At 49.4% G+C, this 121,896-nt stretch overlaps 1 protein-coding gene across 9 annotated transcripts; it reads right to left on the bottom strand.

The window, feature by feature from the left end:
• Nucleotides 1-418: 418 nt before the first annotated feature.
• LOC116948726 (growth factor receptor-bound protein 14-like) lies at nt 419-86,279 on the bottom strand. Of its 9 annotated transcripts, XM_032965738.2 has the most exons (21): nt 85,573-86,063; nt 84,268-84,337; nt 73,314-73,496; nt 65,272-65,365; nt 62,388-62,504; nt 61,584-61,637; nt 54,643-54,886; nt 51,791-51,923; nt 44,837-44,884; nt 17,765-17,921; nt 15,120-15,241; nt 14,443-14,538; nt 13,662-13,799; nt 12,486-12,596; nt 11,611-11,706; nt 10,475-10,558; nt 8,789-8,905; nt 7,105-7,174; nt 6,519-6,606; nt 6,072-6,165; nt 419-4,753 (listed from the first exon to the last, which is right to left on the bottom strand). In XM_032965738.2, the coding sequence occupies exons 3-21, from the start codon at nt 73,362-73,364 to the stop codon at nt 4,607-4,609; spliced, it is 2,061 nt and encodes a 686-aa protein (XP_032821629.1). In that variant the 5' UTR covers nt 73,365-73,496; nt 84,268-84,337; nt 85,573-86,063; the 3' UTR covers nt 419-4,606. The 9 variants fall into 9 exon arrangements, with proteins under 9 accessions (XP_032821629.1, XP_032821630.1, XP_032821628.1 ...); XM_032965739.2 differs by lacking the exons at nt 84,268-84,337; nt 85,573-86,063 and adding an exon at nt 86,179-86,279; XM_032965737.2 differs by lacking the exon at nt 84,268-84,337.
• Nucleotides 86,280-121,896: the final 35,617 nt, after the last annotated feature.

Raw genomic sequence — 121,896 nt, 5'->3', positions numbered from 1 at the left:
TGCTACGCTCCATTGGACCAAATCAAGTACACCTATCCACATGCTACAATGTTGTTCTCTTACCGGAGCACGAGAGCTCGCCCCGAGGAAAGACGAACTTTGAACCACTGCCAGTGGCCAACGTCACCGCAACCACTGCTCCACACTGCCTTCTGGTGGAATTAACGGAGGACGTCTGCGAATTAAGATTTTCTGCGAAACCTTAAGGCGATCCAGGTTGCACTAAATTTCAGATGAACATTTATATTTCAAACGCAGTAAATACACATGCGAAGGCTGGTAAAATGAACCAAACTTGTCATACTTCTAATCCGGCGACACTGATGACGCTATGGAGGATTGGGATAGAAGACCATGGCACAACAGCATATATGGCTACGAAACCACAATGGGTTACAAAAACAAACCCACGGTTAAATATTTTAAAATCATGTTTATTAAGAAACGTTACAAATTTTACATTGCAAGTTAGCTTAGTCCTTTGATAAAGTGAAGGGCACACTTAATAAAATAAGACTTGCTTTGCCTAAAAATGTACACCATTTCACCGCATCTCATTTAACATATGGGCATAACACCAAGTCAAACAGAGGCAAGATCCACATTTCAAAATAGGCTTGCCAAAAAATGATTAAAAAAACGTTGCACAGCGACGAACGCAATCTTCTTTTTATAATAAACATACAAGGTGTTCTTAGCAGCTTGGGTTCATAAGAATGTCACTGGACCTGGCTTCTGCTGTCAAGCCTCTTGATTCCCTGGGACGTGCGGACGAAAATGGCTTTACTACAGTCTTTTGAAATGGTGCCCTCCTACCTGGTTCAAGGTAACAATGCTTATGCACAGGTTGATACAGATATGGGAATATGCATAAGGCCCTGAATGTAAATGGCGCGGTTCCACGATGGAGTGAAACTCGTACAAGCACTCATTTTGGACCGTGCCATTTAATTTCATTTGGGGTGAGGTCAGTTTGTGTTTTTCTGGAGCCACCTATCCCGTTGTGAAGGCATGGGGCAAAAAAAAACGAAGCTTCAACATACAGCAGGAAAGTATCTAATTTAACCCTATTCCACTAAAAAAATGCAAACTTTCAATTGAACATTTTCAAAAGTAAAAAAAAAAAACACATTTCAGGCCAAAAAATTGGCTTCAAGTATTTATAACATTGTTAGTTGCAATATGTATTCATTACGTTACACGAATACCAGAGTTAAAGTGTATATATAACAATAACGGCAGAAGCAATTTTATAACGATCGGCAATTAGCAAGACAAACATCACGTGGCGACTTTGACTACACAGTACGCCACCCGAGGTAAGGAGTGCCGCTACCGTGTGTCAGGGAAATGGCACTAACAGACAACACTTGAATCCCACGAGTAAAACGACCTGCAAACTCCACATTGCAAAATGACAAGTCTTGGGATTAGGTCGTCAATAAACAATGGGGGGGGGGGGGGGGAGGGGGCGTGGGAGAAAATGGGTCACAAAAACGCAGTTTTCGAAATTAATCTACGGCTCAAGGCAAATGTGGGCCGACAAAGTAACGGTGAGAAGTTATTTTAAAACAAGTCGACAGCTCGGGTGCGAAAGGTAATAACCATGGATGAAGACAAATCTTGCGGTGGCGAACGAAAAGACTAATATCGCGCATAGCAAAGCACTTTTTTTTAAGGCCTTCGTGAATATTTGGACAGAAAGTTGGAGCTGTAGGGTAGCAATGAGCCAGAAAACATCCCCAAACCAAAGGTGGCGAGAGACCCGACGGCGTGCACATTCCATCCACCTTGCAATTAACACGTTCAGAGAGATAGGCAACGTTTGCCGGGATGGGGGAGCCATCAGATTTCCAAAACCATAGCTTACAAAATTATTCCGCTCGTCGTGTATCGTCGTGGCCTGCGAGAATAATTGATGCAGGCACTTTTCCATGTCAAATCATTTCATGTTGGCAACGTTGTCCAAGTCTTTGTAATTAGGAAAGAACAACGGGAGGCAATGTTACCGTTAAAAAAGAAATGCAGAACGGATGGTTTTCGTCAAGTCGGACCCGAAGGGAGAGACACCCAGGGGCGTCGAAAACCTGCCAAAACTGTTCATTACACAATTTAAATTAGAAACTTCTAAAAGGTGGTACTGGAGGATTCGACAGAAAGTGGCGCTTTAAAATGCTGAAGACTGCAAAACTTAAAAAACACGTTCATGGCCGGCTTTTAAAACAATTCTTAAAAACACGTAGTCACACTAGTTTAAAAAAATCTTTACTCTTATATTTTTAGATTATTTAAAAACTCCAAAACCAAAGGCCAAGGTTCACGCCGCGTTTCCGCGCCGCTCGTCACCAGTAAATGCCGTTTGTGTTAACGGAGCCGGAGGGTTTGACGCAAATGGAATGGGCCCCACCACACCCCCTCTCAAAAACAAGGTGTCCTCCCACCACGGTGCAGAGGGGGGGTTTTGTTAGAAACCTCACCTTGCACCAGGGAGGCAAGATGGTTAAACGCCAAGACTTTGAAAGGGGGGGGGGGGGCGGCTGGGGCTAAAAACGCTGCACACAAGTCTAGAACGGCAGAAGTGGGCAAATTATGTCACGCGTTGCATTCTCTCTTTCAAACATGTGGTACGAGTGATGGGGGACTGGTAATAGATGTAGGCAACGTAACTAGTTGTCCAGAAGTTACCTAAAAAAAAATGCAAGAATTACACAGAACTTCACTCAACAGCAAGGGTGGTAGTAGTAATGCAACCTCGGGGTGGGGGTGCAAGGTTTTCGCTTCAGACTTTGCAGACCTAATTTTCCAAGCACTTTTTTTTTACTGGCACAGGTGCACAGAACACAGCTTGGGCCAATGTGGAGCTGTTGACATCAAATACAAGTGTGTACCGAATGGAAGAGTGTGGAAAAAAAAAGTGTGAACCTTCTTTAAATTGTGGCTGGCATTTAGATCACTTGGTCAAGTCACATGGGCAATCGCCGAATTACACTCGAGTGTTCGTCTAAAAAACGTAATTTGTATTAATAGGAAGGAAAGCTTATAATAATGTTAAATAAATTCCAATAACCTGCTTACATTGCATTATGGAGCTAAGCATAAGTTTAAAAACTTTAACCAAAGATAAACTGATGAAAAAACTCTGGCTACAAAAATGTAAAGTTACAGAACGTTCTAGCGTCAACATCAAGTGTTTAAAAGCAAAACGAAACTTAATTAATAAACTCTTGTACTTTGAAATTAGAATGCTAATTTAACATTAAAATACTCTGCTGGTTAATAAAATAGTTTAAAAAATAGAAAATGTACAACAGTGTGGTGTCCAAAACAGCGGCTCTAATATTTAAAAAAAGGTTTCTCCGGAAGGGAAATAAACAGAATAAAAAGTTACTTAGCGTATACATAGTCTTTACAAAATATAACACAAGACTGGTAACCTTACAGCATCAAATGAGGACGAGAGCCAACTGCTACAGATTAAACCAACTGATATAGACGCCACAGACTCTGCTTGAATTAAAACACAGCAGCCAAAACAGAATGAATGTCCATTGAAGCCTTTTTGGAATTGAAAAAAGGTACTCGAGCTTTAAAAAACAATTGCGACGAGCAAATTATTTTAAATTGTCCACATTTTCAGAGCCTTCAATCTTCGTCGTCTTCCTCCTCATAACAACAACCGCCACCGCCCGTTGGAGATCTGCTCCACTTTCGACATCAAAACCGTGGACAAGAATTATTTAGCGTCGTCGCCATGGCAACCACGCTTGATGGGTGTCAAAACACATTTGTAAAGTTTCTGGGGCGCGCGATCATTCCCGCACGACGTGCCGCTGAAAACAAATAAAAGTTAAAAGCATGTAAATAAGAGACTCACCTGATTGTTTAGTGCACCATCACAACAGTAACAAGGGATCCGAGTGGCAATGCAAACTCACAGTAAAAGCCATCCTTTGGACACTTACATTCTGTGCATTTTCGTGCTAAAAAAAAGTCAGTTTCCTCTATTTTTCTCTTAAATTCTCACGTGAAAGTTTTTTTTTTCTCCTCATCCTCTTTTTGCTTGTTTTATTGCAAAGGCAATAGCGTCGTGCGGCGCCCCTAACGGCAAGGATGGAGGGGGGGGGGGTGGGACCACATTCGTGTCGAATTTTACCCAAACGGCCAGCAGTATCCCCTCTTCCAGGCACAAATCCCCATCCGCTGTTGAAAATAAAAAATCAAAGCCACACGTCTCAACGTTCACAAGTCCATCACATAGCAGCCGCCACCCGAGATTTCGCTTCTTTAAAAAAAAATATGGTGTTTGACGATCCTTCAAAAACGCGCTCTTGGAATTAACGACAACGGCTCTCCCAAATTTGGGTCACGAGAAGAAGAGGACTTTTGACTGCGGTCCGCCACTCCCCACCCTGAGCTCCCATAAAATGTAGAGGAACGTTTCTTCTTTCTCCCTCCCCCGTCCGGGGCGAGGCACGAGGCACGAGGCGCGAGGCACGAGGCGCGAGGCGCGAGGCACGAGGCGCGAGGCGCGAGGCGCGAGGCGCGAGGCGCGAGGCACGAGGCACGAGGCACGAGGCACGAGGCACGAGGCACGAGGCACGCCCCGTCACAGGGCGACCCGCGTGCAGCAGTGCCGCAGGCGGAACGGCAGAACGCCGCGGTTCAGCTGATAGAACTCCACCAGGCTGCACAGGTCCGAGAACTTCGTTTGGCCCTCGTCCAGCGAGTAGAAACCCTGCCCGTCGTCCTCCACCTGGTCCAGGAAACAACAAAATCGAACAAGGATTCGTAAGATTCTGGTGTTCGATGCCGATCTCACAGCAACAAGGCGTCCGGGCACGGAGGCACCGCTTGTTTGACGGACGTCGTCTGCAGTAGCGGGGGGGCGTTGATAAAGATTTGGTGTGTTTTTTCCCCCCCACCCAAGTGTGTGTTCACGTGTTAGTTAATTTAGCCAGAATTTACCCAGGCCAGCCTCCAAGACTTCCAGGGTCCTACACCAAGGTTTTGCAGTAGAGGGCGACGTTGCTGCTGTCAGTGCGATCCCAAGAGTCATTGGAGGAATTATTTTCAGCATTGGGGATGTTTAGCCAATACCAGTTAGTTATTTTGTTTTGCTCTGGCAGAACAGGGAACCCAGGAGGGGACCTTTGTAGAAGGGGAGAACATTCAAACGTCACAAACAGGTGCCCGTGTTCAGACTCGAACCGAGGCACTATTTGCTGTGAGGCACGAGCCTCACTGCTGTGCCACCACGCCAAAGTTTGCACCACGATGCCGGCGCATTGAGCCACACAGCCTTTGTCCAACGACGTCACGGGGGGGATCTTTAACGTCCGCCGAAGCAAGCGGCACTCTGTTGAGAGTTGGCCGCAGCATTACACGCAGGGTCGTCGTGTGGCACCAACAAGGCACGTTACCACCCACACAACGTTACCACCCACACAACAAATACGGCAGCAGGCCTCATCACGACACTTCCGGACAACTCGCGGCACAGCAAGTGGGGCCTCCGATTCATTCCATTCGTGCACAAGATGACGCAGAACACCCACGGTATACGAGCACCAGAGTCATTTAGAACATCTTTAAAATAATTTCCCACTGGTCGTCATTCCAGTGCAGTGACGGTGCAGTCGTTTGGCATGCTGTGATAGGAACCTGGTAAACCACAATTCTATTTGAAGCCACAACTATCAGTGTCTAGGAGACCGTGAAACCAGTCTTGGGCCCTCACCTGATCCCCTGTCCCAACCCACACTGGACAGTGTTATAGAAAACAATGTTTGGAACGCAGTTAGATTGAAAAACTTAAGGACAGAAAACAAATTTGTTCCACAGAGAGCCCTCAAGGAGATCCTCTTACTCCAAACATCAAACTGATAAAATATCCTCAAGCCCGTTTGTCAAGACGAGTGGCGATTTTTATTGATGCTAGTGCACCCACGGCAAAACGCAGCAGAATTTATTTGGTTCAAGACCGAAGCTGGTTTGGTCCACCGGACGTGGTGCCAAAAACGCCGATCTACAACCACCCCACGGAGCAGTCTATGGTAGAGCATCTCCCTCACCGGCAGAATCTGGAAATGCCGGACCTTCTGGTTGTGGCACAGAGACAGCACGAAGGCCTTGGCGTGGCTGTGACAATCACGTACCAGGAACACCCTGTGCAGACGCACGCACGGAGGACAAACCCAGACACAGATGATGCACGTTGAGAACACAAATCAAAGTTAATGTTGGCCGAGGTGCAATGGGCCCAGGAAGAAGTTTAAGACGGGGGGGGGGGGGTGTAAAAACCATCCAAATTGTGAGAGGTGGCCTCCCGTCGAAGCGACATTGATGGGAGATGGCAGAGGTAGGCAGGGGCCAAAGTTAGATTCAGGCTGTTGTCTAGCAGCACCTTAAATTGGAGCTCAATTAAGCAAAAAAGAGTGAATATGATCACACGTAAAAGGAACAGATTGGAGGATCCATTCGACGTCTGGGGGTTGTGCATCGCTGCCGTTTGCATTTACCCGTCCACAAGCCCCTGCTGCGCGATGATCTTCTGAGCCTCTTCCCTGGAAATGTGGCCGTAGAACCATGGCTGTGTCCAGTGGATCACTGGGCAACACCACGAGGAGCGGCAGCAAAAAACAATCACAACGCGTAGCAGCGCACACTCCCTTTGATACCAAGCATGTAGAGAGATAAACCACACCACTTATTACATGTGCGCAATAATGCCACCACGTGCCCAACAGACACCAGCGCACACCAGGCACGCAACAAATCAAAGCACAACACCACACCATCCAAAAAACACGTGTCCACAAAAATAACCGCACCGCCACACGCGGATCACGTGACTTTAGGACCCAGGGCTTTAAAGCATGTAGGTTGAGCGAGCGACCAAAACAGATTGCCCTGGGGAACTCAACTAGCAGATGCAACTCTGCCACCATAACAGAGTGCAGATGCCCAGTATAGCCGTAAAGCCTTTTGGGACAAGTGCTGGTAGTTAGAGCACCTAAAAATGCCAATGCCTGAGCAGCAAGGTTGTTGACCAAGACACGACCTGGCAAGTGGGAGGAGCACTGAACGCGTCGCTCTGGAACTCACTTGTGCTCAGCGTGGTGGTCTGTCCGGGACTGCCGCTTCCCAGGACGTTGAGTCGGTTGCAACCGCGTCTCTGTTGAAGTTAAAAACGTGTGTCAAGCGAAGGCAGTTGCCCATCAAAGCACACTAATCCACGGATTTAGACCCCAACCTTCGGCTCATAAATGGGGTTGGCGTGGGCACAGCTCTACCGATACCACCTCAAGCGACGGTGTTAGCCAAGGGGGGGGGGGGGGAGAATCACACTCCTAGCACCAGTTTCAGTGCACCACCCCACACTGGTAGGAATTTAAGTGCACAACATAATTTGAACAAGCACACCGACAACGGCATGGGCGTTGTGGACGAGCACCATTGGGTTTCAGGAGTCGCCGTTGACATGACACACGAGGGAAGGGTGCCGCGGGTGGCGTTCATGCAGCAAGGGAGTGCAGGCAGGCAGCAGAGGGAGCACCACTACAACGCAAAGTGGCTCAGAGAGAAAGCGCCAGCCATTTGCTCATTGAACCAAAAAGTGGTCACTCGAGCGAACCCACTGGGCAAGCGTAGACGACTCCCACCCCCTAACTGAACATCGGATTTCTCCAGGATAAATAAAATGGATTGAGATTGTTGTATTTGTACCCAGTTGCCAAACGCCCAAGCAGGGGTGGGGCCAGCAACGTGATCACGAGTCCACACGAGGCGCCCGCACGCGTTCAGCAATAAAAACAGCCGTAGTTAAAAGCTCTTGGGTGATGAACCAGAATCCCTGACCACCATCTTTCACGCACGCAAAAAAAGAAATGTACGTCCCCCCTTCTTCAAGGTTAACATTTACTCAGAATTTCACGCAAGTTTATTTTTCGGGTCTCAATCTGTGGCCGACAAACCCCAAGTGCTTCACCAAAGCAACCCCAAGGGCAAGTTGGCATGTTCATGTGAACGGTGAGGGGGAGCAGGTATGGAAATGGCGACTGAGAGTACGCGCATCGAGAACCAAGGTCCATCGGGACAGGCATCAGTCACGCTACCAAATCGCCAAGCAGATGGAATGAACGGTAGAGGTCGTCGTTCCTCTTGTAAGCAACAGCAGCTGCATGCAATCAAGTGCTCAGGCAGTGTGGACCCCACTTCGCCAAAATAAAGCATTACTGAGAAGCAGCTTAAGATCGTGCACTTGCCATGGTTTGACCAACCAATATTAATAAGGATGAAATGCCATCATGTGGGCACAATGCTCAGAAATCCAGATACAGGTCAAGCAACACTTGTTGTACAGCCAGGTCTGTCTGGCAAATGGGGAAACTAACCTCGACACAACGGTCACTTTCCTTATACCAGCTTGGTTTCAGCCGCCAATGATTAAAACATGTTCGTCAAGTCGAAATAATTCATGGTCTCTGGCCACCTATCAAATTCCAGCTCTAATAAAATGACAAATATCACTTCAGCTCTCCTGTGGACAATCTCACAGCAGTGTATAGTATCGTGAAATCCCCTGTATTGTGCAAGGGATAACAGGGCAATTCAATGAAATTTTTTTAGGACAAGTCAATTTGGAAAAACTCTTTGCGAGCATTCTCGGTCGCACAGAATGCCGCGCTCTGAGATTCCTGAATGGATTTAGTCTCTTGTCACCCTACTCAAAGTGACAAACTTGACGGGGAGGTAGTCATGAATTAAAAAAGTCCTGTACAACCCCCACCTTCCACAGCAGGGCTTCTTCAGCTGCCACCGTCTGTGCCTCCACGGGGTTCTCGATGATCCGGCCTTTCCGTCCTGAAAAATCCATCGCTACGAGCGAGTTTTCCGAAATGCTCCTCTGTTGTTCACACGCACAAACCACCACAAGATTCTGATTACCGACCGACATCACGCGCTCGTAGTGCAGCATGCTAACAAGCCGTGCCAGAGCTCCTCTCTCTCTCTCATGTTTGACAAATGTTTGGGGGGGGGGGGGGAAGAATTAAGAAAAAGGCAGCAATGTTACTTTGTTGCTCTTCGAAATAAGGTTGCACAGAACTTAAATCTGCAACACTGCACGGCCAGCGATGACGTCCACTACGTGCGTATGCGCACACACACACACGGCACGCGCTTGGGGATGCGAACACAGCGGTGCTTCCTCGGATGGATACCGCACGACGCTGCCACACCAACGAGGTCCCCAACGTGAACGACCGTCAAGGCGGTCCCGCAATACACATTTACATTCAAAATACAAACTGTGCGGAACAAAAACCTACGTTGGAGACTTGCGATGCTGCATTTCCAGCTGGTCAAGGGATTGCAACCTTCTGGGCAAGCGCATTTTCAGATAAATATTTGGCCGATGACTTTAAAGATAGCGCCAAATGTGGCATAACGACGGCGAGGTTCAGGCAGGGGTCACGGCTAAACTGGTATCCCAAAGCAATCCGCTGTAGCCAGGGTCCAGTGTCAAATCCCCAGGCGGTGCACGCGATTCTAAAGTTAGCGCGTGCGTGCGCGCGCCCGCCCGTGGATCGCACAAGGAAAAGCAAGCACATGTTTGGAATTTAGAGACTCATTAAGTGGTAGAGCCTTGCGAGAAATCACACTAGTATACATTTCTCACAGCCTTGATTTTTTCTCCCTTTATTGGCTGAACGTGCATTCGCCAGTCAATTAAGAGAAGAGTTAATCTTTTATTTACTCAAGTTTTCCATGAATTAGTGATGCACGGGATTATAAATCAAAGTGAGCGAGGCTCTTAACCATTTTTAGATCATGTGCGTGTAACGTCAACCAAAATAAAATATCCTTGGCCGGTACGTCTTCTGGATAGAAGGCCAGAAGACGTACCGAAGATTCCACAGGGCCATGCGGGAGGGCTTGTGGCACAGTTATCGTGTCACTAGTTCTCGGCAGCAAGTACAATGTCTTCAACAGCAACGGCGCTGTGCGCCTCTCACTGTTTGCGTGTAACGAGATTCGGGAGGTTAACAGGACCCATCCCGCAACTTCTCAAAACGGGAAAGGGGTTGAGGAGAATTCATTTCTGGCACACAATAATGTAGCAGAGAATTGGAATATAAATCCCAGTGAGCAAGGCTCTTCAGGGGCTGTTAAATAAAAAAAGTCGCACCAACTTGGCAGTGGCAGCAGGCTAACCGACGTGACAGTTTTCAGAATTTGGGAGGTCCGACTAGAAGCAGGTGGCTAAAAAAAAAACACGACACCTTGCAGGAGGCCAAGGTGATTTGTTTGAAAACACCAAGCATGCCCGTCAGATGAGCAGATAAAATGTGATCGTGGTCTATTTTTGTCCACTTGCATGCTTACATAAGATAACAGCGGAGACCATGCGGGTGGGTGGGTGGGGGGGGGAGAGGGTTGAGAAAAATTATGCGCAACATTCTATGGAATTTACCATGGGCGTGGCGGTAAATTGAGTCAGGTGGTTCCATCTCGGATGATGCGGGGTCCTGTAATTCTGGTACAACTGGATACCGTGCTGAAAACACAAACAAACAAGTGCACGCACACACACACGTGTCACTGTACAGATCTTTGCTCCACCGCAAGCCGACGGGGGGAGCACGCCATCTCCTCCGGCACTGTGGCGGCAACAAGCTGCATCGAGAACGACTGTGCGTGCGAGACCCGCCGACACGCATAGGGTCAAAGGTCAAAGTGATTTCCTGCTCAAACGAGCAGAGGCGGTGTTTTCACGAGCCCGTGGGGGGCAATTTGCGTTCCTACGACAGGGGTGAGTCCATCCAGAGCACAACCACTTTTGTCTTTTTTTTAATTGACCTTGGCAAAGGGCTAGCGTATTTAGGGCACAAAATGAATGGATACTTAATGAATATAAACAAGAAAATGTACCCACGTGCACAAATTCTAGCACGTTTTCTAACCCGTTTGTTCTCGGATATCGGTGACATCACGACGTCCACGACGACCGAGTCACATCGAGATGTCGAACAGCACAGGGGCACTGGAGGCGACGTCACGGTGGAGTGGTGGGCGAGTCAAGCACACGGCGTGACATCAGCCTGAACCAGCAAGGCTCTTTAAGGGTTTTTTTTGGTTCTCAAGCCAAGAATTGGGCAATCTTATTAAATTCGCCAATATTCGAGGACAAGTCCTTCTAGCAACCACAAGTGTACACAGAATTATTTTTTAGCGGATCATCTTTATGATTATTACCATGACTCCCCCCCCCCGTCCCCCATTGCAGACACATCTGGACAGAACCAATGCACTTAATACTTTCAACCTTAGGTTGGAAAGCATTCAAAATAAGTCCTGGAAATGGATTAGGGTTTCCACACGGACCTAATTTGCAAATGCAACTTTTGTTTGCGCCAAAATCCCCCCCCCCCCATTTACGTTAGCTGCGATCAATACAGCACAATCTCTAATTTGGAAGAAAAAAAAATCTGAGCTCAATCGATCGCAACATTCGTGCGCACCACCCCCTGCACAAGACCGTTCAGCCAAACGAGATTGCCCCCTTCCCTACCAGCACTTGGATTTAAAAGCACCCCCCATACCAATTACCTTGAAGAGCCTCATGGAGGTCATCCAGCAGGCCTTGCTCTGCTCGTCCTCTGCACACAGCAGCTTCAGATCTTTCACTCCACCCGCTTTGTTAGGCTGTCAAAACGCAAGCACAAAAAAGGACAGTCGGTTGGTCGGCATCGCTGTCGCACGACTCCCTGGGAGATTTTATGTACTTTTAACAACAAGCGGTGCATGCGAATATTTACGGTTTCACGCAAACGAGATCACGTAACGGTTAAGTTGGAGTGAACAAGCCCGTAACAATGCAGAAAACAAATTATATAAATGAGATTGTAAATTAGAGACATTGTTTCAATTAGCCAAATGGCAGGTCCCAAAGAAATGAAAATTGATGAGGCAGGGAGAATTACATACCAAGCAAAAGCCTCAAAGTTAAGTTCGACTGGTAATGCTAGGCCGTGTAACCTGCACATGTAAATTCATGCACACGCAATCACGAGTTCCTGCATCATTGTTAACAATGCACATAACGCAATGGTTGCACTCGCGATGGGTGCACGTGTAAGAACAAGTTTTTCAATTGTTCACGTGGCATGGAACAACTGCTGCCACTGGAGGCTACTACATTCACCAAGGCAAAAACTTCGGTTAAAAACCATATTCACTGCACTCGCTAATCAACAATGCCTAAACATTTCTTATATAGATCAGGCAATGGCTCTTCCTTACAAGGAGCCACTGCCTGAAACGTAAAATACGCCCACTTGTACATGTTTAAACAGCAAACGCTGTTGGCCATTTCGTCCCCCCTCCCCGCCAATCGGCCCAGTTGGTGGAATTGGTGTAGTTGAGAACTCCCCCCCCACCCCTCCCACCCCCGTTGCGCACGCAAAGCTTGGTCCCTCCCTCACCTTGAGACAGAAGCAGAAGTCCGAGGGGGCGTTGTGAGTCTTCCGCGGAGAGAGCACCGTGTACACGTTGCTCTCCGTTATCTCCGCAAAGCACTGCAAGTGTCGTGGCTCCTGTGGGTTTGGAAGCAAGGGGGAGAAGGTGAAGGCGAGGCAGCGGAACAGACAGCCTAGGTGGGTAGCCGCGTGGCTCCGGGAGGTCGGAGCAATGGGCTTGGCACTTGCGGCAGAGATCGGAGTTAGAATACAGCCAAATCACCTGCGATGATTCAAACCGGGATCTTAAGGTGTAATATGCATGTTGAAAACCACACGTAGCCAATAACGCTAAATTAGGAGGAGAGTTGGTCTTGACCGGGTTAAGAAAGAACGGACAAATAAAACCACCACATTGAATTTGGGGTCCACACTTAATCTGCCTAAATTGGAGCATGAAGGGGTAGAACCAAATTTGGCAATGTTAAATAAGTACTGAGAAATAACAAAATATAAAGTTCTGAACTTCATACGACAAGGTAACATTACACTCCATGGGTGGGGTGGGAAAACGCTGCCTTCAGAGTGAACCCACAGGTTACTTAAATGGATTTCAGAAGTAGTTGTAACATTTGAGTTGGGGCCAGCATTCAAATGTTAAAAGGTGGGGGGGGGGGGGGGGGGGGGTAAAGTTGTGCTTTTCCAAGAGGCAGGCGATCAGATTTCTCAAAAAACCCAATCGCAAAAAAAAATAATATGGGATTAAAAAGGAGGAAAGTTACAAAATATCAGGCACAGTCCAAATGTCAAGAAGAAACTCCAATAAACAAGCATCATGGCAAATCATTATCAGCCACTGGTCAATCCACCGTTGGGATTATGGCATCCACAGGCTATTGCCACCTGTCAACGCTGCGACATTAATAATCCACTTGGCACCTGCAAACGAACCAATTTAATATTGCTATCTCCCCATTGGACATCCTATTGGACATCCTATTGGACGATAAAGTCCCGAGGCTTCCACGCCATCTCACACGGCCATCATACCTCTTTCGAGCCATGGACACTACCCACCCGCTACATCTCACCCCTCTTGCAGGAAACAGAAAAATTACAAAAAAAATCAGCCGTGGAAAAAAAAACTGCAACCGCCATAGTGCAGCCCCCGGGCAGAAGCAGCAGCAGCAGCACGTTCGTCACCTTCGAGGTTCCCTTCAGAGAGAAGTAGAGGCCCGAGCGGCGGAGCAGGAAGAAAGATTTCTTCCAGGATCTCTTTCCCGACTCGCGCACGCTCAGGTATCCTTGGATCTCGGGGCAGCTGCTCGAGTTGAAGAAATTCTGGTGTGGAAAGGGGGGGGGGGGTGTAAAATAGCAAGATGATAATCGAGCACCAATGCACGATAAGTACGAGTACTTTCAAAGACGTCGCAGCTTGGGGAATTTTTCAAAGTGCTAGTTCACAGCATGAGGCTCCAGCCGAGGGGTTTGGGGGGTTTAAACGACTGTGGGAGCAGAATGTGTACAAAATCGGTTGTTTCACTGAATGTTTGAACACACCACTACTGCCAATCACCACCGCGGACAGAAACTACAGCTCTTGTACACTTCTGACTCCGAGCTCAAACTGAAAATCGTGGGAGCTGTAGACCACGTAGAACAATTCCCGTGGCGAAGTACACCTCGTAAAATTACTCCTCGGAGCGCTGCCTTGCCTGGCTGAAGAGGCTCAAGAGGACATCTGCTACTCTGCAAGAAGATACATCAACAACCTGCACTGGCCAGTGCGGCCAAGCATGGTCAACTGCACACGTAGGCAATCGGAGTGAAAACGAGGCGTTTGCGGTATTGCGTCAGAGTATTTGGCATCGCATAAGCGGCGCACAGGCCCGGGGACAGGAGGAGAGCGCGCCAGAGTTTCCTACCCCGAAAACATCACGCTCATCGCGAGCTGCGTGCGTGCAGGAGGCATTGCATGGCTCACCTGCACAAGCTGCGAGTGAGGGACACTTCCGTTTGACGAAGACGCCGACGAGGCCGACTCGCTGCAGTTGGACACCATTTGGTCAGGGAAAAATTGCTGCGGATGTAAAACAAACACGAGACAACACCGGGTGAAGGACGGGACCGAGGACGGACGAGGGCCGCAAGGCTGCCGATGGGGCCCGGCGTGCTCACGTCAGGGCCTCCATGGGAAGGTTTTGAAGCACTGCGGCCGTTAGGCCTGCAAACAAGTCGACCCCTACTCCTCTTCCCCCGGCCGGGTGACGAGTCAATTAAAGTGACAAGTTGGGTTCACACGCACACACACACACACACTTCTATGAGACTCAAGATTTGTATGTGGAAAAAAAAATCAATACATTCGTACAGTTTCATTTGCTGCCTTTGGCATAAAGGTTAAAATGTTTATCATTTGAATTGTCAAAATTTTATGACTCACGACAATCACGTGCCAGGAGCATAAAACGCTGCATTTCATCGATGTGATTCGGTTCCCGTTGATCCAGACTTTCAGTATCAGCAACAACGGTGACGGCAAAACGCGAGCGCAGCTTTAGAACAGACATCTCTGAAGGGAGCAGTCCGCGAATGCCCTTGTGCACTTCTCAGGGATTCGGTGGTGCTGTGCGGGAGGAGAGGGGAGTTGATGGCCGGTACCAGCGGGGTCTTGAAGAACTCGTATTTGGCGTAGTTTTTGCGGAAGTAGAGGCGGCTGTCGGCATCACTGCCCCACGACGCCTGCACCTGCATCACTTCCTCATGGTCCTCGAGCAACCGCTCTGCGCATATGGGGGGGCAAACCAAGCACCACAACAAAAACAACAACAACCACACCTTAAAAACGAGATTCATTCAGTGGCACAGCCTTTCCACAAGGGAGACTTCCGATGTCAAGCAGAGGGGACCTGGCACAGGTGTTAATCTTTTTTCGCACAGTTATTTTTCCACAACGGTGGTCAGTGCATGGCTAGAACACCAAGTACTGTAGTTGCACAAACCGAAATAAGAGATTTTAATCTGCGTCGTTACGCCTCTAGGAGGACGAAGCCTTCGACACAAATGCGTCAATGTTCTGTGGGTGTACCAGATAGTCGTGCGGTTGTATGCGAGATGCTGCCAAATAGGTGCAGCGGTGGCAATGTCCTTAGGACAATGTGTTATGAACTCGGCAACCAGTGTTAATACCCCAGTGCTCGTGATAGTTCAACCAGTTCGAGCACCCTTCCCCACCACCACTGACCAGCATGAAGTATAACAACGATCAAAAGTATGGACAGACCTTCCGCTCAGCACTAGGATTGTCAAGGTGCTTTACATGTATTTACATTTGTATTCCAATGTTGTCCTCGGTATCACGAGACAATAGAATTTCCATTCGGAACTCGCAGATGGGGGAGGGTTACGAGTGTCAGCGTGGCCTTGTGGAGGCAGACAATTCCGTAAACACATTACGTCACAAGATCATATTGCGAAATTCAAAACCCGCGAGTGTATATATTCTTGCCATGAACGTCGCTTGGCATGAGAGCAGGGGAACTCTTTTTACCTACTGCTGTTATAACAAATGCAGCAATTCATGGAACTGGCCGGAAACATTTCAATTTGGAGGACACTTAAGCACTGCAGAGAGATCCACTACACACACACGTATATATATATAAATAATATGTATACACGCTTAAAACCAAAATGTTTATTTTTCGGAAGGGAAATAAAGTTCAAGTAACAAAAAAGCTAATGTTTATTATTTTATTTATTACCAATTGCAGAGACTATCCCGTCCACTACAAGGATAGGGAGGAGAGAGCACCTAGTCTAAAGCCATGGGTGGCCAAGGCCAGGATTCTAACCCAAGAGTTCAGCAGGGCTAGCTCTGCCTCACCTCATTTCCAGACAGTCCCGGTATTTGGTCCTTTGGGTCAATTATATTTTTCAGGAAGTGTGTGGTCGAGCAAAGCAAGTAGGAGCATTATCTCCACAACTCCATTCCCATGATCCACCATGTCCACGCTTACAACTAGAACAGATGGGCAATTACAAATTAAGCCACTGCATTAACCAGATGGCTAGCAACTGGGAGGCAATTAAAAATTAATCCCGATTGGTGGTTGTTCAACTTTTAGACAAGAGATTGCCAAGCGCTGGTTTAAAAAACACGACAACGCATTCACTGCCCATCTGGCACCCAAACCTCGCTTGGCTTTGTTGTTCTATCAAATCAACCACCGGCAAACGTCGCGACTTTAGCACAATTCAATACAGACTTGTGCCTGCTCAGCCCATGCCGGAGCAGACTGTGGATGCGGGAAACGGGACCACAGTAGATCACGCGGAGTGGATTAGAGAACGATGGAATGCACATGGTCTACGATTTGGGGGGGGGGGGGGGGGGGAAACCATTTTTTTCAACATCACGTCTGGACTTTTCATTTGCCAATGATGCTACATCAAGGTGTCACTATGGACACGTCACGGGGGGAAGGTGGAGGGCACCAAATATTTTAACTTGACACAGCAGGCGATGTTAGAAAGCCACAATGCCACACCTGGCATAGGGAGAAGCACCCCACCCTCGCCTCGCTGGCTGGAAGAACAGCGAAGATGATACTTGCAAGTTGCTGCCAGCTCAGATGTGCCCCCCCCATCCCCCGTGGCCCACAGAAATCCTTGCGGTATAAAAATCGCGTGAGAGCGCAATTCCAAAACAGTTGGAACGCCAGCAGAATTTCGTTCCAGTGTGCAACCCATCGAGCGCACAGGATGGCACAACGGGGGGCGGGGGGAGGGGGGGGAATCGATGTGCGGCCTCAAAAAACACAAGGCTTGGAGGGATGTCACAGCAAGGAGGCACCAAGTGGCCAACGTGGCAAAGGAAAGATCGGTTGGGTCGGGAGGACGCGATATCTCTGTTTGTTTTGTCTGCACGAGAGAGAGAGATTTGTATCTCCCACTTTGTTTGCGCCTCGGCTCTTTTGTAAGAGGCTTTGTCTCGATGGAGGTGCTCTCACCTGGGTACAAAGAGCGTTCATGTACGTGTGCACAACACTTCAGCACAAAAGCCACAGTTGCCCGTGGACGGGGGGGGGGGTGGTAAAAACGACAAATCGCGATTATGTATTGAAAAGGGGGACTGGAGGCAAAGACAACAGCACGGAACAACCGTGACGAACGCCGCCTTTGGTAGGGCAATAACACGGCAAGCACTTGTGGGCGGGCGATGAACAGCAGCGCGGCGGGGAGAGCGGACGAGCAAAACGGACGGGGCGAGCCAACAAAGGGGGGGGGGGGTCGAAGCCACGAACCTATGGAGACGGAGACCAGGCTCTCGATGAGCGACCAGTTGTTGTCGTCCACAAAGTGGCGTCGCTGAACGAGCATCTGGGCAACATCGCGCGCCGTCGCGTCCGTGGGCACCTCCAGCGCCCTGCTGGTGCCGTCCTCGCTGAACACCTTGATCACCTGCACAAGCAGAGGGGGGCGGGACGGCAGCCACAGTCAGATATTGGCCACAAACTTTGTTTTAAAAATCAGGTTACGGCCCTGCCGAGCTATGTAGCTTTTTTCCCCCAGAAGCAATCTGGTTATCGCAAATTATAGCTTAAAAAAAAAGTGGCTTAAATCACGTGTATATTTATAGGAGCGAAACACCGTTAAAGCACGCGAATTTTAAAAAAATGGAGGGGAAAACCAGACCCAGAGAAAAATCCACGTGACCACAAGGGAGAGAACATTCAAAATCTAAATACAGGGTGTCAGGGACAGAAAACCCACGACCGTCTGTATACCAGGCGAGGTAGTTAACATCTTGTCACTGCAGTACCCAAGAGCATTGGTTTACCTCCCAGCTGGATGACCGCGACTGCTGTAGATCATAATACCAGAACAGAAGTAGGTGCAAAGTCATTTTTCAAAACAATTAAACGTTATCCAAAACAAAGCATTACTTCAACAACCTTCAGCAGAGTGAATAAAACTCGCGAGTTGCACAACCACATGAAATTTAGACGGCACGCAATTAAAATGTACCAATAACATTTGGTTAATGTTGCACAGAATGTAGTTTTTTTTAAAATGGAGTGTTACTCAAATGTAAGGACTTACAGCGCGCACCAGTAATCTTTGACAAATAAAACAAGTCATTAATAAATAGCGTTGGTAGATTTGAGTGACGTGTTGAAAATAATTACTGTGCCAACAAAGCATTCGTGCCCATACGAGGGCATGTCAGGTTCACAGGACGAAATCTTTACACGCAGAGTGTAGCGAGACACAGGAAAGCGTTACTAGAAAGACCCAAGGCAGCATTGGAGGCAGTCAGATCTGTCGTTTCACCCTCAAAAGGGCTCAGAAAACCACAGGCCAGCTGCCAAGCAGAGGGCAGAGTTGTAGCCAAGCAAGAATCCCACATGGGAGTTCCAAAAAACAATAATTCCTCGAATCGTTACATGGGCAAATGCCTTGCATCCCACAATTATTTATCCCAGTTCAGGAGATTCTAAAAACGGCAGTCAACTCTGTGGTTACCAACTGCATTGATAAGACTTTAGGCTGGCAGTGGATTTGGCAAAAGTGCCTGTTTAACGTTGCATTCCAATTTTGCTACTGACATATGACCAAGGAATTTTCCATTGTAAGTTAGGGGCAGCCGATCAATGTACGCATGAACAGTACGATTTAAAAACCAATCACGAACCCACGGACCCAGTCACCAGAAATAGAGGACTGGAGACACTTCAGAGATTGCTGCCCAATTGGGCATCGAGGTGCTCAAAATCGAGCCAAGTGCCAAGCTAGTGGTGGAAATTCCATATTGCTATGGCGAGGGCCGAGTTCAGAATAAAAGTTATTTATGCTGGGAGGAATCCAATGGGCTGTGCAGCTCTTTGCAGATGTCCAATATCCATTGGACCACCACTCCATGGCTTCAAAAGATCTCATTTTATAGACCCTGGAAGGATGACCAGTCAACTCCCCATTAGCCCTTCCAACGAGGATTTGAACTCCCAAACGTTGATTGGTGGCGCTCCCGACTGCAGAGCCACCTGCTAAGAAACAAATCTGGAAAACACCTCAAATTGCAAGAATAAAAAAGTCCACAAGACAAGCATGCACGTTTGTATTAAAGGACAACCGGGATCCTGCAGAAAAGACTGCCGCCCTACCAATGGAGTCGTTGCACTCGCTACACTCAAAAAGGGCTCGCCACAAATGAACCACGACACCTTGCTGATCTCGTCAAGGAGCATTAGCCATCAAAGTGACCTGCGGTCATTCTCGCAGCAGCGGCTTTTGGCGAGCCATAGAACAAAGCCGTCACTGAATCGCGCACTCCAGATGCGCCTCTGCAGCAGGTTGGAATACTCTTCTTTCCTGACATTTGGTAGCCACTGGGGTAATGAACTTAAATCTAGGCTTGAAAAAGAGTGTCTTTAGAACTGTTGTGTTTAGTTTGTTATCCTTCCCCCGCACTTCCAATGAGCGTGGTTGATTACGTACTGCGCGAAATAAGTTCGTACATAGCAGGATCGGTATGGAGCGTCAAATCGGCAGGACCCCCCAGCAAGAACTCCTGCACATGCAGATGCCTTCGAGGCACGAGGTTTAAACGTGGCATTTGAGCCAAACGGACCATGGTGCAGGGCACGTCGGCTTGAGAGACGGCCCATAACAACGACAATGAGTTGCACATGAGCCGACCACACCAGAGAGAGAGCGCGCGTGTCAGTGGTAAAGAAATTTCCCTCGCAGGCAGGCAGTCACGCAGGAAATCTATTTTTAAACAATAATACTTTACAAGAATTTGGTTAAGGACACAGCTGGGCCTGTTGGGAGAATCGAGACCACACTTGTCCTGCCCGTTCCCGTCCTCTCACGTTGGCCATCCTCCTCCCTCATTTCTGGTCGAGACAAAATGAACTAGGAACGACCTCTCGCGCGGAACGCCGCACGTGGCATCTCACCGGGCCGTCATGGTGAAATCCGGCATCCTTTAACAAACAGACGCACTCTCACGTTCAACCCCTGGGTTCACAGCTGTGCGAGTAATGTTCGACACGGGTAGCCAAGCTCGCAGCAGATGCCAACGTTCCGCGTGAGATCGCTGTACCGGTGTGTTCGTAAAGACCCCACCAGTAACAACCTAATAAGTAGGGGAGAGTGTTTTGAACATATTTTGCGTCGTACGTAGGCCAATCATTATACATTCAGAAGCGCAGGTTTCAAACTTCGGCATCGTACAGATCGCAAAGACGTCCAGTGATCGCCGATCATATTTCTCAAATTCTAAATAAATCTATAACGTCGCTCTGCATTAAAAACAAACAAATAATTTCCAACATTTAAAAAAGGAACAAATTGCTGAACTAAGGAGCTATTCCTACTGCGTCAGCCGCGAGGTTTGCTCGCCCATCACGATGAGGTCGTGGCCAGGAAACGACCTCTGGGTTGTCAGGGTTATAGAGCACCATCCCATTTAGAGCATCCCTATCACGGCGATAAAATTGTACGACCACGTCACGGCAATCATGCAAGTCACAGGGCATTTCAGGAGGAAAGAATATTAAAAAATTGGGCAAAATATTAATACCGTACAAGATTTTAAAAAGTCCCTCACCTGCATTTGTAGCCTCATGGTTGAACGAACAAAACTGGGAGCCGCGCTCAGACGCAGCCGAGCAACGGTGCCCCCCCCCCCTCCCCCTTTAGGCAGACTTCGATGAAGGTTATCGCTGCGCTTCACACAGCAACTTTGTTAGAAACTCGGGCCGAATTAACAACGTAAATTGTAGCAATCGCGTACCAACGCCCGTGCTTTACGGGAACCTACCCGCAGTCCAAAATATAAAAAAATAAAATCGCGTGTCGTTATCTCCCACCGAGATTAGATGGATTTTTTTTTTTAAACCAGGTCGTACAATTTCGCCAGGCTGCAATGTTACAGGAGGTAATGAAAGCCACCACGGAGCAAACTCTCTTCGCACTCCGAGCAAAGCGCGCCGCTCTCATTCGAGTGGGAAAGTTCCGCCGGAGGTATATATATAGAGAGAGGCTGCAAACCGCAACGTTACGTCCGCCGAGAATGTGTTTTTTTAAGCGATCCCAAAAGACCCCCCCCCCCACCTCGCCCCCACCACAGCCTTCGCTCCTCAATGCGAGACTGTGCCCAGATCGCACTGCCCACCCGCCCGCCCGCCAAGCGCGGAAGTGCGCGTTGGGTGCGCCAGAAAGATGAGTCAAGCGCTAACACCCTCATCATCATCATCATCATCGCTGCGACGAGTGGGCGTTTGTTGCAAGCGGCGTCCGTCCTCAGGGCGGGGGCAGTTTGGTCGGCTGCACTGCCGTAGGTTACAGCAGACGGGGAAATAGACTAGTGTCATTCTTAGGATCGAGCAACCACATTAAAACCAAAGCCAGATAAGCCAAGACAACGGTCTCTCATTACAAAATAACGATTAAAAGAATTGTACCAGCGTGGCTTCTGCAGCAGTTACAGCAGAAGTTGACTGCGTTCACGTGCCCATCCACGACATCCCACCCCCACACTAACTCCCATTTTAAAAATTGGTTTCTACTAAAAACTTTCCGGGCACTTTTAAGCGACGTTGGCGGTAGGGTGGCGTAGGGTAGGGAGGGAGGGAGAGGTGGCATGCGTGGCCTGCAGACAGACAGCGTGGATTGCGGTGCTCCGCCGGTGAGGTCATCAGCGGGGGGGCGGTTCGGGGGAACCAAAAAAAATCCCCGCCGTGTCAAGGTGTGCTTTAGGCGGGGGATTTCACCACTTCCATTTTTGCTACCGGGGGAATTTTAACGCGTCTCACCCACGGAAAGATTGCATTGGGGGTCGTACGAAGCGCATCGAACGAGTCATCGCAAGACTTCACAAGGCACAATAAACAAATTATTCCGTTATAAATTAGAGTTTTAAATGTAATTTACCAACAAGGAGTGAGGAAATTAGACACTGCGTACAATTTGTAACGGAAGTTTAAACGCCACGTGAAAAGATGCGCACCTAGTGTGCAAAAGCTCTCCGGCTTTAATGTCGACACCACAGCTCAAAAAGAACTGCGGCCGTAGCAGTTTAAATTAAACTAATTTTTAAAATGTGGGCAACCAACAGGCAGCAGTCGAACAAGGTCACAGCTGTAGCGGTTTCACCCCCTTTTAGTTTAGCGATACTCAGGAATTTTCATTTCACATGTAGGAATGGCCATTTTTGCACAACTTCTGGATTTCAGTAAACAAATTTAAAAAGTCCACCAAGCCTGCACACAAAAATAGCAACGTTGTAAATGTACAACTTCTGCAGCTACGACGTTAACCAAACGTTGAAGCCGGCACACTTGAAGTGTGCCACATAGCCCGGGTGGGGTGTAAACTCCCAGCGGCACTCAAAGAGCGAGGAGGTTTTCACGACACTGCGGACAGAGCGATGGCTTAAATCATAAGAGACCACCACAAGGTGTACAGTGCACACCCATGCCCAGCCACAGCAATTAGGCTACATGCGCATAGAATAATATAACGTAGGTTCTTAAACCTACATTTTCATCAATGTTTAACCATTTACAACATCCGTATATTTTGTAAATTTGCTCTCCACCACACCAGTGCTGTACTCGTAACAAATTGGCATGTCCTATTAACGTGACAAAGCTGACTAATTGGCTGTGTTGGGTGGTGGCGAGGGGGGGTTAACGCCACATTTATACTTATTAGATCCAACCCCCCAAAAAAATCCGTATTATGGATATGTATATTTTAACAAAACCCAAAAGGTAACTTTGGCAATAATTTAAGTGACATGGCTTTGTATGTTTGGGGTTTTTGCCAATTTCAGGGGAAGTTTTTTTTACTGAATACTTGTTTGTGGTTTATGTACTGTATCCTCTATCCTAACCATGTGACCAACTCAAACAGCATCACCAAGCAAAACAAAAGTTGATATTTAATTCATTATTCCTTTAGAATTCTAACTTTCAAGTCTTCACCGTTCAACCAACACGGGGAATGAGTGACACCTCTCACATGGGACCTTAAAAAAGGGGGGGGGGGGGGCGTCACCACCAGCCACCGTCAACTCGCGCAGATCAAAGTGCAGCCAATTGGGCATCCTGCGCGTGACATCGCCTCGCCGCCAAGAGCCAATGTGAGAGGCCCGCGAGACGTCCGGCCTCCGCCGTCAACCAAGTTGGGTTGGCCGGTTCGCTCAAGGAGGTTAATTCTGGCCATACCTTACATTGTGAAAACTGGAGGCTGTAAATGGTGACTAAAGTAGGTGAACAACCTTCCCCATCGCCTCCCTACCAGGCATACCAGTTACTGCATCCTAAATTATGCCATCTCCATCGGTTCTAAATGAATCCACCGCTGGATGGTCTTCTAAGCCGACAAAATTGTCGATTTTTTTTAAAAACGAGGCGAGTCGCGGCAAACAAAGGAGACCCACACCAGAGAATTACATTCCTTCAAAAACAATCACAAATTAAATGTAAATTATCATTATTATTAACACAGCAGGAGGGCCGCTAGGGGCCTTTTCCGCCACAGCGACAAAGCGGTGCAGCAGAACGGTGGGGAGTTAAAAACGTCCTCGTATGGGGTGCGCGTTGCACATGGCAAACTACTGCGCCTTACTTAACCAGTATTGATTTTAAAAGTGGCAGTAAAGGCCCCTTCAGTGGCATTAAAAGTCATCGGAGCGTTCCGCGCATTACAAAGCCTTTCAAATTAAGACACGCGCACAGGCAGCGTCAACCCACCGCCACACCGACCGTCTCGCGCCACGGTAGTGCAAACAATGTCACAAAACGGCACTCGAGAGAGACTCAAGCCGCAAAAGAACTCTGCCACGGGGGAGAATTCGACACGGCTGCCCCCATTTTGGCAGCACGCTTTAATCCCGCGCCGTGTATTCATGGCACAAACACGTGCAGGGAATGTTTGCTTTTGCAGTTGTGTGTGTGCTTTAGCCAACAGATCCGCCCTCATTTAACCTTACACACTGCAGCGTTAAGTACTGTTAGCGAGCATCTGTTCCAGGGAGAGTATAGAGAGGGGGTGGAAAGTGGCCAGAACCAGGCCTAGGAGCCTTTTCTTCTATAATTAGACATTTTCACAATTTTATTTCAGATTCCATTGGCATAATCATGCGAAGATGAATCCATTTGGAACGCAAGAAGCACACATCGAATTCTGAGATCAGTTGAAGGTCGTGTGTTATTCACTACTGGGACACTTTCCAACCCACTACCTTACTGCAGACAGGATGCGTTTCACCACTGTGCACGCACTGATTTGAAAGGAGATTCAGAGCATTTCAATACAACTGCAAAACAACGAAAGTTGGCGAGAACAGTTTGACAAATGGTTAGGGGCCCTAGAAACACTGCATTTCGCAAAGTCTCCTTTGGAAATGCTCATCTCATGCATTAAATGTAAGAGGAACTAAAAAGTCAGTCAGGTGTCAGGGTACATGCAGGGTGCTGTGGAAAAAGTGAAACCTTTGTAATGAACTTTGATGTACCACCCGAATGATAAACCAACCAGTCTTGATATGCCACAAATGTAGTGGCAAAAATTGTAAAAAAAAAATCACGTAAAAAGGAGAGGCAATCGTAGCCTTTGGGCTTTCCCACCAAAAAAAACGACCGAGGTTAAGCAACTCCATCACCAACGTGGGGAAAACCCAAATCGCCCGGCGGGGGTGGGGCACCACACGCACGTCCATAGCAAGCGCAGGTCAGACCCCACTGAAGAGTCTCCCGGTCCACCGCTTGACAGTTTCTTCCAATTTGTTCCGACGACGTACACGTAGGGAATTTGAAGAACTAAAATAACTTCATCGGTACATCTCCAGGTCAGAATACAATACCAAGGCTCCCAAAAGGCCACACGGGAAGGCGTTTGGCACTGCGGTGCCAGCTATCAATGTGGTTGTGTTGCTACCGTTCTCTGCGTTGAGTGCAAACGTCTTGAAAATCAACGACCCTATGCCTCCGAACAAAATTTACCCACCCTGCAACTTGCAGACGTCTCGGAACGGGAAAGGGTTCACAACCTCGACATTAACGTTTGGGGCAGCGACACGGCCCAGCAGCGGAGGTAGTGCTGTCGCCGCTAGTTTCAGAGGTTCATGGTTCAATTCCCGGCAGACTGCCATGGTTATTTTATTGCAGGTGTACTTCACCGTAAAAAAAGTTCTCTTCACAAGCGAACTTTAAAAAAGGGCCTGTGAGGCCGTTTGCAAAAAAAAGTACACCATTGTGTCGACACGGTTCAAGTTGGGGAAAGAAAAAACTACCACAGGGACTTAAATTGGGATTATACAGAAAAAGTTTCCCTCCTTTACTAGGGGCCTTGTGCTTCGAATACAGACTACTAAATGTACTAGATTATATACCAATTATAATTATCCATTTGTCACCGATCTCCCCTCTTACCACCATACAAAATGATCGTAGCTATTAACGGTTCCCACCCGCCTGACATGGGACCTTCTTCCCATCTCCACGCAGAGATTTTTAAAGTAATAAACAGTTATTCGACTGAAAATATCGTGATAAACTGCAAAGCTTGGGCAGTTGTCGACGGGATCCGATTCCTCATGCCTCGGCAGTTTATTTATTTTTTTATTTTATAGAGTGCGTGAACACTGTGTGGCAAATTACACGATTTTTTTCATATTGGGAGTTATATTTGCACATGCCAGTGGCTCCGAGCAGAGTAGTGAAAAAACAAACCCCCACTTAAGCCCCCCGGAGCACGCAATGGGCCCAACGAAGGCATCGTCCCTCGCCTGCCTGCTGGAGGCGCTCGTCAATGGGATGACCGCTGCATCATCCCTCCCACCCACGGATGATGTACACAGGCAGCCTACTGGTAAAAGGTTATAATAAAAGTGCAGCCCTGCAATTATTTCCACCATATTTTTTGGCAGACGTGTCTCCTCAAAAAATGGTGCCCAGGAGGTAATTTGGCCGACTCTGTCACACTGGTCAGATGTCTTCTTGGAAGGAGAGGTTGCAGGTACCCACGCACTCCCCCCCACCACGACATGTGGTGTACCAGGAGATGCAGGAGGGATGGGGAATTTTCCGTCGCAACGGTCGTACCGGGAGGAGAGCTACTCGACTGCGATTCTCTTCCAGTTGTCAAAGCACGACACCACGGCAGGCATCGACACTGTACACACACACCCCACTAAAAACACATGGCCAACCCCCTCCCCCCAGCCTACAAGCACCCAAACAAGTCAGAATGCCTACCCGTGGTATTTTTAGAACACACTACCCTTTGGGGGCAGCTTACAACCCGAGACCGAGTAACCAAATCCACAGCCCATCGGACGACAGAGTCAAATAATTTATCCGAGGGTCGAGTTTCACGCCGAGCTGCCCCGGTGAAGTTATCAGCCCCGGAGTTTGGGTTACGAAATGACGCGGGGCACACAACGGTGACGCACGTGGCAGCCTTATAAAGCAGACCAATCAGGGGCGTCCGATGTACGTCAGTCTTGCAAAAGTTCACACATTCGCGCCACTGTTGGGTGGAAATAAGCGCGAGAAAAATGAGGATTTGCGCAAGGAAGTCATAAAAAGTGGGCGTTTCACGACGACCAGTCAACGGGGGAGGAAGATTACAGAACTTGTGTAACGCGCAGCACGGCAACTTCCTTCCATTGGTTTCAATTTGGAGGGCTTTTTTGAAGACCATCTTCTAAACGCCCGCTCGCCTCTTCACGATGATACTTGTATGCCGCGCAACAAGAGCAGTGCGCAACAGCAACATCACCACTACAGGAATCCCAGAACTTGTTGGTGTCCAGATGCCCTCCCCACTGGGGGCAAACACATCCTGGTGGGAGGGCTACCAACACCACAAGGCCCACCGAAAAACTCGAGGCGCAACAAGGATAAAGGCAACCGTACACAGACTCCATAATTTGGGGCTTCAGCAACAGATAGCCCTGGCCTACTGGTGACATTTGTGTCCGAGGAACGTGTGTCGATTAGCTCCGCCACCACCCGTACACTGGTGGCGACCAATTGGGTGTGGCCATGATCATAGCAGGTCCTTGGGCAGACTATGCAAAGGGTGGGTGACGTCATCTCCACAGCAACCATGTTGGGAATCGGGGGTTAGCACCTTTTTCCAATCTAGATCAAACCCGGACAGTACCGAGGGGTCCATCACCGTGCACTAAGATTGTAAAGTTCACAGCAATCCCTGTACCACGTCACTGTACAAAAAAAAATCAATTTACTGCCATCCAAAAAATCGTACACCAATTCCCAAATGGGTGGCAACTCAATCTGGACTCCCCTCTGGTTTAGCCAAGAGATCTTTTGCAGATATTCATGACGTTGGTAACAGTTTGGGTGCACGCCACATTCTTTTGCAGATAGTCATGAAGTTGGTAACAGTTTAGGTGCAAGCTACATTCTTCTGACAGCAGTTGTCCCTTTCTGCCAATTAAAGTGCCCGATGTGGTCACCATTTGGAACAATTACGTCAAAGTGCCAGGAACTGAAGTAAAAATTAGGATTATTGCTGTGTCATGCTGGCGTGGTTTGAAAGGCTTTTTTTAATGAAAATAGTCAAAATTATCCTTAGTATTTTTACACTGCTTTAACAATTCTCCGCTTCATCAATATGCCAGACAATGCCAGTGTGGGTCAGTTTAATAGGTTAAAGCGACTAGTTGCACAAAGTTAGTTGGGACTGGGTCGAATAATCAACTAAAATGACGAAACTGATGATGACTTGGGACACTTTGAAAAACGATGGCTGGCCTGATATTTTGCCTCCACGCCAGGAAACGCCGCAAGCCGTGTAGTCACAAAGGCCCATCCCATTAACTCCTGTCTAACTGCACACGATACCCTTCAAACCATTTGTTTTGCAGTCAAGCAATGCTCGATCTGTAGGGTCATGGATAAGTTAAAAAACACTATTTTCCGTTCCACGTGTTTTTATTATTTTACAAAAAGGAGTCAATATTTCTAATTAAAAAAAACCCCAACCACACGCCTCGTTTAAAGTTTAAAAGTTTAAGTGCCCCATGTACTCCTGCACCAAGTTTCCTTGCCATACAAATGCTGTTGCACAACCTAAGAAAGCCATCTTCAGACACGCGGTGTCACGGAGCGAGGAGGACAACGCATCCGTCGCTCGCAGCTGCCCAGCAAAGAACACGATTGGCATGAGGGTGCGCACACATGTATAACAAAAAAACACAGAAACAACCTTTAAAAACCAAAACGCGAGTCAATTGGCAAGAGAGGGGCTTTACACGGCGCGACGATAAAATCGCGAGCGCCGGTGGCTTTTTGAAAACGCGACGGCAGGTCCATGAAATAACGCCGTCTTATCAGCAGCCGGAATTTTAGTTTGCGAGGAGAAACACAACACCGCGTTGGCCGCCGCTTGCGACCGTCTCAAAATAAACACGCACGCTGGGGGTGGAAGGGCGATAAGCTCCGAGCACACACACAGGCACACACACACAGGCACACACACACAGGCACACACACACAGGCACACACACACAGGCACACACACACAGGCACACACACACAGGCACACACACACAGGCACACACACACAGGCACACACACACAGACACACACAGGCACACACACACAGACACACACAGGCACACACACACAGACACACACAGGCACACACACACAGACACACACAGGCACACACACACACACACAGGCACACACACAGGCACACACACACACACACACAGGCACACACACAGGCACACACACGCACACACACACACACAGGCACACACACGCACACACACACACACAGGCACACACACGCACACACACACACACAGGCACACACACGCACACACACACACACAGGCACACACAGGCACACACACACACACGGCTGCACGCATCGCACACAGACAACGCGAGTGAGCAGCAGGCGCTCTCGCACAAAACCCGCAATCCAGCAGCGTGGGGAGGTAAGTCTGTTTCTCCCCACGTGATCCACAATTGCCGAGCTACTACGTGAGCAAGCGCACATTCAACAACTCATCTGCTACGTGGGATGTTTATTGTTTCCCCCCCCCCCCCCGAATGTGTTCCTCTCCATACCCTATAAAGTTTCCTCCAACATGGTCATGGCAAGCATTTCTCCTGGGAATTGGAACTTGGTCAAAACATCCCAAAGCAGGGGAGCATCCCGAAGCGTCGAATGAGAGGCGGCTTTAAAAAAAACACTTTGGAATAAGACATTTGAATTTTAAAAAACACGTGTGAGAACGACACGTGATGTGGCCAGTGCCCAATCAACTAATTTGTCTGCCTAATTATAACGATGTTGACGCCCAGTGGACTCATCTTGGGCGGCGTTAACCGAGGGTGGAGGGCCCCAACATGGGCTTTTTAATTAGACCTTAATCAGGGATTGATCTAACACAAGGTTGTTGGCATTGCAGGGCCAAAAGCCATGGATGCCAACAAATTGCCAAAGCCATCCACTCCCCTTCCGCCAGATCCCACAGTTGCGGTACACGGACGCCACATGCGCTTCAACCTCTTGTAACAGACGACAGTATTACCTCGTTATTCAAGAAATTTCTCGCAGTGACTTTGGCTGTCTGCGAATCGCATTTGGAACTGTACACGAATGCATCGAGAGAGAATGTGATGCAGTAAATGTAATGTATTTAATGTATTATTTAAGGCAATTAATTAAAAAGATAAGGCATTTGTAGGCCATTATCCGCGATATTTGCTATTCACGAGCATCTCCAGAAGATACCCTCCAGAATTCGCGAGGGATATCTCCGGCATCCCACCAGCGCCACTCAAGTCCTCCCTTGGGTCGCCAGACACGTGGACCCCTCCCCCCACACCCCCTCCCCCCAACCTAAACCCCCCCTTCTTTTGCAGAATCGTAAATCACTCCCCTGCCACGTCGCCTTCCATGGCAGGGGGATTTGTGAACCCACTGCACTCGTGTGGACCCCCCACACTCGCGGTGCCACGCAGTGCACAAGCACGGACATTTAAAACACTTAGGGGAGAGGCTGTCAAAAGATGGCGTGGGATATTTTAAGAACTTAAGAGTTTTTCAGATCTACATCCTAAAAACAATGAGTTATTTGCGAGTAGTGTACTTGCCTTAGCAGACCAACATGACTGCAGGAAAAACAAAAATGCACCAATAAACAAAGGTGTCAAGACCACTACAAAATATACCCCAGCCTCCAATTCCAGCCAGCAGCAGGTGTAACATATACCACCACGAGACCTCCGGAATTAGATCTAAACCTAGATGATTCAAATTAGGCATAGAACGAAGCAGGTAAAAAAAACTGCCGTTTGCATTCACGACATGCATCAAATCATGCATTTAATAAAGTGGTTTTATTTATATACGTGTCACTCGAATGGCTTAGGGCGGAGCAGTGGCATAATCAGCAAAACTGTGCTATGAACGTGGAGACGACCATTCAACTCAGGCGCAGCTAACATTTACAGTGGCTTTGGGAACAAACCCTTGCCCTTCACACATCCATAACGACCAGTGTGGTAAAGCATGGTCAACCCACCATCATGACTGCCACGACATCAGAAAGCAACTCACAGCCATCAACTGACACACTGACATAGTGGTGCCGTCAGTTCATGACGCCTCTGGCCAGGAGGTGCTACATTCGCCACAGTGGGGAAAAAAAATATTCCTGGAATTTAACCGCGACCAGAATCTTAACAAGGTCGGCGAATCGACAGGGCTCCGATGCCGAACACAAAAGTACAAAGCCTGCCCGTGTCACTTCTACAAACATCATTACAGGCAACCACCACCTTCCAGCACCACCGCCAATTTACCCCACAGAAGCCAAACCGAGACCACTCAAGACCAATCACTCTCGTTAAAAAAAACCCACGTGGGCACACGTGCCACCTGGCTAACCGGCTGGACAGCATGACACGCGGGGTCGCCTTGGCCTGGAGGAGCGCAACGCCACCGTGATGTTACGGTGCCCTCTTGGCAACACGCGCGGTTTAAAAACAACACGGCATAGGTCGGGTGACAAGTAGCGTGCAAAGCACAGCGTGGGCCTCGGGGTTAACGGCAGCCAGACTTGTATTCGTTAATTCCATTAAACGCCTGGGGGGGGACCACACGGATTGCATGCAATCTGGTCAGATCTCAGCAGTTTAAAAATGGAGTTGAGCGTGGAGAGTGCTTGGCTGGCCAACAAAGGCACTGCAGATCGTCGTCGCCGTCACTTACAAAGCAGCCAACCCATTCTTGGCCAACGGAAGCGCGCAGATGCACGCCCGTTTCGGGACAATGCGAGAAAAGTCTTCAATGCAGCAGTTTCGGTACCAGATATGCAAAAGCGATGGGGCAGTCGCCATCATCCACTTCGGCAATGCACACAAGGTGACGCGGCATCGGTTAGCAGATAGCGCCAAACGCAAGATTGCGACGCTGCATGGTTGACATTGGCCGCGTTGTGAGGAATAAAAATGGGTCCCCCCCCACACCACTCCTGTCCAATGTCTCCCCCTCCGTTTCCCAGCACCTGGGCCCCCAGCTTGCGGTCGCACCGCCTGCACGCTCACGAGCTTTGCCAACCATCCTACTTTAACTCCACGCCGGACCGACCGCCTCTGGGATGCGTGCGAGTGCCCCCCCCCACCTCCACCCCCCGCCGTGCGCACAGCCCCAAGGGAAAAAATTCGATTGGTGCACAACACGAAAACCACGGTCGCCCGGCTCATTCGAGCGGGAGCCAAAGACAAAACGCGGGAGAGGAGATCGAACCGACGCCGCACCCCCGGTGCACAACGCGGCGGTGGTGGTGGTGGTGGCACCGTGCGCCCAACGCCAAAACAATGAGCAAAGAGAAAAAGCTCGTTGGGTATTTTTCCCGATGTTTCCGCAGGTGGCTTTGGGTGGTGCCATGTTCCTTAACGACGACAACTGAAAGTTAACCCCCCCCCCCCCCTGCTCGCCCCCAACACACAAGCCGCTTCATTTATAAAAGCGGGGCACTCCAACTCCGCTGGGACGCCGCTGCACCTGCACGCGAGAGCGAGAAGCACGCGCGTGGACGTCGCACGCCCGGCGTCCAGGAAAAAATAAAACCGGCGAAAAACCCCCCCCCAAAAAATTATTTTAAGTGGACGTGCACACACAAAGTGTGCGCGCACAGGTTGACTTGCCAAGGACCAACAGTGGCCAGTTGACTTACTGAATTTACACGGCACGTTACAGATTAAGCGCATATTTTCTGTTACAGCTACAGCATCACTACAGCCCCATGTGGTTGCTGTGGAGGAAGGCTATGTACACACAAGCAAACCTAATCCAACCTCCTTCCCCCAGCCCTAACCCTCCCCTATTCAAGCCAGGAATTTATGTTGGGTTACGGAGAAGAGCGTAGTTCGCAAGATGCCAGTCGATCCATCCTCACCTACCACTCTGGCCAACTCAAGTACACACACACACCACAGGGGTTGGTTTGGCCCATTGTTAAACAGATAGTGGCACGATTACAATACAAGCAACATTAATCTTAGGATGCAGCTCTGAACGACTCCATTCCAAAAGTTAGGTCTGGAAGCCCCACAAGCAATAATGTACATTTGCTCAAAAAGGAGCAGCTTCAGAATTATTTTATGTAAAAACATGTTAAAACGTCTTGGATAAGGTCACAACAGTCTAACGTGCATGCAAAACATCCTGGGGTCTCTCGGACTACATCCTCACGTTCAGCTGGGCCACAGTCCACATGGCGGACAAGGAGACGGATCGCCCTTACGGCCTTAGACCTCCAGCTGGGGCTAAAGGTCATAAGCGAGGGCCTATTAAATCTGGCAAGGAATACAAAGGCGCTATTGTAACCAGCACCAAGCCCAGTCACCTAAGGGGACTCCAATAACGTCTGCTTTCCTCTTTCGTACGGCTGATGTGGACTCGGAGCAACAACTACAATCTGACATCAAGGTGGTCGAGCCAGATAACCGCACCAGGAGCAGCGGAGTGTATCGCCGTGATGTCTCCATGTGTGTGGATCGGGGCATTGCAGAGTCTTGTTCTGGATGACTAGTTGCACATTACTGGAGAGTTTCCATTTGTGCATCAGGTATCCACGCATCTGCCATGGTCTGTGCAGTGGGTGCGATTTAGGTTGGACCATGGAGCTTCGTGGAAGATCAGTCCCAGGAATCATCTGTGCTGGGGTCTTCCACAAGGTGTTTGAGAGTTATTTTCAATCAGCTCTCCAAGCTTCAGGGTTGAATTTGCATCACTTGACTTGCGCAGCATACAAAGTACTTACACTTAAAAAGGCAGAGTTAACCAGGGGGATGTCAAGGAAAGATTGAAAGACTACCAACCATTTATGAAAGACGGATAGGAATTAAATGTCAATTCCTAGTTCAAAGTGCAGTTCCCCCAACCACTGGTCACCTAATGGGTTACCCATAGATCTAGCAATACACAATACTCTTACATAGTGTGGATAGAGTGCAGACCTACATTTAAATACACGCTGCTACAACAAGGTGAATGGGGCGAATAAACACTACCAGTGATGAGAACACAAACGAGTAAGACAGAAGAATTACTGGAAAAACGAAAATCAAATCGCACTACATACGTGGCGAGAACAGGGTACAAAGCAGACAAACGACCGTCAACCTTTACTGCGGTTGGAGAAAATGCGGTTTGCGAGCACCTATTAGGGTCAGCACCACGCCTGGGGGCTGGCTTTGTCCCTCCGGTGCCATTGGTCATACCACGCCACCCCAGGTATCTCTTTATGGCAAAGGCAACCTCAGTAAAGCGGCCCAGAACCAATTTAGATCACTCAGCGATGTTAGTCATGTCCAGGAATCGAACCTTGGCTAACAAGCTTTATAGCAGAGCCTGTAAACCCATTGCCCCCCCCCCCCCGTCCCTCCGATTAGCACGGTTGGCTACGCACGGTGCGAAAGAAGAAGTTCAACATAGGAGATACAACAAAAAAACCCACACAGCCGGCAAACACCATCACAACGGTGCACGGCACCCCCACGCTACTCACCCGCTCCCTTAGCTGCAGCGGCGTGATCGCCGGCAGAGTCACCCGCCGCAGGTGCAGCCCAGAGCCGCCCGCCTCCGTCATCGGGGGGTGGGGGAGCTGCGGCGTTGCCGCTGCTGCCCAACAGAGCGGACCGTTGCTTGCGGCCGAACACCGCTCTTCGGGATCGACCCGACCCCCCCTGGGTCAGCCCCAGCGTCCGTCGGCCCAGCCGAGAAGGGGCTACGGATAGGTCACGGCGCTGCAAGCCGCCCGCACCTTCCCCCCACACCTCCCCCCCTTCACCGCCGCACTGGGTCGGACGCGCTGAAACGGTGGCGAAACACCCACGGACGATTCCAGCTCGCGAGGAGGCGTCGCAGAGCTACGCCGAAGGAGCCGTCGCGAGATGCATGCCCAAGGCTCGAGACGGAGATTGCGGCGGCGGTGAGCGGACGGCGCCCACCGACGGCACCAGCCACCTGCCCAAGCGTCCCTGGACGAACCCTCTCGCGCGCAAGCTTACGATTTAAAGTAACAGTAAAATCAATCCACTTTGTCGAGGGGTGGGTGGGGAAAAACCCGATGTTCTTGTCACGGTGCTGTTGAGACAGCTGGATTTATGCGCGCATGCGCTTAATTATTAATGTTAACTCAGGTGCAAACAGCCTGCAGAATGCAAAACTGGCACGCCAAGGTTCTAAGTTTCCACAAGCGCCGATTGCAAAATAAAAACACGAGCAGACTTCCCTCCCTCCCCCTGTGCACTGGGGAGCAGCCAGGGCCCGTCCCGCACGACTGGAGGGCGCAGGTGCCGTCAACCCACGAGATGCTCACTCGAGGAACAACCAACTTACTCTCCCCCACACACACACACCACCTTCTGTGCGAATGCGCTTCCTGGTCCGTATTTCAGGAGATGCTGCATCAGCCACGCCTGTCCCTTTAATCCTCCCTCTCCCTCCCCCCTACGCATGCTTGCCCCCACGCAACGCAACCACCTCCACACGAGCTACCACCCAAACCCACAAACTCCCCACACCCCCGGCCTCCGCCACCCTCCCTCCACCGCACGATCGGAGGCCGTCCAAGGACAGTTTCAGCGACGCGCCTTAAATGGGTCGCCGCAGCACTGCACAGCGAGAGGAGATTTAGTTAACATGTTAAAAAAACACACTAAGAGCAAAGCGGCAAAAGGTTAATCTAAAGCCGCAAATCGCGCAACAGGACTTAAGCAAGACTGGGTCCAGCGAACGCGTTACTTCTATTATGAATCTACAAGCGGGGGGGGATGCTCGTGCCAGGGAGGTGACGTGCTATGCACGGCGACAGATGCGGCAGGGGCAAGTCTCCCGGCTGGGTGCTCGGCGAGAAGGCACAGCAGACAGCGGCGCGTGGAGAGCGCCGCTCAAGACGAGAATCCGTCACTGGGGTTTGCACCAAGATGTAAGCGACAGACCGCTCGGGATCTTTTCCACGTTTCCATTTGGGTCAAGGCGACAGGGAACAGCTTCTCTGTTAAAATGGTCACCCACTGGCAGTGTGCTACATGCAATGAATGTATCGTTCTACGATTGGGTGGCCTTGCATTCACCTGCAGGTTGTATGGAATCCGTGTTGGGAGGCTTATTTCGACTTAAAATTCTTTCGAGTCCTAAACGCATGATAAAATAAAAAGGACAAAACACTTGGTGTTTGCAAGGGGATAAAGTTGAAGGACGTGAACATTCTTATTCATCCCGATCTGCTATCAGAGTAACTTTAACCCTCAAATATCTTATAGTCCAATAAGAAGTGGAAACTGCAGAAACAGAATGCGTGGCAGGAACTTGGTCTTTACACAGCACAACCACAAATAAAAAATAAAATTTCACAAATGCAACGTTAACAGATAAGTTAACCATCGAATTCCTGAAAGTGTTTCTCCCTGTCCCCCCCCCCCCACCTGGCAGTTGCTAAGCTGAGGGCCCAACAAGAGCTGGGCCCCCCCACCCACAGCAGAGGGCCGCGACGGAGCGCGTGACACGCCGCCAGTCAACCGGCCACGGACGGTCAGGCCGAACGTGGCGACCGGTGTCCAATTCGGACCCTCGTCCCTGGGCTTCCATTGGCGACGCTCACGCCACTGCCGCGAGGGCACGACCTCGCGTAAATATATATAAACATGGGCAGCCACCAGGGTTCTTGGAATGACTTGGCACCACGGCACACCACCAACCACCGCCAAAAGCCACCCCCCCCCCACCCCAATAGCCAGCTGCGTCGCGCTCCATGTCCGCGCTTTAACAACCAGCAATGTGGTGCGACAGATGGGCGACGCTCAGAGCTCATTTTGTAGGCGGAGCTTACCGAGAGGGTGGGGGGCCTGGCCAGGTTCATGTCACTGGAGAGGGCCAACTACCAGGCAGGTATTTAAACTGGGTTCCGTTTAAGAGGAGTAGGTCGGACAGTGCAAGTCATGGAGGTAATTACGACGAGTTGGCCTGTGAAGGTCAGACTGTTGGGGCAAGTGTTGTTAGCGAGCACGAGGGAGTGGCATAGCCAGCACCAGCAGCTATGATGTTGTTCACACATCGCAACAGCTACTTTACTTGCAGCCAACATCAACCTAGGACCAGCCAGGAGCTCACTCGTCACTGATGTTAACCATGGCCTGGTGGTATAGAACTCGGGCCACGGGGTTAGTAGCAAAATTTCAGTGGCACGAATGTGCCACGACTCCACTTCCAGGCACACACCACATGGTCTGTGCAGCAGTGTTCAACATTACCACTGCTCCTGCCCCAATGTGACCCATTTAAAGATCTTGAAATGTGGATGCAGTGTCCACACAACTGCTTTCACAAGCCCCTTCCACTTATCCAAAAACCCTCCTGGGAAAACCATTTGGTCTCCATTAAAAACAAAACAAAGCATCCTCCGCAAATCCGTGCTTTTCCAAGCCAGCACACTCCTCCTAGACAACCAAAACGGTCAAAATCAACGCATCCCCAGCACTCAAAACAAGCAATGGACAACCAACCATTGGCTATACCGATCGTGGTGGAAAATCGACGTTGCTTTGGAGCAGAACCAAATTGACTGCAGTTGCAATGAACCGCAGATGTGGAGCAACGAGATTAGTCTACACCCCTACAAGTGAGGCCGATGTGGCACTGGTCCGCAAAAGGATGGCGAAGGGGCAGTGATGTGTTCATTGAGCACTGGAGGATCACACTTCCGGCTTGGGCGACGACGAAGATAAACATGCAACAGGTGATCATTAACGATTGGCAGCATACATCCGAAAAGCACAATACTATAAAATTCCATTTATCCAGGACAGCCTCGCAATCTGCCTAAATTGGGTTGCTTTGGCCAATTCCAGTCATTATATTTTGGAATGTGGGAGGAAATTAAAAGGAGAGGAAATACAATGACAAAGATCCCCCCCATATAGTCTGAACAGACTGTTTGGGGCAAGTGCCATTCGCGAGCACATACAAAGGCCGGCACGGCACACGAGAGGGAGTGGGTGGTCAACACCAGACCCGGACGCCTTGGTTTCAACCCACTGGTGCACATACCAAGGCCATCAACCCAAACAGTATAAACGCCTGATAATTCACATGCCGGTCTCGCATCAAAGCACTAAACAGGCTCAAGCCTTTTTAGCTTCCAAGGCCGGCGAGATCTGTTTAGCCGTTAGCTTGCCGGTGATATGGCCAGCGCAAAAAAGCGACTAACAACGGTCGGCGCTCAGGACCGGTGCACGGAACGAAACCAAATCGCAAGCGCGCGACGAGTTGCCCACGCCAGGGTGACTTGAGCTTTCATTTTTAGAAGTTGCGCCACCTGGCACCCACCACATGCTGAAAAAAAACCAGATCAAAGCAAACAGCGGGTGTCCCCAACCTGTCCTCTATGCCCCAGAGTCCCGAACTAAGATGGAAAAAGTTGCCGTCACGTGAGAATCTCGGTGGAGACTCGTGCATGCGTGCGGTTTTTTTGGCCTCCCAGCAGGGGAGTTGTAAACATGTGCAGGCCGCTACGGTTAATGAGCCATGATAGGGCATTTTCCAGTGTTTACTAACAAATTGGAGCAGCACAGCCAACTGAAATGTGCACAATTTCAACCGACATGCAACGGAAAAACTGGAGTGATAGTCCCACTCCAAGCCTCTTTTCTACAAAACAAGGTCAGATAATTTCCTCACATGCTCAGCCTTAATTACCTTCTAAGTGGATTTAAAGTACTAATTGTCCTCACGATAATGAAGTCAAACCTACACTGCATCATGCGCCAGTGAGCTACTTACAATTTAAAACAAACCCTTAAATTAAAACGAGAATTAGACTTAAAAATATCCAGTTCCGCAAAGAAAACCAGAGCATTTTCAAGTCCTCTTAATACATGGTGTGATTTAAGGTAACTATAGAATCGATTTTTTTTGGAATAAGATAGTTTGGCAGACAGAACTGGGAGCAGTATCATGGCATAGATTAAAGTGTCAGTTCGTCAGAGTACATTCGGCACCACCGCGGTATTACACGAGCATCTCGCTAAAAATCGAGAAATTATTTGTTAACGTCCAACACCAAGTAAACAGCCACTTCATGATCATACGGAGGACCCACAACTTTCAAATATCTGGAATGTGCATCCACACTATGGAACTGCCCAAAGTAAAATTAAATTTGAATGAATTGCATCATGGGAAAACAGCCCCCAGGATTATGCAGTTATTTACCCGGCAGGGATCATATTTCCCAGCCACGTGTTCTGGGCCGATGACAGCTTGATCATTCATAATTAAAACAAAGTTACATGCATAACAGGCCCCTTCAATTACGCCAAGTTAATGCATTGCTGATCGTCCGCGAGGCAGCAGCACCGGCATCGTCACGAGAACAGTGGCAAACTTCGACATGACTTGAGAAGTCTTTAAATCGTTCGTGAAATGTAATACTCGTGGTGGGACAGCCCAGGAACAGAGACTAGGTCTATAGTTACTAGATAAGCAGTTGTTTTATAGCCCAGCAAGTGGTGCCAATAAAATGGCAGAACACAGACGGAGCCCGAGGTTGGACAGCGGTGGTATTTCAAAAGCAACCGATTTTACTCAATTGTGGAATACAAAACCATATACAGTATCTACAAAAGGGACAATATTGCAATCTAGGCCATAGATGACATTACGGTAGTAGAGCGGACAAGGTCACACCCGTGCAGCAAAGGATGACCGAGAGTAGACAGAAGGGGCCTTGTGTACATGGATACATGAAAAAGGAGCAATGTGAGATCAACCGGAAAGATGAGCAGGGCCGAGTCCATGGGGGCACTTGAGGTCAACTTGGGACCAAATGAGCAATGTGGAACCTGTTGTCCCATCTTTGAGAGAATAGCTGCCTTGGAAAAAAAAATTCTCAATACCTTGAGTGCACGAAGTGCTTACGAAATACCAAATATTCAGTCTGAAACCATTTATATAGAATTCTAATTCAAAAATGGGATATTTTCAAAAAATGAACCATGTTATTGTCTGCATCCTTTTCACAAAATACCTGTGCGGCGTATATATTCACATGCCAAAATAAAACCAGAATCCTGAAGCAAAGATTTACATTGGTTTCCATTTTTAGCCTTCTGAAAAAGTATTTTTTTTTACCCCCTTAGAATCATGTGACATTAAACAGATCGCTACGAAAATACACGGCACCCACGCAAGGCGAAAGCGGGCGATTTGTTTTCATTAACCAAAAACCACTTAAGACTAACACGCCACCGGCCGGATGGAACGAATGTGGAAAGTCGACAAGTCAAAACCCCCTCCCCACCTCACATTAAGAATCTGCTCAAATCACCAACACCCACAATACAATTTTTTCTCAATCCAGGAAAGCTGCATCAAGTCCGCATTTCAGTACAGTGCATACAAGAAAGAGTATCTGCAGAACAAAGGAGGGGATGCTCACAAATATTTACATGCGTCATTGATCTACTTAGTCATTTACTGTACTTATCAATGGGCAAATTACACAGGTGCCATCAATTACGGATCCACCAACCCCAGCTTGATCTTGGAACTGTCGTCATAACTGGGACAAGCACCCCAGTTGCAACGTCACTGCACTGAATATAATTCAGAGTAATGCAGTGAGACCGATGATTCGCCGTCCCCCTCGCCTCCTTACCCTTGCTACAACAACTGTTGAAGCTTCCTGTGCGCGTCACCCTCGCCAGATTCCACCATCCCTGTTGAGGACCATCTACAAAGATCGTCCATCCAATCCCATCCCTATTCGCAGAGTTGGCCAAGTACTTTGCGAAAGAAGTTCATTACACACTGAAGGGAATAAACTCTTAAACAGAAAGGGCTCCTGAAACAGGCAAACCCAGGCCCGTTTTGCCACAATGCACAAGTTGTTACCACTGCGCTGTCCTGGTCAAATGGTATGGAACGCAAGAACGACATTGCATCAGCAAATACAGAAACTGTACCATGGAAACTTCCACCCATCCCAGTAAACCGGTTTTAGCAATCAGTCGCCTTTCAGGTCTTAAGAAGAGAAAAATAACCCAGAGCACCACACACACACACACCTCTTTGTTGCTGACAAAGCTTCAAGAGAACAGCATGGTCTTAAATCTTTGGATGCGTCAAGCCAAACAAACTGTTGAATGCCAAGCTGTAGTCGTTCATTTAATATTCATGCCATTTAAAGAAAAACTGCTTTGCCAATACGAGGCAACATTGGCTTTAAGATTTCAAATGAGAAAAGTAAACGGACGTGGGCAGGACGCGTCATCTCCGTCCAGCGGTCGATGCCAAACGGAGTGGCGGCCAAGGAAGTAAACGCCAAAGAGGATGTCCACAAGTGGCGATGCAGCGTTCGAGACCGGCAGTGCGCACCAGGTTGCTTTGTGGATTGTTACATCGTGGGATCAGAGGCGGTTTTGGAAGACCATCATCCAGCAGTTCAATGTCAGATGAAACAAATCCACGACGCAACATCCATGACATTAAAAGGACACTTCAGTCCAATCGCACAAACACAGGCCCCTGTTCAACCTTCACCGAGGGGCAGGGCCCATGGCAAGTGCCCGCGAGCAGCCAAACCACTCAAAATATCGTCATTCAAGCTCATTGCAACCCCAAAAACCTCTCTCACAGGCTTTTACAAACGTGTAGACCCCGGTGTCACAAAAAGACACGCCATTGGAAGGCTCTTCAAGTACAAATCATCACAGCCTTCGGAGAGAATCGTCACCTCAACTGCCCCCCGCGGACACCACACCTCTGTGACGGTTACACCGAGCACTCCGTATCGTGCCACCGCCACGGGGCGCGTCACCGCGAGCGTCCCAACGGAGGGGAGGGTGCGCACAGGGCCGCCAGGCAGGGAGCGAGAAAGCTGCCGGCCGGCGCGCTCCTCCCATACGCGAGGGTTCAAGTTGCGCCGGGGTGCCGTTCGGCACAACGAGCCTTTTCCAGGAAGAGAGCCGATCAATTCAGGACGGAGGACGCTCCGAGGCATGGAGCAATGACGCTCAGAATTATGTCGAACAATGTGGGGGTTGCGGTTGTAACTTGGTGACAGGCTCATTATGGGATTGTGAAGCAGCTTTGTACATCATCGGATTCCTGCAGTCGAAATAAAGATTGACAGATTCTGGGGTAGAAATAAAGAAATATAAAAGTATTGCAGCACAGAAACATATGCAATAAAGGTTCTGAAATCAGATGTCGAAAAATCTATTAAGAGTTATGTTTTTGTATACTCAATACCAGGCATCAAACCGCGTGTCCGCAACGACCCTTTGGTTTGTTCACATTGTACACCGCACGTTATTGGGACCCACGTAGTCACGACAACGAGAAAAGATTGCAGAGTTGAAGTGTGACCCTCTGTAAATCACACGGCGAGGGGGGGGGGGGTGTAGATTATCAATTCACCTTGTCTAAATCTATGCGCGCTTTGTTATTTTGCTGTGACGAGTCTTGAATTAGGTTTGAGTTTGACACAACCTTCATTTGGTCCTTCAGAGCTCCAAGAGAGCCGAGGCCATGGATTTACAGATTACTCCCCCGCCTCACCCCCACCAAGGATTCTTAGAACTGCAAGTACAGAGCAAAGACACGCACACTGTCATATCTCCATGTACCACACAGTTGGCACAAGTGCTCCTAGCAAGCAGCCATTACATCCAAGGGAGCGTACACAGCAGGGTGCTCTGTAGCCAACAGGATTCCCAGTCGCGTCCCCGACTCCCTCCCCCAACGACGAGACCAGACTAGCCACTAAGCACTCATTTTAAAAATACAGTCAACCTAGGGGCGACTCAAAACGCACTTTTGAATACCACCGGCTCCCGATACTCGCCGGAAGCGAATCAAAGCCGCGACAATTTGTAGTGCAGCGTGCGAGTGCCACTACACCAAGACGAGCCGCCACTTGCAACCACGTGACGGTAACGTCAGACTTCGCGCCAGGCTAGGTGCACTTGGTTCCCTGGCAGGAAGGCTACGGGACAGACCTCGGCATAGCGGATTCAATCTCGACCACACAGCGACCGCAACAAGCAGTTTCAATTTCGCACGACCTCTCGTTCGCAAAGGTGAGCGCGACAAAATAGCCGCAGCTTCACCCGACAGCAGCCTCCCCCTCCCCCCCCGCCGAGGGACGGGCAGGCCGGACGAAGTTTCTAGCGTGCCGTGGTAGAGCTCGGATTTTGCCGTCATTCATTGTAGCTGCCCTAGCCCTCGGTATTTGTACGCAAGTATTTACCATCCTCGCGTGCGGCGTTGGAAGAAAACTGGTTCATCAACAGCCGCGAAGGCAAAACAGTTTTAATTACACCCAGCGTGTTTTGCTGCACTGGAAGGCTGCCACTCCAAACTAGCGCCACGGGCAATGTCAGCCCAATGTCTTTAAAAGTGTCAAATTAAAAAGCAGCGTGCTTCGGGGACTTGTGTAACTCATGCACACACGACACTGTGCGTGCCATGCGAGTTACCGTCAACACCACCGTAAATTACTCCTGATTCAGGAAACCCGTTGTCCACATTATACAATGTAGACTAAGATAGCAATTTTAACTGGCATGCAATAAGAAAGCATCATGTGTAGCAGAGTGTGCAGAAAAAAGTATCTAGACAACATCACACAGGGATATGGCGGGGGGGGGGGGGGGAATTTATGCAGCCAGTCCGACACTCTGACTACGAGTCGCTACATGTACCACACCAGAGCTCCGTTGTTCAAAAGCCAGTGGGGGATGATGATCACACATGGATCTCTTTTTAAACGTCAAAAGAATTGAGATTTCCAGCCATTTACACAGATGTACAAGATGGGGGGAGGCATTTGCTGCCAAAGTCATGAGCGAGTTGCAGCTTCTCCCCCCTCTAAAAACCGAATCACTCAACACCAGTGCTCCCAAGTTTCCAGCATTTATCCATACCCAGGGGAATGCAATTGTGCAATTGCTTTGAGCGCTTGCTAGCGGCGAGGATTAGTAAATATGGAAACGTAAAACATCCGGGGAAATCGAGCACGGGGAGGAAGTCCAAAATAGTTGCTACGCTTTGCGCGCACCGTAAAAACAAGATTAGTCAGGCGGTGGTTGTCTGCCAAATTGATATTTTCCCCTTCGACAAATATTAAAATCAGTTTTTACCATAATGCGTCACAAAAATAAAAATGTATTTCACAACCAGCACAGCAGAGTCCATGGCATGTTAGAAAAAAAGGGCCAATTAGGAGAGAGTAAAGTGGGTTTTTCCAAGATATGCGACCACGTTTAAAATAGTGCATGAGGAGGCCACTTGCCCGACCACCACGCGACAAAAGAAACGCTTAAAATCGCGTGACATTAAAAATTATACTTCAAATCTCAGAAGTGGAAGGTCTGCCATATGCAAGGAAGACCCAAATTACATTACCGGTTTTTGTTCAGTTGTGACCCAGACTAGTATCAATGCTCTTCACCTCGAGCACCGTTTAAATGATAAATCAGCACCTGGATGAAAACCCCCCAAAATCTTCATGGTTTCAGCACAATGCTCCCATCTGCTTAGCAGAGTGGAGATCTCGGTTAAACTACCAGTGGTGTTCCAAGTCACTTTTCAATTGAGCACCATGTAAAAAAGGTCAGACCTCGGGCAATTAGCTACAATTATAGCAGCATTATCAGCCGAAATAAAAATCAGTGATTGCAGTTAGTTACAATTAAGCAACTACAAAATAGAAAAAAAATGACCACAGGTCTGATGTTAGCAGAACAGGGAAATTAAAAACGCATCTGCACACACACAAAGAGAGATCGATCCCTTACCATTTTTTCTGTGTTCGAAGCTCCATGGGACTCGGAGTTTCCAAGCGCCTGTTGCACACAGCACACGCCACATCTCCATCAGCGACCACTCGACACCATTTTTACATCAGTCAACAATACCTGGTAATTGTGGTGGTGTGGCCCAGATATACCAGGATAAAATGCAAAAGCACACATAGATTTCAGGCAAAGTCAATGTATTAATAGCTTCTACGTAGAACGGGGGGGGGGGGGGGGGGGGTAGATGTAGAAGGTTTCATCAGTTCTCGGTTGCCTCGAACGCGATTTCGTTTGCCTGTCATCTTTGTGGACATGCTGGCAGAGGCAATTAATGACCCTTACAAAGTTAGAATCTGCTAATAATTAAACCAAAAACGCATGCATAAAGTAAATATTTTTTTATAAAGCACGGTTAAATATCACCAAGGCCCATGGCTAATGGAGATTTAAAATGGACAGCCTTCGATACAAAATAAGGCAGCGTTATTCAAGCCACGAAACACACACACACTATTGTACCCGTGTGGCATGAAGCCACCAATACTACATTGTTAAACTTCATCAGCAGCTATTTATTAAGTGACCTCAATTTTCATCCTCGTCTGGTAAATTTTTTTTTTTAAATAAAGGGACCGTTTTTGGACACGTCGACTTAAAAAGAAAACAAGTCGACACTTTAAAGGCCACGTCGAGACTTTCGTGGGGGTCGTGCAATTGCCGCGTGCACTCGCGCTCGTCTAAATACACGGCGCGCACAAACGCACGCACAGGCATTCCTGCTCCAAACCCGGCAGCCAACGCCACCCACTACCACCGGAGGTAGCAAACAAGGCAGCATTGTTGCATTTTAGTGGCAGCAGGAAACTCGTAAAAAAATCGACCTTTTTGCGATATGTGGTCACGTCACACGGAAGAAAAACATATAAATTATTAGACTATACATGGGCAAAAGAGAACAAACATTCGTACGTCCTTCATATTATATTGAAAACAAAAGAGCGATTATCTCGAAATACATGCTCGATGTTTAACAACGCTGGAGGGGGGGGGGGGACGTTCCCATGCACACGGCTAATGTTTGAGGCTGCGAAAGATTCGCCACGTGGTTGGATAGACCCCTCACTGCACAGCTCCATGTAAGAGAACAGCGTACAGGTCAACATTGACACACGAGCCTGCGCCCTGCAGGCCCAAATGGGCAGCCGGCCCTGCCAAGACCAAGCCAGTCCTCGGTAGCTTTAACCCACAGTGACGACTCTCATACAGTAGCAAGTCATAAAGAACGCTGTGGGTACTCTTAAAAATAGGGTCGGGGTGTAGGTTTGCATTACATTATTTCATATGGCAAAACAGGCCGTTCTGAGCGAGGAGATTAAAATTTCCCCCCTTTGCCAAAGAAAATGTTTTGCAAAAAATACGCCCAGGCTACTTTTCTTGTTTTTTTTCTCTCCCCCTCACCCTCATGTCCTGCTCCGTGTGCAACTAAAAGAACCTGGAGTGGAGAAAATAAAAACACACTTTTTTAACCGCAGTCCGCGACCCAAATGTTTTACACCCTCCCCTCAGCTCCCTGCCACCACCACCACATGTAACCTTGGCCTTGATGTTGATAAAACAAATATCGCAAGGCACATGTGAAATATCCAACCCCGAAATGCTGGGGCTTATCTTGACATTCTTTTGGAGGGGGAAGAATTAGAGGACGTGATTTTCTCAGATGGACTTCAGCCAGCCCTCAGACTCCCCTGTCTAGGGCAAGATAGGCATAAATATAAACTTAGTGTGCGTGTGGGATTCTCTTCATGCCAACTTGGCGCTTTAGTATCACATAACCTTGTATATTATTTGTTTTCCCCTTCACCACTGATAAAACGTAGCTTGATTAAATGTCGCCTGTTTTTTTGGAGCCTTAAAAGCCACCGATTGCCTATGCTATGCACTTTAGCAAACTGGTCTGAGCGGCACACTTCAGGAGAAACATCGATTATTTTTCAAAAGGACAGGGAGGGGGGGGGGGTCCAAAGGAAGAGCAATTGTCAGTGGAAGTTGCATTTAGGAGTCACCAAAATAAATAAACTGCAAACAAAAATCTACCACCCACTAGAAACTCATTTTTGCTGTAAGACAAATTGACAAATAAAACAAGGTCACAAAAACAACGATTACGCATCGTTGTCGCCAACATGGCACTTAATGCCGCTAAAACCAGAGGGATCATGCAAAAGTAACAAAAAGCCAGCTTGAGATCATCCAAGTTCCCAAAAATTCCATCGAAAATCTCAAATGTGGCTCAATGCCCTGGGCATATTCCACTCCAAGATAAGACAATGCCTCGAGTCCACAGCACAGCAAGTAGGATCCTACATGCTATTGATGTGTGGCATCTATGTAGGTTCTGGGGGGGGCAATCACAGTCAACTCCCACTCCAAGACAATCCATTACATTATATATATTAATTACCACATCCACATAGCACATGGGTCAAAGACAGTTGCACAACCGAGATCCTGGATCTAGATCCCCATTTCAGCCACCCATGATCAAGCTTTGTTCGAGTGTCAAAACGTGGATAAATGTAATCTCTTGAAGGGATCTCAGAAGTAGTTTGGCGAAGTCTGCTTCCGCAGGCTCTTTAACACAGGTGTGTGCACTGCTTTACAACAGCTGTGATTGAACACTTCATGTCATGAAGTGATGCCGGAAAAGACAAAGCCAAAGAATGCCACAAGGTCTCTGCTGCGATGCACTATGCCGCCCCCCCAACTATGAAGGTATTTCTCGAACGTTCAGAGTGTTGGCATACAGCATGGTGCACGCACGTCACGCTCCCTGCACTCTGAAATGAACCACGGCCTGGAGAATGTCCTCTGGAACAGAGGGCACCCATCCAAAGTGGGTTTCGTCCAACACGGCCTTATCCAAATCACACATCTGCATAAGCAGCGAGTGTGCGGATGCGCACATGGGTAGATTAGTCCGGCGTACAAAAACCCACTCCAGATGGAATGAGAGGCATCACACGATGGACTACGTTATGGGCGCGCAAAATCAAACCACCTTTGCCGCCCCCCCCCCCCCAAAAAGCAACCATTCTGTTATTGGCCCACTGTCATTTACAAACAGCCAGGTTTCTGCTGTGAAAACCCCGTCAAAATAAAAAACACTGGATAGGCACAGTTGCGCATTTACCACTGCTCAATCTCATCGTGCTTCCCAGTGATAATATTTACAAGTGTTACAAATCAAGCAGCGAGCAGGCGTCTCATGGGCGAGTCGAGTTTTCACATGGAAGGTTTCCACGCTCTTCATGCGATTTGTTGCGAATCTGCAGCGGGTTGAGTGAGACAGCAATTGGCACCTAGAAAATGACAACGCCAAAACTTCCTCCCGTTCGAGAAAATAGCAAGTTCTTTTAAAACCAAATAATTGTTTACAACTTACAAATTTACCACTATGCCTCCCACCCCCGATCCCATGCTGGCGGACAGAGGTAGTTTCGATAAAACTTCATGCAGGTCCGTGCAGGGTAGTGAAGACTGGGAGCATAGACGTGGGAAGGATTTTCCTTGCACTGCCTACAATGCAGCCTCAGTTTCAAAATAATTTACTGCATTAGTTTTTGTTGAAACCGTTGTGGTTCAGCGCATATAAAATGTGGCGAATTAATTATTCGGTTTGGTAGGTTGGCAACAGCGCGATGGGGCAGACCTCACAAAAAAATTCCTCAGGAATTGTTTCTCACCTGGGAGCAACAAAAAAAAATTAATAAAAATAACCCTCTAACGTTGCCGCCTTTTGGTCCTGTTCTATTAAAAGGAATACAACCAAAACATTTTAAGCATTCCATTCAGAGTGCAAGCATGTGCGGCAAAAAGTTGCACAACTCAATTGCACCCACACACGGTACCTATCAGCGCACCGCAGCGTGCATTTCCCCGCATGCGTTCACAGCAGAAGTGTTTTCAATGTATCGCTTTACAAACGTGTTCCCAGATGGCAACGGCTGCTTCCAGTCAGTGTCCCCGTGCTGCCAGGAATCCGCGCGGCCACGGCGCGATTCTACGTCACGCAGTACCCCCCCCCACACACCTCCCAGCTCCCACCGCCTCTCAAACCTTGGCAGTGGTTGAAATGGAAGCGCCACATGAAAGGTTATAAGCGGAAGACAAAATTTAGAGCCTTGCTGGAAGAGCTTGTACCGGGAAGAGCATGAGTCACGTGCAAACGTCACGGCACAGATTCTATTTCCTCCATAGCGGGTTTTTTTGTATAAACTGTAAAAACTTTAGCAGATGTGGTGCACTTTAATAAGGGCACGCAGTCCAAAGGGGGCCTCATTTGGTACAATATCCTGCCTCGCAAAATGCGTCAGCAGGCCTAGAAACTTAGAGTTTTATCGGAAATGCCAGCGATTGCAGGAAAAATGCGCTCGCAAAAATTAGTACAAAAAATGTAAACTTTTTTGCAAAAGCGCAATTTCGATAGCCACAAAGAATGCAAAGTGACCAACCTTTCAGCGAATGCAAAGTGACATTTTTGGGTTAACACTCGTACAAAATTTTCCCATCGGTGGTGCTTGTGCACAATTTCCCAGAAATGATAACTGGCTACAAAAGGGGGCAATTTTGGAATTGCCTGCAAATAATTAATGTGAGAGCCACATCACTTAGCCCACCTAAAAATAAGCAAATAGCGCAGTGGGGGGGGGGGGGGGGGGGGTGGAAAAGGAACATTGGAGACATCTTCCTCCTTTGCCCAAAATCACTTAGAATGCACGCGAATACAAGTCAGAATTCACAGACCAAGCTAAGTTGAGCTTGGCTTGGTGCTTTGCCAGGTGATGGCGATGCACAACAGGTCCTATTGGGCTGCAGCACTACAAGGTGGGCAGCAGAGGGTAGCACGGCAAAAAGCATTGTTGTACGGTACTTATACGCTTCCCCTGCCCACCTCTGCCAACACGCACAGACCAGGGTGGCAAAGAAGGGCCAGTCCTCATGAACGACACGGTGCGGGAAGGGCTGTCGTCCAGCAGTGGATTGACTAAATGGCAGCGCGCGTACAAAGGACATCTTTCGATTTAAAGCTTTCGTGACTGTAAGGATTCATCTTCTTTGGTTCTTTCGGTAAAGTCACGTAGAAGAGAATAAAATAATAAAATAACACAATAAAATTACACAATGACTCCAGCGCTGTCCTCCAGACAGTCTCGTCCCTTCACCTGATGAAGGCCGCTTGTGTTGTGGCCGAAACGTCATGAGAATATTATTGTGTTATTTTATTTGATAAATTTATTATTTTATTCTCATTCTACGCGACTTTACCGAAAGAACCAAAGAAAAAGGACATCTTATTAAGAATCTTTAAACATGGCTATGAAAACAGTAACGGTACCGCGCGCCGATTAAAGGGTTAACATTCTGTACCGCACATTTGACTTGGCACCGTTTCAAAAAGCACCTCGGGTTTTATTTAATCTCTCTCCTTTCCACGTCTCTTGTTAGACCTAGGCCGTTTGGCTTGATGTTGACGGATTGTAATCGGCAATGGGCATCGACATTATTTATTGCACGATAACGGCCAACGTGCCAAACGGGGGGGGGGGGGGGGGGGGGGGTTCCCAGACTCGTTACGCTCAACGCCATTCTATGACTGCGCACGGTCGCGGCAGCAGCGATGGGTCCAGGAGCTAAATAAGAGAGTCCGTGTAGTTGCGTTCTTCTCCGTTGGTGGACAGACTGCGGTAGCTTACGATGCGGCCCAATAGGTTTTGGGTTGCATGCCATTAGTCGCCTTCTTGGTGGCCCAACACTTTACAAGACTGCGTATGAACCGTCAACTCGGCGAAACGGCTGTCAATAATTTTGGATTCCCACCCACATCTAGAAGAATGCTGGCAAAACAGAGTTGGCCATCCAGAATGAACATCTCAGACTGCAGGGTTATTTTAAAAATATCCACAAGATGGAGCCATGGCCTCGACCACCAACCGACAGAAGCTTGTGCTTTGTTTAATTGTATTACATCAAAAACTTACAATCAATAGCTCATCATTGCCAATTTGGGTTCGATTATCATGTAAATAACCTGAGAATGTCCACCGTGGAGACCGAGCAATGAAAACGGCTCGTGTACCGGAGCTAAGTGGTGCAGCACAAAACCGTGAGGCAGGGACGTTGGCAGCATGAGGGCTGCCAACATCCACTACGAAAAAGGGGCATTGAAAATGCCACACTGATGACGCGCTCATGTCCTAGTAAAATTTTATTTTAACGATATAAAAAAAAACTGATGCAGTCTGATCAAGTCTCCTGGAACATGCCCGGCCATCAGGTTTTAGAAGCCAAGAAACATGAGCCTGGGTAAAATGGTTTAACTACATTGTTGACCAGTGCAGAATTGTTTTTGTATTTTAGGTTTACAACATTTCTCTACTGGATTACATATAATCACACACACACTAACATTTTCCTTAAAACCAGGGCGAGTGCACCACACTACTTAGATGATGCCATTCCAGATCAAGATGTCATCATGGCCAACGTCACCAATAGCACCACATCGCCAATGTCTTCCAAGGACAGCTGCCGCTCCGCAAAAATGCTACGTCCATAATCTGCATAGACTGCGGACATCTGGGTCTAATAGTAGCAGCAGCGTATTAAAAACGGTGACCGCAATGGATTCATTTGATAAACGGCCACATCAAAATGACCATAATTGGCAAAAAATAAATTGTAACCACAAATGTTGCCCCACCTCTGGGTGGTACCGACAAGCGAGATATCCTAGTCAGAGTTTATGGATTACTTTTAGTTCTACCCCTTGCTTGATGGATCTGTGGAGGCCACTGCAATGCCCGACTGCGTGGCATAACACCAGCATGCAGTGCGGCAAAACCCGCAGCGGTGCACCGTTCAAGCGAAGCGTGCGTTTGCGGGGTCACAACTCACGTTCTTGTTGCTCTGCTCCTCCGGCAGAAAGGCTCCGTCACGGAGTGGGGAACCCCCCGGACTGCCGAGCTCGGGGAAGGGGTTGGGGATTGCCGGCAGCGAGGAGCTCTGCCGGTCCTCCTGCTGCAGGAGCCTGGGGAGGAGAATGGGGGGGCACAGGGAAACGAGCACCATTCAGGGAATCTGCACAAGCACCAGGGACTGACAGCCATTTATGAATTGGCTCAAGAACCCACAACACCATGACGATGAACACCAATCTTGGTGACCTGCCCTTGATGTTATTACCAAGTTTGCTAAACCAGGAACCCCCTCACAGTGTCTTAGGGGACTTGGCCTGTATTTTGAGTACAAGTTCTCCCCGGGGGATTTCTTTCCAGGTGCTCCAGTTTTTCCACCCCTCCACATTTTAGAATCAACATCACACGTTTAGAGTATTTGGCTGCTATACATTTCCAAATAAGCCACTTCGTTCAGCTATCATTTTTGTGACCAGGTTGCTTCTGAAAAAAGATACATAAGCTCAATGGGCTTTACTTTGTAAATTTTTCAGGAGGGCCTGCTACATTTTTATAGCAGGGGGCAATGATAACAAATGTAAATTCCAATGTCATTTGCAGGCATTTTATTTATTATTGGGCCATGACGTTGCCAAAGGTAACAAGCACTTGTAGTTATGGATTTGCACGTGAGCATACAAGCAAACGCACGCCGGCGGACCCTCTTGCAAGCCAGAAATGTCCCATCATCACAATCAGATTTGCCGAGTGGAATACACTGTTACGTGCGATTGTGGCGACACTCGCCGTTATGAAACTACACGCACTCGCGCAAGCCAATCGGTGTTTTATTTGTTACATGGAAAGCCCTGTTTAGCCCGTTACGCAGATCGTTTGCCAGGGAGATGCATGGTGCTATTAGTACACAAAAAGCAAACCACAGGGGAACACCACAAGGCAATAACCCATTGGGAGGTACAAGCAAATAAGCGAGATGGACTTCAGGGGACACACACACACGTAGCGATGTACACAGGGGTGTACAACATAATAGAAACCCCTCCCCACCATGTGCACGTGCTAGTACAGTGCAAGGAAATCGTTTATAAAAAAAAAGTTGAGATGGTTATTTTATAAACGACGCTGCGTACCGGCATGATAAAATCGCGAAGGCATGGGTCCGAGTTCACACATGTCCCGTTTCCACAAAGATCTCCCATATAGCGTGAACAGACTTTTGGGGCAGGTGCCGTTAGCGAGCACCTAATGAAGGCCGGTACAGCACGCGCTCACACACCTGTGTGGCGAGGTCAAATTGCCCAACAAAAGCAAGGTTCTTTTGATGTAACAGCTTAACCAGCATGTATCTATTTATTTCAAGAGATAAACGTCCGTAAACATTTACGACTCCACCATAAGGCACTCGGCACCAATGCAGCACAGGCATCTCTCCTGTGTAGTTGGGCACTGGGTGGCATTAAAATGGTTCCATTGGTAGGATATATGCCTATTGATAAAACCGCCCAAGATCTGTTAGTAGAGTTCTGGGAAACACGAGCGTGCCACCCACACAGAAAACGCGTATTGCTTGACGAGCGTTGGCAGGGACGCCACTCAATAGTTGAGGCACCAGGGCCGCGCACCAAGATGCAAAGCGTGGAACCTTTTACAGGGAGGCACAAGGATAACGTGGCCCTCTAAAAAGCTTTACGGTTTGCAGAGTCACCAAGACGCGCAGCAGCACCACACAAGTGCAGTTAGCATTTAATTGGAGACTTGTTGCAGCAAGTGCAGAGTTCTTATGAAGGTAAGGGGCCAGGTTTGGGAAGAACAAATTTTGAGACCATTTCGGCCTGGGCTCAAAATTCCACCATGGGCAACGTAAAATAAATTCCATAACATTTTTACAAAAGTAGAACTTCAATTAATAGAAGCACTGCTATGCTTTATTAATTGCCATTTTAATTGTGAAATGTTGCCCATCTAAGAACAGTTAACCCGCTTTGCGCACGCACATCTGCGTGTGCAACGCTAACATTTAGGTTTTAGCGACAGTCGGGGCAAGCTCCCCGAGCGTGCAAACATCAAAGCGGGCACGGTCACACGAGGGCGTGGTGGTACCGACTACTCGCAGCCACGCCTGGCCAACAACCCATGCTGATGTTGCTTCAAGGCAAAATCAACAAGTGGCTGCCATGACAGCGTGGGGAGTAGGTAGCACGGACGATAGAGCCACGGCTGGAAAATGAACTCCGGTTGCCAGGACAGTAGCTCAGCGCATTAACCATCATACCAACCTGCTCCGCCCCCCCCCCCCCCCCGGACTTCACAAGCACTTCTGTCAAGGCTTACGTGAGACACGAGAAGGCCGAGCGTGTGATCAGAATCCCACCCAACCGCCTACATCTGCCCAGTGTTCGCGTTCACACAGCACCAGGTACTCAAGTTCACATCAAGCCATGGGGGGGCTAGCACAGACGCTGCTCACCACTGTTGATTTTTGGAAAAAAGGCCTATATATATACACACACACATACACACACACACAAACACCATTGATGTAAGCAGTGAATGGGAATCGAATCAAGTTGGCCGACTGTTCAAGCAGAAGGCAAGCCACCATTGACTGGGTCACGGTCCCAACACACACACACGTGCCTACACTCCACCTTAGATGTACCCATGCTCAGACCACACGCACAACAGCCGACTCGCCACCAAGCGACAGACAGATTGCACCAGGCTCTCCAAGGCGACGTCTGGAAGACTCACCTGGCAAATGGTCACAGAACAGACCCATGCGTTACAGGCGACCCCAAATACGTGCACACACACACGTGCACGAGTGCACACCTGAATGCTTTGATGTGCATGGGTAGGGAGCGGCGGAGGCCCTGCCGGGGAGACACGTGGACGGGCGACGAGGCGCCGGAGCCGGGCGCCGACCCCGCCGGGGGGCCGCGCTTCGCCTGCGTGGCGGCCGTCCGCGCCTCGCCCCGGTGCTGCTGCTGCGACGTCGGACCGTCGGCCGCCGACGTCGCCGCCGGGGACGAGACGCTCATCTCGTTCACCAGCGCCTCCAAGTCCACGTCGTCTTCTGCAATCGAAAGAGACACGCGCACGGCGGAACTCACGACGGGGACGTTACGGACGCCGACACCCCGGCGGCAATTTGGTTAAGGAGGGGGAACCGGGTTTTGAAGAGTCTCTGCAGGGCACACATACAGATCATCCATCTACCGCGTTTGGCTCGCAGGTGCTAAAATGGGGACGGAGTGCTGCAAGCAGCTACATTAGAAAGGGCTGGTGCGACACGCGAGATGGTGTTGTGTGGCCAGTGCCATGCCTGGCCAATTGCCTCCTCCCAGCACCGACGTTCTACACATTGCACCAGGTACCTCTCAATCTATGGACGAGTCGACCTTGGGAAGGGTTCAGAGATGTCACCCGATTCAAAAAAAAAATCCGCAGTCAAAGGATCGAATACCCGGGGCCACCGGGGCCGGTAGCGCAAGGGGCCAGCGGCGCCACCACGCGAACGCTCCGCCGTACCTGCCATCGTCCGCAGCGAGAGGCGCCTCACTTCCCAAGAGGGTCGAGCGCGGCACCGCCGCCACCGCTCGGACCTCGAAGTGTGCGGAGGCTCCCCCCGCAGCGCACGACGGCACTCCGTCGTCTCGCGCGAGCGGTAGCGGAAAAGCAGCCCCGAAATAAAAAGCGGCAACATCAGCTTCCTCGAGAGCGTGGCCCAAGCGGATGCCAGAGGTTGTTGCGCAACAAGAGCAGGAAACTGGACGCTTGGATTTTCCAATTTTTATTTTAACTCCCCCATGCCCACACTCCCCTCCACACTAAAGAGAGCCAAATCAGGAGAGCAGTCCCAACAAGCGGAGCTGTGAACAAAGTCTTCTAACTGCCACGACAATGGCGTTGGTTCCAGCGACTGCACAGAGCACGACATAGAAAGTCAACTCCCAATGACTTACTAAACGATTTACCTAAAATGGGAGAGATAACCGGTTGCCAGTCACCACACACACGCATAATGTTTTTTTTAGAATATGCCGCTTTTTTTTTTAAACACCCAGAATGGTAGAGATTTGGCAAAAAATATCCTGAGCAATAAATGCCATAACGTTTAAAACACTGAAATCCACAGGCACCTTTTCCCAGCCATCTGATCCAAGCGAGTTTGCACACAATGTGGTAATCTTGTGGACCAGACGGTTGATAACCAGCAAATTTGATTAAATCACTAGGCAGCAATTGTCAAAGGAAGCGATTAATAAATAAACACAAACCACTGCCTTTAAAAGAGTGGCGTCGCGGGAACACCGTGAACTTTAAGTCCACACCGAGGCCGTGCCACCCCCCCCCCTCCCCCCAATCTCCATCCCCAGCGAGTGGGGGACAATAGCAGCGGAAAGAGACCACGCCACGAGCGGGAAGCCACCACCGCCACCAAAAACAAACATCGCACATTCCCAGCGATCCCGGCGTCCCCGTAACTTACTGAATTTCCCCTCCGACACCAAAAGCCGTGAGAGCAAACTTTTTTTTTGTAAATGCCATAATGTAAACCTTGAACAACATTGACCAGAACTATAATAATGTCATCTTGAGACCATGGCTTTCCGATGGGTGTTCAGGTTGCGCCACATGTCGCCTGGAATGGTGTTACGATGTCGAGCCACATGCTGCTGGAAGCTACTTTAGGAACGGTCATTTTGTATTGAGCACAATGGCAAAAACCTGCAGTTGAATCTCAAAACAAGCGCGACATTTGACCCTTTAATTTTCTCATAAATGGGTTTAGATGGAAGGGCGAGAAGTGCGCTCTCTAGCATCAGGCCACGGGCACACGACAGATGCTGTGGAAATGTACGACGAGTCTCTGCTGCCGCCGCCCATAGCCATCGTAATCGCTACTCGGGCGGGGAGCACAAACCTCGATTAGGAGAGCACGCCATCGTTCCCCGGCAACCTAGCCAAACAAGCAGGGGGGGGGGGGGGGAGCAGGAAACTCGAGCACGGCAAAACTTGTGCGAGTGTGCGCACACAGACGGCCAAAAAGCAAACGAAAAAAATTAAATCCACAGCCGGCTCTGTAGGTTTATTGCCTAAAAACACTCGCCCCCCCCTCCCATTCCCTACAGGGCAATTCAAGCCCAGGTCTCCTTGGGGCCCACACTTTGTTGTTAGCCAAGCAGCAGATAATCTTTATGTATGTTTTTCCATAAACCGCATCCATTGTGCGATCGGTATTATGTCACAAGAGGAATAACTGAACTCCCTCAGAGCAGCATGACCCCCTTTCCGCAGGCGAACGGTCAACAGAAGCGGATAGAGCAACCTGAGATCTCCAACATGTTAACTGCAGAAGTGACGGTTATAACAATATCGTACAATACGCAGGTGAAATTTAATGACATTCAATGCAGAAGTAAATTTTAGTCTTGTTTTTGGGTTGTCATCGATGACCAGGTTGAAGAACAGCACTCTGGTAAAGAATCCAGTTCAAGCACAGCAGCCGGTCTAGATTTGAATCCAGGATTTCAGCAGCATAGAAGTTAAGCGTTTTGAAATATTTTTTATTTCGTTATTTTGTGAATGCCACGGACTTTTTTTTTGCTGGTAAGAATTTAAGTTCAGCATTAAATCCGAGCCCGGTCATAAAAGATCAGCACAAAAGCGCCAAAGTTTATAAAATTTTAGTTCAAGAATAATCACGGCTGAAGCGCGACAGGACTGCATACAGCGCAATAAGAAGCCACTTGACCCTTTCATGAGGATAACTGCGCAACATTTCCCAGATCCAGTCGTTAATAAAAATGTGGTGCACAGATGTGCAGGGCAAAGTCGCATTGTAACGTAGTCGGCACAAGATGCTTATGGTACGCATCAAATCTACCAGATTATCTTGAAAAATAACATGGTAGAATGTCCATCCAACTTCAGAATATATTGTTGCCAATGTCATCTTACCAGAAAAACTTCCCTTTGCTTAAAGCCCAAGGAGGACAACAGCTCAGAGCACCAAAATTACAAAAACAATCCAATAGCAAACTTAATTCAAGAATAGCAGGTGGTATTAGCAATAATTTCCCATGGAATGTAAAAAAATAAATGAATATTTATTTATCCGAGTGGAATCTGATAAGCTCAAGCTATTTTTCACAGATATCCAGTAAATACCATTGAGATCCCTTCAAGTTACCTTTTACCACCATGGGGCACTTTCCATTCAAGTCACACCATTTTTCAATTTCCAGACATGGAATTAAATAAATTGCTTAACATTTAAACTATGGTGTTTTTGCGTGTAGTTAGTCGGTGACCAGGCTGAGTAACGTGCTACACCTCAAACGGTAAAAAAAAATTAAATTCACAGGCGGATGAATGCGAATTTGAATCTAGGATGCCAGCAGAGGTAGCTCTGTGCTCCAGACCCTAGCACAAACCTGGCAATAGGGGGTACCAATCCCTCGTGGTCAGAGTCGGAACGCAACTTGTGCCCGGGCCCGACATTCGTCGAGCTCCGAGTCAGATCCACACACGAGTTGAACACGCAACCCCGCAGGACAAAGGAATCGGACCAAAATAACGAAAAATGCTCCTTGCATTGAAAAAAAAAAGGATGACTTTCGGCAAACATCCACCTTCAAAAAAATCCGTCACTGCCAGAGCAGCTTCAGGCTGCCTTTGCAAAGTAAAAAAAAAAGCGGCTTCACCTGGAAGACCGAGCTGTTGGTAATTTTGGCTGGCAAGGAAGCAGGCCGACGTCAATGCAACTTTCACAATGTTCTATGTCAGCTATACACACACACACACAAAGGGATGCCTTCGAATATGACAAAACTGAAACATGCAATTAAATAAATGGGACCGATTATAATTATTCAAGGAAAGGCTTCATTTCTCTATGCCGTGTTGAAACTCAGTTTTAAAACTCAATATCCTGTGTTGGCCAATCGAGCCTCATGACCAACAGCATGGGGAGCAGTGGATTGACAGGGATATGTCAATTATTGAAACTGCCTGCATCAATATTGAAACTGCATAAGCAACTAGATGTCGGCACAATCTAAAAAGGAGAAACAATTGGTAGAGGCCTGCACAATTATCTAGGACCTCTCATCATCAGCATGTACTTATTAGCAACTGAAAGGGTAAGGAAAGGAGTCAAAACACCGAATAAAAAGCAATGACTAACAACTATCCTGCAGTACCAGCAGAAGTGGATAAATTCCAATTTATTTTAGAAGATCAATTTCAGCGTGTTATGCAAGATTGATCGCAATTGAGGGAATAACCTTCATCCAGCAGTGGATAAAACAGCCGACTACGTTTGAATCGTTGCAACATCGTGCCTGTAACGCAAAGCGTAGGGCGTGAAGCGGCTTTGATCGTGGACAACACTGCACATTGGTGCAATGCGGAATGCCGCATTGCACCAGCGATGTCCTCGAGACAGTCTCGTCCCTTTACCTGAAGGCCACTTGTGTTGTGGCCGAAACGTGAGATTTTTTTGTGTTTTTATTTTATTATTTTATTCTCATTCTACGTGACTTTACCGAAATAACCAAAAGATGAATCCTTGCCGCCACGAAAGCTTTAAATCGAGACCAGCACAGTTTGTTGCCACCAGGGGTCACTCGCGGGTGGGTAAAGTCAACCTCGCCACGAATTGGCCAACAAGCAAAGGGGAGGGAGGGGGGCCCAGGGCTGCCACTTTGACAGCAATAACCCGGTTTACGTCGAGGGTGCGTTCTGAAAAAAAATGGAAGTCGAATATCAAAACGACGTAGACATCAAAACGATCTACAGGGGAGGCGGATTCGAGAAAGGACGGACGATGTCGTCAGCGACATGGGTGGAGGCGACAAATCAGGCCGTGGCATTAAGTGACGATGTAAAAAAAGGGGGAAACGTCAAATCGGGGTATTTAGTGGAACTGGAAAACTAAAAGTGGCGCGAGGCACAACCCATAAGACACGGTCACCCGTGTCCATAGCCAGGGGAAACACAGCACCACCATCTGCTCCGGGCCTGACGATTACCAACCCACAGGTTGTGTTACTCATCAGGTACCGCAAGACTGCAAAAAAACCGTACAAACTGCTGCGGCCATTCAAAGGAGGGGCGGTGGCAGTAGTTAATTAACACTCGCTATGAACCAACCAACCTGGGTTAGAGTCCCAGCCATCTCGGTGGAAAGTTATGCCAACGACTTATGGAAATGTCTCAAATTCAACCCGCACTGACCAGCACAAATTGCGGTCATATAAACTGCCGAGGTCAACATGAGAAGTCTTCATCGAGTAACGGATTGATTACTGGCTGTAAAGTAGTCTAAAATTGTATTCTTTAAGACACCCAACAGTTGGGGCAGAGCACTCAAGGGCACCTGTTGTTGATTCACGAGCCATGGGCCGGTCAGTGGCGAAGCATAGTTGGCATTGTGCTGTGAGTGCAAGGAATGAGACTTGCACTCGTCTTCATGGCCCAGTGCCTGGGCCATTCCGGACCCAGTGTGGCTTCACTGCCCCGACTCTCTAGATATACCACTAGGACAACCTCCAATAAACCTCGCGGGCGGTGGGACAGGGGGGCAGATCGTCAGTGTGCTGGACCCCAAGCGGAGACTCATGCCCACACATCACCGTTACACCTCCGGCCCTCCCGCAAAAAAAAAAAACGCTCACCCGAGCACGATGACCCATGGGCGGTCACTCAAAACCACCGACCCTATTCATGTCTCCCCCCCACCCACACCCTCCCCCACACGGGGCTTAACCTTTAACCTATTCGCTTAAAGCCACATGCTCATTCAGCAACTCTAGGCTGAACCCACAACTAATTAGGGATAGTGGCGCACAATCAGCTCTAATCCCCACACGCGACTCTCGGGAGCACTCGGGCCCCGATCCTTGCAGTACGCGAATAAGCCCACGGGCGCCAGCGGTTTGCGCTTGGTTTGGGAGCTGCCTAAAAAGCCCCACGCAGCGGCGAGTTCAACGCTTAGGACTCGGGATGCGAATGCCACTGCCAAAATGGCAGCGCAGCCACCTCGTTTGTGCGAGTGCCTGGGATGGGAGATGTGCCGGAGCAGCCACCGTTGGAATTTTCTATTTTTTTTTTTACGTCGTCACATGCAATAAAAACGGGGAAAATGCGCAAAAGTGGCGGTGCTCAGGGAGGAAACTATGCACACGTTTGAGGCTCCGGCAAATTTGCACGTGAATAGGTCCGGATTTAAAAATCCAATTAGCAAATTTCATTCCAATGCAAATTAGTTCCGTGTGTAAGTCACAGCACAACCTTCACCAGCGCACTATAACGCAGCAAAACCAAACACCCCCCCCCTCCCGTATATTTACTTTTTATACATTTTCATTGTTTTTGAGCCTTGCAGGACTGCACATTACTTTTGTATGTTAGACCAATTAGCAGACTAGCAATCATGTGACGATTGAATGTTGCACCACAGGGTTTCTCCTGGAAGTTAAAACAAGTTTGAGCCCGGTCTGTTCCTGGATAGCAGATCATTTGAAAGATGATAAAGCATAAAGAAGATTCTTAAATCCATGTCTGAAGCTTTGAGCTTTAGTCACAAATTATGAATTGGGAGTTCTCCAACTCTTCAAAGCTTCTGCCTACATTAAAAAGGAATTGACCAAAATATTCCAACGCATGATCCCACCCAGACAGCCATTTGTCTCATTGGAGACTTTCCGAGGTAGAGGGCATCACCATTAATGTAATGGACAGCCAGGTGGCAAAGGTGCGCTTGCCTTTCGGTCCTGGGTTCACCGGCTCAAATTCGACATCGGTTCGCCGAGGATTTGCTGTGAAAAAAACAATCACCACCACGTAAATTAGCGAGGACGTAACACGGCACCACAACTGTTCCCAAAAACCGCAAGGTGGGGGGAAGGGGGTTCACACCGGGTGTCACCAACAAACAAACGTGGGAAACGACCACAAAACCACAAACCCCCACTTTGTGCTCAAACTGTCGCCTCTGGAATGCTGGCCAAGGTCAAATGGCTCCGACTGCTCCTGTTCGGAGCCAGCATGGGATTTCAACAAGCCAAACTACCAACAGGCAACAGCTGACAAGAGGCGATGGACAAACCAAAAGGAGGCGAGGTGCTTGTGCCAACGCAGTGCCTACAAATCAGAAGACTCCCGGGTGCATTTAATACGGTCGCCGGCGTGCCACCACGAGGAAGCACACAGAAGCCCCTTTTTCCACTGGCATATCCGAGCCACGTCAGAGGGTGCCCCTCATGGCTCAGGTAGTTTTTCCCCACAGGCTGTTTACCATTTCAGAACAAAAACATTGAAACGCTTGCCTTAAAAAGATATCCGAGCAGCTCGTAACCAAGCAAGGATAAGCATATAAAAATTATTAAACTCATGGTTGTCAGCAGCACAGTTCCACTTCTGCAGTGGGAAAGTTAAAACTCCGCACCTTGAGGAGAAATGGCTCAGCATGGCTCCTGGCACAACTCGGTTGCACAGTGGAAAAAAGTAACATGGGCGAGAGATAGTCGGTGGCCACCGAGGGGGCCCAACGTGACCAACCCACCCACCTGGCCGCTCGTTGTGGAACCAGGTGCCCACGCGCACCGCTGCACCAACCACCACGCGGCACATCGCCGAGCACCACGTGCTCACAGCCGCCCCACCCCGGTGCAATACTCCTGGAGCTGGGACGAATGTGTGGCGTCACCGGCAAAGCCACGATGTGTGCGGTGCAGGGGAGGGGGGGGGATCCTACGGCCTCCCTCCCCTACACACGTGGGCCATACCTGGCCCAAACCCACCTCGAGTTCAAGACAAAACGGGCCCCCAAATGTTGTTCACCCGTCACTGCAGGCACCCCATCCGTACTACCAGTAGGGGGAAATTTTTTGACCTGGAAAAAAAAACTACATTTCGCATGCTTAGGTCATTGCCGTCAATGGAACGGCCTCTTGCAGCCGAGTCCCAAGTTCTACTTTCACCCTCAGGGAGGATGGCTCCCATCAGCCACCCACTAAACTACTTTTACCGGCAGTAGTTGTCACACCATTGTACAAAGTTTGCAAAATTTGAACAAATCCGATTGCCGCTTCCCATAGTGGAACATTTGGACGAACGCTAAAATCGGGTCAAATTGTGTGTTCTGTCGATCAATCATTGGTCACACTTTTCAAATGCATTTTCATTGGCTTGACAAAACTCCGCACAACATCAAGTACTGCGCTGCGTGGTGTTTTAACACCGGATTGGAGGACCCAGGTTTCAACCGGCGTGTACGCTTAGCGAGTTGGTGAAGCAGAAGCAGACCGCTCTTAAGAACACCGCTGCGTTTCTCGCAAACCTCACACGTCATCACTTTGCATTTATAATGCAAAGGGAGCGTAACATTACAACAGCGCGAGCCGTTTGTACAGCAAAACGAGCAGTGTTTAGACAAAAAGGACCGTTGCATAAACAAGTTTTGCAGCGCCGGCACTTGCACAAGTATAATTGTAGTTTTCAACTCCCGAAACGTCCCACTGCACGACTTCACCAGAACACCAACACCACTACCCTAGGCCATCCACTTTCACCTCCTGGACAAGTGACATTCCTGCAAGCCACCACTCGGCCACCGCGCCGACCGCTATGGTAACGTCAAAATCGCAATGCAACATTTATTCGTCCATCGTAGTGATCAGCCGGGCCACGATGAGCGTAGCACCACGACCGCAACACGCGCGTCACCGACGGGGCATCAGGGAGCAGAGCCGCTCACATTTGTTAGTTTGCGTGCAAAAAACGAGACAAAACGAAAACGAGCAGCAGGTGGGAATTATAGCACCTGTGAACAGATTAATCAGCAGACTACGGTTCTAAAGGTCGGTTGCACACGTGCACAAGAATGTTACATTTTTTTTTAAAATGCCCTTCAGGTCTGCAGTTTATTTAGTTTCTTGGTCGTTTTCCTCCTCGGTGTATTCCGATTGGAATGTGTCGTGTTACACGATAAGAAAGCCATTTGGAAATCACAGCAGGGTCCCCTATCAGAATGACAAGGAAAAAGATTCACCTTATACGGTCTCAACCGAAGAGTGAAACTTGCACGAGGCATTTTTATTTATGCAGTAGGGGCACTTCCCCATGAACTCCCGTTGTTAGATTAAGGCACACATTTTCAAGGAGTTGGCATTCGGGCAAAACTAAATTTAATACAATGGGTTTTTAACACCAGTCGGCCATCGGTGACTGGGGTATGACCAATTCACTAGAATTGAGAAAGCAGATGAGAACCACAGGCATCCATCTGGAGTTGTACCCAGGACACCAGCAGGGCTGGCTCCAATCTGTTCGGCCACCTCTGCCCCTGGTTCTTTGCAATTCAAAAAGCCACACGAACATCACGGGGGTGGGCGAGCGAGTCCAAGGCCAACAGAATATTATTTCTAATCTATCAGGTCACAAGGGAGGTGTGCTGTCAGCTGGCAGGCAATGAACAGATTGTGTGCACACGTAAATGAGAATTGGCAGCCATCTGCGTGGAAGTGCAAACAATTATTTGTCCATAATGTGTAACATTCGCCGTCAGTCGATACATTATTTGAGATTGGAATCTCTCAACTTCCCCGGTGAACACGCCTGTGTCTCTACAGTTGCGTGAATAATAATTAATAGAATCAAAATGTTGGGCATTAAGGAGGTCGTTCAGGGCGACTGGACGAATCTGAAGAGCAGACAAGTCCAAGGTGAGTTGGGCAGAACAAGCATGGGCAAATTCTACTGGGACCTGCTCTGACCAAGGTAACAACGCCCAATTAATGCAAAGAACCAATGGGGAAACATTAAGTAGCCAAAGAGCAAGTGGGAATGTGCAGTTTTACCAGGTAAGGCCTGGGCTATATACCTCTTTGTGAGAATAGACCTGGGCCACAAATTAAGTGGCTTATCACGTGCAAATGTATAGCAGCCAAATACTCTAAACATGTAGATTCTAAAATGGAGGGGAAAAAAAAATCTGGTGGCCCAGAGAAAAATCCACCACCACGGGGAGAACATGCAAACTCCAAATATACCAGGGGTCGGGATCTAACCCAACCTCCTGCATAACCAGGCGAAGAAGTTAACACCGTCACTGCAGCACCCAGAGGGGGAGCAGCACACACAAGCACAAATTCCCATCCACCCGACTTGGATTCTCTCAAAACCTCCATATGCAGGTAGACCAGATGGATATACTGCTGCTGATATCGTTCGTGGAGAAGTTTAATTTTGCTTAACCAGTTGAGAATAAGAAGAGTCTCATTGCAAGAACGATCTAGGTCAGAAAACAGGGCAGGACCCATCGTCAACCACAATGTGGCCGAACGAGGCGTGTGCGTGCGTTTTGAGCTCCTGCGAGGTGCTCCTGCAAAGGGAATGTGCAGCCCGGAGGCCGCAAGGGGACATGGGGGCGTAACATCACCGGGGTCCCACCAGTGTTTGCCGGAACGTCGCCCTGCTGCAAAGTGGAGTTGTCTTCCAGAATGCCCTGGGGCTGGACTGGAGGCGCAGCTCGCCGCTCATTATCCTACACACACGCGTACACAAACAATTCAAAGCAACAAAACTTAAAACGTACAATCTCGGCACAGCTATGTTCAATATATAGCGATGAAAACAGGGTCGAGGTAACCAACACCGTGGAACGTTATCGCCCTTAAACGTCCCTGGCTCCTCACAATAGCCACCACTGTCTTTAAATGCCATAATTTACCAAAAATCATGGAAGAGTTCAAGCCAGCTTTGCAATTGGTGAAATCTGTCTACATCACAGACGCTGCATATACGAGGTCTTCAGGGGGAAATTTTTATAATCATGAACATGTGCAGTTTCAGCAACACAACTCCCTACCCATAAAGTCTTAACTACCTCACATCAGGAGGACATTCCCCCCTGACCCTATGGAAAACACACCATCCTCAGTTTTAAATGATGAAACTATAGTAAAGTTTTCTAATTCGGCCTAAGCATTTCCTTCAGATACGGTAGTTTTGTTCCCTTCTATTTTCAAGAAACAGTTTAGTATTAATCGATAGGTTGACTTTGTTTGTATACCTTAATTTCCACTGCCACAATTTTGCAAGCCTTACTGTCAGAGCATCGTAAGGATTTCGAAGAAGATGGAAACTAGAAATCCATGGTCCGAGCCTCATTAACCATTACCCATCCACTTTTGGACGAAGCCTCCAAATTGTAATCCTTTGCTGCAGCGAACAACAAATACCACATTGTGGAAAAAGGCTCTTGTGAAGAGCAAAATAGAATAATTATGCTCAGGCTTTGTAGAGAAGGGGGAAAAAAAGGCAGTTACTGAAAACTGATGCAGTCCAAAGCAGCTCACAATCCCAAGGCACAGAACATTGAAAAAAGAGAGCCATTTTAGAAAAACACAAAATTAAATCTCCTATTCGGGAACATCTTCTTTGCACTCCCCTGCTCCCATGTCGAATGCATTCCAATAATTCTGAGAAAACAAATCCCCAAGGTTCCTCCCCCACCCCACCCCCAGTCTTGAAAGGGGGCAGCACTCACGGAAACCACGAGCAGCGAAGCCATCGGCTGGCGTTCACACGCTGCTGCCACCAGTGGCTCTCCCAATGAGCCATCATCGATTTCTCCACCACGGTGGCCCATTCCAGATTTCACAGGGGTGTTTTTTTTTCCATCCGCACCCGATAAAATGACATCCCCCACCCCCCTACACCCCAGTTATGCAAGCGAGTCGTGTGCGGTTTTTTTTCGTGGTATTGATTAAGTTTTGGTTACTGCAGAGTTTGCATTTCCCTCAACTTCCATCACCAGAAGTTGTACCTTGCCGACCTTGGTTTAGAACCCAGGCGATAACTCGAGGAGACGCAGGAGAGCCTTTCAAGGACGACGTGGGTCAAACCAATCATTTACTCTGGGAGGAAAATGAAAACAGACTAAATAGAGAGGAATTTAGGCTGTACCCCCCCACCTCCGTCCAGCTGTGCGAGAGCATAAATCTCTACGAATGAGAATACAAACATTCGCAAGAGAGCAGGGGGGGGGGGGGTTGCTATACCGAGAAGACCACAGCAGCAATGTACACAAAGCAGAGGTGCAGTCCTGCACGTATTGGCTGACCCCCCAGCAGGTGAAAGGACCCTCATGGGGACCTGAAGGCACTCCTCTAGAGCCGTTGGCCTACTCTTCCACAGACCACATAAGTTAGAAAGCAATAACGCACTAGCAGCGGAGGGCGTCACAGACTGGACCAGGTCGCATTTTACCACAAAATGGGTGGAACTTGGGACACCCCAGCATTAGACGCAGTTCTAGTCCTGCAACAGCCACGTAAATAAAAAAAATTGTCAACTTAAGGATCTCCAAGGCAGACTTGTCATTCTAAGCAGAATCGCATGGACAAATCTCCATACATCGACCAAGGAGGTGGTCAATAGAAATCCTGGCATCAACAATGCATAGTAGCCAGGGCAAGTAAATCGTGACCATTCAAGGAAAGACCCACACCATCATGCGGCATTACCAGCTTGCATATACATTTTCTAACAATTACGGAAGTTACTTGTGGCAAATTGCTTCCCCCCCTTGTAACTTTTTCAACAATAATTACTTAATGATCGATCGTTAATGCCAAGGCACAGCTTGATAAATATCCAGTAGTCACTTTGTCCAAATACAAAAAAAATCGCCAAACGCCGTCACCGTCAGTCAGCTATTGGCCAGCTCCCTCTAGCAAGAAGTGCTGCCCAAGTCCATCGGTCTTAACCAGGGACGACACGACCATTCCTATTTGTTGCATCGTGCAAAATGAACAAAATTGCCAGAATCAACACGAGGTGGTGACAAGTAACAGGACACACGCCATGCCCAAAAAACAACATGGGTGGGAACGTCCAGAATGCAACGACGTTTAGGTGGCCACGCGGCCAACGGGTGCACTCCAAAAACATAAAAGTTAGCAGGGCAAGAGACTTGGCACAGCAGCTTCAGCCGAGCGCCTCTGCTTGCCAAGCCGCACGGGAAACTTGGACGGCAAGTTCGCATTTGATGAACGCGCGCAGTAAAGCGGGTGGACTTGGGACGTTGTCCAAATTAAAAATCGGTGCGCGCGAGGCGGCCGTTGATGAAGATGCGTGGACGCACCTTGCACAACGGCACGCTGCGAAATTACTGCCACAAAAAACGAATGTTGACTCAAGTTGGTTATCCCCCTCGTGAAAACAAGACGTCAAAAACTTTGCCAGACGGTCACCTCGCACCCTCAAAATCCCCAGGACTCCCTCGGCTTTTAATCCTCGTAACCCTCAGACTAACCCCAGACCCCTCCACGCTCGGATACCAATCCACCCCCACACCCCTGAATTCTCTCCCCTCGACTTCACCCCCCCCCCCCCGTAACCCCAGCAACCTCCCTCACTTTCGAGGAATTTGAGAGCAGGTCAGCGCTGCCCACAGGGCAAGGCCAGACCGTGCGCGCACAAATAATGGGCACACGTTCCAGAGCGACGGGTTTGAGGTTTTTCACGAGAGAGAAACGCCCCCGGGCTGGAGCGCGATATTGGTTTTCGTTTTTGGTCAAAATTGTATGGTTTAGTATGGCCAAGTGAAGTGAGGTGGTCAGGGGGGGGGGGGGGAAATTTTGCTTGGAGGTGGGGTGGGGGGAAGGGGAGAAACTGCTCCCGTTTTGTTCTGGTTTAAAAATCTTTTTTAAAAACCTCCCCAGTGCAAACAATTATGGGGATTTAATCGAGGGCAGTTTTAGAGGTGGGAAGAGCGGTGTTGGTAGAGGGGGAGGGTTGTACAGGTTTTTTTTTCCTCTTCCCCCTCACTAGAGTAGTTGTGGAAAAATTGGGACCGTAGTAAAAAAAAAGGGGGTGCCGAGATGAACGTTAAATCGCTCGTCTCTCATAGTTGGTCAATACGACGAAGCGTCTCCTCCTCCTCCTCCTCTTGCAAGGCCAATGCAGCATCAAGCTGCCCAAACCGGTGCACTGGGAGAGGGGGGGGTAAATAGCAGAGCCTACACACGCAAGGACGTCCGAACGCCATCCATGCCTCGCGCCTAGAGGGCCTGGGTTGCTTGCAGCCACAACGTGAATGCGGCACTGTGCACGCGGACGAAGTAGTTACGAGCGGTGCGTGTGGCGCACACGCGCCATGTTAAAGGACCATAAGCCGAACAATGCGTTTGGGTCTCTGGGAGAACGGTTATGTTCAGATGAGTTTTTTTGGCATTGTGGTGTCAAGAGTGGAATCATCTCAGAACATTCATCGTGCGCAAGGGGGGGTGGGTGGCGACCCTGAAAGCAACGCTATGAGAGTTATCAAATTAAGAAAAGATTTTCAAGTTGGCGTTGTTGCCCACTACCCCCCCCGTTGGGGATTTAAACATGTCTGGTACTAAACCTGCAACAGACCGTCTCTGCGTTCCGGGGCTGTGCACCTGGATTTGGTTTTTACTTGCAATGGCTCCTGGTCCACCAACAGTCACGTGCCTAGGATCGCACCGTTGCATTGAACAGCAGTAGATCTTTGCTAATCCATTGCTGGATGAAGGCTTCCTTTCCCACATCATGGAGGCAGTTTTGATCCAACTTGACCATGCCGGTAAGCACGGGTTTGTGAAGACGGGGAACACATGGGGGCATTTACACAGTACAATGGATTGTGCCAAACCAACCCTCTGCTGCTCACAGTGCACACCCTACAACCTTGTTACACACACGGTGGCTGCCCATCAAAACACCAGGGACAAGCTCTGCTTGGTATATATATTCATATTCAGGGGCAATTTAGTTTTTGTTTTTTACCAGTCATGGCATCATACCAACAGCAGCGCAGGGTCCACGAGACGCATGAGTGTTACCAGCGCATCTCACTTCCTTGGGGAGGACCGTGTACAAATGTATGCAATATTAAGCGTCGTCTTTTGTATGTTGTAAAATCTAGGCAACTGGCTAAAGAAAAAAATTGGAACCATCTGTGTTACAAAATAAACGCAAGCCTATTTGGCAAAAACGGTGGAAAATTCTGTACCGTTGGGGGAGAAAAAAAACACGGCCATGACTACAAGCCACCCGTGAGCAAAGCTCACCTCTGTGTTTGAGTCCTTTTCTTGCACGAATTAAAGGATCAGACTGGCAAACCTAAAACTCTTCCAGGAAAGTAAAAAGGAGGATTTGCCAAGAGAGCTATTCTTGGAATGACGAAGCCGTACACAGAACTAAAAACTAAACCATTTTTATTTCACCAGGTAAGACCCACGGAGCTAATTAGCTCTTTTTCAGAAGGGGCCTATTAAATGGTATCTCAAAGTGGCTTCCCAAGTGGAAATTTATAGCAGCCAAATACTAAACGCATGTGGATTATAAAATGGGGGAAAAGGCACACGACCACAGGGAGAACACTTACACGCAAAACACAGCAGGCGTCAGGTTCGGGATCAAATCAACAACCTCCTGTACACCAGGCGAAGTCGTTATTTGTCACTGAACTCCCCGACCACGTCCGTCTGAAAACATATGGACGTGGCGAGGCTGCCCAGAAGAGGCGGTGCGTCTATCCCCACACTTAGAGACCACTGCGAGAGCCGCACCTCCACTGCCCGTGTCCCTTTCCCAACGTCAGCCAATCAAGGGAAGCGTGTACACACATTAGCGCGTGTCTGAAACACGGCCACGTGTTAAAAATTAACCCGCGTTTGACCGTTTAGGTCAGAACTCGCAGCATCAAAACTCAAAGGCGGAGGACTCAACGGGGGTTGTGGTACGAACAGAGAACGAGAAGTGATTTCCCCCCCCCCCTCCCAAGGGGGTTGGGGCACCACGTGACGGTCGATGTTGCTCCCTCGTGGTGCGAGGCTACGGGGGCCATGCGGTTCTGGACAGCGGAAAATCGTAACGCTCCGGTAAATGGGCGTTTGGGGAGATGCGCTGGAGTCACTACCGTTCACGATGGGCCATTCAAATTCCAACCCATGAACCCTCCCCGCCTCGCTGCACACTCCCCCACCCCGCCAAGCCTCCATCACTATTTACGAAACAAAGTCGCCCCTCCACCTACCCTCCCCACCCGTGCGACGCTCCAAAAAAAACTTTGCCAGCTTCCCCAGCCACTCCCACCCCCTCCATCTGCTCTTCTCACCCCCCCCCCTCATTTCACAACATCGAGGCTGTGAGGAAGCACACAGCTGGGGAGACGTAACGCGACTTCTTGGCCACAGACGATTCACATGGAGCACTTTCCAATAACGAATCCTTTTGGCAGCTACCGCGGATACGAGAAACAAAAATAAACAAAATCGCATGCGCGAGTCTGCACACGCGCAAGACTCCCAAGTATTCTAGCATCGGGCGCCGTTAGCAAGCGCCTAATAAGGGCCCTCAATGCAATTGTTGTCGAGAGACCTGCAAGGGGGATTAGCACCAACGAATGCTCGGGCGCCGCCTTCTCCAGTGCTGGTGTCGACATCACCCAGGGACTTAAGTCACGCCGACCCAGGGAAGGCTCAAGCATTGACTAAGAAATTGATGAAACGCAGCAACAAGAAAACGCAAATCTTAGCCGAGGTTGGAGCGGGGGGGGGGGGGAGTCGCAGACACCGACCAAAGTCTGCGAGGAACGCCCGAACGATTAACCAGAAGGATTACATAAGTACCTCCCTCTCGGCATGAAAAAAACGCGACTGAGACATAGCGGATAAGTCGTTTTTTTTCTCTTTCGCCTGCACCAATAAGGGACGCATTGTACCATGGCGGTTTCAAATATGCGCCATGACCCTAAACATCCCATACATTAGGCACGCCAGCACGTGCTACATGATCCAGCTGCGTGCCCAGCTCGTCGCGAACGTGAAATATGCGTCCGATCTGCCTCTACGATTCCGTCACAGTAAACAAGGAGACATCTCGGTTATGCGGTTTAAAAATAAAGTCCAAGGTCTTGTTGCCGGCTTCATCATTTTATCTCGCTGCCCGGCCATCTTCGGCTTTTCGTACTTCTCCGCATCCATTTAAATTCACCCGATGTGAAGGCAGGAATCTAAAATAGATGCCGTCTGCTTTAGAGTGGGCGTGATTTTTTAAAAAGTAGGCCATGGTGTGCAGACATGGTCCAAAATAAATAAAAACTCAAAGTACTTAAATGGAAAATGCATGACAACCGTTGCTCTTCCGAAGAAAAATGTACAGGACTCCTGCAGAAAGAGCAGAGACTCGCCAAGGCTACAAAAACAGGCGTAGTAGTAATAAAGTTCCAAACCATTTCATCTGTATCCGACGTGGAAGAGCCTCTCAATCTTGGGTTTGGCATTTCTAAGTTCGCTTTGTTCAAAATAAAAAATGGAACCTAAAAATGAGAATAGGTTTACCCCTTTCTTCTGGCAACAAAACAGCTGTGTTAAGATGTTAAAACACCAAACTGAAACCTTTTACAAGGAATAATGTCTGCAGTAACCGCAATACTTGTGATCAGAATGCAAACAAAAAAACGGAAAATATGTGCATTGTTTTTGAAACCGATTGGTCCACAGAAAGCTGTCAAAGTACTTAAATGGAAAACCATCTCTGATGTGGACCAATCAGTTTCAAAGACAACGCATCATATTATCAGAGTGTTTTTTGTTTGCATTCTGATCACAAGTATTGTGGTTAATGCAGACATGATTCCTTGTAAAAGGTTTCAACATCTTAACACTTGGTTGTTGCCAGAAAAGGGGTAAACCTATTCTCATTTTTTTGGTACTGGCAAAAAAAGGTCCCATGATGGAACCTAAAAATAACGACGTTTTCAGCCGCGGAATTTTGCACGCCATCTATTTAAAAAATGACGCTTGCAAGTTAAGATTCATTGGGCTCACTACCGAGGACATCACAAACAGGTGCAACAACCGCGGGGAAGGGGGGGGGATAAAGAAAATAAATTTGTTACGCAACTATGTACTTCTATCTTTTGCACTCTTTAATGTTGGATTTGTGATGCGTAGTTCAAAACAAATTTCGCCCACTTAAATTTACAGCAAGAATTACTCAGGGAAGTGGCAGCCAAGGCGGTGGAAGAGGAAGAGCATCAAGTTGCCACCACCTATTCAGCCAGCTGAGATTCTAGGTTTCAGCCACCCATGAAATAACCGAACTAAAATTTAAATAGTTCCCCCCCACTTAATATGGCTTCTTCCAGCCGAAAGACTTAGTTTCCGTTCAACTTGCAGAAACGGCTGCAGGAAATGTGCCCCAACACAGGGTGATGCACTGCTAGCCGGAGTTCAGAATGGATATATTCATTTTCACAACACCAATAAAGCAAAGCTGGAATACAAAGACTTGAGAAAAAGTGAAAAAAAAATGAAAGTGCATTTTTGTTGCAAACGTTCTCAAATTTAAAAACTGTGAATTGATGCCAATAACGGCACACAAATGTGGGATTACAAAGGGGAGATTAAAACGACGACAAAAGCACACCCAACGTCCGGCAGAGTCAGTGGCCGCACCTGAAAGTACTGGCGTCGCAAGCAGTTGTGGGGCCTCCCTGCCAGATCCATGCCAACTTTGAGCCTCAACTCCTGGTGAGTGTTTCCAGCAGTTGGCAGACGAAGAGTCTCCCCTCTTTCTCTGGATCGTCGTCGTGCTCACTTTATTTTGAAAAGAAGCCTCGAGAAGAAGTCTTCAGCACCCTAGGGCAGAAGGAAACAACATTAGCGTCCGTGTGAAAATAAATATAAATGAAAATAAGCAGACAATGTCTCCGAAGCGTGCCGTCATGTCGGTTTTTCATAGCCAATACAATGGGTCCAGATTCGTTTTTTGCGTTCAGCAACGTGGAAGTTGATGCCAGAATTATTGTCAATGCTTTCCAACTCCATGAGCAAAACAGTACTTGACTAAAGTGAAGCAAATTCTAATTTCTTACACAGGATGATGCTCTTGCAAATGAGACCATCCTGGTCTCTAGTTCTCACCATGGTGAAACCAATAACCTTTATTTGTTAGTGTCATCTACGTAGGACTCTTGACAGTGTCTGGTTTTATGCAAGGCCTCAAAAACAGATGTCAAGGAGTTGAACACAAGAGGATTATGGTTGGAGGCTGTACGATTAATCGTTGATCACTAAGACGCTATGCCAAGGCATATTATGGGTACGTGGGACTGTAAACTTAGATCGTTGGCACAATACGTGCCAATGTTGGTATGGTCACTGGAGAGTGGTCGTACTATGGAAGGTGTGCTACAGATGCTCATTATCGGTGTGCGCCACACACACAAACCTTACAGGAGAAGGATGGTAGAGAAGACTTACAGTTAAAGCAGAGCAGCAATGTACATCGCATGCGACTTTGCGCAATTCGACAAACAAGGGAACTCATTTTAAATTTCACACTGTGGGGAAACAGGTCCAACCCCCTCATCTCACCGCTTCAACGTTACAACAAAAAAGTTGGGTCGAAAGGAAGAAACGTTCAAGCGAGAAACCAAGGCTCCCACAACCAAACGGATCCTTGTTACAATTCATTTCGTCAATTAGAAGCTGTGAGCATTGACAATTGAACGAGGGACAAGGTAGAACAAGCGGAAACGCATCGCAATTAAGGCCGACATGGCCGGGGCCATACAGCTCGGTGCCCAACATCGAACCACCCGACGTCAAAACAGAATACAAATTAATTAACCCAGCCTTAATTAACGGCTCAATTAGTATCACAAATAACAAAAAGGTCAGCGACAAGCGAAACTTCCCACAATCCCATGCTGCCGTGCCAGATTTAGATTGTCTTATGCGTTGCTGCTTTGTCACCCCCCCACCCCCTCCCCCACACGGGGGGAGAGGGGGGGGGCAGTTCACTCCCGCATGTTTTTTGGGTTGCACCGCAAGTTCCTGGCCACATCCCAAAGGGGTTGCTCCAATGTTCTAGGAGTTTCGTCAAGAACCAAATTCCACCCCCTCCCCCTCACCTCCCCAGGTCAACATCTCTCAACTTAGAAAACGAACCTGCTGTACCTCTAGCAGGCCCCCCCCCCCCCCTGCCAAGGGAGGAAAGCCTGCCCAGGAGAGACGATGACCGGGAAACGCTGGCACTTGTGTGCACTGCACGTTGCCTTGTGCTGTGAACGCAGTTTGGGTTCAATAACAAACTAAAAAATAAGTTCCGAATTTCTGCTCATTTTTAAGCACGCGGCACTAAGTGTCAGACCAATTAAATTTGTTCCTGAAGCTCCCAGCACGTGGAACAAACTTGATAATCGTGCCCAAACAAAATGCACGGTCGTACAATTAAAACCCAGAGTACACAGGGGGCCACGTGAAAGATCCCAAAACCGTCAAGTTAATTTTTGAAAAACTTGGGCCACAAGATTAGAGTTTTAGGTGGCAGTGGCCCAAGGTTAAATAAGCACTTTGAAGCATAGTTGGTGGATCACAAAGCAGCCAGAAGGATGAGAGCATAGCAAGCAGAGGTGTGGCCTAGATAGTGTTGTTCACCTCGGACACCCGGTGGGGGTTCTCCATTTCCACCCACGTGCGTCTTGGACACTGCACCACTTGCAAAACTCATTTTGGTCAAGTCCCGTAGGACCGATTGACAAATAGCAATGTGGAGAAACTCTTCGCTTGTTTTTATATATTGCGTAACAACTCTGGAAACCACATTGGTCAAACAAGTCAACCAAGGCCTTCCTGGTTAAATATACATGTTGGTTGGAGTTTATTTTTTTTTGTTTAAACCACAGTAATTTATATCTGTAGATGTGTGTATGGTTTCACACTTAACACCAAGTCAACTCTGACATTGCCAACTCGGCCAGATGCAGGAGGCCCATCAACTTCGTTTGGAGGTTCCCAACCACTCCCCCCCCCAGCCAACCCAACTCATGCAAATCTCACTAAGCCACCTTTCTCTTCTGGACGGAGACATTTCCCCCCCCCCCCGCACATCGCACAGTTTGTACTCAAGAGTCAGGCCGCCCAAAGCAAAGGAAACCGCAGTCTTTGGCGCCGTTGCTTATTTTTTCTATCGTTAATCACGCGCGACTGGAATGGGACCAGAGATGTTAGTTTCTCAGTTCTCCCTCATCCAGAAACCCCTTTGCCCCTATGTACCCCAGGCCCTCCATCCCCCTCGCGTCAAGAGATAATTTGTGACGGGTCCAGCAAAAAAAAACTTATGCCTTTATTTTTTACAGCCAGAGAGCAAAGACCGACCAAGTGACTTTTCCGAAGGCTGGGCCCTTCCTGTTTAGCATGGTGCTTGTTGTGCAAGCTGACCAAACGCAGCCCTCTTACTCTACTCTTGGGACAGCTGCACGAGCGATCATTTTAAAGCCACTGGGAGCTCGAATTGGCGGCGGATTTTGACGAGGTGTAAAACGACACCATGGCTTTGAGTTTACCGAGTTAACTACAAATGGATTACCATCAACACCATGATATCATTTGTTGCCCTTTCATGGATAAGGGACCATTATAGAAACATTTTTATAGATTTCCAAGCGACATTTGTCCAATTGAAAAGGGCACGAGATCTGTTTAATTCGTAGACAATATCGTGGGTTCAGGTGACTCCTGCAAGTTACGAGGGAGGTGCTACAATTCAAGCAATGTTGAACAGGAATATTAACGTGACAAAGTCCTTTGGGGGAAGTGACCATCAATCCCTTTTCTGCAGTCTTGCTAAAGTTAGACCTAAAAAAAGTCCAAAACGGCGCAGGATAGTAATTTTGAACAAACGTTGCCCTAAACCTGTTCCTGGCATCATTTATATAAATACCATACCTTCATCTGTTCTAGGGAACTTCCCAAGAAGGTAGGAAGCTGAAAATTGGTAAATAGGTAGCTTTTAGGAAAAGGAAAAATCTGAAAATCCGAGATTTTTCATTTGAAGCCCCCTGAAATCGATTTTAACTGCCCCATAAAAACTGTCATTCAGAAACTGTTCAAAATATTAGATTGCGGTTTTCCCATTTCATACAGCATGAAACAGCAAAATACATTGAGAACTATTGTTTGAGATGTTTCGGATTTAAGTAGTTGAACACATTTCGTTCAAATCAGAATAATTTGAAACCTGTAAAAGGAGCTTCCCCCTCCATATGAAGTGCATTTATTTTAGTCTAATAAAGAAGATGGAATCTTTAGATCACGGTTTCCTACGGGTACGTGTTTAAATAAGAAATTGAATCAAGTCGTCTATTTTTTGCGGAAATTTTTGGAGTTGTTAGAGTCTGATCGTAGATTTTAAAAAATCTTATCAGGTTCATTATATTTATTTAAAACGTTTACCTGGTGCAGACAAGCTTTATGAATGAGTAGGAATATAGGGTACGACATACAATTATTATGGTTAGGCAAATCTACAGTAGTGCCTTCGAGCAAGACTCGAAGCAAAGCCTCGCAGCGTTTAAAAAAATTGAAAACTCAAGCTCCTAATACCCAAATGAGATAAAAAATAAACGCACACCATCCAAGAAGACCATCTCTCTGCACACGCTCAAAAAGTGGAGCACCGATTGCGACACCCAAAATGTTTTGCTCAATACTAGCCACACGCGCTCACCGTAATGCCCAGCATGCCCCTCTACACAACAACGCGTCCTTTAAGAGAAGTCTGCAACGTGTCAACTTGACAAGCGGAGGCTCACACCTTCGCCGCCGCAAGAGCCATGACCACCGCAGCGACCGCGAGAGCGAGGGCACTCCGCGCCGCACACGGCGACCCCTGCAACGAGCGGGACAACGGCGCTCAAATTAAAAATTGGGAGGAAAGCAAAATTAAAAAAAAAAAAAAACACGTTTGTTCTGAAACTTAAGGACCAAACTTTAGGCACAAAAAGTCAGCAGCTTCCTACACTAAGAGTGGGGGTGCTCATCTTTACCACCAAGCGAGATGGGTGTATATTTACACATTTCTATGGCAGTGGTAAGTACCCACCATGACCAGTTTACTTTTATCCACAACGGTGGTGTTCATTTGATCAACCTCAGTGGGAAGGGCTGGGGGGGGGCACCATCGCTGGGCCACCACCACCATCACCCACGATGTCAACTCACCAGCGCGCAATTGTGGGCAGCTCTCCACCGCTGCAACGCCCGGCCAAAAGGCAAATGAAGCAGCGTAGAAAAATAAACCCGAAAGTTATCCAATAGAGCGCCTTAAAAAAAAGTGACTGACAGCACCACAAATCGCGTAACATTTACTAATAAACAACGTTAAAACAGATTAAAATTGCCAATTTGTAATACCATCTCCTCCTCTCAAGTTGCAAATCAGACGAACTGCATTCCACATCCATTTTTGTGCAGCACTACGGGATCAATTGGCTTAAGAACGCGAAAGTGGCTCCAGGAACACCGATGATGGATATTGCCTATAAAATTTCGTGATGTATTTATAATTTATACCACGTCCCTAACGTTCCAGCACTGCCCCCCCTTCCACCCAGAAAAAAACAAAAACTAAGGTTCTTCCAAATTTACCGTAACCCAAACAACTATTACACCACCCTCTGCGCCCTACCAGTGTAGGCCAATGGGATATATATTCTAAAACAATTTAGCTGCTGGGCAGGACTAGAGGCAGCCATGAGGTCCAGTGGAGCCATGGGAGGCAGGTTTAACCGGACCACACAGACGAACATTTGTGCACGGAGGGAGTGGCTGGGGTGCCAAGAGCTCAGGTGCAGACTTTTTTTTAAGCAGTTTAAAACACACTTTTCCAAAGTCACCTGCTAAAAATCAAAGGCAGGAGAATGCGGGACACTCGAGACATCTTAAGGACATGGGGGAATTGAGACACCATGACCACAGCTTTGCTGAAAAACAGATTAGCATCCACCGAGCCAAGTACCTTCACGCGAATGAAGTTGCCGTTGACTTGGGAATACGATTCAACCACCACATTTGGTCTGAATACCAAGCAATACAGAATACCTAACATTAGTCCGTTAAAGGAGAAACTTTAATATAATATAAAACACGCACATAAAATAAAGTAGGTATAGGTCAAAAGCACTTTAATTCATATCGTCCAAGCAGGGAGCCCAACTTTACATCGAGACTGGGATGGGAAGAGGCTTAAATGAGAGATACAATTATGTTCCACGTACAAGAAACGTCACATGCGAAAATGTATTTCCAAAACGTAGTATATAGTCACGTGCCATAAAACAATGATAGCAGGGACGTATTACATTGGAGGGGGGTTGAAAACGACGAGGATAAATCATTGTGATGGTTTCAAAGCAAATGTCTTCAACAAGGCAGACAGCAACCTGGTTGGTGGTGAACTAGCAATCACGGGGCACAAGCGGCGGCCTTGGTGCCAGGTCAGGGTTGCCGGAGCGCCTAACTATGGGCCCAGAGCCTCAAGGGTGACCCCAGCGACTTCCAGCAGTGCCCCCGCCAAGCTCCACAACATTTTTACTCCCCGCCCCCAACCCACAGGACTGTTTAAACCATGGGGCTTTCTGGGCGACAGGATTGCACGAATTCAATTAGGGCATCGTGCAACCCGAAACGAAAAGCTTTGGCCTCCACAACGAGTACCCGAATGCTCAGGCACCCATTTTTAATCTTAACCGTTGGACTTGGAGCAACGGCACATTTTTGGAATCGACGGCAAAAAACCCATGGTCCTTTGCGTTCACGCGCCACAGTTAATCCACGTTCTGCTTGGCATGAGATTGAAAAGCACAACAGCTGTCCGTTTTTACATCTGGGTCACACCGACCCATCAGACAGCGTTTTGACTTTTGAAGGGAAGGGGTGGGGAGGGGAGACGGTAAAAAAGTTGACAGCTATTTTCCCATTTTTAGTGCTCTATTCATCGTAAAAGCCTGCCAATGACGCAAAGACGTCTGAGAAAAACACGCGTTTCTCGGGTATTATTATTGGCATGTTTTTGTAAACTAATTTATTTTAAAGAACATTATGGTGCACGCACAGCAATAATGGTGCAATGCGCAAACACACACCACGTAAAGGATCAGGAGGCTGATAAGCTGAAATTTTAATCCCCCTTCTTATTAACAAGCACTTGACGCTGCTCCCGGAAACAGACCCATGTGCCACTGCACACACAAGTTGACACTTGTGCATCCAACACTTGTGGGTTCAATGCCAGTTTTTTGCGATCAAAGTAAAACCTCGCGCAAAATCTAAAAATCCGCCTTCAATATTTGACGCCGTGGCGCCAGCGGTCGGCAAGCCGGACTCGCAAGCGGAGCAACGGGCAATCGTCTTGAACAGGTCGTGCCCACTCCCACCCAGCAGTAGAAATGAGGACAACGGGGAGCTTGGAAAGAGGTGGTTCTCCCACCGTCTCCAAGACAGAGTAGGCCAAATACCCTCAAGGGGGCCCCTCGCTAGACCTCCCCTCTATAAATGCGAGGCCCCCTTCTGTAAGTAGTGGCGCGGCAAGCAAGCGCAGGGACTGCACCTTTAGCTTTCAATTATTAACACCACTTTAATGGATCGCCCGTTTTATTATTCTATTACCACAAAGCTAAACAGCAGCGCTGCAGCACGTGCACTGTATATTAATGTAATTTGTTTGGCCGTCAATCAAACCCGGCGCGCCACCAAGGCGAGCCGCACCACGACGAGAACCTTCGAATGACGAAACGTGTCCTGCCCAAGCCCCACAACTTCGCTTCTCTTCAGTGACAATACGGCGCCTCTAGCCCGCGTAACGGTCTCCAATTCCGTGTGCTCCTCCTGCCCCGTCAGCGCCACTCCGAGTGTGCGTTCTTCCCCCCCCCCGCCGCCCCCGTGTTTCGATGCAGGTTGCATTAGCATCGTCAACACAACTTCTGCAGGCAGACACCAAGGACAAACCCATCCCCGGCTTGGAGACAAGATACAATTTCTGGACACCGCAAGACCAAGAACCCCCACACGCACAGCGCTATCAAGCATTAAACAACCACCGCAGTACATTTAAATGTCACCAATTTCTCCATATGCAAATAGTAGTTACAAACTGCACACGCCCGATTTCGACACGCGATAGAGAACGCTCATTAAAATGGCAAGGTCTATTGAATGGTCTGCAAGTCACTTGGTGCGACGCGCTTAAGAGCTCTTTTTTTAATATCAGCGCTCTGTGTCACACGGGAAGTTGCAGTCATCGCGCAAGGGGCTCCAATAATTACGCAATTTGTATTTGGAGGTCGATTGGTAAACAGACAGCTGCATCGACAGGTGGGTGATGAGGAATGACGTAAGGAAACGCCGCTCCTGGGTAAACTTGTAAAATATCTTAGTTTTATTACACATTTCATCTGGTTGCCAAAAACGCATTTTTATTTATCCTGGGATCATTTTAATTTGTGCAGTTGCATGCTGAACTTAATTCACCAAGGTTTTCGAGAAATTCGTCGTGTGGCCTCGATGAGCTCCATCCAGGTTGAGAAAGAAAAACCCACGTGTTTTGGTCAATGGCGCATTCCGCCATTAATGAGGCACCATTACGACCAATCCCAAAAAAAGCGCACGACCAGACCGCACACACTTGCGCGTTTCAGGCGATTCAAGTTGCCCCTGCGTCGACCACCAACGTTCGTTCACCTGCAGCAAGTCACGACCACAGCCCGGCGAGCCGCCAGAGTCGGGGCCAGTTGGCGCACGCGAGGTCACGGCAGTGCAACACCGAGATCCAAACTCCGATTAGCGGCCAGAACGGCGGGATGGGAGGGAGCATTAAACACAAACGCTGAAAACGTAGTCAGTCACATTGGGAGGTGTCTGCAATCCCCCCTCCCCTCACTCACGTCAGACCTGGACGGGGACATCTTGGGTGCAAGCTCATCCACGCCTCAGATTTCCCCGGAATGCCATAAGCCTCGACACAATCGGTGAGACCGATGTTTAGTTTCTGGCTAAATTCCCCACTTTATGATCCCAAGTGGGAAGAGACATTGCTTCTCAGCGCCTGGCTGCGGAGCATTTATTGCACCGAATGGATAAAGTAATGTTGCTGCTGTTGTTTGCAGCCATATTTCCTTTGACAACCAAATGCTTTTGATCATCGAATTGTGGTCCAACGTCACCTCAGCTCTCTCGCATTCAGTATTAGTCGTTAACATTTTCCACTACGCATCTCATTTAGTACCAAGGTGTTATCTTTTGGGTTTCAAAATTGTAATATTACGTGTGTTGTTGTACCCAATTTTGAATTTGCGAGCATACCCCAGACCTCCCCCGACAGACAGAGTCCCCTCACCCAGTTATAAAAGTCGCACACAAGCTATTTACACACAGGCCTCTATCGGCCATAATAACGAGCGAAATGCATCCCGAATGTTTAGGACTCAATTATGTTCTCTTTACTGGTAAGGGAAGCATTGAAATGCAATCTTGCAAACAAATTCAGCATCACATTAAAGAATTTCAGACAAGGGCCTCATCTCAAAAATCACAACACTGACCGCATTCTCCGGCTTACACGGCGCTCCAGAAACCACCACGCCAAACTTGTGACCGGTCACGGCACTGCTATCAGATGAGACCGCAGCTCTAACGAGAGTTAAAAGCGCGTTTTAAGCCAGAAATATGGCATACCTGGGGGACTGCTTCAGTCCAGGTTTCCCTTGAAAGACCTATGTCACTGGAACACCCACCTGGTTTAAATGCCTTTTAAGAATGGAATATAAACCACGTTTCACTTCCGTGCAATGCACCATTTAAAGTTTGCATACCTGTCCAATGAGTGCGCGGTTTAAAGGACACTTCAGTGCTATGCAAGAACGCAACAGTTTTGCCAGCAACAGAACACGACGTCTCCCTGGGCGCCCAAGATTAGCGCATATATCCCCAAGGCATCCTTCGGTGATTCACGACCTTCATTTATAACCAAGTGGGGAGGAGCTCCGCAGAGACGGAACGTCTTTTTTTTTTAAACAAGTGACCCATCAGGTTACTTTCTCAGAGCGCCGACGACTACCCTCCACCAAAACGCAGGCAGTGGGGAGAAGTGACCGGCACGACCTCCCGGTGGCACACAATCCAGAAAGTATTGCCCTGTGTGGCGTGCACGTACAAACCATTAGCGGTGCCGAACAGCATGTCCCCCAGTGACCAGGGAGGGCTTGTCAACATAACACTCCCAAGGCAGAAGGCAGCAGCAGTAACCAATGGATACACTTCTGCACCAATAATTCCAACCAAGGGTGAAACCGGTGTGTACAGCTCTCTCCACCGTCCTGCTTACAGCGGTGTAAAAGGGGGCCACAATGTTCGACTCTGTTGAGATGTTAGTCTAAAAGACAAGGGCTGTGCCGAGCCGTGCAAGCAATAAGGCAATACCGTGACATGCAAGGCAAGGTTGGTAGTCGTGAGCCATAGGAATCACTATCGCACAATTTGGGGTCTAGAAAGCACCTTGTGAGCGTTGTATCGGTAGCATTGTTTTGCACGCACATTTTCTGTCGGACGAGTTGCACAATTTTCAGACGTCGTTAGAATCAGTTTATTGCAAGGCCACACAGCAAGCCCCAAGTGGCGTGTAGAGGATCAATGACGACTTTCACTCAAGGGGCCTTTCACTGGCAAGGTGACATGAACGACAAAGGAGACGTTAAAAATAACCAGGTGGCAGGACGAGCCAAAGGAGGAACAAAACGAACTGGGGACACTTAAGATAAACTCAACCAAACTAAGAATAACATTGTCCAAGAGCTTGTTGTCCTTCCCCCACACCTCCGATTAGCACGGTTGGCTAGGTACGGGGCGAACGAAGTTAAACACACACGAGACCGACCTCCACAGGTGAGGGAGTTCCACAACCTGGGGGCCCACCAGAGCAGCACTCACGTCCCAGGCACGACGCGACTCCCCAGGTGGTGGTGTCGCCCGAACCACCGTCAACGTTGCCGTGAAGGAGAGCGCCGCCTCAAATCTTCCTCGTCATCATCGACGACTAAAGAACCCAAAACGCCAAGGGCAGTGGGTGCGAGGGTAAGGAGGTGGTGGTGGTCGTGGTAATCACATGGGGCTGGAGGAATATTTATCCCAGGGCGCCTGAATGCGAGGCATAACCATTGCTGTATCGGGACAGTAATATGGTCATGCAAAGCAGAAGGGTGGCACTAAGCAGCTGTCTATAATAAGGGGATCAACAACTCCCTCTTAGCGGGTAATGCATTGGGCAGTCGCACACACGGCGACTACCGCACCTTCATGGCGTGCCACGTGTTGTACAGTGTCAAGATATGCAACGCAACACTGTATACTCAAACCCTCTGCAGTGGACACGCGGCGCAGCGCGCTCTGGGCTTTGAATAATGTGCGCATTCATTGGGCGGACTGCAATGCACTTGTAAAAGCCGTCACCACATTCACTACAGCAATGTATGCAACTACCACCAACTCCACAAGTCTCGCAAGCGAGGATATTAAATGAGTAAATGGGTCCGGCGTGGGTCTAAATGGAGATGTTGGGGCCACGTTGCCGCACCTGCCGATGTTTCGAGGCGCCGACACGCACCCACACGACACCAACTCCATGTGCACAACACTGGCAGCAGCTGCGTGCACACACACACACACAACCGCCTCACGCACCGCACTCCGTGTTACACGGAGACACGTATTTATAACAGCCTGGCAGACACCAACATTAGGAACACGTTCCGTTTCCGAGTATGTAATGACAAGAACAATCGGTGAACAAGACTCGCGCCAGTTAATTTAGACTACCGAGGAACCCGCTGGCAGATGGGACCCAGTGATCACTGACACCGTGTGTAGAACATGCACAGGGATTCATTTACGCCGGGTCTGTGACCGGCCAGATGCTTTCCCGGTCACAGCAAATCCAGTATCTCGCTCTCTCTCTCTCGATGGACGCGACTGCCAGGTCACACGCCTAGGCTAACAGCGACCCGGTAAATGTTTTAGGAGGAAATACAAACCCACTCTGTGTATGCACCACAACCATGCTCCCGCATTGGACACAGCGCGCAATCGCCCCTTCGCTGGACTTGTGGACCACCACCATCGGAGCGACCGCCGTTGCGCGCACCCACGAACGAGTTTGGAGCAGTGGCCACAACCACACCCAGCGGCAGCAGCACTCAATCCGCCGATTAACAAGCAGTCGGGCATCAAGAACTGTACCACCGCATCGCTTTTTGCGTTTGGCCCAAGACCAACTTGCCGCGGCACAGACCGTTTTCGGCTCCCACTTTCCACCGCAGATTTCTCGTGCGCAACACCTCCAAGAATCCAACCCGGGTCACAGAGACCTTAGCGCAATGCCCCGGTCTAACCGCACGGCTGCATCTGCAAAGCCTCTCCGCATTGCGCACACGTGTTTATACAATACAGTAGGAGCACGCGTGCAAAGACAAAGGTCCCCCGTATAGCGTCACGCGGACCCGTGCGGCCAAGTGCTCGCGAGCATCTCTTAAGGCGGACAGCGCGTACGAGAGAGGCCAGTGGCGGCGCGCAGCACCACGCCCCGACCGCCTTCGTATCCCCGGCGCCTTATTATGTCACAGCGCATCGGTGGGTGGGCAACTCGTTTTAAATGCCGAGTCAACCTAGCGGTCTCCCAGTCAACGTTCTACAAGCGGCAACCGCTGCGACGGAGCAGCGGCCGGGACTCGAACTCGAGTGTCAAGAGTTCCACGGTTGGAGTGCGCCAACCACTGCGTCACTGCTCGCGACACAAACACGCGACACACACGCGCGCGCACTCACACTCGCGCGTTCTTTACACGCCAACGCCCTAAACAAGCGCACGAACCCCGATACAGACCTTGTACGCCGTTGCATCACCCGGCGCTACAGACGAAGATTCTAACGATGAGGATGGCGATGATGTGGAGTTAAAAAGTGGCCAGAGCCAGACGGCTACTCCGCGAGTTGGAACTTGGCGTGTCCGAGTGGTGGTGGTGGGGCTCTTGGCGTCCGTCTCCCTGCCTCCACCCCTCCCCGGTCCGTGTGCCGAGCTTTAAAAAAAAATTTAAACAGAAGAGCGAGAGCCCAAGGAACGCACAGAGAGAGAGCAGAAACAAGCCTCCCCCCACAAACTCAACTTCCCTTCCAGCCAGTAGCGGTAAAGAGAGAGGGGGGGGGAAAAGAGGGAATGGATATTTAGTCGATGGAAGGAAGATTGTGACGGATGGAGGCAGGGAAGGAAGGGTGACCGAGGATTGTGTTTCTGAAGGTGTGAGCCCTAGCTCTCGGCTGCTGTTGTTGCTGCTGCTTATCATGTGGCTGTGCCAGCAGTTGCAGGACACGCCACAATTTATGCTCCACGCGAGTGGGCGGGCCTGAGAGAACCTCACTGAATTAACATTAAACACAGAAAAAAGAATTATTATTATTGGTGTCTCTGTGCCCCTCGCTCCCCACCACTCACTCGGTCGGCTTGCGTCCACGCACTCAGCAATGCACACCGCCTTGTACACGACTCTCAGTATTGTGTACGCACGATCAACGTGAAATTATGTTACTTTTCAAATGGCAATAGTATCGTTAACGTGTTGTACCGGAACGCAGGTGTGGTTAATGTGCTTCATGATGATAGACGTGCCAATTTATGATGATGAATGATGCACCTGAGAACTATTTAGGCGGAGACGCCGCCTCTAAATGTTGATTAGGGTAACTGGGATGATGGTGGTGATTGGATGATGGTGACTGTGAATCACATGATGATTGGCAATGGCAGCCCCCTTCCCTCGCCTCCCTTAATGTGTGCAGCATGTGGCGGTGTTACGATTCCCCAGTCACCAGTGAGACCACCTCGCCGCCAATAATAACTCATACAAATAATGTGTAACCATCGTGTTTCATATTCTTTCTGTCTTTCGATAAAGTCACGTAGACGGTCACGAAAGCTTTAAGTCAAGATTAATCGCGTTTCCGTTAAGCGACGTTCCAAATCTAAAAATTACAAGACAAGACCCTCCGTATAGCCTTAACAGACTGTTGGGGCAAGTGCTGTTAGCGAGCACCTATGAAGGCCGGCACGGCACACGATGGGGTGGGTGGCCAGCACCACGCCCGGCCGCCTTTGGGGCGATGTTTACACACCGCGCCAGGTACTCATTTGAGGCTGAGGTCACCTAGGGGAGGCCCAGGACCGTTTCAAATAATCGTCATTGGTGTTGGCCGTCAGCGGGAACCGCTACACTACCGCTCAATTATACTCCCAAACACACACACACTGAGTAAGCACTTATTTACCGGCACAGCACCGTGCACATTACAATGGCTATACAGTATTTGCTTTGGGGTTAATCTTGTAAAAGAAGACAACGTGTACTGGTGGAAGGCAGTAAACATTACATTATGGGGTTAAATGTCTAAGGGTGAGGCACAGGACAGAGCTATTCGTGCCAACGCAAGCATTTACATGATTTTGCAGTGCACTGCGGGTTTGCAATCTCAACTCGGCGAGGTGAATTGCAATAATGGGAATTAATTTCAACGGCCACTCACCTGGTGTTCATAGATTGCTGTATTTGGTGGCACTGCGTTGACAGCGGGTGCATGACCACAAATAACAAAAACACGAAAACATTCGTCAATAAAAAATACCTTAAGTAGGTGACGTTTCAGACTGGGCTTTCTTCACCGCACTGAGTTTAGAATAACTCCAGTGGGTAATCCACGTCCTCAAACAATTCCTTTGCAGATTGGCCAGACTCTTAATATGTTTCTATCGAGTTCTGTCGAAGGTAGTTAGTTCACTGTGTATGAGAGCGCATTGATATTTAATTTTATCTAAGGAGGCTTGACAAATCTCAGTCGTAGCAGCCAATTGCCAGCACTGAGCCAATGGTGGATATTCTACATTGCCATGGCGCCAATGTCTTCAATAAGGACAACCACCGTTGACTTCCAACAAAGTAGTAATTACTTTATCGACCCCATACGGATGATGGGCTTTGAGTCAACTCCATTATTTCAACTGGCAAACCCCTTCTAATTGTGAACCCAGCGCTCTGGCCACAGTGTCACTTCTGCTGATATCATATTTGTCCAGATAGTGCAAGCTTTTATCAGGGCTGTTGCTGCTGATAAGAGACAGAAAGGGCGTTCTGTGTGATGTCATTCTGCCTCCAGACAAGACGAGTCTATGACTGCGCACTGCACCGCCGCGCTCTCCGTGTGACTCATGCCTCGTCTGGGCTGTGCGGACGAATAAAAGCCCCGTCTCGTCTCGCTGTTTATTTAAATAAATCATTATAACCATTAGGGTTAGAGATAGGACGAAGCAAACGCATGCGATACAATGATTGTGTTTTGGAAAATTCATGAACTCGTATTTTGTACATTCAGTACCCTCGGGTACAAATCGGTTGTTACAGAGATGTCTTACGCGAATGTCTTAGACATTCTCGTGACGGAGCGATGTAAATTCTAGTTGTGTTTCACAATGTTTGTTGAACGGACACGTGGTACTAAAATAAAACACGACGCTTATGACTGGAATAACATCTGGACACCAACATTTTCTTGACTTGAAGAATGGCGGTGTGGCAATTCATTGCTTTCACTCGCAGGGCAGGTTCAGGCTGAACCTCGACACTGCTCGAAGTCTCGTGCTGAAACTCTGACAAAGTCACCATCCAAGTGGCTTTGTCTCGCGTGGGATCCGACGCTAAATAAGATAGTCAGCAGGCGAAGCCCCGTCGACCTGTTACTAATAATGTATTCATTACTATATACCGTTTTTAAAAAATAAAATATTAGATACTGGGGTAAAGGTGCAGCCTTGTAATCGCTCGCTCACGGCACTGCTGGCGGAAGGCCCCACTACGCTCGCGGGTATTTGCCGACTGTTCATGCTCGCCATTAGAGGCGCCTTGGGGAGAGCGCACAGTTGGTATGATGTTGGTTTAGTAGCATGATGATGACAAGAGACGAGGCGACATTCCCGTAACACGACGCTTCCCGCACCTCCGATGAGCACGATTGGTTACGTACGGTGCGAAAGAAGTTCCACATTGTACATACATCCAAGGGCGACCTGAGAATTAAAAATGTGCGGAGATATTCGGATGCTAAATAACAGACTCTGTGGTCACTTCCCAGCCCCGGCATTTTGTCGGAGCTTGCAGCACTCCACTCCCCCTACCCCACACCCCACCCTCTCTATCTCTCCTCCCTGGCTCCTCCCCCTCTCTTACCTATAAAGCCTCTTGTCACAGCAACCCTTTTGTCCACTTCAGCAATTGTTTATGGCTGTGGTTGTCCCACCTGATGACGGACGCTTGTGTTGCGCCCGAAACGTCGTGATTTAATTAAATTTAATTTTATACCTACGTGACTTTACCGAAAGAATCAAAGAGTATGGATGTAACAGTATATAGTAGCCTATATAAAAAATGTATTACCAGCATTTGTTTGTATTGATGTTCTTAAAGTTTATCAATTAACGTACTTAGCCCACGAATGGAACGCCCCGAGATTGCGGTCACCGTGTGGAGATGGAGCAAACGGAATCTCAGCGTGGACGTTCACATCTCAGGATCGTGAGACAGCTTGAGGGAGGAGACCTTCATCTCGCAGTAGATTGACCATGGCCGATGATGATTGGTAATTAGGTTGTATTTAAGAATGATACGTAAGGGATTTTTATTCACGAGTAGTGTAATAGCGCTGGCTGTTGGGCGGCAGCGGCAGCTATGGTGGACAGACGGCACACACGCCGGTGAGGGCGTGAACACGGTGTGTGTTGGGGCGTGAACACGTCGGTGAGGGCGTGAACACGGCGTGTGTTGGGGCGTGAACACGGCGTGTGTTGGGGCGTGAACACGGTGTGTGTTGGGGCGTGAGCACGGTGTGTGTTGGGGCGTGAACACGGTGCGTGTTGGGGCGTGAACACGGCGTGTGTTGGGGCGTGAACACGTCGGTGAGGGCGTGAACACGGTGTGTGTTGGGGCGTGAACACGGTGTGTGTTGGGGCGTGAACACGGTGTGTGTTGGGGCGTGGGCACGGTGTGTGTTGGGGCGTGGGCACGGTGTGTGTTGGGGCGTGAGCACGGTGTGTGTTGGGGCGTGAACACGGTGTGTGTTGGGGCATGAACACGGTGTGTGTTGGGGCGTGAACATGGTGTGTGTTGGGGCGTGGGCACGGTGTGTTGGGGCATGAACACGGTGTGTGTTGGGGCGTGAACATGGTGTGTGTTGGGGCGTGGGCACGGCGTGTGTTGGGGCATGAACACGGTGTGTGTTGGGGCGTGAACACGGTGTGTGTTGGGGCGTGGGCACGGCGTGTGTTGGGGCGTGGGCACGATGTGTGTTGGGGCGTGAACACGGTGTGTGTTGGGGCGTGAACACGGTGTGTGTTGGGGCGTGAGCACGGTATGTGTTGGGGCGTGAACACGGTGCGTGTTGAGGCGTGAGCACGGTGTGTGTTGGGGCGTGGGCACGGTGTGTGTTGGGGCGTGGGCACGATGTGTGTTGGGGCGTGAACACGGTGTGTGTTGGGGCGTGAACACGGTGTGTGTTGGGGCGTGAGCACGGTATGTGTTGGGGCGTGAACACGGTGCGTGTTGGGGCGTGAACACGGTGTGTGTTGGGGCGTGAGCACGGTGTGTGTTGGCAGAGCGGAGGAACTGGGGCAAGGGTCACGTAGGACCCCGTCTGGAGCCCCCTGCAACCTGCTGGAGGGTTCGAGAAGAGAGGCGTAGTCAGGGCGGGGCCAGGCCGCGCTGGGAGCATAAAAGGAGCCAAGAGCGGGGGGCTCGAGGCTGCCGGTTCTGGGAGTGGACTCGTCTCGTCGTCGCTGTCGTCTCGTCGTCTCCGCTAGATGTTGCGCTACGAAGGAGAGTAGTTGGCTATATTAGTCAGCGCCGTCAGTGTTAGACGGCTCGTGTAGTGTACAGAATGAGGGTTACGCTATCGTGGAGAGCGTGCGGACGAGGCCGTGAAAGTTGTTAATAAGAAAGTGCCTCCTAGAAACTGCCTTTAAATCGTTTGACACTACAAGTGTATATAAGGTAAATTGAAACTCGGTGATACAGGATACAGAGGTGCAATATTTAATTGATTAATTTGTGTAATAATGAACGTGTAATATAAGACGAAAATACGCCCTTAGAAAGACAAAGGCATTTAACGGGCTTGTGGGCCCTGTTAACGAGCACCTCCGAAGGCCGACAAAGCACACGCCGGTGTGGGCTAGAGGACACGACGCCCGGCCGCCTTGTCTCCCCACTATTGACGTTTACACACCACAACGTGCATTCATTTGAGGCTGAGTCGACCTAGGGGAGGTCCATGACCGGTTGGGATAAAAGTCACTGGTGTTGGCCGTGAGCGTGCTGACCACTACACTACCGCTCCCCCGCAATGGTCATCTGTATAGCCTTAACAGAGGGGAAAGTGCTGTTAGCGAGCAACCCCCAAGCAGTACAAAGACAAAGACACGCACTATTAGAAAAAAGATACGCACACGAACATCATCACTGTGCAGAGCTTTGGGTTCACGTGGCTGTGAGATTCATTCATTCACCCACGGAGTGGCGTTGGGGGTGGGTCGTGGGGGGTGGACAGTGGGCACCCAGGGTCAGGGCTGTGGGGTGGGTGGGTAGTGGGGGGTACAGAGTGGGCACCCAGGGTCAGGGCTGTGGGGTGGGTGGGTAGTGGGGGGTGCACAGTGGGCACCCAGGGTCAGGGCTGTGGGGTGGGTGGGTAGTGGGGGTACACAGTGGGCACCCAGGGTCAGGGCTGTGGGGATGGGTGGGTAGTGGGGGTACACAGTGGGCACCCAGGGTCAGGGCTGTGGGGGTGGGTGGGTCGTGGGGGGTACACAGTGGGCACCCAGGGTCAGGGCTGTAGGGGTGGGTGGGTGGGTAGTGGGGGTACACAGTGGGCACCCAGGGTCAGGGCTGTGGGGGTGGGTGGGTAGTGGGGGTACACAGTGGGCACCCAGGGTCAGGGCTGTAGGGGTGGGTGGGTAGTGGGGGGTACACAGTGGGCACCCAGGGTCAGGGCTGTGGGGTGGGTGGGTAGTGGGGGGTACACAGTGGGCACCCAGGGTCAGGGCTGTAGGGGTGGGTGGGTAGTGGGGGGTACACAGTGGGCACCCAGGGTCAGGGCTGTAGGGGTGGGTGGGTAGTGGGGGGTACACAGTGGGCACCCAGGGTCAGGGCTGTGGGGTGGGTGGGTAGTGGGGGGTACACAGTGGGCACCCAGGGTCAGGGCTGTAGGGGTGGGTGGGTGGGTAGTGGGGGTACACAGTGGGCACCCAGGGTCAGGGCTGTGGGGTGGGTGGGTAGTGGGGGGTGCACAGTGGGCACCCAGGGTCAGGGCTGTGGGGGTGGGTGGGTAGTGGGGGGTACACAGTGGGCACCCAGGGTCAGGGCTGTAGGGGTGGGTGGGTAGTGGGGGTACACAGTGGGCACCCAGGGTCAGGGCTGTGGAGGTGGGTGGGTAGTGGGGGTACACAGTGGGCACCCAGGGTCAGGGCTGTAGGGGTGGGTGGGTAGTGGGGGGTACACAGTGGGCACCCAGGGTCAGGGCTGTAGGGGTGGGTGGGTAGTGGGGGGTACACAGTGGGCACCCAGGGTCAGGGCTGTAGGGGTGGGTGGGTAGTGGGGGGTACACAGTGGGCACCCAGGGTCAGGGCTGTGGGGTGGGTGGGTAGTGGGGGGTACACAGTGGGCACCCAGGGTCAGGGCTGTGTTCTCTCGGCCAAATGACACATGACGTCATGCCTGCCCAGCCTCCACACGCACTGTAAAAGCAGCATACATTACGCACGCAATTGGGAGCCCACGTTCCCGTGGGCGTGTGCAGGGCAGTCCAAATGTATTGTGACCCCCCCCCCCCTCCAATTAATTGACCCCGAACATTTGTTTACCTTTGCATATTAATTTCTGTTTTAAATAAACCTTACTTTTTAAATATGATGTTTCAGAGAATTAAATATGAGTCACAAGACATCTGGACCAGTCTGTACACAGTCTAATACATTCCAATGGCCCTTATAGGTATGTGTGTGTACGTATAAACAAGGTTTACATACGAGATGCAGAGTGCAGTCATCACATTACTAACGGACCTGGAAGAACGCTGGCGAACAGAGTGGGACAACGCGGACGTCCAGAATAAACACCTCCTCATTCCGAGACCCAAACATCGCAACCGGATGGATTTGACATTCATCAAAGACACCGCTGGTGTAACCGTCATACGAAGACGCTGGTTGTAACACCAACGGGCCGAGGCGAAGGTCCCCTTCGTCGGTTGTACACTGAAAGGCGCGAGGAGCGGTGGCGCAAATTGTGGCCGTGTAAAACCCAAACCGCGGACCGTGCGGTCGAACGACGTTTCCGTGCCGCGCTCCTTCAACTGGAACGGCAAAACAACCACGAACTCCCCGCTCCCTCCCGAATCCCTCTGGCGCGCTAAGCAGGAGCCCCTAACGCTGGCACTCAGCTCCCAAGCGCGTCGCCCGCCGTGCGCGCGAACGGACGGGTGGAATCGCGTTCGCGAGCGACGCGTGAATTGTTGGCCGGTCCCCGCGTGGAGGCGAGGGCCGCGGAGTTGTTGGGTGGCGCTGCAGGGCGCGGCACAGAGGCATTTGTCCTCGTGCTGAGGTCATTCGAATAGCACGAGCGACAAACCAGCGCAGGCACCCCCCCCCCCCCCGGGCGGGGTGGGGTGGGAGGATCACTGCCATCATCGTACGCGAAGCAGTAAGTTCACAGCGTTCTTGATTGATGCATTGCTTGCTGTTGGGGATCATTTCTACGGTAACGAAATCACGGGCACGAGACACACGCACACCTGACAATCACGACATTTAGCATGAAATCCTCCTGGTTTGGCTTTGCTAATAAGTTGGCTGGATGTTCTTTCACGGTAAGTGTGGGGTGACACACTCAATCTCACGTCGCTGTCAAGCTCGCATCGCCCGTGTACAAACCGTGACCGTGGACTCGTCAAGACAGTATATGTGTAGTCGCAGACGTAGACTTGGAGGCAACACATTTATTTAACACCAACACACGGGGTAACTGCCCCCAAACACAATAACAACCTATGGTGGTGACCACCAGGCTAGCTACGCTAATTACAACGTAACTGGTGCAGTTAACCTGGTGGTGACCACCAGGTAAACTACACTAGTTACAACGTAACTCACTACTACGGACCGGGACCACAGCTCGGGTCCAGGTCCACGTGTTGGAGACTCGTAGAACGTAGGACGTAGACGAAGGTTTCTTCAGGATGAACAACAACAACGACCCTGGTCCCTCTGGGGGACCCGGCTTAGATCCTCTGCGGCGTGGCCGGCTCCGCCCTTGGCCACGCCCACCTTCCAGAATCCTCGAACAGGATCTGGACCCCGACCACGTGACAACCCCAAGCCCCCACTTGGGGCCCCTTTGTAGACTTAACCGGTCACGTGTCCTCTCGGGTCAACCAGAGTGCCATGGCCTCGAGTAACTCCATCCCTCGGCCGGCACTCACACACCCTGTCCTGTAGGGGCTGGCACTGCACGCCAAGCGTGGTGCCATCCAGCGCTGTCAATCAGCGCTCACCGTGCCCCTCTAGGGCCGGCACTACACCCACACCGCTGTGGTATCCGCGATGTCGCTACACCGCACGCCGTGACCCTCTCGGGCCAGAACTACACAGTGACATCCCGCGATGTCACTCCGTCTGTATACTACATACGTATACTGTGTCAGTGTCAGTTACGTAGTTATGTATCCAAGGAATGCCTCCACGAGTCTCCAGGATCGTGCTCGCTGCACTGGGATGGTTGGTCAACAACGTTGTTAGGAATGTATCCCATCATGTGTGACAACTCAGCGATACCCAGAGATGAACCCTCGCCTGGGAGAGGATAACACTCAAAGGCGCTCACAGATGGGCCATGAACCCCCACTGCCCGTAATTCCATCTTCTGGGCAACTTCTTGTACATCGCTTTTGATTTACTCATATTCGGGGCTTAATTTCTCGCTGAAAATAGTCCGGTCGCTGGTAGAGTGGAGAGAAAAAAATCACGTGAATGGTAGCCACAGCCGCAGTGAGGGGTATACTGGATGCTGTGTGCCGCTTGCAGATAGATTCAAGAATGTTGTTTCCGCACTACCATCTCCTGGCCACCTCACTGATAGTCTCATCTGAATACATTACTCACAGGTTCAAAACGTCTTGCTTCTGGGATCTGACAGGACAATTTAGGTCACATGCAGGGTGATTTGGTCTCAGCGGAGTTAATAGGTTCTCGTCTGGTTTAACTGATGGCTGTGAATGAATTGTGGAATGATAGATAAATACGTGAATGAGTGTCGTATCAATGAATTAAGCGGGGAGGGTGGTGACACGGGTGAGCTTGCTCTATTTACACTCACGGGATGGAGTGCGTGGACCGTGACGCACAAGCTGTCAGCACGTGGTGTAAGCTGCTCCCACGTGTGACTCGCGTCTAAATGTGAGCGTGTGTACCTTCAGGATCTGTCCATGGGTGCACGGACACACGCGCGCCGCCCATACACACACACAATGCCTAACCTATTACGCGCCTGTCAACCTGTAAAATGATATCATGGATACACCCTCCAGCCAATGACAACCCACTCACACGCGAGAGAGTAAAAACACACACACACATAAATTCAACACCAGGGAAATGTGAATAGTTATGGTGGTAAAGTCGTGAATATCATAGGAAGGAATGCGAGTAAAAACAAAACACTACTGTTTACCATAGGGCGGTGACAAGGAACAGCAGTAGCTCGTTCGTCGCTTGTGGCAGAGCTTCACGGTTCGAGTCCAGCGGCTGCCCCCATGAATGCTGCGGATGTAATAATAATACTGCTACGCGCTTCACAGTGCGGGTTAAACATCCCCTGACATCATTTGCCAGAGTAGGATATTGTGTGCTTGCAGATACACAGTCCAAATTTTCCAACATTCAAAAAATTACTCGCAATCAGCGCCCCCTGCTGGAAAACTAATGCCCCAGGTCATGCTTGCAAAATGAGACTATTCTGGCGTCTTGATGTCTCAGCTCGTTAGCCAAAACAATCTGGTAAACTAAAACATATTGCGTGATTTGAACATTGCTGCCTCATGTAGTGCTCGTGTAAAATATGGCAAGGGGACACAACAGCAGGGTCCAGTGGGAGTTTCAATGGCTGATTCGTGCAGCTCAGCTGGCCACCGCATGCCTCGTTCTTCTGTCTCCTTTCCTCAAAAGGCTTTAACAAAATAAACCGACGAATCGCTCGGTCATCAGAGATGCAGCGAGTCAGGAATCAAACACAGCTATGACGACTGTGCCACCCATCCGCCCTCCCAATCCCTAATTGTGGTGGTAAGATCTCTCCGTACACAGACACACACACACATCCGCAACCCCTATGATTAAACACACGATCATTCTCCTCTCCAGAGCAGGTAAGAGCCCTCTGGATTCATTGTTCTCTTTCTGCCGTGGGACGTCTGCAGCCAAGGAAGTGCGCGCGCGTGTAGAGGTAGTGGTGTGCGTGGGTGCGAGTGCGTGTCTTGCTCCCAGTGTCATTCAGCAGCCTACGTGCCTCTCACCACGTAGAGCAGTGGAAAGCGAGACTACGGTTGTGCTTTTGGCGCATAGTTCCAGCCTTTGCCACCCAAGCGTCCGTTCCAAACTGTGCTAATCGGAGATGCGGGGGAGGGACGACAAAGCTAACACACAAAAAAACAAGTTCTTAAGAAATGAGTTTATGAAGCTGCTTAATCTAGACCAGCGGCTCAACATTTACGTGTCCTCAACAGCGCATTTGGAGTAAGTTAATGAGTTGAAAAGTACATTTTACAAACAGTATTTTTGCGTGTTTGCATTGGTAATTGGGCTGTGCTCATCAACTCACTCTAGAGTGCTTGAGATGCCAGTTTAATCAAGAGTCGCCTGCAAATCCGGAATTGAACACAAGACGACCTCAGCGCTGCTCGGCTCAGTGTCTCGAACCCCTTGGGGTATTGTCCGACAAACATCATATTTTCAAGACAGACTCTTTAAAAAAATCCACATGGAGATACATATTAATTTGAGTCAAAAGCACGGTTGATTGAAAAAGGTTGGGGCACCTGCACATTAGCCCACCAGTACAAGCGAGGTGGACAGGACTGCTGGTGCATAAAACATTTGACCAAAGTTATAAACACCCTGACTTTAAGTTGAACTTGGATGGATTCCATTTAGTGACAAGTACACCAACCGAGGTCTTGAATCCATCACGCAGAATGATATGAAGTTTAAAAAAAAACATATTTTACGCGTTGCTCACACCATGTTTGACTCATGATATTTCAATTTTGGCTGTTAGCCAATTTCCTTGTGAGCAAACCACATCACAGCCATTCTATAAACATCAAAACACACGCGCATTGTAGGGTGCAATTTCTTTCTCAGGTTACTGCTGGCGGAAGAACCTTCAATAAAAGGGAGCCCTATAGCGCTGCTCTACACGATACATTGGCCTACTCTTCCACACTGGTCAAACGTCTTGGACAGAGGGGGCTGTACCCACACCATCGCCCACTCGACCAACTGCGGTGCACTAATTTACACCGCTGGGTAGACAGAGGCGGGGGATTGGGAACAAAGCACTTGAACCATTGTTTCAACTGCCGTGCTGGGATGACCGACCGACCCGTGGAACACTTTGGATTTGCTGCAGGCCACCAATCAGAGTGCTCCCCTCCCTTGGCCAGGTTGGTTGTGATGCTCTCACGACTTGACCACATGACCGAGGAAGTGAACTGAACGTTGCATAAGATGGCATTTGGACGGCTTAAGCTTTAAATTGGCCTGTCAAAAGCTCATAAAAACCCTGACGCAACCATTGGAGGTGCTCCTCAAAGGTCGCTCCAAACACAAAAACGTCATCTCAAAAGATAAGGCAACACTCCCATTGTAAATCGGTCAGCACAAGTTCCTTGAGCCACTGAAAGGCGACTGGAGTTGTCTGCAAGTCCATTGGAAGAAAGTTATATTCAGAGTGCCTGGAAGCCCATTTTGGGTCAACAAACAGTGTCAAGCAGGTCTTGACAAAGCCCAGAGAGGAGATCTCGGGTGCTAAGAAAATGGCAGAAGAAAGGGCATCTATAAAGTTGTCAGTGCGGAGAAGTGGTTAAGCGTCGTCTAAGATAGTAACCGCGTTTCCCACACCTTGAATTAGCACGGTTGGCTGCGTACGGTGCGATAAAAGTTCAACGTTCATACGTCAAGCTGACAGAAATCAACAACAAAAAGCGCATGGAGCCGTCAATAGTTGTCATGAGCACTGCAGGCAGGCCCAACGGACTCGCCATGGGTGATATAACGTCCGCATCCAGCATCGGCTGAACATTCTGGATGTGAGCTTTTTCCGTCAAACGAAGGCGGTATGAATTTTGCCGAAGAGGTCAGGTGTCCCCCTCATGGATGCGGTGCTTCACGAGGGAGGTGCGGCCAATGTCAAATTTCCAGCCGGCTGATCACGTCCCCCACATTCTGCTCAGGAAGCGCACAATTATCAATTGTGTCTGTGACAACCGACCACTTACAGACTCTTCTGCAGGGTTCACCATGCCAAGCACAGGTAAATCCCCGTCAGACATCAAACGCACACGTGTTCAAATAATGTACCGGTGGGCACGGTCAAAAAGAGGGGCCTGATGGGCAAGGAGAGCCATGCCCACCACTGCTGACGAGTGTCTGTCTGTGTCCCTCCAAGTGTTGGTTGATGTGCGACAAGTCCCTCATTGCCATCAGTATCTTGCCCATGGATCCTCCGTCTTCATCGCCGGGTGCTGCCTTGGGTGTCACCGCTTGTATTACTCAGTTTAACACGTAGGCTTTCGGGACCAATTTGCGCGATCTAACGCAAAATAATCCTATATTATGGCTTTATTACTCAGGTATGATGCCCCCAACTTCCAGGCAGGGGAGGACTTGCACATCGAGCAATGGTCTTCTTTGCCATCCCAGTGACATCCTCATATGCACGAATGTTCCGCGCTACCCACATGGACGCTGACACTTTCCAATGCTCATGGCAGCACAACGCCTACCTGTTGTGGATACTCAATGAGACGCTTGGCTACTCTGCAGTCAATGGCTTGTCCATCTACGCATAAGCTTGGCCAACCAGAACCAACAAGGCACTCCAAGACGCCAGAGCCACCTCTCCTTCCTCCATGGATCTTACTCGGAAGCACTTCACATCTCCGGATGGTGGGCTGAACACCTCCGCTGTCCCCTGGAGCACGTCCCAAAGGCTCTTTCCTCTCCTCCAGGGTCGCCACGAAGGCTGCCAATGATGCGTCGTCCAGAATGGTCGTCAGAAACTTCAGGGCTTCTCCCTCCGACCAGACATCCGGTCGGTACACCGCCTCATACCTCCACACAAATGCCACCCAGTTCTCCGAGGTGGTTGCAAACATCTCCACGGGTCCCAGTCGATGGCTTCAATCAGTCCCCGCAGCTGAAGCCAGCAGACCTCGTGCTCCAGATTCTCCCTGGCCAGCCATCTCCATGGGGTTGGAACCATGGCCTCCTCCTCCTCCTCCTCCCGCCACGGGAATCTTGGCCTTCAGCTGGCGGCAGTTCTGGTTGTGGAGATGGCTGTCGCTCGGTCGGCACGGGTTGAGCAGCGACGGCTCCGAGCGGCGGCCGCAGCGCTGGCCGACGGTGGTCCATCAGCCACTTGCGTCTCCCAATGGAGGAGCTGCGTCACAGGGCCTCTCTTGAGTTCTTGCCGCATTGAGCGGAGGTGGGGACCGCCGTCGCGCTCAGCCTGGAGCGAGCCGCTCACGGCTTCGCCGACGCTGGCCTCGAAGTGGGTCAGATAGATATCTGTTGTGGTGGCGGTGTGAAGGTGCCCGGGATGGTCTCTTGGCCACGTGACAACCCGCAGAGGGAGTCCGATCCCAGGGAGTTCCCCTCGTTATTGCCCCGGGCCTGTCGTCTCTTCCGTCGTCTAGGCATGATACGATGCCACCAGATGTAAAGGGTTGAGGAGTACGAGGTATAGCAACTCAACTTTAATTACACTTACGTACAATGACCTCACTCATCACTTCCATTCCAAGCTCAAGCCTCGAGCCACAGGGCTTCCCTTCTTTTAAACGTCCCGCTTTCACCCCCCGATTCGCAAGGCTTCCTCTCTTTCCATTCTATTCTCCTTGTCCTGACCAACCTGCAACTTGCCTTCGTTGCGAACACAAACCGACCTCTCTCTCTCTCCCACGGGCGTGCATCGCGCGACGGCTTTTGACAGAGGCTTGACTCCTACCCCTGGAATTCGAACTGACCACTCATGAGGCTCGCACACCAGCTGCTGTTGTGTGTCCATGAGAGTCGCAACATCAGAACAAGAATATATATTTATATACTGTAGGAGGAATCCGATGAGCTACAAAGCTCTTTTCCACAGATGTCCAGTAGGGGCGGGTAAGAACGTTACAACAACAAACTGTACAAAAACGGTAGGAGTGCAAAGTACACGAAAGGTGAACTAATCACACAAACACAAACAAATACAACACTAAACCACCTCCACCCTACCAGGCAAAGCCCACTGAGGTATTCACTTATTGTTTCAGAAGCGACCCTGGTCACAAGTGATAGCTCAACAAAGTAGCCCCATCATTTGGACATTTAGAGCAACAAAATGAACTAAATCATCTCAATGCATGTTTCTAAATGTGGAGGGAAACCCCGGAGGACCCGGAGGAAAAAAATCCGGGCGACTACGTGGAGAGAGAGACACGCAAACTCAGCAGATACAGGCGTCAGGCGTCAGGGTCGGGATCCAATCCCCGACCTCTTGCATACCAGGCGAGCAAGATAACATCTCCTAGCCACCGTGGCACCCCGTTAATAAATAAAGTGCACAACTTCTAATTGCATAAACACTTCCCAAGCTTGGGCAAGGCAGTAAAACAGAAGCAAAACCAGTCACCGGCCTCGCCAAGACAACGCACGGTCCCTCAATATAAAAACATTCACATTACAATGTAACTCTCAGCACCCAGTGAGTCTGGATTAACGGACACATGCGATCAATTTGACATTTGACAACGGCCCACGAGAGCGTACAGGGGGGGGGGGGGGGTGGAGGTTCCACTACACATCGATTCATTCATAACCGTTCACACCGTCGGGAAGATTGTATAAGACATTAACAAAGTGACAGACAGTAACTTGGTAAGCCCAAACGATATCGATATTTAGTAAATCACACACAATTCACAAAAAGGTCCAACTTCATTACGAATATATCAAACATGTTAGACACATACACAACACACAAACAAGGACAAAGGTCCCCTATAAAGTCTTCCAAACTGTGAGGGCAATTGCTATTACAGATGTCCTACTGGACAGATTTCCAGTATTTTAATATTATTTATATGCTGAGTGTCTGCTGCTGTGTAATTTACAGCGCTTTGAGATCCTCGATGAAAAGCGCTCTATCAATGTTATTATTACCAGACATCTGTGAAAAAGAGCTTTATAGCTCATCGGATTCTTCCCGTATAAATACATATTCTGATGAACAAGTCCTCATTTCGATTTAAAGCTTTCGTGACTGCAATGATTCATCTTCTTGCTAATTCCTTTATCAAGGGGTGCCTCTGCGGATGTGTATGCTTTAACTTTTAACATAGCTATTTCTGTGACCAGTCACAAGCTAATCATTCAGCCATTTCAATGCTAAATTATATGCTAATTCCTTTGTCAAGGCGCTTTGTTCCTCTCACACAGCTTAAAGGCCGTGATCTGAACGTGGCTCTTTCACTCCAGCGCTGTCCTACCAGACAGTCTCGTCCCTTCACCTGATGAAGGCCGCTTGTGTTGTGGCCGAAACGTCGTGAGAATATTATTGTGTTATTTTATTTTATCAATTTATTATTTTATTCTCATTGTACGTGACTTTACCGAAAGAACCAAAGATGAAGTCCTCATTATTAAGACTTGCACAGACCTTGAAGGGCTGTTGTCTCCCTAGTGTTGGTGTTCCACACACACCACACTTCGTGACTCACTGCAGGCTGAGCGAACTTCAATGACACACAACAACATTCATGTTTGAATGTACAATGTGATTTGCATACACGTCACCTAAATTCAACGCGTCTCAAGACCCCATACGGTAGATTTTAAAAACAAAAACACAGCGGACGTTTTGTTTTATAGAGAGAGAAACAGAGAGGCAGTGAGTTAGTCATGGGCAGAGTACAAATTCAGGTCCACTTTGAGCCTGGCACTGGAACACAGAGGGATTGACACTAAACATGAACTACACATGCTATAAACCACTGGTAAATCACGCCCAAAAGTACAGTACACGAACATTTACGACGGTGATGATGATGATGGCAAAATAATAACAAATAGTACCGACTCACCGAACATGACGTCAGCTCCTGTGTGTGTGTGGACGTTCCCCACTGCTGTCTGCCCGTGTGTGTTGTTGTCACCCCACCTCTGTGTGATGTCACCCTACCTCTGTGTGTTGTTGTCACCCTACCTGTGTGTGTTGTTGTCACCCCACCTCTGTGTGTTGTTTTCACCCCACCTCTGTGTGTTGTTGTCACCCTACCTCTGTGTGTTGTTGTCACCCTACCTCTGTGTGTTGTTGTCACCCCCCCTCTGTGTGTTGTTGTCACCCCACCTCTGTGTGTTGTTGTCACCCTACCTCTGTGTGTTGTTGTCACCCCCCCTCTGTGTGTTGTTGTCACCCCACCTCTGTGTGTTATTGTCACCCTACCTCTGTGTGTTGTTGTCACCCTACCTCTGTGTGTTGTTGTCACCCTACCTCTGTGTGTTGTTGTCACCCTACTTCTGTGTGTTGTTGTCACCCCCCCTCTGTGTGTTGTTGTCACCCCACCTCTGTGTGTTGTTGTCACCCTACCTCTGTGTGTTGTTGTCACCCTACCTCTGTGTGTTGTTGTCACCCCCCCTCTGTGTGTTGTTGTCACCCTACCTCTGTGTGTTGTTGTCACCCCGCCTCTGTGTGTTGTTGTCACCCTACCTCTGTGTGTTGTTGTCACCCTACCTCTGTGTGTTGTTGTCACCCTACTTCTGTGTGTTGTTGTCACCCTACCTCTCTGTGATGTTGTCACCCCCCCTCTGTGTGTTGTTGTCACCCCACCTCTGTGTGTTGTTGTCACCCCACCTCTGTGTGTTGTTGTCACCCTACCTCTGTGTGTTGTTGTCACCCCGCCTCTGTGTGTTGTTGTCACCCCCACCTCTGTGTGTTGTTGTCACCCTACCTCTGTGTGTTGCTGTCACCCCACCTCTGTGTGTTGTTGTCACCCCCCCTCTGTGTGTTGTTGTCACCCTACCTCTGTGTGTTGTTGTCACCCTACCTCTGTGTGTTGTTGTCACCCTACCTCTGTGTGTTGTTGTCACCCTACCTCTGTGTGTTGTTGTCACCCTACCTCTGTGTGTTGTTGTCACCCCACCTCTGTGTGTTGTTGTCACCCTACCTCTGTGTGTTGTTGTCACCCTACCTCTGTGTGTTGTTGTCACCCTACCTCTGTGTGTTGTTGTCACCCTACCTCTGTGTGTTGTTGTCACCCTACCTCTGTGTGTTGTTGTCACCCCCCCCCCTCTGTGTGTTGTTGTCACCCTACCTCTGTGTGTTGTTGTCACCCCCCCCCCTCTGTGTGTTGTTGTCACCCTACCTCTGTGTGTTGTTGTCACCCTACCTCTGTGTGTTGTTGTCACCCTACCTCTGTGTGTTGTTGTCACCCCCCTCTGTGTGTTGTTGTCACCCTACCTCTGTGTGTTGTTGTCACCCTACCTCTGTGTGTTGTTGTCACCCTACCTGTGTGTTGTTGTCACCCTACCTCTGTGTGTTGTTGTCACCCCGCCTCTGTGTGTTGTTGTCACCCTACCTCTGTGTGTTGTTGTCACCCTACCTCTGTGTGTTGTTGTCACCCTACCCCTGTGTGTTGTTGTCACCCTACCTCTGTATGTTGTTGTCACCCCCCCCCCTCTGTGTGTTGTTGTCACCCCCCCCCCCCTCTGTGTGTTGTTGTCACCCTACCTCTGTGTGTTGTTGTCACCCTCCCTCTGTGTGTTGTTGTCACCCTACCTCTGTGTGTTGTTGTCACCCCCCCTCTGTGTGTTGTTGTCACCCTACCTCTGTGTGTTGTTGTCACCCTACCTCTGTGTGTTGTTGTCACCCTACCTCTGTGTGTTGTTGTCACCCCGCCTCTGTGTGTTGTTGTCACCCTACCTCTGTGTGTTGTTGTCACCCTACCTCTGTGTGTTGTTGTCACCCTACCCCTGTGTGTTGTTGTCACCCTACCTCTGTATGTTGTTGTCACCCCACCCCCCCCTGTGTGTTGTTGTCACCCTACCTCTGTGTGTTGTTGTCACCCTACCTCTGTGTGTTGTTGTCACCCTACCTCTGTGTGTTGTTTTCACCCTACCTCGAGGGGTCGTTCGCTGTTGATGGTTCTCACCTCTTTCACCTCTCTCTCACCTCTCTCTCTCTCTCACCTCTCTCTCACCTCTCTCTCTCACCTCTCTCTCTCACCTCTCTCTCACCTCTCTCTCTCACCTCTCTCTCACCTCTCTCTCACCTCTCTCTCACCTCTCTCTCTCACCTCTCTCTCACCTCTCTCTCTCTCACCTCTCTCTCACCTCTCTCTCACCTGTCTTTCCTCTCTCTCTCCTCTCTCTCACCTCTCTCTCACCTTTCTCTCACCTCATGCTCGGTGTAGTCGGCACTTTGCTCCGTTCATCATTTCGTTTTTTATGCTTTGCTTTATGTAAACCCCCCCCCCCCCCCCCTTTAAATGAAAGACCCAACAAAATATATTTTTTCTTTTTTTTTTGCTCTCCTTACCCCTTCCCTCTCTCTCTACCGCCCTCTCTGCCCCTCCTCTCTCTCTACCCCCCTCTCTGCCCCCCCCCTCTCTCTCTGCCCCCTCTCTTCCTACCCCATTTCGCTCTCTCTCGCCCACTCTCTCGCTCTTTTTTTATAACTACGACAAGCGCTGCATCTGCACGCAGCCCTTCCCATAGTCAAACGGCCTCCGACGGGTAGCTTATATCTGCATGCAGAGCTCTCCGTCATCTGCCACCGAGCACACGGCCTCCTCCAGCGCCCACTGCTCCTTGAAGGCTGGCACGGCGTGGGTCAGCCGCGCATGGCGGAACTCCAGCTACACCCTGGCTCCGACCAGAGCACGGAAGATGCCCAGGCTGCTGCCTGGACGTTGCCCCTCCAGGGCCACCTTTCTCGCCCTGTATATGGCGAGCTTGGCGTAGCCGAAGAGCACGTTGACCAACCCCTCAAGATGTTGGGGTCCGTCGCCCTTCGGGTATCCAAAGATGAGGACCGTCGGGGAGAAGTGGAGGCTGAACCTTAGGAGGTTGTTTCTCAGGACCTTGAACAGCGAGTCCAGGCTCTTGCACTCCACGTATTGGTGCGCCACCGTCTCCACTTTACCGCAGAACCGGCACTCCGGGGACGTGTCGGTGAAGCGCGCCAGGGAGACGTTGGTGGTGACGGTGCCGTGGGCGATGCTCCAGCTGAGGTCGCCGATGCGGTTGTACGTCGGGCTGGAGTAGAGTTGCCTCCAGCGAGGCCTCCCCGGAGAGATGCAGGGCAGGGCTTTCCTCCAGGCATGGTCCTTGTGGCTCCTCAGAGTGTCCTGTTGGTGGAACCGGACCATGTAGGAGTAGAGCACCTTCCTCTTTACATTTGCGAAGGCCACCTCTGGCAGGTCTTCCAGCCGGCACAGGTTGTGATCCGCCTTCGTCGGCATTGGCGATGCAGTGGCACGAATGAGAGCTCCGGTGGAGGGGGACCAAGAGGGGCCTCGTCATCCCCAACGCCGATGGGGGGCGTTCTCCCCGCTGCCACTGAGAAGGCCCCCTTGGCTTCGGCCAGGATCCGGGCAGCCACCCGGAGCGACTGCAGCCCCCTGTCTTTGCGGCCACGTCTGCTGGTCCGAGCCACCGGCCCCGTGTTTCAGGCTCCACCAGATCTCCCATCCTGGTGAGCCGCGCGATGGCGAGGCGCCTCTCCATGCCTGGGGTGGCGGTGGTGGATGGCAGCTTTGTCTGTGGGTTCCTGAGGATCGGTTCGAAGACCAGATCCTCGGCCGATCGTGGTTGGTTCAGCCTCCTGACGACGAGGGAGCTCCATGTATGCAGGACGCTTCTGTAGAAGGGTTGCAGCTGTCCCAGTGGGAGGCCCTGCAGGTCCATGCAGAATAGTTGCTTGGAGCACTGCAGACCCCCCAGCTGTTTCAGGAGGAAGGAGGCCGTGACGCTCCAGGCCGGTGCTGGGGCAGTGTGCAGGAACTTTTGCGCGGCCTGCAGTCGAAAGGTGGCCAGCTGACTCCGCACACACACCAGCCCGTGACCACCCTCGTCCAGTGGTAGGCCCAGGACCCCAGCCGCGACCCGGTGTCCTCCACCCGACCAGAAGAAGTCGAGGACTCGCTTCTGAAGTGCTTTGACGAGGCTCATGGGGGGGTGCAGGGAGAAAAGCCGGTGCCACAGCATGGACGTCACGAGCTGGTTCACCACCAACGTCTTTGTCCTGAAGGTGAGGAACTTGCACAGGCAACTCCAGGTGCCCAGCCGCTCCTTCACCTTCTCCTCCAGCTCGACCCAGTTCCTCTGCGGTGGTTCCTCCTCTGGTCCGAGGAACACCCCCAGGTGGTGCAGCGATGTTGTGCTCCAATTGATGGCTTTTGCCTTCTCGGGACACTCGGTCATGTCCCACACTCCAACCAGCAGGCCGCTGCACTTTTGCCAGTTCATTTTTGATGAGGAGGCTTTCGAAAAGACCTCCTGGCACTCATGCAGCAGGGCGACATCATCCAGGGAGCGCAGGATGAGGAGGACGTCGTCGGCGTATGCCGTCAGGACCAATTTGACGCTTGGTTCCCTGAGCACCAGGCCGCTGAGTCTCCGCCTTATGAGACTCAGGAAAGGCTCTAATGCCAGGGTATGAAGTTGGCCCGACAAAGGGCATCCCTGTCTCACTCCTCGCTCGAATTTGACCGGGGCAGTGAGGGCGCCATTGATCTTGATCATGCACTCCCCCTTGGTGTAGAGTAGACGGATCGTTCGGACAAAGGCATCCCCAAAACCAAAGGTCTTGAGAGTTCCCAGCAGGTATTTGTGGTCCGCTCTGTCAAAAGCCTTTTCCTGGTCAAGAGCCAGAAACGCGATTGGGATGCCCAACCTCTGGGACACCGCAATGAGGTCCCTGACCAGGAAGATGCCATCGTGGATGGTTCGTCCGATGATGGTGTAGGACTGGTCCCCTTTTACGACTTGTGCAATCACCCCTTTCAGCCACAGGGAGAGAGCCTTCGTCAATTTTTTGTAGTCTGTGTTCAGGAGGGACACCGGACGCCAGTTTTGTAGGTGCCTCAGGTCTCCGTTCTTGGGAAGCAGAGTGAGCACCGCCCTCCTCCAAGACTGAGGCATCACCCCGGTGACTGAGGCTTCCTCCAGCACCTCTCTGTAGTCCTCCCGCAGGGATGGCCAAAAAGTGGCGTAAAACTCCCCTGTTAGCACGTCTAACCCTGGGGATTTATTTGGGGCCAGTCCTCTTACTGCTGCGTCAAGGTCAGTCCTGGTGAGCTTTTGCTCTAGCAGCTCTTTCCCATCTTCCCCCAGGGTGGGTAGACCACTCCATTCCTCCGTCTGGGCCGGTTTCGATGTTTCTTCAGGGGAGAACAGGCTGCCGTAGAAGTCTCTGATGATGGTCGACTTCTGCTGGAGTTCGTGCACCAGGACACCGTCACCATCAAAGAGGCACTCCATGGATTTGCGTCTCCTGTTCTGCCTCCCGAGGGAGTAGAAAAGCGGGGATCCCGTGTCGAGGTCCGTGATGAGCTTCACCCGGGATCGTACAAACACGCCCCTTGTCTGCTCCTCCTGTAGCCCTTTGAGACGCTCCCTATTCTCCTCGTATTCTCGGAGAAGAGCAGGGTCGCTGTCCTCGGCGAGGCGACCCTCCAAATCGAGGACTCGGGCTTCCATGTCGGTGATGTCCGCGTTCTTCAGTCTGGTGCTCCCCCAGGTGTATTGTTGGCACAACAGCCTGGTGTGCACTTTGCCCATATCCCACCACTGGGCCAGAGAGTCGAACTGCGTTTTGGTTTTTCGCCACTCTTCCAGGAAGTCCTCGAACATTTCTAAGAAGGCGCCATCCTCCAGCAGCGAGTTGCTAAAACGCCAGTGGGACACGCCCTCACGGGCCCTCTCCAGCCTGACACGGAGCACGATGTGGTTGTGGTCCGTGAAGGGTGCCGCCCTGATGCCAGACGTTATGGCACACGTCACAAAGCTCTTAGAGATGTAAAATCTGACCGAGCCTGGACTGCGTCACCGAGCCATCGCGCCTCGTCCTCGTGTACGTGAACTGGCGGTGGCCTGGGTGATGTATGCGCCACACATCCACCACGGCGGCTTTCTCCAGGAGTCCCTGCATTTCCCTCTTCGGCCCAACTCCCCCCGGCTGCGCCCCTGAACGATGCAGGGCGCCGAGTGTGCAGTTGTGGTCGCCACCCACAATCACGCACTCATCGTCCGGGATCCCGGCCAGGTGCCTCCTCAGGAGGTACAGAAATGAGATCTTCTCCTTGTTGGTCACCGACGCGTACACGTTCAGTAGGTGGGTGGTGACATCGCCCACCCTGACCGTTACCGCGAGCAGCCTTCCCTTCACCACCTCGGTCTGGGTGATGAGCTCGGGATGAATCCCTTTAGCAAACAGGGTCGCGACTCCACAGGAGGTGTTGTCAAGGTGGCTGTAGAAGGAGTCCCCTCCCCACTCCTTCCTCCAGTCACCCTCGTCCTCAACCGTGAGATGCGTCTCCTGAATGAAGAAGACAGAGGCAACGTGTTTCCTCGCAAGAGACATTGCGAAAAACCTCCACACTGCCTCCCTGCACCCATTCACGTTCAGGGAGCCGATGTACATAGGCATTGCTTGTTCCTTGCCTCCGTGGCCTCCCACCTTGTAATTTGTTTGTGGAAATATCTCAGCTTTGCCCTCTCCTTGCCCCGGGACTCGAGTCCCTGCTTGGCAAGGAGTCTCTCTGCTTGAGTCACAGAGGCCTTTATTGCCTTGCTGTCCTTCCATCGAGCCAAGGCAATGTCCACTCTGTCCTTCCTCATGTTGGTCTCGTCGAGGAAGTGCCAGAGATCTTCCGGGGAGACCAGGGGAGTCTGAGGGTCAAGCAATGTAGACCCCTGGCTGCTGTCGCTCCCCACGCTGCAGCAGTCCTGATCTGAGTCGATTTCCCCAGCGTCCGGCTCCGCTGGAAGAGCTGCAGCGGCTGGGCTGGCGCATGGCCCAGCGGCGCCCTCTCCCCCAGTGTCAGCGATGGCCTGGGATGGCTCCTGCTCAGGCTTTTCGGGTGGATGGCCCGGTGTCTCTTCCGCTGGTTTTGGGTCAGCAGTGGGACGGGGACCTTCCTCCTCATTCCCATCCATTTCGTTGTCGCCCTTGGTGAGTGTGCTCGATGTCTCTCCGCCGACTTCTTCCTCTTGGTCAAGGGCGGAGCAAATAGAATTTGTTCTCGCTTCATGTATAGCTGGTGGGGAGTGAGTCTCTGTGACCACAGTAGACGGGTCAATTTCCGTGGCGATGTTGCCTTCATCGTCCACGGTCTCCTGCTGTGGAAACCCTTCCCCAGACGCACGCTGCTTCTTCCTCTTGGCGGGTTTCTTCCTCGCCGCCCATGCGTCACTTGGCGTAGCGTCCGGGAAGGCGAAAACCACGTCTTCGGCGTCTGGCAGCTGTTCTGCTTCTCCCCTGGTGTGGGGGGTTTCACCGTTTCTTCCTGTTCGAGGTCTGGGAGGGGTTCCTCCTCTGAATTTGACCCTTGAGATCCGGGTCCTTCTGTATTCTTCCTCTTGCGATTTGTCGCTTGAGGCGGCGAAGTTGGGGCCACGACCTCAGGTGTAGGAGGCTTCGTGGCTGGCGGGTCCGGTGTGGGCTGTTGGGGGGCTTGTTGCAATGGGGGCTCTTGCTGCTTTTCCCCCCTTGCTCTGCCTCCCTCCTCCCCGCTATATTCTCCAACCCTCGCCGTCGTCGGTTTAGGGCAATCCCTTCGGAAGTGCCCCTCTTCTTTGCAAAGATTGCATCTGATGCAATCCTTGGCATAAAACAGTCTATGGGCAATGCCTGCATTGACAATGACAAACGAGCCCTCTTCCTGCTGTCCGGGAGTCAGCAGGACGTGCACCTGCCTCTTGAAAGATAAAATGTGATTGAGAGCAGGGTCTCTGCACCCCAGTGACAGGGCACGTACTGGCACCACGACGGTGCCCAGCTTGGACACGTGTTCCAACACGGCCTTGTCGGGGATGTAGGGCGGCACGTTCGAAACGACTATTCGTGCCGCCACCGAAGCGACGGGTTCCAGCCGGACGTGGAGTCCCCCCACGGTCATCCCCTTCTCGACGGCCGCATCGGCCACCTTTTTTGTCGTCAGGAAGAAGACGGCTTTACCGCTGGTCTTCGAGGCGTGGGTGACGGTGGCCGGCGGGACGATGGCGGCCGGGGCCTCGACGTACGCCTCGATCGTGACGGAGCTCGAGGCGTAGCAGCGGATGCCGTTCTCGCACAGCGGCAGTGGTCGCTGCGCGCTTGGGGGGGTTGGCCTTGGAGCAGAGGCCCTAGTGGGGGGCCTCGTGACTCCAGGCAGATTGGCAGCTGCGACCTTTGCGTAGGTGGCCATTTTGTTCCTGCTGCCTTCAATTTCTGCCTGACTGTGGTGCTGCGCTTCTGTACAGAGCTCCCCTTGAGAGAATGTAAACTGAGGATGAATAAAGAATCCTCGTTTAAGCAAATAAGGAAAGAAAAAAAACGAAAGGAAAGAGATATATTTATTTATTCAATAAACTATTTTTTATTGAATAAATTAACGTATTGTTAATATGTATATGAATCTGTAAATGAATAAATAAATATTGAGATCTAATTCTAAATTTACGTGTTAAATAAATGAATGTATTTTGAAAACAAATCTACTTTTTAGAAAAAATTGTTTATTAAATACATTCACTCGTCACCTCTCTCTCCTCTCTCTCACCTCTCTCTCACCTCTCTCTCTCCTCTCTCTCACCTCTCTCTCACCTCCCTCTCTTCTCTCCCCTTTCTTGCTTCTCCTTCTTCGTCTCTGGCAACGTTGGTGGTAATAGCGGAGGGGGGGGGACAAGCCGCGCGTATTTGTGGACGTGAATCACACTTGGACGGTCGTTAAACTTAAGAAAGTGGCTGTGTGCTGTGTTTTTGTTTACACACACACACACCTCTATAACACACACACACACACCTCTATAACACACACCTCTATAACACACACACCTCTATAACACACACACCTCTATAACACACACACACACCTCTATAACACACACACACCTCTATAACACACACGCACCCTTCTGTAACACACACGCACACTTCTGTAACACACACGCACACTTCTATAACACACACACACCTCTATAACACACACGCACACTTCTATAACACACGCGCACCTCTATAACACACACACACACACACCTCTATAACACACACACCTCTATAACACACACACCTCTATAACACACACACACGCACACCTCTATAACACACACACACGCACACCTCTATAACACACACACACAAACACCTCTATAACACACACACACACACCTCTATAACACACACACACAAACACCTCTATAACACACACACACCTCTATAACACACACACACAAACACCTCTATAACACACAAACACCTCTATAACACACACACACCTCTATAACACACACACAAACACCTCTATAACACACACACACAAACACCTCTATAACACACAGACACCTCTATAACACACACGCACACGTCTATAAGACACACGCACCCCTCTATAACACACACACCTCTATAACACACACACCTCTATAACACACGCACCTCTATAACACACACGCACACTTCTATAACACACACGGACACTTCTATAACACACACGCACCTCTATAACACACACGCACACCTCTATAACACACACCTCTATAACACACACGCACACCTCTATAACACACACACACCTCTATAACACACACACACACACCTCTATAACACACACGCGCACCTCTATAACACACACACACACTTCTATAACACACACACACCTCTATAACACACACACGCACCTCTATAACACACACGCACACCTCTATAACACACACCTCTATAACACACACACACCTCTGATAACACACACGTACACCTCTATAACACACACACACCTATATAACACACACACACCTCTATAACACACACGCACACCTCTATAACACACACGCACCTCTATAACACACACACAGCTCCATAACGCACACCTCTATAACACACACGCACACCTCTATAACACACACACGCACCTCTATAACACACACGCACACCTCTATAACACACACACACCTCTATAACACACACACACACGCACCTCTATAACACACACGCACACCTCTATAACACACACGCACACCTCTATAACACACACACACACCTCTATAACACACACGCACACCTCTATAACACACACGCACACCTCTATAACACACACGCACACCTCTATAACACACACGCACACCTCTATAACACACACGCACACCTCTATAACACACACGCACACCTCTATAACACACACGCACACCTCTATAACACACACACGCACCTCTATAACACACACGCACACCTCTATAACACACACGCACACCTCTATAACACACACGCACACCTCTATAACACACACACGCACCTCTATAACACACACACGCACCTCTATAACACACACACAGCTCTATAACGCACACCTCTATAACACACACGCACACCTCTATAACACACACACACCTCTATAACACACACGCACACTTCTATAACACACACACACACCTCTATAACACACACGCGCACCTCTATAGCAAGAATGCCCTTTTAAATGTTAACTACGGGTGCTAAGGCCTACTATTTATGTAAATATACACAGCTCTGAGTGCATTACATCATTTCCATCGTTGTTTTATAAGCCCTGGAAATCTGAAACGTTACATACTCATAGTGCAGGTTATGCTTATAAACAGGACACATACGACGGCCAACATTGTACAATATGAACTCAAAATTGCGACGTAAATATTTTTATATATATACATAACTTTCTCGCATTCTGACCACAAGCATCGTGGTTTAATGCAGACATGATTCATTGTAAAAGGTTTCGGATTGGTGTTTGAACATCTTAACACCTGTTTTGTTGCCAGATAAAAGGGGCAAAACCTATTTTTTGGTACTGGCAAAGGAGGTCCCATGATGTAGATGCTCAACCCGAGCTCTCAGTACTCTGATAGTGACATTGTCTTTGTGCTGTTCGCCTTGTGGCGTCCTCTGGTCTAACGCCGTTTGAGACGAGGCTCAAAAGAAAGCTGTCTCTGGTGTGGACCAATCACTTTCAAGGACAATGCATCATATTATCATAGAATGGTTGTTTTTTGCTTGCATTCTGACCACAAGCATTGTGGTTGATTTAGACATGATTCTTAGTAAAAGGTTTCAGTTTGGCGTTTTAGCAACTGAACACCTTATGAGACCTCCTTTGCCAGTAACAAGATATAGTAACAGTTTTTTACCCTTTTAGTTGGCACGAAGACTGACACCTTTATACAAGGGATCATGTTTGCAATAACCACAACACAAGCAGTCAAAAATGCAAACAAAAAGAAACAACTGTGATAATGATATGCACTGTCCTTGAAATTGATTGGTCCACACCCGAGACGGCTTTTCTTAGAGCCTAGTCTCCACTGGTGTTGGACCAGAAGACCCCATAAGGCGTACAACTCAAAAACAGTGCAGAGTATTGAGTATTGAGAGCTCGGGGTGAGCATTTACATTATGAGACCTCCTTTGCCAGTAACAAGATATGGTAATAGGTTTTTATCTTGTTACTGGCAGAGGAGGTCTCATAATGTAAAGTCTTACCCCGAGCTCTCAATACTCTGATAGTGCACTGTTTTTGAGTTGTACGCCTTATGGCGTCATCTGGTCCAACACCAGTGGAGACTAGGCTCTAAGAAAAGCCGTCTCGGGTGTGGACCAATCAAATTCAAGAACAGTGCATATCATTATCAGAGTTGTCTCTTTCTGTTTGCATTTTTGACTGCTTGTGTTGTGGTTATTGCAAACATGATCCCTTGTATAAAGGTGTCAGTTTTTGTGCCAGATTAAAGGGTAAAAACCTATTACTAACTGAACACCTGTTTTGTTACCAGAAAAAAGGGGAAAACAATATTATCACCTTTTCTGTGTTTGACCTTAGGGATAGTTTTCAAGGGTGCTGGATCCAAATACAAATTTCTTTCGCATTTTTTGGAATAGTGTCATGCTAAAGCACGAAGACTATTCCTGGTTAATCATAAAACGTATACAGTAGCCATCAAGCAGGGCAAATGATTTAAATGTTAGCCTACTTTATTTATTTCTGTTTTAAGGTGATGCAAGTACATTATAAATCACGAACCCTATTGAACGGTTCAATTAAAACCACATCACAGGTCACCTACCCATTCATATGAGCAAGCATCTGCTTAGATACCCGGCCATGCAGATGCCTAGACATTCACACACGCACAGTGCCGGATTATCCTAGTAGCAAAAGTATCTATATATGTAGCTGCGGGCCCCGCACTTTCAAGGGCCACGCGCTAAATGCTTTCCAGCTATTATTTTTCTGGTTGTCGCTATGCACTTGCTCTATTACTATAGTACTATACTGCCTTCAAATTTTATGGGCGACTGGGCGTTTAAGCTTAACGATTTGTCGTATTATCTGGCTGTATAGCGAATGAAAAAATACAATTACTTTACAATGCAAGTTAAGAATGTGTGTGTTTTAATATTTAAGTGTTTTTATTTAGGGCCCATTTATAACATATGCTACAGGCCACGCACTAGCTTAATCCGGCACTGCACACGCACATATATATTGTATATGCTCTACACACATTCCGATACACATTAACGCGGACACTCCGATATGTAGGCATGCACCAACCCAGTTATTTAAACACACAGCTACTCAGATACTCAGACACTCATGCAGTCCACTAAGTCACACAGATACCCACAACTCTCAGACATCCAGACCTTGCAAACTCACGTACATCTAACCACAGAGACATTCAGATCAGGACACACAGACACAGATATACATGTTTATATGACACAGACGTAGACATTCAAACACTCAGGCACATAGATGGGTGCATGCCTCAGATACATACGCCCAACCCCACAGACACCCAGACACAGAGACTCACACACAGACACCCAAAGACAGACCCAGATGCAGACGCCCATACCCACACGGGCACGCATAGAGTACGGACGCAGCCACCGAACATGCACTGAGTTTCCCAGACACAGGGCCACGCGGCTATCGGGCTCAAGACACCGTCGTTTCGAGGCCTTGTTGGACCAGCTGCACTGGTTGCCTAACACTCCCACGCCACTCTGGTCAAGACCTGGCCATTGTGTGCCAGTGGTGGACAGGTCACGTCCACACGAATCACTCGCTTTGAAGTCGTAACTCAGCCTTGTAAACCTGGTGCATGAAGTGGTAGCTCAGCCTTGTAAACCTGGTGCATGAAGTGGTAGCTCAGCCTTGTAAACCTGGTGCACTAAGTGGTAGCTCAGCCTTGTAAACCTGGTGCACGAAGTGGTAGCTCAGCCTTGTAAACCTGGTGCACGAAGTGGTAGCTCAGCCTTGTAAACCTGGTGCACTAAGTGGCAGCTCAGCCTTGTAAACCTGGTGCACTAAGTGGCAGCTCAGCCTTGTAAACCTGGTGCACTAAGTGGTAGCTCAGCCTTGTAAACCTGGGGCACGAAGTGACAGCTCAGCCTTGTAAACCTGGTGCACGAAGTGGTAGCTCAGCCTTGTAAACCTGGTGCACTAAGTGGTAGCTCAGCCTTGTAAACCTGGTGCACTAAGTCGTAGCTCAGCCTTGTAAACCTGGTGTACTAAGTGGTAGCTCAGCCTTGTAAACCTGGTGCACTAAGTGGTAGCTCAGCCTTGTAAACCTGGTGCACTAAGTGGCAGCTCAGCCTTGTAAACCTGGTGCACGAAGTGGCAGCTCAGCCTTGTAAACCTGGTGCACGAAGTGGCAACTCAGCCTTGTAAACCTGGTGCACGAAGTGGTAGCTCAGCCTTGTAAACCTGGTGCACGAAGTGGTAGCTCAGCCTTGTAAACCTGGTGCACTAAGTGGTAGCTCAGCCTTGTAAACCTGGTGCACGAAGTGGTAGCTCAGCCTTGTAAACCTGGTGCACTAAGTGGTAGCTCAGCCTTGTAAACCTGGTGCACTAAGTCGTCACTCAGCCTTGCAAACCTGGTGCACTAAGTGGTAGCTCAGCCTTGTAAACCTGGTGCACGAAGTGGTAGCTCAGCCTTGTAAACCTGGTGCACGAAGTGGTAGCTCAGCCTTGTAAACCTGGTGCACGAAGTGGTAGCTCAGCCTTGTAAACCTAGTGCACTAAGTCGTCACTCAGCCTTGTAAACCTGGTGCACTAAGTGGTAGCTCAGCCTTGTAAACCTGGTGCACGAAGTGGTAGCTCAGCCTTGTAAACCTGGTGCACTAAGTGGTAGCTCAGCCTTGTAAACCTGGTGCACTAAGTGGTAGCTCAGCCTTGTAAACCTGGTGCACTAAGTGGTAGCTCAGCCTTGTAAACCTGGTGCACTAAGTGGTAACTCAGCCTGTAAACCTGGTGCACGAAGTGGTAGCTCAGTCTTGTAAACCTGGTGCACGAAGCTCTGCGTGGACTTGCGCCAGCTGTGTTTTGTTTCAGTCTGCGTCCTCTGTTTAATCTGGTCAAAGTCAGTAGAGATTCGCTCTCTCATCTTGGCCACGGTGATTCGCGTGATCCAATCGAACCACACGGGGGCTGCAGTAATTTGTATGTTTGCGTGAACAGCGGTCAAACGGGGGAATTTAACTTTGACGCGATGATTCTGTGCCGCCAACTTTTGGGAATGGTGGAGCAGGATTTCAGGTGTCCAGTTTACCGTACGTTTTTCATTGAGTGCAGAATTATGGAGCTGTAATAGGGCTCGAACCATAAACTCAATGTGAGCTGGCTCAATGGAAAGAATATTGATTCTTATATTTTCAGGAACACAATATCCTCATGGGAATGTGAGATGGGCAGTTAATGACTACAAATACTCATAATTCCTTCTTATGTATCCATAAAAACGCCCGTTGGGTGTCAGGAATCGTTCAATTCATTCTAAATAGAGTTTGGACTTGTGGGAGGAAACCGGAGTACACAGAGACAATCTAAGGAGACAACATTTAAAGGTCCACACAGACGGCTTCCAGCACCGAAGCAACCTCTCAGCCGAGCGGGCTTCGAGATTTTACACATTCATGTGATTCACTTACTCTTGCCTCCAAATCACCGTCGTCCAGAGATGCACCACCACACCTGGCAAATCACACGTCGGCACCACACAGGTGTTTCATAAAAACCTACACCCATGGCGTTGCCACTGAGCCGACCGAGGGAACACGCTGGCACACTCATGGCCATGCGCGAGGCATCACATTCAACAAACTCACACGAGACGTGGCGTTCAGTCCTGACCCGAATGCACGACTGCTTTGTGAACATCCCTCGCCAGCACTGCAGAGAGATGGGCTCGCTGGGTAAGGTCGAAAAGACAAAGATAAAGATCTCCCGTGTAGCATTATCAGACTGTAGGGGCAAGAACCGTTAGCGAGCACCTATAAAGGCCTGGCACGACATACGAGGGGGTGGGTGGCCAACACCACGCTCGGCCGCCTTTGTCTCCCTAGTGGCGATGTTTACACACCGCACCGGGTACTCATTTCAGGCTGAGTCGACCTAGGGGAGGACCAAGACCGGTTCAGATAATCGTCACTCGTGTTGACCGTGAGCGGGAATCGAACCCCGGTTGCCAGGTTCGTAGCACACACAGACACACACATAGACACACACACAGACACACACAGACACACACACACAGACACACACACACACACACAGACACACAGATACACACACAGACACACACAGACACACACATAGACACACACACGGACACACACACAGACACACACACAGACACACACACAGACACATACACACACAGATATACAGACACAGACACACACACACAGACACACGCACAGACACACACAGACACACACACACAGACACACACACACAGACACACACACACACAGACACACACACACAGACACACACACAGACACACACAGATACACACACACAGACACACACACACAGACACACACACAGACACACACACACAGACACACACACAACAACAACAACAACAACCGCCATTCGCCACTAAGTGGCGGTGACGTCACCACGACGCTTGTGCCAGGCTATGTGCACCCTGAGGCCACGTGAAGTGTCGAACGCCCGCTGGCAGGAGGTCACGGGGCAGACCCAGGTGCCACGAGTCGACTGACTGAGATGACTGGCTGATGCACCACCTGTGCCCCCTACTATGCCAACCTGCTGTGCTTTAGCCACCCGGCGCTCCGCTCGTTGTTCTGAGCGTTGCTCCTCCACCCTCCGTTGTTGTTGGAGGGCGACTACCTCCAACTGGCCAGTAGCATCCTTCACGAGCCTCCTCCACAGAGGCCGATCTTGACACCGCTGGTACCAGTCATCGGCAAGTCCACTCAGCTCCACGTCCTCCTGTACCACATCACTCCATCTCTTCTCTAGCCCGTGCCGCGCCCGCCTAGCCCCCTCAATCCGGCCGAACAAAAGTTGTTTCGGCATGCGGTGGCTGGGCATGCGGGCTACATGACCTAGCCATCGCAGCCTTGCCCGCCGGAGGAGCTCACCGATGGGACCTTGCCCAGATCTTTCAAGGATTTGTGAGCTCCTCACACAATCCAGTCTGGTTAAACCCAGGATAGATCGTAGGCAGGCCAGCCTAAATGTTTCTAACCGGCGAAGATGTTCCATTAGGGGGGTCCACGTTTCGCAAGCGTAGAGGAGGGAGGGAATGACCATGGCCGAGAAGACCTGAAGCTTAGTGCGGAGCGACAGACCAGGTAGCTTCCACACAGCGTTACGCAACCGATGAAAAGATATTGCTGCTCGACTGATTCGGAGTGAGACCTCTGCTGTTAAACTGGAGCCAGTCATGAGCACACTTCTCAGGTATGGGAAACTCTCCACTCTCTCCACAACTGCCCCATCACCGATTGGGAGTTGTGGGGGTGGAGTGTCCGATGGTACAAAATACCCAGGCAGGTGCTTAGTTTTGGTGGGGCTGATGGTAAGGCCCCACCTCTTAGTGGCACGCTCCAGTCTCAGCAGCAGCGTCTCCAACTCCTCCTCTGACTGAGCAGCTATTACCAAATCATCAGCATACATAACGTGGTTGAGCAATAGGGAGCCATCCTTTGACCGCACCCGGGCATCGATCAGCCTCCCATTATATCTGTACCATATGGAGATTCCCCCGGTAAAGCTATTGAAAGCTTCACGAACTACGTGGTCCAAATAGATGTTAAATAATGTGGGAGCCAGAGGACATCCCTGTCGCACCCCAAGGTGTACAGGGAATGGCTCTGACTCCCGGCCACGTAGTTTTACCCGGGCCCGCTCACCATCATGAAGGTCCTTAATGATCGTGAGCAGAGGGTCAGGTACTCCAAAAGCACGAAGAACAACCCAGAGCCAAGGCCTACTGATGGTATCATGTGTGTCATAGGCCTTGACCAGGTCAATGCCTATGACACACACACACACAGACACACACAGACACACACACAGACACAGATACACACAAACAGACACACACACAGACACACACACAGACACACACACACACCGGGTGTTTTTGTGATTTCGAGCCGCGCTCTCCTCCACCTCCCATCCGAAGCGTATCCTCATTTTCCTTTCCAGAACAAGCCTTTACGTAAAATTTCACACTGACTGGTGTTCTGGGTAATAACCTTAGTGATCACTCCTTAATTTTTGGGGTGAGATCATCAGCCAGACCCAAAGCCCCCCTAAATTGGTTGAGAAGCACTCTATGAGACACTTCAGCACTCAGGCATTTACTCATGATGTGCTTCACTCGGATATTGACAAGTTCTGTGATATCCCCAACCTGACTACGGCTTGGGAGGCCTTCAGGTACACGTTTCTCCAAATTCTTAACAAACATGCTCCGTTGGTTAGATTTAAAACTAAAGGCAACCGCCTACCATGGTTTGATCCTTTGATTACAAAGCTCATGAAAACTATGGACAAAGCTTGGGCATGTGCTCAGAAAAGTAATTTGGTCAATGACTGGCTAGAATACAGGATTTTAAGGAATAGATGCGTCAAAAAAATACGGCATACAAAAAATGCCTACTTTTCCTCCACTCTCCTGGAATCACATTGAAATGCCAGGATTTTCTGGAAAACAATCAAATGTATTGAAAAGTCATGCAAAACAGACAATCTGCCCGTTGAGCTTAACCGAAATGGGGAATATTTTTCAGATCCCACAAAATAGTTGACAATTTTAACCTTCATTTTTCTGAAGCTGGTAATCTTTTTGATAATGTATTGGGAGTCACCCCTGCTAATGCAAATTCCTACACCCCTGTCCAAACATTAAACGAATTTAGTTTCCAGCCAATCCACGAAAGTAATGTTCTGAAACAACTGTCCTACCTCAAAGGGTCCTCCTCTACCGGAGCAGATAGTATTCCCGTCTTTGCTCTACTGTTGGTCACCTAATATACAAACCTATAGCCCATATTTTCAACCTGTCCATCAAAAAAGTATCAGTTCCTCTAGAATGGAAACATTCCTATGTCCGTCCACTTCACAAAGGGGGCCCTAAAGATGATCCAAATAACTACCGACCTATCTCAATTTTGTCCCCGTTGATGGAAATATTTGAAAAATTATTGACCTACGAAATTAGCAGTTTCCTGTCCACCAACAATCTACTACATCTAAAATAATCTGGGTTCCGAAAAAAATACAGCACCACATCTGGTGCATTAGACTCTCTGAATCACATTTATAGTAGCCTTGATAATAATCAGTACTGTGCTTGCCTTTTTCTAGATCTGTCCAAAGCTTTTGATACAGTAGACCACAACACCCTGCTTAGTAAACTAAGTTGCCTCGGTTTTTCCGAAAACGCAGTAAAATGGTTACAAAATTACCTATTTTCTCGCACCCAAACTGTATTCACAGATGGTTGGAGGTCAAACAGTGTTAAGATAACAAAAGGGGTTCCACAGGGTTCCATCCTCGGCCCCCTTTTGTTCTCTCTTTATGTCAATGACTTGGGCACTGACCTGGATCATTCCAGGGTAAATCTTTTTGCAGATGACACGATACTGATTACTGCTCTCCGTATGACGTGATTGCTAAGCTACAGGGTGATTTCAACAAACTACAACATCAGCTAGTTGCTCTTAAACTAGTCCTGAATACCTCCAAAACCAAGGTGCTATCCTTCTCACCAGGACTAAAGCAGGAAGTTATTTTTCCCCAATTACATTCCTTAAATAATTATCAAATAGAGCAAGTCAAGATCTATAAGTATCTTGGGGTCATCCTGGATTCAAAACTGAATTTTGAAGATCACATTGATTATATTGGTAAAAAGACAAAAATAAAAATTGGTTTTCTGTATCGACCCAATGTTCGGTTTGCAATTGATAAAAGCTACCATACTGCCTCTACTTGACTGCTGTGACATCGTGTATAAATCAGCCCCAAGTACTGTACTGAAGAAGCTTGATTCCATCTATCAAGGCCTTAAGATTTACATTGAACTGCCCATATAGGACTCACCACTGTGATCTCTACATTGGGTCAAACTTAACATCTCTTAATGTTCGACGGCTTGTGCACCAGATCTTATTTATTAACGATGCACTTACAAAAAAATCCGCAGACTACCTGCTGGATCTCCTCTCTGTTTCAAAGAACAAATTTGACCTCAACGTCTTCGCTCATTTACCAACTTTACATTCCCTATTGCCGTACA

Source organism: Petromyzon marinus, chromosome 34 (genome assembly GCF_048934315.1).
Source record: "Petromyzon marinus isolate PM22_M1 ecotype Great Lakes invasive population chromosome 34, UKy_Petmar_22M1.pri1.0, whole genome shotgun sequence".
NCBI lineage: Eukaryota > Metazoa > Chordata > Hyperoartia > Petromyzontiformes > Petromyzontidae > Petromyzon > Petromyzon marinus.
This window is presented reverse-complemented; position numbering and strand designations above follow the sequence as displayed.

Excerpts from the sequence above, each read along its gene's own strand:
- LOC116948726 (XM_032965739.2), bottom strand. The coding sequence starts at position 73,364 with ATGGATCTGGCAGGGAGGCCCCACAACTGCTTGCGACGCCAGTACTTT. Across the intron at positions 44,885-51,790 it reads AGGAGCAGAGCAACAAGAAC|GCGCTTGGAAACTCCGAGTC; the intron begins GTGAGTTGTGAC and ends TGTGTGCAACAG. Across the intron at positions 13,800-14,442 it reads CTCACTCGCAGCTTGTGCAG|AATTTCTTCAACTCGAGCAG; the intron begins GTGAGCCATGCA and ends TTTCCACACCAG.